The following is a 144,179-nucleotide window of genomic DNA, read 5'->3' as shown; positions in this document are numbered from 1 at the left end:
CCCACCGCAAAAATAAATACGCAAATAAATATAACAAACCACCACCAAAAGAATAAACCTCGACACGTGTTTCGCCTCTCTACGAGGCATCCTCAGGAGTTGTTGACGGTCTGATGCCCGGCAACGGAATGACCTGTCTGTGTATGGGCATCAGACCGTCAACAACTCCTGAGGATGCCTCGTAGAGAGGCGAAACACGTGTCGAGGTTTATTCTTTTGGTGGTGGTTTGTTATATTTATTTGCGTATTTATTTTTGCGGTGGGAGGGTGGGAATATTAATTGCATGTAAAAATACGCAAGTAAGTATAACGGGTTAGCACTGATTGACTAGCACGTTATCTTTTCGCGGATTAGCAAAGTAATATTTTGGTTTTAATTAGTATGGATTTCCGCAAAGTAACGCCTGATTCTATTCACTATTATGTTTTTGAGATCCAAAACATATCTGCCAGATCCTTAAGTATAAGATATATTTTTTTCACAATTTTAAAACATTGTTTCTTATATTTCCGATGGATTCAAAAACTGGTTCGCTTAGCTCCTACGGGAAAAGCACGCCTTAAGTACTGCACTTCCCTTTTCTTGTTCTGTCGTGTGTCTTCTAAGAGATAAAAGAGAGAGATATTTGAGAAGTCCTTGAAGTTTCTAGAAATTTACTACAGAACTATAAAAACCGGTAGGGCGACAAATTTTATCTAATTTCGAGATCACAATCCATACTAATCCATACTAATATTATAAAGGCGAAAGTGTGTCTGTCTGCCTGCCTGTCTGTCTGTCTGTCTGTATGTCTGTCTGTCTGTCTGTCTGTCTGTCTGTCTGTTTTCAGTATCACCTCTTCAGTATCATGAGTTATTTACCACAAAGAAGTTAGTGTTTTATGAGTGATTCTCAAAAAAGTGGCATCGATCTTTTAAGAATGAAAAATATGTTTTACTACTTCAAGTATTAAGTAATTTATACATTACTTCAGTAATAAAAATAAAAATAGTAGGTAAAATAATGTTATGACACGTAAAAGTAAAGTAAAGTAAAAAACATTATCAAACTACACAACGGGACTTAATCGCGTATTTGGGTGGATTTCAGCACAAAAAATTTCACCATACAAAAAATTAATTTTTTTCAATGTTTAATTTAACACGATTCTAGCTGGGTAAAGTAATGGGGGGTTGTATATTGAGGATATGTATGGTATTTATACAATCATTTGTGGCTTATATTTGAAGTTATCGCTTTCGGAAAATAAAAACGCAAGATGGTGATGACAACCATGGTATGGTAATGACTCTTTTATAGACGGTAATGACACTGCATGTACGGTAATGACGATTTGGGAACTAATTTACATATGTATTAAAAACATATTAAAAAAACAAAAACTTTTTTTAATTGTAAGACTTTAGAACTTTAATAAACATTACAAATAACATGTTTTTGAACATAAGACTAGCTACGTAAATTATTTTTAGAAAATTATAAAAAATACATTTTATTCATATAAATAAATATATAACAAGTATTTTTAATGTATAATTTTAAATAATTTATGTTCCGAAATAGGCAATTTATGTATTCATTTATTTTTTTGGGTCTTTTCAATGTTAAATCATATTAACAATATTGTACTCTTATTATCAGTTTAAACCCGCATCTTCTTTTATCTACTGCATAACTTGGTATTTATGTCATATTATAAAATTACTGGCTTACCAATGAGCTTAATTTTTATGATATATTACTTTTTTTTGATAGTTTGATTCATTGCACAAGTTTGTATTTTTGTTGTTTTATTAATTAACTTTAAAAATAGCTATAATGATTTAAATCCATATATATGTTGTTTAATAGCTAAACATTAATATATAATCAGTGTTTTATAAGTTGCAAGACCCCTACTTGTAATGCATGTCATAAGTTACAAAATGTTAGGTATTGGGTCCGGTGACTACCCAATGGTATAATTATTAATTGCTGTAATTATATACATCAATTAATATAATATTATCAAAAAACATAAAGCCATCACGATAGTGAGCCAGTACCGTAGCCTATGGTCGCTTAAAACTTAATATATGTTGCTTGTTTTAATACTTTGTTTTAACACGACTAACAAACAATTACAGACTCTAAGTTGCACGATTTACATTATTAGATTATAAAAAAAAAACATTTGTATGTTCTAAGTTCTAAATGACCTAAATTTTGCCTACTTCAGTCAAAATGTTAAATAAAAACTAAGCATCCTCTAGTGTGAAAAAAATAGTTATATCTTCTTCTACATTTATTCTACATTTATAAGGTAGACATTATATAGTGTTAGAAGACATAGAGAACGTTTTTCAAACATACAGCTTAATTTCATAATGAATTATAGCAAAATAACTAGAAAAGTTTCTGAGAACCGTCATCACCATACACATGAAATCATCACCGGTCGTCATTTTTTCCCGGTGATGACGGGTATGGTGTTGACGATTTGAGAGTTTCTTGTTTTTATTTCTAGAATACGAATAATAGTAGTTAATGTCTATGCTACACAATAAACTTCATGTAGTTTGCCATTCATTTCAGTAATTATTTCTAATATATCATTTGTAACTTTTTTAAACCAAAGCATAACGGTGATGACGCTCTGTTGTGACAAACTACGTTTTACAAATTTGTTCGTAATATTTCTCACGATTCAGTGATGTGACTTTATAGTGAAATCATTTTTGGCATTCTATACTAAAGTGAAAAATAGGGCAAGGACCTTTGGCGGTATTTCGTTGTTCATACACCGAGATAAGCTCACATTGACATTACCATGACGGTGTTGACGAATATTCGTGACAAAATTTTAAATATTTTTAAATGTACTTTCTCGGTGAAGGAATTATTGCATATTTTTTCATGTGTTAAACAACAACATGGAAAAGATATAAGTAAAAGAAAAATCGCAATCGTACGATAGGTATGCTATAATTTTCACTGCAAACAAAAAGGTTCAGATTTTTCCGGTCGACGGTGATGATTTTAGACACATAAAACATTTTATATAAAAAAAACTATTAAGTTATTGGAGATGGTAATTGAAGGAACATGAAGATAATAGTTCTTAAAAACATATAAAAAAGTTGCAACTCGCACAACCTACTAGTTTTTTTTATAAAGACCGAACCATAAGTTTTCGCTGGATTTTGAAATCCACCCCTCTATATTACCGATGACGCGCGCTGCGCCAGCTCAGTGCCGCGGCAGAGCTTGTAGAGGCAGGACGTGTGTCGGTCGGCTCCGCACATTTTCAACGGCGACGACGAGGTTTTTTATCATTGTGTGAGGCGGGCGCCGTGTAAAACGCTATACTGTGTGCGTGTAAACCGCAACGAGAGACTTTGATCCTAGCACTGTTTTTATAGTATTATAATTTATAATGGTACAGTTTAATAAACTACCGGACAGGATTAAAAATATTTGAAACGACCTGACATTCTATATGTATTTATTTGACTCAAGATAGTACTCAGGGTCTGATGATGGAGCCGGAAGGTGGTCACCGGTACCAATCAACCATGCAACTAAACCACTTCGTGTTTAGGCTCGTTTTATTCATCTCAACAATATCTTTGACACAAGATAGTACTCAGGGTCTGATGATGGAGCCGGAAGGTGGTCACCGGTACCAATCAACCATGCAACTAAACCACTTCGTGTTTGGGCTCGTTTGATTCGGCTCAACAAGATCTTTGACTTAAGATAGTACTCAGGGTCTGATGATGCAGCCGGAAGGTGGTCACCAGTACCAATCAACAATGCAACTAAACCACTTCGTGTTTAGGCTCGTTTTATTCGTCTCAACAAGATCTTTGACTTAAGATAGTACTCAGGGTCTGATGATGGTGCCGGAAGGTGGTCACCGGTACCAATCAACCATGCAACTAAACCACTTCGTGTTTGGGCTCGTTTGATTCGGCTCAACAAGATCTTTGACTTAAGATAGTACTCAGGGTCTGATGATGGAGCCGGAAGGTGGTCACCGGTACCAATCAACCATGCTACTAAACCACTTCGTGTTTGGGCTCGTTTGATTCGTCTCAACAAGATTTTTTGGCACAAGATAATACTCAGGGTCTGATGATGGAGCCGGAAGGTGGTCACCGGTACCAATCAACCATGCAACTAAACCACTTCGTGTTTAGGCTCGTTTGATTCGTCTCAACTAGACCTTGGACACAAGATAGTACTCAGGATCTGATGATGGAGCTGGAAGGTGGCCACGGGTACCAGTCTATCATGTAACTGAACCACTTCGTGTTTGGGCTCGTTTGATTTGTCGCAACAAGATCTTTGACACAAGGTAGTACTGAGGGTCTGATGATGGATCCGGAAGGTGGTGACCGGTACCAATCAACCATGCAACTAAACCACTTCGTGTTTGGCTTCGTTCGATTCGTCGCAACAAGATCTTTGACACAAGTTAGTACTCAGGGTCTGATGATGGAGCTGGACTGTGGCCACGGGTACCAGTCTACCATGTAACTGAACCACTTCGTGTTTGGGCTCGTTTGATTTGTCGCAACAAGATCTTTGACACAAGGTAGTACTGAGGGTATGATGATGGATCCGGAAGGTGGTCACCGGTACCAATCAACCATGCAACTACACCACTTCGTGTTTGGCTTCGTTCGATTCGTCGCAACAAGATCTTTGACACAAGTTAGTACTCAGGGTCTGATGATGGAGCTGGACTGTGGCCACGGGTACCAGTCTACCATGTAACTGAACCACTTCGTGTTTGGGCTCGTTTGATTCGTCGCAATAAGATGTTTGACACAAGATACTACTCAGGGTCTGATGATGGAGCTGATAGACAGGTACCCGTCGCCACCTTCGCGCTCCATCATCAGACCCTGAGTACTACCTTGTGTCAAAGATCTTGTTGAGATGAATAAAACGTGCCTAAACACGAAGTGGTTTAGTTGCATGGTTGATTGGTACCGGTGACCACCTTCCGGCTCCAACATCAGACCCTGAGTACTATCTTGTGTCAAAGATCTTGTTGAAACGAATAAAACGAGCCTAAACACGAAGTGGTTTAGTTGCATGGTTGATTGATACCGGTGACCACCTTCCAGCTCCATCATCAGACTCTGAGTATCACCTAGTGTCAAAGATCTTGTTGAGACGAATCAAACGATCCTAAACACGATGTGGTTTAGTTGCATGGTTGATTGGTAATGGTACCTTCCAGCTCCATCATCAGACCCTGAGTACTGTCTTGTGTCAAAGATCTTGTTGAGACAAATCAAACGAGCCCAAACACGAAGTTGTTTAGTTACATGATAGACTGGTACCCGTGGCCACCTTCCAGCTCCATCATCAGACCCTGTGTATCTTCAGTGTCAAAGATCTTGTTGAGACGAATCAAACGAGCCTAATCATGTTACTACATGGTTGATTGGTATCCGTGACCACCTTAATCATCATCAGATCCTCAGTACCAGTTCGTTTTTAAACCCTCGTCGATACAAACTTTACAACCTATAGGTACCAAATGCAATGACGAAACATGTAAATAAGCGAGTAGGTACCTATAATTTCTTTCGAGTAATATACCTTCATAAGTACGAGTATGGGGCTATTCATAAATTACGTCGTTTCAAATGGGAGGAGGGGGGGGGGGGGGGTCTGGACATCGGATGATGGTAACATGACGTAGGAGGAAACAGATTCATCCGAAGCTTGATTTTTGGATGATTTGAGGGGTGGGGGGGGGTCAAAAATCGTCAAAAATAGATGACGTAATTTATGAACAGCCCCTATGTACATTTGCACTGCATTTAGTATTTTCGTACTTACCAAATAACAGTTTTAGAACTTTAAAAGTTAAGTACAGTTAGTGTTGTTATGGTTGATTTCAATATGCTTCGCGAAGGATCAAGAATGTTTAATCCATCATTGTAGTGCGAGTGTGGTAGAAGGGATCGGGGTGGATTTCAAAATCCAGCGAAAACTTATGGTTCGGTCTTTATAAAAAAAACTAGTAGGTTGTGCGAGTTGCAACTTTTTTATATGTTTTTAAGAACTATTATCTTCATGTTCCTTCAATTACCATCTCCAATAACTTAATAGTTTTTTTTATATAAAATGTTTTATGTGTCTAAAATCATCACCGTCGACCGGAAAAATCTGAACCTTTTTGTTTGCAGTGAAAATTATAGCATACCTATCGTACGATTGCGATTTTTCTTTTACTTATATCTTTTCCATGTTGTTGTTTAACACATGAAAAAATATGCAATAATTCCTTCACCGAGAAAGTACATTTAAAAATATTTAAAATTTTGTCACGAATATTCGTCAACACCGTCATGGTAATGTCAATGTGAGCTTATCTCGGTGTATGAACAACGAAATACCGCCAAAGGTCCTTGCCCTATTTTTCACTTTAGTATAGAATGCCAAAAATGATTTCACTATAAAGTCACATCACTGAATCGTGAGAAATATTACGAACAAATTTGTAAAACGTAGTTTGTCACAACAGAGCGTCATCACCGTTATGCTTTGGTTTAAAAAAGTTACAAATGATATATTAGAAATAATTACTGAAATGAATGGCAAACTACATGAAGTTTATTGTGTAGCATAGACATTAACTACTATTATTCGTATTCTAGAAATAAAAACAAGAAACTCTCAAATCGTCAACACCATACCCGTCATCACCGGGAAAAAATGACGACCGGTGATGATTTCATGTGTATGGTGATGACGGTTCTCAGAAACTTTTCTAGTTATTTTGCTATAATTCATTATGAAATTAAGCTGTATGTTTGAAAAACGTTCTCTATGTCTTCTAACACTATATAATGTCTACCTTATAAATGTAGAATAAATGTAGAAGAAGATATAACTATTTTTTTCACACTAGAGGATGCTTAGTTTTTATTTAACATTTTGACTGAAGTAGGCAAAATTTAGGTCATTTAGAACTTAGAACATACAAATGTTTTTTTTTTATAATCTAATAATGTAAATCGTGCAACTTAGAGTCTGTAATTGTATGTTAGTCGTGTTAAAACAAAGTATTAAAACAAGCAACATATATTAAGTTTTAAGCGACCATAGGCTACGGTACTGGCTCACTATCGTGATGGCTTTATGTTTTTTGATAATATTATATTAATTGATGTATATAATTACAGCAATTAATAATTATACCATTGGGTAGTCACCGGACCCAATACCTAACATTTTGTAACTTATGACATGCATTACAAGTAGGGGTCTTGCAACTTATAAAACACTGATTATATATTAATGTTTAGCTATTAAACAACATATATATGGATTTAAATCATTATAGCTATTTTTAAAGTTAATTAATAAAACAACAAAAATACAAACTTGTGCAATGAATCAAACTATCAAAAAAAAGTAATATATCATAAAAATTAAGCTCATTGGTAAGCCAGTAATTTTATAATAATGACATAAAAACCAAGTTATGCAGTAGATAAAAGAAGATGCGGGTTTAAACTGATAATAAGAGTACAATATTGTTAATATGATTTAACATTGAAAAGACCCAAAAAAATAAATGAATACATAAATTGCCTATTTCGGAACATAAATTATTTAAAATTATACAATAAAAATACTTGTTATATATTTATTTATATGAATAAAATGTATTTTTTATAATTTTCTAAAAATAATTTACGTAGCTAGTCTTATGTTCAAAAACATGTTATTTGTAATGTTTATTAAAGTTCTAGTCTTACAATTAAAAAAAGTTTTTGTTTTTTTAATATGTTTTTAATACATATGTAAATTAGTTCCCAAATCGTCATTACCGTACATGCAGTGTCATTACCGTCTATAAAAGAGTCATTACCATACCATGGTTGTCATCACCATCTTGCGTTTTTATTTTCCGAAAGCGATAACTTCAAATATAAGCCACAAATGATTGTATAAATACCATACATATCCTCAATATACAACCCCCCATTACTTTACCCAGCTAGAATCGTGTTAAATTAAACATTGAAAAAAAAAAATTTTTTGTAATGGTGAAATTTTTTGTGCTGAAATCCACCCAGAGTAGTTTTCAAAAAATTGCCAAAAAATTATAGTAGAATTTCATAAACACTAATGTATACCAACAGTATAAGCAAACGTTGCAGATTGCTTGAGTATGAAAATGACTTCGATATTAAGTAGATTTTCGTAGGAATTGACACTTGTTTCGGAGAGAAAATCGAGTTCGTTTTACTTTGATTTTCTCTTTCTCAAAGGTATGTAGGAAAAATATAGTTTGATATGCCTAAAGTACAGGGTATTAGTAATACAAAATAGCCAGGTTTAGCAGAGTAAAATTCTCAACATTTCCAAATAAGAGCTCGCCATTCAGTGCTTCACGGGGTTTTTCGGAAACGACCATCAGAAAAAAAATCATTACTAATTTAATAAGTCCTTTTTCTAATATTTACAACGATATTTATAAAGATAAGAAGACGCTTTTACTGGAACAAGTACTCATTGTTTCTAATAATGAGCGCAAAGTCCTGAATTTCGTCGACTAGTATCATCAATTTTGCATTATTTCGACTTTTCTTGTAAGAGCGCTCTTAAGAGCCAACGGGAGTGGTCATTTCTCCATACAAACGTACTCCTCGTTTTCCTCCGTGGTTTTTGAAGCTAGAGCAATGATTTTTTCAACACAGATTAATATTGTCAATATCTGTGTCGGACCGTTTTGCTTTTTTTGATATTTTTGTTTTTTAAGGCGCTAGAGCCCTTCAAAAATGGCCAAAATGGCCTAATTGACTATGCCGCAATGAGAGGCGTGGCATTCAAAACTGATATCAATTAGCCAAAAAAGCAAAACGGTCCGACACAGATAATTTCATAATCATTTAGATTTCCAAATTTGGTTACGATTGGTCAAGTTTTGGAGGAGGAAACAGAGGAGTACGAAACCTCGATTTTTGAGATTTTTACGCAGGATTTTTCGCCTTGTCCTTATCGCACTACTTTTAGGTGCCGCTTTCGTTAGCGAGACGGGTATATTTACCTAAAATATTTAAAACTCAGCTCCTGTTTCGTCTTAAGAGGGGAAAACTATGTATGTCTATCTATTATTATATACATTACTATTAATTTTTGTTTCTAGGTTCAACTTTAGTATCAGTTATAATATCTTAGTCTAATCAGTTATTTTTATATCTATTAAAGTCTTGAGTTAAACAGTTTTTAGAGTTATAAAATTTTAGTTTAGTTTAGTTAGTTTTACATTTATTCCAGAATTGTGTTAAACAATTTTTAGAAGTAATGTCTCAGTCTCATTATAATCAAGTGATATTAACCAATTAAAAAGTAACCTTTTAGCTACATGCACAGTGCAATTAATTAATTCGCTCTGGAACTTTACAGCCGTATTATAGATCAAAGAGCTAAGGATGTATCAGCACACCCATTACTAGGCTTTATAAATTACTTGTAATAAAAATAGTAGGTAAAAAAATATGTTTATCTGTAAAGTCGGTTTACGGACGATAATTTTACGTGATAACGTCATAAGAAAACATTACCAAATCATTACGTTACGTAACGTTACCATGGAGATCTGTCCACAACGTGACACTTTTTCGTGCATGCTACCGGTGTTCATCGATTTATAAGACGTTATCACGTCAAAAAACGTGATGACTGGGTCGACCGAACAATGGATTAAACAAAAGGAAAAATCTTACTGGAATGTGTATCTTTGGGTGCTTCCCGTATGATAAGTCTTCAGAACACACATCAATATAGTCATTGTGAGCCGGTGGACCTGTAAACAAAAGCAACCTTTATAGCCCAAAAGCCCATGACTTGTATAAAAAAGTCTTACGTCTTAGTATAAAAACTGAAAGTTTGTTTTATAAATGGCCCTTTTTATAGTAAGAACGATCCGCGAGTATGAAGTTCATGAGAGATTACAGTTATTATATTTTACACTTCATTAGAAAAACCGACCAAGTACCAGTCAGACACGCGCATGTAAGGTTCCGTACCATTACTCAAAAAACGACAAAAAAAATCACGATTGTTGTATGGGATCCCCACTGAAATATTTGTTTTCTTTTGTTTTTAGTATTTGTTATTATTGCTGCAACAGAAATAAATCATTTGTGAAAATTTCAACTGTCTAGCTACGTGATAGCTAGAGCTCTCGAGTTACAGCCTGGTGACAGACAGACAGACAGACAGACGGACGGAGGGACGGACAGACGGACAGCGGAGTCTTAGTAATTAATAGGGTCCTTTTTACCCTTTGGGTACGGAACCCTAAAAACAATGTTTACGTTAACTTAACGACTAACGAGGCATTTTAATGCATGCTGCTAGACTTCAGACTTTTATTAGTGACGGCATAGAGAAGTGAAGAAAGAGTGGTAAAGAGTGGAACTCCATACATCAGTTTTCTTACCAAAACGCGCGTTATTTCGTAGCGCGTTTCTCTATGCCATAGAGTCTATGGTGACGGCTAATAACACCAGCATAGTGCATAGTCTAATAAAACATGGTCTTCCATTCCCAGAGTGACACGGGCCTACGTCACAACAACATGGCCGCTATATATAGCGCTATCGCATATTATCATATAGCGCTGTCGCATGATGACGTAGGCCCGTGTCAGTTAGGTGACCTAGAAAAGACGGGAATGGAGTACCAGGCGGAGTATATTATTATACCATGGCATAGTGTAGTTTTTTGGAAATTTTCAGTAGTAAACGTATTAAAATCTAATAAAAGTCATTTATTAATATAAATTACTAAAAGACATAAACAGGAATATAAAACTAAAACTAACTACAATTAAAATAACTAAAACTAAAAATTTAAAATACCTATCAAAATTTGATGCCTTAAATCCAATCCCGGAATTTTCGATATACAGTGGTCTCAATTCCGGAATTGTAATATCGGAAAATTTGTCCGAGATTACGGAATTTCGAAGTTCTGGAATTCCGGAATGTAAGCACTAATTGAGAGAACTATGAACACACTGCTATACATTTATACAGGATTTGTAAGGGAAACAAACTTAATTTTGCGTGCGAGTAAGTGCCATACCAACTGTTAAGGGTGTCTCAGTGTCTGGCAGGGGGTTGCAACCATCTAGTGTCTGGCAATAGTGGCAACTTACCTTTAAATATAATGTTATTGAGGAAACTATGAACATCAGTTTATAGTTCCCTCTATAACATATTTAAAATCAGCTTTTATACTATTTCTATTTTTACTTTCGCTAACCTACTTGTAATTTGATGTTAAATGTAATTAAATTTTTTATTACTTGCATGCAGTTTAGGTAAAACTCATTATTTCTATGCCAATGCAGGCAGGAAGTGCTGAACAAAATTGTTTTTCATCAGTTTCATCACACTTGCTCGAAAAATACCTTATTTCATGCAGGTGTACTGAAGGACAAATCGTCACATGACAAGCAAAATTCACTAATTACTAAAACAAAAATCAACAAAACTAAAAAAATTAACAAAAATCGACCTTCTTTTAGTACTGATATGGTTCACTGTGGCTATGAACTTGTGGTGGTACTTAGAGACTTTTGCTTGTCACCCGACGAAATTATAGCTTAATTGGAAATTAAACGAACTTACCTGTAAGTGAAGTTCTATTTCAATTATATTAATTATGTCGCTAATACGAACCATGTACCTAGGTTATAAGTAAAAAAAGAACTTTGTTTAAAGTCAAGGTATAAAAGAGTTTAATTTTAAAATAACGACGTTCATTATTTCATATTTTTGTTTATGCTTTAAGATATTTAATTTGATTAGTTTAATAGCCGTTTATAATATTTTTTATACAATTTTCAATTGTGGCTGAATGTCAATGGGTCTGTGCCTTAGATATGAGCGCCGCGCCGGCGCGCCGCCGCCGCCGACAAAATTTTCGCGCCGCCGCCGCCGACGCTGCGCTATCGGCGTGGCATCGGCGTGACCTTGTTAGATAGTACTACTTTCAGAATCAGAAATATATATTTTATTTAGTTTAGATCTTTAACAGCGCCAGTCTGAATAGCTTATAGACATTCAAAAGGTATTGTAAGTTGTAACTTATTGTATAATAAATAACTAATTAAATAAATAAATAATTATAGGTCCATATAATTAAAAAATATTGATGGTAAATTCAAACTTTTCTGTTTGGTAACCGCGCTAGTACTGTTAGGGCAACGAAATGACTAATTTTGCCAGCTGGCTAGCTCATCCGTCATCATCTCGGCCATAAGACGTCCACTGCTGAACATAGGCCTCCCCCTTGGACCTCCATAAGTACCGGTTGGAAGCGACCCGCATCCAGCGTCTTCCGGCGACATTAATACGGTCGTCTGTCCATCTTGTGGGTGGACGTCCTACGCTGCGCTTGCTAGTCCGTGGTCTCCACTCGAGCACTTTTCGACCCCATCGGCCATCTTCTCTGCGTGCTCATCCGTCATTCACCGCGAATTTAATCATTGCAAGCATGGATTGAATGTCTTTAAAAGGGGTTAATTTCAGATATTAAGTGATTTCACGCCCAAAGGTCCGGCCGTTGGCTTCGCACGGAATCACGGAAGGGCCTCGGAAACGGAATCTGGTCTCATATAAGCTTGGCCATTGTTCAAATTTCAAGCTTTGCTTTCTCGCAGCCCAATCTTTGGCCTCGCATCGCTCGCATAGAAATAAAACGCTATCTGAACCTCCAAATTTTCTTCAAATTCTCTTCAAATTTTCGGCCCTGTTTGGAGCCTAACTTTCGGCCTCACTTTTAAAATAAACGCTTGGTCATTAGATCTTCTCCGATCTTAGCTTCACTGCAGCACGACCTTTAACCTCGCACCAATGCACCTGCAGGAAAGCTCCAGGTCTTTAACATTATGGCCTCGGTCTTTATCGGCCTTCGGACTTGCTTACACTGCACCTATAGTTCAATTCCAAGCTCTGCTCTCTTGCAGCTTGGCCTTCGGCCTCGCACAGAGGCGCGCCGTAATCGGCGCTCCGGGCATTCGGCCGTCAGCCAAGCTCACACTTGGCATTACCTGCAGCTTCTGGCCTCGCATGGGAAGGCGTCGGAAACAGGTCTTCGGTGTTAGGTGGAGCTCGGCCCTGGACCTCACTTTTTGACATAAATCTGTTTTTTGGGTCGTAATTGGTTAATGACGGAGCTTGATTTTCCTCACTTCGGCTCTTTGGACTGTCGACCAGACGTTTCCCTGATACAGTCAATCCGCTACTTTATACTAAGCACAAAAGATAAGGGCCTCGCAAAGATCTTCCGGCCAGGGCCTCGCCAAGATTAAGACCGCCTCTGATGCCGCGCGATACTGTTCATACTTTATAAAACTTTTTTCGTACCTTTATTGAATAAATTTTGCTTGAAATTGAAAAATGCACTTATTTTATAACTTTCTTACAGCAAAAACATGTTAACGGGTAAAATTTTGGTTTGAATTCTTTTTTCATTAATCAAAGGTGTTTCAAGGCCACGCCGCCGATTCGCCGCCGCCGCTGACCGATTTTGACCGGCGCGCCGCCGCCGGCTAAATGCCTATCGGCGCTCATATTGTGCCTTCGATGCCTACACTGCCAAAAATTTCAATATGGCGGCGAATGTTTGAAATGTCACCGTATTAAAGAATGATTTCGCTTAAAATTGGTTAAAATTTAGTTTTTTCTTCGCAAGTGTGACGAAAAACATTGTGTGTAACTCCGGGGGTAATAAAATATTGTTACTCGAGTACCGCTGTCGTGAATATAATAGAGTCTCGTACCATATTCCTCTTACCCCCCACGTTGCACAATGTACTTACTATTATTACATCTTTACCAATGTACCACATTCAAAGAAAGAAATAAATGATTGATTGATAATTACTTCGGTCAAGTCTTTTAAAAATCTCCTAAAAAAATAATGCGTGATGTAAAGCTGTATTTTTTTGTATGGCATTTAGAGTTCTTCTACCAGCCAACGTATAGCCCTCTCCAGACACGTGCGCGAACGCGACGCGAAGCCGCGAACGCGAGTGTGGAGTCGATTTCGCTGATCTGCGATCTCGACTCCACACTCGCGTTCGAGGCTTCGCGCCGTGATTCGCGCACGAGTGTGGAGCGGGCTTATGAAAGTAACTAAAAATTTTCATTTAATTACTTTGCCTCACATGGGAATAAAATGCAACTTTGCTATCAGTTTTTGAACAATCAAAAGAACTAGTTGATGTGGTGAAAATGAACTAACTTGAAGTCATTATGAGTTGCGGGCCAAATTTCCCCGACATCTGGCACAAATTCAATTATTCAATTGATTTATTTTATTGTTAGCAAAAATGTTTGTATAAATACTCACCAATATCCTTCTGAATGCAACTGTTAAGATAGGCGCCGACGCGGACGGTAGCAACCAACACTATGACCGAGAGCAGCGGACTGACGAGCGACATCGTGACGGAGGAAGACGAGGCCGCGTTTGATTACCTGTAGGTCAAACCTTGGATAGCCCTCTGTTGCTACTGCCGCCTTTTATAATATAAAACAATGGCCACAGCAAATCGCTTAACTCAATTTGTTCAGTGATATCTCAATTGAGCAATTTACCGAATAAAATAACCAGATAATGAAGTTAACAAAGTGAGTTAAATAAAACCGTAAAATTAGTTATTAAAATTAGTAAATTCTAAATAAATAATATGTCATTTGTAGTTGAAGCGGCCATGAACAATTTCCTACGGTGATAAAAAGGAGAAAATGGGGGAATTAGGAACACTTAAACTTCAAACGTTCAATGCTATTTCAAATAAATTTTGACGATAACGTTAATTTCAAGTTTGGTTATCTACTAGTTAACAACGAGCTGTCACACGGAATGAAGAATCTAAATATGAAATCCTTAAAATTCTTACTTATGTGCCTGACCGCTAATTTGGAAAAGATTCTCACCTTAAAAGTGAAGAGAATTACTTTCCTCTCTAAACCAGAAGACTGCGTGGCTTACGACGCAAAAAAGGCGGAAGAGTGCGCGAAGACAGTTAATGAAGTTGAAAAAAAAAGAAGTTCTGCCGAAAGTGATGTCTCATTTGGAAACGGTGCCCAACGTATATAGGGAGACACTCTTCTGAAAATTCCCAAAATGACAGTGGCTTCATGTACCCACCAGATCTCGAAAGAATATCTGACATGCATGGAATACATGTACGAGTACATCTTCCTGACTAGGAAAGGTTTCTTTGAGAACTGTATCAAAGGACAATCCTGATGCAGTTTCTTTAAATGAACTGCTTCTAAGTGTCTCAAAATATCTCCAGAAGAAATACTGTTTACAATTATCTTGTACCCAATAGTACATTTTACATCCTGGTACGTACATTTTACGGCACCAAAATATAACTCTTGCTAACCCTAATCCTTATAAATTAAATATTTAAAAACATAATTCCCTAATTACCCTAATAATTGGCCACGTGATTGTTTAGTCTAGCACTCTTCCGAAGTGAACCGCGATACCCTAGATTCTTTAATGAGTAACAACTATATTTTGGACTCCCGATTAATTTTATTTTACCTATATTATAAGGAGATGATTATGGTACTAAAGATATGATTTATTATTTGTATCTAGATATCACGGGCCTATAAATCCCGGTCTTTTGATAGGCTTGCGTGGGGTTATAGATCCAACACGTAGAGGCCCTTTGGAGAGCTTTAATGTATGCATGTAGAACGCCTGCTGGAACCCGTTTACAGGCGCAACAATAGACACCCATGAACCGGTCTCAGCAGGCATTGGGACTATTGTAGAAAAAGTGAACAGTATACCGGTCTATGGATTGATGTTTGGGTGGACAATGAGACTGGGCTATTGTAATAGAGGTCCGGCCACCTGCCATAACAATGTTAACACCGTCACTGATTTATTATATTATTAAAGAATAATTTGAAGAGTATTTAATTGAGTCACAGACACAGTATATATAACGCATCTCAAGGCGAGGTATAAATGTTATTGATAAAATATTTGAATATAATGTGAATTTTAAAAGGTTTTTGGTAAAATCCTGCTACACCTATTAAGCTCCCGGGGTAATATTTATAGAGGCAGCACTCCTGAGGTAAGCCCATTTATTCCCTAGCATTTTAAGGATAATTACATTTAACTATCATCTTCTAACTAAACGATGTGTGATTTATTCACACATGCCATCCCTATATCTGATGCAGGTTTGGGAGCTCTTAGTCCGATAACCACATCAATCGGATCACGTACAGTCACCTGCAATAATATGTTATACAACGAAGGCAGCAAAAATATCTGACACGATCTTATTTGTAGAGCCATAAGAGTGTGTCACATATTTTTGCGGCCTTCGAAGAGTAATATATTTATGCAGGTGACTGTACTACCTCTTTAGCCAGACGGGCTATGACCAACACTTTGGAACCTATGCGTACCTAGATGATGACGAAGAGAAGCGTCAACCGTCAAGTATTCATCAGTCATGAAAATTACTTATCTTAAAAATTATGTTAAAAAACTAGGGACACTAATCCCATTTCCAATCCCCAGAACTAAAATATAGACTTTTCCAATCTTTAGATGCTTATACGAAGTACTAGGTAAGTCTATTTACTAACTATACCTACATGTTTTATGAGACTGAAACATCAAGATAAGACAAGATGATAACCAATCTTCGATCTTTCCATCTCAGACTAGCCTGTACTCCTAAACCCAGCTTGATATTTAAGTTTTGATTATGAAATGTATAATAAGGAATTTAGTGTTTAAACAATGCCATGTTTAATTTTATGTTTTTGAAGTCCTTTGAATAATAGACCAGCGGTGGAACAAAAATGGGTTTTGATAACATTAAAGTTTTTTCTTTTTTGATATGTTATTGCATGCATGTTAAATAACATTTATGTAAAATATTAGAAAATTTTAGGTGGAGCGTTCAGCCATATTTAAATATTTCAATTTTGCTAAATAACTATGTAAATATAAAATTAAAGTTACAAAAAACTGTAACATGTTCAATAACACTTTAATTTATTCACAATATTCGGTTTTTAGAAATCTGGAACAGCTGCTTTCTGGTGAACGTAAAAACACGAATTACTTTGTCAATAAAGAATTAAAGTAGCTGATATTGTAAAATTACGATATTATCTATCAACTTAGTATACTTGTAAAAAATTAGAAATGTAGACAATGTGCTTGTCTAGATATTGATTTCTGGTTAAGCAGTATAGCCAATATTGAATTAAAGTTTGTAGAGTTAATATTACACGGTCATAATAAAGATCGTAGTTCCCACACAAAATATTAGAAATATAAAATCACGGCGACACTAAATACTGATACGTAAGTATGCATTCCGCGCTTATATTGAGTTACATTTCAAACGCGCGGCGTTTTCGCGCGCCGCGCTGTACGCCGTGGCAGGAGGCAGCGATCGACGGTGGCGGGCTAGCGATTAGCGCGGTGCCCGTAAAAAATACGCAAAACGTTTATAAAATTATTATCAATGGTAAATAGTTATATTGTTAATAGTAGGTACACTAATGGAAACTTACCTACACTTATTTATTTCTATATGTACTAGGGATTGCCCGCGGTTTGGTTTACGTAGAATTCGTTATCGTGTTAAGTATAGAAATAATAGATACATTTGAAAATTATTTTAGGTGCATTGTCATACAGATAACCACCCTTGTTAAAGTATTCTTCAAATTCAATAGACAGGTGGGTGGATTTCAAAATCCAGCGAAAACTTATGGTTCGGTCTTTATAAAAAAAACTAGTAGGTTGTGCGAGTTGCAACTTTTTTATATGTTTTTAAGAACTATTATCTTCATGTTCCTTCAATTACCATCTCCAATAACTTAATAGTTTTTTTTATATAAAATGTTTTATGTGTCTAAAATCATCACCGTCGACCGGAAAAATCTGAACCTTTTTGTTTGCAGTGAAAATTATAGCATACCTATCGTACGATTGCGATTTTTCTTTTACTTATATCTTTTCCATGTTGTTGTTTAACACATGAAAAAATATGCAATAATTCCTTCACCGAGAAAGTACATTTAAAAATATTTAAAATTTTGTCACGAATATTCGTCAACACCGTCATGGTAATGTCAATGTGAGCTTATCTCGGTGTATGAACAACGAAATACCGCCAAAGGTCCTTGCCCTATTTTTCACTTTAGTATAGAATGCCAAAAATGATTTCACTATAAAGTCACATCACTGAATCGTGAGAAATATTACGAACAAATTTGTAAAACGTAGTTTGTCACAACAGAGCGTCATCACCGTTATGCTTTGGTTTAAAAAAGTTACAAATGATATATTAGAAATAATTACTGAAATGAATGGCAAACTACATGAAGTTTATTGTGTAGCATAGACATTAACTACTATTATTCGTATTCTAGAAATAAAAACAAGAAACTCTCAAATCGTCAACACCATACCCGTCATCACCGGGAAAAAATGACGACCGGTGATGATTTCATGTGTATGGTGATGACGGTTCTCAGAAACTTTTCTAGCTATTTTGCTATAATTCATTATGAAATTAAGCTGTATGTTTGAAAAACGTTCTCTATGTCTTCTAACACTATATAATGTCTACCTTATAAATGTAGAATAAATGTAGAAGAAGATATAACTATTTTTTTCACACTAGAGGATGCTTAGTTTTTATTTAACATTTTGACTGAAGTAGGCAAAATTTAGGTCATTTAGAACTTAGAACATACAAATGTTTTTTTTTTATAATCTAATAATGTAAATCGTGCAACTTAGAGTCTGTAATTGTATGTTAGTCGTGTTAAAACAAAGTATTAAAACAAGCAACATATATTAAGTTTTAAGCGACCATAGGCTACGGTACTGGCTAACTATCGTGATGGCTTTATGTTTTTTGATAATATTATATTAATTGATGTATATAATTACAGCAATTAATAATTATACCATTGGGTAGTCACCGGACCCAATACCTAACATTTTGTAACTTATGACATGCATAACACTGATTTAAACTTTCACGATTATTAAACATTATCAAACTGCACAACGGGACTTAATCGCGTATTTAAGTTTTAAGACAAACAAACAGTTTAGTTTTAAACATTGAAAAAAATTAATTTTTTGTATGGTGAAATTTTTTGTGCTGAAATCCACCCAAATACGCGATTAAGTCCCGTTGTGCAGTTTGATTATGACATGCATTACAAGTAGGGGTCTTGCAACTTATAAAACACTGATTATATATTAATGTTTAGCTATTAAACAACATATATATGGATTTAAATCATTATAGCTATTTTTAAAGTTAATTAATAAAACAACAAAAATACAAACTTGTGCAATGAATCAAACTATCAAAAAAAAGTAATATATCATAAAAATTAAGCTCATTGGTAAGCCAGTAATTTTATAATATGACATAAATACCAAGTTATGCAGTAGATAAAAGAAGATGCGGGTTTAAACTGATAATAAGAGTACAATATTGTTAATATGATTTAACATTGAAAAGACCCAAAAAAATAAATGAATACATAAATTGCCTATTTCGGAACATAAATTATTTAAAATTATACATTAAAAATACTTGTTATATATTTATTTATATGAATAAAATGTATTTTTTATAATTTTCTAAAAATAATTTACGTAGCTAGTCTTATGTTCAAAAACATGTTATTTGTAATGTTTATTAAAGTTCTAAAGTCTTACAATTAAAAAAAGTTTTTGTTTTTTTAATATGTTTTTAATACATATGTAAATTAGTTCCCAAATCGTCATTACCGTACATGCAGTGTCATTACCGTCTATAAAAGAGTCATTACCATACCATGGTTGTCATCACCATCTTGCGTTTTTATTTTCCGAAAGCGATAACTTCAAATATAAGCCACAAATGATTGTATAAATACCATACATATCCTCAATATACAACCCCCCATTACTTTACCCAGCTAGAATCGTGTTAAATTAAACATTGAAAAAAATTAATTTTTTGTATGGTGAAATTTTTTGTGCTGAAATCCACCCAGGTGTCATTTCAATATAATTTTGCGTAATTTGGCGCTTTTAGGTTATAAATGACTAGCGACATATATTTTTTGTTTAAGAGCGATATCCGATATATATATCTCCGATAATATTTACTTTATCATTTAAATCAATTTCAAACTAACGTTATTCAATATTTATCATTTTAAAGTCAATTTTACCAACCAACTGAGCTTTACGAGTATACCTACGGAAACAACTCAAAATTTGCATCAAATTAAATGCCACTCTTCTTATCCGTTTCGAACAATCAAGAGGGCCTTTACGAGCTGATGTAGTGAAAATTTTATTTAACCCTCGTCCCTTGAAACCTTCACTACGCTCGAGGTTCAACTTTACGAACCACTCGCTACGCTTGTGGTTCAATTTTAGAATGTTTCGCTTGTTTGGGTATCAATATTAGCATGATTAATCAACAAATTTTCCCCTTGTAAAACAAATAAATAAGGTAGGTGAGGTGCAGGCATATGAGGCCCGGCGGGTAACAAGGCCCAGCATTCAAAAATAGCAGTTGCTCCCTATTATTCTGAATTTGTACTTGTTGCTAAGAAGATCCACTGTCAGTGCAGGTAAAAAGGTCCAGTCCCGGGCCTTATTGAACGTATGAGATGAAATAATAGATTAAAATATTTTTAGATAATTTTGAATATTTTTAATCTCTCATTAATAAGGCCGATTTGAAGAAACTTCTATGAAATTATGACTTATAAATAACACCTTCACTGCGTGGGCTGTCCATATCGCTGCAGACTTTTCTTGGTCTAACTCTAATAATTTTTCACTTGCTTTATTGACCTAAAGACGTTTTAAAGAATCAAAAAGTCTAATAACATTTAGACACTTATACTTTTTAAAGGCAGTAACTACTTACTTAAATAAATAAATAAATAAATATTATAGGACATTTTTTACACAAATCGACTAAGCCCCACGGTAAGCTCAAGAAGGCTTGTGTTGTGGGTACTCAGACAACGATATATATAATATATAAATACTTAAATACATAGAAAACAACCATGACTCAGGAACAAATATCTGTATCATCATACAAATAAATGCCCTTACCGGGATTCGAACCCGGGACCATCGGCTTCGTAGGCAGGGTCACTACCCACTAGGCCAGACCGGTCGGTTACTTATATAGGTAACTTTTTTTATTAATACATAGGTAGTTATTTACGATAGAAGTGCGAAAAATCGAAATTTTGCAACGAATGACGAATTTTAAAACACGGCCAAAGGGAGTGTTTTAATGTGCTTATTATAGCACCGGTGTCGTAATGTAGCACCAGGGCCCTATTTCACCAACGTGACATTGTTGCTGACGTCACAGGCATCCATGGGCTACGGTTATAGCTTACCATCGGACGGGCCTTATTCCTGTTTGTCACTATCATTGTATTATTAAAAAAAAACTTTATTATATCGGCAAAAAACAGGTATCTTTCTTGTTTATGATGATAATGATGACAATTGACACAAGATTTCAAAGAACTTTCGGTAATTCATGACAGTAAATGAGTTCTGTGTCGGAATTTCGTGACAACTGTCGTATTTCTTGTGACAATTGTCCAAGTCCCAGCCCCCCCTTTGCTACAGTCCAACCTGAAAGGCACCTTAGGTCGGCGCTTACGTCATTATTACCGGCGCCCTATTAACTAATGAAATGAAAATGAAATGAAAAATATTTATTTCGAGCAACTATGGACTCATACAGATTTGTTAGTAGACTTACGTTCCTAATGTTAGTACCTAATTAACTATTACAATATATATACACTGCTGGAAACATGCATTTCGCAGCAGTGTCTCATATACGGGCAGTCAAGTCTGTCCGCTATCACACACAGGATAGGGTTGGGGCTGGCCCGCACCCGGCGCACCAGGGATGTGCATCGTGCAAACTAATGCGGTGCTACGCGACGTAAGCGCCGACCGCCATATTCAACGTGGTTTGTCACATAGTACCCTGTAAAGGTATGATTCCAGGGATAAAAAATATGTTATAACGTTATCCAGCGTATAATGGAATTCATAAAAGTTTTTCTTTATTACAACAAGTAAATTTGTTCATATTTGCATATTATTAAAAAGGTAAATGAAAAGTAATTGAGTAATTTAATTACTAATTAATGTAATCACAATTGCAAATTACACAGAAAAATTAATTACATGTAATTAAATTTTATGTAATTAAATTACAAACATTTTAATTACATGTAATTAAATTACACGAGTAATTAATTACATGTAATTAAATTACACGAGTAATTAATTACATGTAATTAAATTACACGAGTAATTAATTACGCCCAACACTGGTGGGTGGCAAACAACCACACCGCTCGTCTGATGGTAAGCGGTTACCGTAGCCTATAAAGGCCTGTGACGTCAGTAACAGTGAAGTCGACAAATGTCGCACCTGTCACGTTGGTGAAATAGGGCCCAGATGTACAGTAAAAATCATGTTAAAAGATAATACTAACTGTTACGAAGAAATATTTATACTGTAAAAAATTATCCCACCAAAAACATTTTTATGTAGAATGTTGCTAAGACGAAACCATAAGCCTAAGACTCGCACTGTTAAAAAGTTATCAGATCTCTTGTCGAGCCAAGCTTCAAACTCTACAAGCCCCTTCACTAACTCTACACCTTAGTCAAAATATGTGGCTTGGCTGTTTTGCTACCGCCACATGGGCATAAGGTGAAAAACTTATTATAATCATTATTTTTAGGGTTCCGTACCTCAAAAGGAATAAAACTGAACCCTTATAGGATCACTCGTGTGTCTGGCTGTCCGTCTGTCACAGCCTATTTGCTCAGAAACTACTGGACTAATAAGTTGAAACTTGTCTATAACCCAAAGACATACATGTAAAGTAAATATGTAATATAAATTTAAATAAAGGGGTCACTTTTGAGATGAATGATAAATAGAAGAAAAAAAACTATATCTTTGTTATATATCAAATGAAGGGGCTCATTTTAGAATTAGAATCTCAAATATTTTTTTTTTAATTTTAAAATAAATAGTTTAGAAGTTATTTAAGAAAACAGGCAAAAAATTAACATTACCCTTATCTCCGAAACTACTGGGTCTTTTTATTATGAAAAAAATACACATATTAGCTCTTTACCTATAGCTGACAGGAAAACCTATTCGAAATGTGGAGCTAAGCGTGAGCAGGCCTATGGAACTCTCTGCGCGAGCTCGGATTAATACCTACGAATCTGCTCCCGTTCACGGTAGAAAAGCAAGCCAGTTGGTTGCCACACGCGCTCACGTACGCACGTCACCGCGCGCCGCACTGTCAATTTTTACGATAGTTACACGGACGGCGGGATTCGGGAAATGAATTAGAGATGCACTAGATAAGAAATAGTAAAGATATGTGACGTTCCACGGCAAAAGGTACCATTGCCCCGACTGAATATTGGAGTGGCGATAATAATAAGCGTAAGCGCCAGCCGCCATAAGGTACCTTTTGCCGTGGAACGTCACATATCTTTACTATTTCATATCTAGTGAAGTCTAACGGCGCGATATCTTAAAGTTCGAATCGCGCGGGTAGTAGGTACCTACCTACTATTGAATTTCTTTAATTAAACATGTAATGTTTAATATGTGTGACAAATGTATAGATTTAGATATCTATCTATTTGAAATAGGTAGTAAATTTTTAATTTATTTTGGTAAATGTTTATTTTAACGACAGTAAGTTTACACCGGAAAGTGCCTACTCATTTTTGCTCTGGTTAACTTATAATTAATTACCTTTATTCATGGGGTTTCTATTATTTTTCTTTACTATGTAACATTAATCTCTATCTGGTTTTAAATTACACGAAGTTTTAAAACTAATTCTTGCTGGGATTATTGCGCGGTTTATAAAACGGCGTAAACACTGCGGTTACTGCAGGGACATATGACCTTTTAAAATGACTATTTCGCAAACACTAAAGCATAATCGGAATATTAGGTATAATTTAAGATTTAGCTTTCCTTTTATTTCACTCCTCTGTTTAAGTGGGTATTTATTTATCATTTCTAAGCGTCAGCAACCCTAGCGTTGTGCCGGTGCGCGCGGTGCGGGGAGCGGCGCGTTGAAGGTCACTCCATTGTATTTTTGTGTAGGTATCAAAACGGTAGGTACTTGCGTTTTGTTTGAGAGATAAGTATCAGTTCGTAAGAACTATTGTATAATCTGTGGCGTGAGTCGGACTTAAGTACTTAGTTTTAGATCCGATCCCTACGGGTTTTTAAAAGACATTTTAGTCACTTTTCACTAAAAAAACATATTGTTAAAAATTGTGTAATGTACGGAACCCTTGGAACGCGAGTCCGACTTGCACTTGGGCGGTTTTTTTATTATACATACAATAGTTCTTGTAGAAACGAAACGGCCGAGCTACATACTTTGACTAAGGTGTAGAGCTAGTGAAGTTAGGGCTTGTAGAGTTAGAAGCTTGGCAAGAGATCTGATAACTTTTTGACAGTGCGAGCCTTATGGTTTCGTCTGGGCAACATTTTACATCAAAATGTTTTTGGTGGGATTTCACTTCTTTTTGTAAGTTGCTTATGACAATCTTCCATCCCCTAATTTAAAGGGTTGGGGGTGATTTACTATTAAAAATCCTGAAATAAGTATCTGGGGGCATCTGTTACACAATGTACTTCTTACTGATTCCCCATATAAACCCTTCACCCCGTAAGGGTAAACTTTGGGGTTGAAATCTGCCTTCAGCCCGTAAGGGTAAACTTTGAGATTGAAATCTATTCTATATCCTTCCCCATAACAGTACCTATCTACATACCAAATTTCAACTAAATCGGTTCAGCGATTATTGATTCCCCATACAAGATTAAACCCCCTCATCATCCCCTTAAGGATTAAAAAATTCAAGTTTTTGTTTGTGTACTAAAACTATCTTACATATCAAATTTCAGCTTCTTAGAGGACTTCAGGAAGTACCCTAAAGTTATTGATAATCATCAAGTGAGTGAGTCAGTGACGAAATCGAAGTTTTTAGATATGAATAAAATCTAAAGTATAAGAGCTATGCAATTGATATGCTTAATAAGTCCGAGAACTTTGTTTATCTAGTATAATCCAACCCCAAGTTATGAGGGTTCCAAAAAACGACGAAGCGCTTCGAGAAAAGGTAGATAGTGCCCTTGCGCTTTGCTCGTCTTGGCGGGGGCACTGCCGTGCCCCCAGATGTTAAAACATAATAATAATAAAGCTTTATGTTTAGTGACTTTAGTTACCTACTATTTTCGCGTAAACTAGACAATTTTTATATCTTTAGTTAATAAGGCCCAAAAGAATTATTTTTAACTTATTATAAATATCCTCTTGTTGTGAAGTACCAAATATTGTTATTTGTATATGTATAACTCTTAAGTTAAAAACAATAAAATCTGTTATTGTCTACTGTCAAAATTATTATTTTTTGCGGGATTAAGTAATACCCTGCTAGTGTTCAATAAGGCCCACAATAGGACTTTTATAAAAGGTATATTTTCCAAGAGTATCGTAATATTTTTATAACTATTTTGGTATAATGAAGAAACTTCAATAAATAAGATACCTATTTGAGTGAGTTTTTCATACTTAATATCCTGTTTATTAAAAAAAAACATTTTAATTTAAGGTGGGCCGTATATAGGCATATACGGCCGACACGGAATATACAATAAGGTGAGGTCACTTACCTTATTGTATATTCAATATGTATACGTGTAATATTGAGCAGTTGGTTTATAATATACATAATATGATATTGACGTTGAATAGGACAGGACATGACAATAGGAACCAGAAATAGGTATAGTCGGTCAAACCAATTTGTCAGTAAATAAAAACAAAAAACTATATTCATCCTTTTCTTTTGGGTGCTAGTACTAGTGTAAGTAAGTCAAAGATAGTATGATGATTCTCTCTATGTTTGAAATGAGACAGTCCTTTGACAAACTATGGTAAAAAATAGTTGTGAATATCATGTACATTTTTATTACAATTTCGAAATTCAAATGTTCTTCCTAATCAACTCGGCCACTAAACTAACTGATAACTTGGTATCCGATTCGCTAACTCGGCGAATGAATCGCCAATTCGCCAACTCTCCGAGCCGAGTCAACGCCATCAAACTGCTACTAAGGCCATTCAAAAATAAACCTTAATTCGAGAGCCCGAAGGTTCTTATATGACAAACAATACATTATGACTTAAAACTTTATGGGAAACAAAGGGACCCCTTTAATTTCACGTAATGTCCGCATCTAATTTATATATGTCCACAGTAAACAAACAAATTAATGATAAGAAAAGACAGACAGTGCTGTGAGCGGCAGGTGAGGCGAGGTGAGGGGCGAGGTATAGGTAGGCTATGATAGGGTCTCGGGCGCCGCGCCGGCGACACTGACGGACCAGCGCGGCGTATGTATGAATTTCGCGCCTTTTTAAATATATTTTACTATTACAATGCAAGCTACACACCGAAATTTCTTATTTTCCATAATATGGCTGCGTATATTATTTTATAGTAATAGACTTATTTTTACAGACTCTAATTCAATATTAGATATTATAGGACAAAAAACGCATATTAATTCTAAAGCATATATCTTATTCTTCTAAATTTTTAGCTTGCCTATTAACTTAAGAATTTAGATATGTTGTTGTGGATTTATTAAACTTTAATTCAATATCGACAAAATAATAAGCTAATTTGTAGTTTGACTAAGAAGCACGTTAAAAAAAATTCTAATAATTTTACATTATAAAGCGTCATACATATTATAAACGATGGAACTTAAACATTGCACTTTAATTCAATATTAAAAAATCATTACTAATAATTTATAAATACCTAATTTATATCTAACGCTCGTTCTAACTTTTCGTCATATTTTACAAATATGCTTAAAAATATGTCCCATGTCAGATAAGTATCACTTTTTCATCTTTAGAATTATCAAAACTTTTAGTGCAAAAATCCGGTCCCACTATTGGTCTATAAATGTTATATTATTATTATAAAACGTTGATTAATAAGATGGCTTATCTTTCAGTGATCATTTTTAGGGTTTCGTACCCAAAGGGTAAAAACGGGACCCTAATATTTAAGACTCCACTGTCCGTCTGTCACCAAGCTGTATCTCATGAACCGTGATAGCTAGACAGTTGAAATTTTCACAAATGTATTTCTGTTGTCGCTATAACAACAAATACTAAATAATACAGAACCCTCGGTGGGCGAGTCCGACTCGCACTTTTCCCGTGTTTTTTAAATCTGGCGGTGCAATCCAGAAAAGTGTAGGATACGTGACATTATTTTTTAACAGTTCTGATAGTAAACCAAAGAAGCCGATAAAAGGCATGATTACATGTGATAAATTCAATGGTATAAGTAATATAAAGGACTATGCGTCAAAATGGTCCAAAAACCAACAGAGTTCAGAATTAGGTCATGACGTCATTAAGGTGGCCACTGACGAGCCTTCCAACAGTCCAAATAGCGCGGCTGCAATCCAAAATCGTTCCGTGAATGTCAAAAACGTACAATGTTTAGTATTAGGATGCCGTCCATTTGGATGAATCCATTGTAACGGCATCCATTTGGAAGGCTCGTCAGTGGCCTGCTTTAGATAGGTATTTTTATGAACTTCATTTCGTAAGCTTTATTTTGACACCAAATAAACTTTTTAATTCTATTATATTCTATGGACACCAAGCGGAATTCCATTGCAGAACTGAGTTATTAGTATCTTAGTCAAATTGTCACCACCCTTATTATTAAGGCAATGAGTCCACCGCCGGGCGAACGCAACAAACCATCCGCCGCGCTCGCCCGACGGTGCGGGAACAACTAGGTACCCTGCAGCAATTAATTAACTTTGGACTCTATTGCCTAGGTCATAAGGGTGACGACTTTTTGACTCAAACGCCAATATCTCAGTCCTGTATGCAATTCCGCTTGCTGCCCATAGAACGAAATTAAGGACATAGAAATACATATCTAATGACATGACCTAACTCTCATTTCTATTGGTTTTTGGACTCCATACTGGCTCCATACCTAGAAAGTTGCCCATGGTCCTTTCTGCAGATTATTAAGGAAGCTGCCATACACGTCACGTCCCGACAAAGTACACTGTTCATATAGGCACATTATTATGGGCATATTGGGCGCATTTTAAAGTTTGGCACAGCACAGCTAATCTTATAATTATGGGTGTCAAGATAAGGTGGTGTACAATTGTACCCAAACTGCCTCGCTTAAGGCCAGCGCAGTCCGGCGGAGCGCAGCGCAGATCACCGAGGAGGGTTAACGCCGCGCAGCGCACACCGGCGAGGTAAAATACCCCCCGATATCGCGAGCGGCGCACCAGGGAGCACTTCGGCGCAGGCCGGGGGATGCCGTGTGTGCACGAGTTCTCCCCCGTCGTCCCGGTGCTACTCCGGCGCACTCGGGAGGCCTCGGCGCTGATGCTCCGAGGTTGGTTTCAAAGCATTTAAATTTAATACCTGAAGCCTGAAGGTAGGTAATTGAAATAGGGAAGAAAATACATTGATAATTTTAAAGTGATCTGCGCTGCGCTCGCCGGTGTGCGTATGCCTTTAAGCTCTGGTTTCCTAGGATAGCGGTGCCGTAATATTAGCGGCCGTCTCCATACAAAATACTACGACAACCATATTTAGCCGTATTAAAAATTAAATTAAAAAATTAAAATTATTTATTTTCGTAAAATATACACGTGTTTATAAAGTAGGGGATAGTGCTGCCCGGTAAGCAAAATTTGCCTGTGTTGGGCAACACCGCTCTTCCTTAATTAACAGATTGTTACACGAAAATTTCAAGTACTAGTTTAAGTAAGTCTAATAGTATAACATATGGATACAATTAAGATCATATATAACAATTTTTTTATAGAACTAGGTAAATATCTGGGTTGTCAGACATGCAGTAATAAATAAAGGAATAAAGGAGCCAGTAAGTGTGTGTTCGCGTCCGTACTTCTATAGAATAGGTTTCATACAATAAGGTTTACCAAATCTCACGCTAGATGTCGCTGACCCTAACACACAACTAGCTAACGACATTCTTATCGAGTTTATATATAAGGTGTGAACATTATTTTTAATATATTGGCTTTATTTGTGACTGGTTGTTTATTTCCTTCATTGATAAAGAACGCCCTTTTTGGTAAAGTTAGGAGTACATACATTGGTCCTTAGCGAACCGGATGTACTGTGGGCTTTAGTAGTGCTTCCTGCACCAAGTGGCAACGGATTGTTGTCGAGGGTGCAGTCTCCGAGGGCGGCAGCGGATTGGAGCAGTCGACGGAGTCAGCAGCGCCGTGACCCTGAGTGACGTCACGGTGATCAACTTGGCGGGAAGAATCAACTGAGGTTCAAGTACTAGTGACGTAAATGTGTAAGAAGATTTTAAACTGTGAGTACATTTATGTTTTATCTGTGCAGTGTCATTATTTGGGAAGTAGAACTGTCAAGTGTCAAATTTGGACTTAGTAAAAATCATAAGACTGAAGTAGAAATTTTCAAAGTGTTTAGGACTTAGAATAATTTAAGGAAAAGTGAACCTACGGGGAACCTATGCCCGATTTCATATCGAGGTACATCAGCCAAACACTTAGAAAATTTGAGAGCAAAAAACACTTGTGATTTTATCAAGATTTGCTATAAGTACTAGGGACTTAGCAGATTTACGAGCAACTAAATTGGGACTTTGAAAATTCATGATTAGTTTTGTTGGGACTTGTAATTTTTCAAGATGAGTAATAAGTTGGAAGCCAGTATTAACTTACAACTGGATCAAAGTGTTCGCATTAATAAGGCATTCAATAACTACAAAAAGTCACCGAAGGAGCGGATTACCATCTCATACGTAGAAACTAGACTCGAAAACTTAGAGCAACTATGGGAACAGTTTTCACGTATGCATATGCAGATACTGATGTTGCCAGAGCAAGATGTGCTACAAGACACTGCATACATGAAGGACGATGTGTATGATGCGACCAACGAGTTATACATGGATTACAAATGCGGACTTAAGAACGCTATGAGCAAGTTAACGGCAACACCCAGCAATACTAGTCCCATGTTGTCAACTACTGCATCAACGTCAAAATCGAGTCATGTGAAGCTCCCTAAGATCACGATTCCTACTTTTTCGGGAAAGTATGAGGAGTGGATGGGATTCCGGGATTTGTTCATTTCACTCATCCACAAAAATCAGGACATCGATGACATCCAGAAACTTCACTACCTCAAGGCGCATTTGACAGGACACATACCCATTACTAGTGAAAGTTATGACCAGTGTTGGACCCAGTTAGAGAGTCGCTATAATAACAAGCAATATTTAGCGAATTGCATTTTAAAGAGGTTTTTTGGACAAAAGACTCTTCTGACTGAGTCTGCCACTGACATTAAGCATATGTTAGATTGTACCACAGAAACGTTGAACGCATTGTCTAGTCTCAAAATTGATACAAGCACTTGGGATATTATTATCATTTACATTGTCAGTCATAAATTGGATCCAGAAAGTCGGAAAAACTGGGAATGTAAAGTAAGCGAATCTGTATCTCTGTCTGAACAGTTACCGACACTGGAACAATTTAAGGACTTTTTGCAAACGCGATACCATTCTTTGGAATTTTTGGAGCCAAAATCGGGATTTGCCCCAAAACCGGGATTTGCCCCAAAACCTAAATATGTGAATAACAATTACAAGGGTTTCAGTCAGGTCAAGGGCAATCAGGTGCAAAAGGTTAATAATTTGCTTGTCACTAACAATGTCTCATGTAATTATTGTAAAGGTGACCACCGTATAATACATTGCAAAGATTTCAATGCTTTAGATGTCGATGTTAAGCGTAATTTTGTTCAAACCAACGGGATGTGTTTCAACTGTTTGGGTAATAATCACTCTGCCAGATACTGCAAACTGACAACTAACTGTCAAATTTGTAACAGGCGACATCACTCGCTGTTACATCAAAAGGGAGATACGAAAGCTAATGAAGGTAAGGAGCCATCAGCTGGTCAAGCTGTGGCACAAGTTCATACACAACAAGTCACAAAGCCAATGGGAGAACCTACACCGGGAACCAGTGTTTCAAATCACTTCGTGAATGAAGTCTCACAGCAAGGGTTACTGGCTACCGCGGTGGTAAAAGCAAAAACATGGGAACAAGAAGAATATCATCTATTAAGAGCACTAATAGATCCGGGCTCAGAAGTCTCATTTATCACCTCAGCTGCAGTTCAGTTACTCGGGTTAAACCAAACTCCAGCTAAGGTTTCAGTGTCAGGATTAAGAGGAGAGCTGATTACAGAGCTGAAGTCTACGGTTCAAGTTACAATCGCATCACGCTCTAACACTAGCAACGCTATTGAGGTCACAGCATACGTAGTTGACAAAGTTACTTCGAACCAACCATCTGCGAAAGTGTCTATTACCTCATGGCCTGAGTTACAAAGTGTCGAGCTCGCAGATCCTGACTATCACACTCCAAATAAAATAGATATGTTGTTGGGAGCAAAGGTCTATGCTCGGATCATTCAACCAGGTTTATTCAAATCTCCCCAGGAGACTACGGTGGCACAAAAGACGTCTCTGGGATGGATTTTAAGTGGTGAAGCAGGTTTACAGGCCAACATCTCCTGCAAGCTGATTAGCATGCACATTCAGGTGGAACAGTTGCTGAGGTCCTTTTGGGAACTTGAATCAGAACCTAGCAACAAAGAACGGATTTTAACACCTGAAGAACAAAGATGTGAGGAGATATATGAGGCAACTACTACACGGGATGAGAACGGCCGATACGTTGTTAGATTACCGTTCAGAGATGAGCAACCAGTCTGTGTAGATGGTGGGTCCAGAGAGATAGCGTTGCGAAGATTTCATTCTCTGGAAAGGAAGCTTCACACCGATGAGCGCCTGCAAACAGAATACACAAAAGTGTTCCATGAATATCGGGATTTAAATCACATGGAACCTTTATCAGAGCAAGAATCTAAGGAAAAGGGACTGTACTTACCTTTCCATGCTGTTGTGCGTGAGGAACGGGAAACTACTAAGGTTCGTATAGTTTTTGACGCTTCTTGCAAGGGCACGAATGGGGTGTCCTTAAACAGTGACCTTATGGTGGGTCCTACCTTGCAGTCAGAGTTGAGGCACATAATCATGCGTTGGCGAATGCATCCAGTTGTCTTCATTGCCGACATCGTCAAGATGTACCGGCAAATACTAGTCGATGAAAGAGACACAAAGTACCAACGCATCCTGTGGAGGGAGAATAATACCCAAAAAGTCAAAGAATACAAGTTAAACAGAGTTACTTTTGGGGTCTCATCAGCACCTTACCTTGCTGTCAAAAGTCTGATTCAAGTCGCCTTGGATGAAGGTGCAGATTTCCCTCTTGCAGCTAGTCGGGTACGTGAGGATTTCTATATGGACGACCTGATGTCAGGTTGTCAAAGCGAGCAAGAGGCAATAGAGATCTACCACCAGATGAAGACGCTATTAAACAAAGGAGGCTTTGAACTTCAAAAATGGTCAAGCAATAGTAAAGCTATGTTAGAAGAAATTCGAGAAAGCACAGCAGGGAAAGAAGAGCATAAGAAAATAGAGATGAAGCAAGAAGCGGTAAATAAAATATTAGGACTTACCTGGGATCGAAATCGGGACGAATTTGCTTATACAGTTCAGCTACCTCCACCAACAGCACCTGTAACTAAAAGAAAGGTTACATCAGACATTGCGAAACTATATGATCCTCTTGGATGGATAGCTCCAAGCATAGTTAAAGCAAAAATGTTCATTCAAAAGCTTTGGTTGGCAGGCATCGAGTGGGATCAAGAGCTACCGTCTCCGTTGCTTGAAGAATGGTTGTGCTATAGGGAAGAATTGTCACAGCTCACCAGATTCAGACTTCCTCGCTGGACAAATCACCAATCTAATGTCAGGTTGGTTGAACTGCATGGTTTTAGTGACGCGTCAAATGCTGCATATGCCGCGGTGGTGTATTTACGCGTTATTGACGCAGAAGGGTCAATACACGTCAGTCTGGTGACATGCAAAACAAAGGTTTCGCCAATAAAGCAGGTTTCAACTCCTCGACTGGAATTATGTGGAGCGGTATTATTAGCCAAATTATTGGTTGAAGTTTCAAATGTGTTAGATTTGGAAAAATCTAATATTCATGCGTGGACAGACTCTGAAGTGGTATTGGCGTGGTTGAGCAGTCACCCAAGCAGATGGAAGACTTTTATAGGGAACAGATGTTCAGAGATCTTGACGACCACCAGTCGAAGTCAATGGTCACACGTAAAATCAGAACACAATCCGGCTGATTGTGCTTCAAGAGGGATCTCAGCATCTGAATTGAGTAACTTTGAACTCTGGTTATCTGGGCCTGCTTGGCTGAAACAAGAAGTGATTAACTACGGAGTATCAAAAACAATGAATACACAGCTAGAAGAAAGAAAAGTACATACTCACCTGGAAACTGTGGTATCTGAATCGGACGGTGAAGATCCTATGTGGTCGAAGTATTCTTCACTCAACAAGTTGTTGAGAGTTGTTGCGTACTGCCGAAGATTCCTGAAAAATAAAAGAAAAAATCATACCTACCTGCTGAAAAGTGAATTAGATGAAGCTTTAGCAATTATGGTAAAAAAGAGTCAGGAACAAGCTTATGCTGAAGAAATAGAAGAAATTAAAAAAGGTAAACTAAAGAAGAAAAGCCAACTTACCTCGTTTACTCCACAAGTCGATGCTTTTGGAATAATTCGCGTTGGTGGGCGGCTCCAGAGTGCAGACATAGCATATGATCAGAAACATCCAATGTTGTTGCCGAAATCAGCTTGGTTGACTCAGCTAATTCTTCAAGATGCGCATTTTAAAACGTTGCATGGAGGAGCACCGCTGATGGTCAACTACATTAGGTCCAAGTTTTGTATACCAGGCCTTAAGAACTTAGCTAAAAAACATGTCAGGAAATGTATTCCATGTGTTCGGAACGCAGCCAACATTCGGAACCAATTGATGGGGCAGCTACCCTCGCCTAGGGTTAATATGGCAAGGCCGTTTGTTCGTAGTGGAGTAGATTACGCCGGGCCCATCAATATACGTGTTTCAAAAGGTAGGGGAAACAAATCATACAAAGGGTATATTTGCCTATTTGTATGCATGGCTACCAAAGCCGTGCACATAGAGGCAGTTAGTGAACTGTCAACAGCTGGCTTCCTTGCTGCCTTCAAGAGGTTTGTAGCGAGGCGAGGTTACTGTAGCGACCTCTACAGTGATAACGGGTCTAATTTCGTGGGTGCAGCTAAGGAACTCCAGTATCTGTTTAATGCGGAAAAGTCAAGTTTAGTTCCTGAGCTAGCTGACTGGATGGCCTCTAACGGAACTCAATGGCATTTTATACCTCCTTACGCCCCCAACTTTGGAGGACTTTGGGAGGCAGGAATAAAATCCTGTAAATTCCATCTCAAACGCGTTATTGGGAATGCTACACTCACTTTTGAAGAGATAAGTACGATCCTATCGCAGATTGAGGCGTGCTTAAATTCGAGGCCACTGTGGCGCATTGATGACAACGGGGAATCGCTACCATTAACACCGGGTCATTTCCTGATAGGAGAACCTCTTGTAGTGGCACCAGATCAGCGTTATGATCAAGTGCCGGTCTCGTCATTACGTAGATGGCAGTTATGTCAACGTATGATGCAGGATTTCTGGCGGCGCTGGTCTCAAGAGTATTTAAACCAGTTCCTACAAAGACACAAGTGGACTCAGCAAACTCCAGAACCCAAGGTAGGCGATGTAGTTCTGGTAAAAGAGCCTGATTTGCCACCGGCTAGATGGCTTCTTGGCCAAGTGGTTGAAACGCATCCAGGTTTGGACAGGGTAACGCGGGTAGTTACTCTTAGATGTAAGAATAGTCTTATAAAAAGACCCACTTCAAGAATTTGTGTTTTGCCATTGGCTGATTAAATGTTTTTGTTAGATATTCATGTAAGTAGCTCATGTTAAAGTTGAGATTTCTGTTAAATATTATGTGTTAAGTTTATTCTGTTTTATGTACATAGTTCTAATTGGGTTAAGAACTGTAGTTCTTGGTGAGCGGCATGTTCGCGTCCGTACTTCTATAGAATAGGTTTCATACAATAAGGTTTACCAAATCTCACGCTAGATGTCGCTGACCCTAACACACAACTAGCTAACGACATTCTTATCGAGTTTATATATAAGGTGTGAACATTATTTTTAATATATTGGCTTTATTTGTGACTGGTTGTTTATTTCCTTCATTGATAAAGAACGCCCTTTTTGGTAAAGTTAGGAGTACATACAAAATCCGTTCTTTGTTGCTAGGTTCTGATTCAAGTTCCCAAAAGGACCTCAGCAACTGTTCCACCTGAATGTGCATGCTAATCAGCTTGCAGGAGATGTTGGCCTGTAAACCTGCTTCACCACTTAAAATCCATCCCAGAGACGTCTTTTGTGCCACCGTAGTCTCCTGGGGAGATTTGAATAAACCTGGTTGAATGATCCGAGCATAGACCTTTGCTCCCAACAACATATCTATTTTATTTGGAGTGTGATAGTCAGGATCTGCGAGCTCGACACTTTGTAACTCAGGCCATGAGGTAATAGACACTTTCGCAGATGGTTGGTTCGAAGTAACTTTGTCAACTACGTATGCTGTGACCTCAATAGCGTTGCTAGTGTTAGAGCGTGATGCGATTGTAACTTGAACCGTAGACTTCAGCTCTGTAATCAGCTCTCCTCTTAATCCTGACACTGAAACCTTAGCTGGAGTTTGGTTTAACCCGAGTAACTGAACTGCAGCTGAGGTGATAAATGAGACTTCTGAGCCCGGATCTATTAGTGCTCTTAATAGATGATATTCTTCTTGTTCCCATGTTTTTGCTTTTACCACCGCGGTAGCCAGTAACCCTTGCTGTGAGACTTCATTCACGAAGTGATTTGAAACACTGGTTCCCGGTGTAGGTTCTCCCATTGGCTTTATTTGTGACTGGTTGTTTACTTCCTTCATTGATAAAGAACGCCCTTTTTGGTAAAGTTAGGAGTACATACATTGTGTGTGTGTGTGTGCGCGTGTGTGTGCGCGCGCGCGTGCGTGTGTGTGTGTGTGCGTGCGTGCGCGTGTGTGTGTGTGTGTTTGTGGCTGTATATGTATGTATGGATTGTATGTATTTACTTAGTTTATAAAGTTGATGTGTGAATCTCTAGTAAGTTATAGTATCTGGTTAGTTTTGTAAGTCTTCTATTTCATTGTAGCTTTTTGATTTTAACCATTTTGTAATTGTTGATTTGCAATCGTAGTAAAGTTTTGGGTAAATATTTAGGCACCTATTTACTTTGTTGTAAATGTGACTAGACTTCAAATTGTATTGTGAGCGTGCAAACTTGGTTTTAGTTTTAGTTATATTAGCAACGTTTTTTATTGTCCTTCTAGAGAAATAGTCGGCACTGTAGGAAAGGGTTTTATGTTTTTTTAAAGTAATTTGTAAAATATATAGTTTTCTTATTGATAATACGTCGCTTAGTTGGTATAATGATTCTGTAGGGTAACGGATTTTTTTTAAATACATTGTTTTTAAGAGTGCACGCTGAGCTCTTTCCAGACTAATGAATCGCGTTTTAGCCGCCCCACCCCAGACAGGTATACAGTAAACCAAGACAGACTGTACCAGGGATGTGTAAATCTCTGTTAGTATATTCCGTTGTTTTGACGGGGCTGTTTGTGATCTACCTGGTACAATATGCCTTAGTGTCCTGAAAATCCAGTGCAGCTTACGGACCCTATTGATTAGCTGGTCAATGTGAGTGTACCAATTTAGGTGCTCGTCTAAGGTGACTCCTAGGTATTTGATTGTTGATACTTTTTCAATGATTGGGCAGCTACAATTTTTGAGATTCGTACTGTCACAAGTGTGGATTTTGAGATTTACATCAAAGTTGGGTTGTGTGAAATTCGTGATGCTGAAACACATGTATTTTGTTTTATCTGTTTTATCTGTATTATTTTGTATGGAGACGGCCGCTATACGACGGCACCGCTACGTACCTATCCTAGGAAAACCGAGCTTTACTCGTACCTATCCTATAGAGCAGGCGTCCCTAAACTTTTCGTTATGAGGGCCACGATCATTTCTTTTGGTGGGCCGGATTGTATGGAATTTGGGCTAAATAAGCAGGCACCAAATTGACCACCCTAAATATTGTTAATAATGTTATGTCATAAATACCTTTGTAAGCCTTGACAGTTCAGTCCTGTGTCAACATAATTTAATAAAACACAAGAAATACTATATATTCAATATTTATTCATATAAGGAACAACCAAATTTAAATCAAATATACTCCTAAGTATAAGAGCTGTATGATGCATTGGGTTGGGTGGGCAATATCTATTAAACTAGAAGCACTTTTTAGGTAGGTGCCTACTAGGTACGTCTATACAAGCAAGATGCTTTGGTAAGCGTGTATCGAAAATGTTGCTATAGTATGGAAGCTCGTTTCATAGATATTTGCAATTTTCAAAATTATTCCGTTTTCAAAGTTATTAAGTTTTCCCAAGCTTAAGTTTTGTTTTTGAATTTGGAACATTTAAGGGTTAGCACGCACTGCTATTAATTTCTTGCGGTTTCCGCAAAACTTGTAACGTACGGCACGCTTCAGCGCACGTACGTCGCACTTGCAAGACTGAAACCGCAAAAAACTAACCACCTAGTGAAAGTGTTTTAAGTTTGAAACAAGGCCTAAAGGTCAGTTTACTTACTCATACATTGATAAACATAAGATAAGTCACATCCGTCATGATCTTTACAAGTGAGATTCACGGGTGTTAACTTTCCTTCGGGAGGTCCTTCAATGGATGGGAACTCTTTAGTAGTTTTCTTTACGTTGCACACCTCTACCTGTTCACCGACCCACTTGTCTGGCTTGCAAGGTTTCTGGAATACATAGGTACAAAATAACAATATGAATAACTAGGTTGAAGTCTCTTCAATGAAAATAGTACCGTAAAATAGGGTTATTGGGGTGAGTAGGGATTGCGAGGAGAGTCGGGTTATGGATGGGGAGAGAAGGAATGACAGGGGAGTGAGATGGTTTTTAGGGTTCCGTACCTCAAAAGGAAAATACGAAACCCTTATAGGATCACTCGTGCGTCTGTCTGTCCGTATTTTCTCCGAAACTGCTGGACCAATTAAGTTGAAATTTGGTACACATATGTAAGTTTGTAACCCAAAAATGGACATGTAACGTAAGCAAATAAATTTTATACCTAGAAGCCAGTTTTGGGGGGTTAAAGAAGAAAATTAAAAAATGAAGTTTTGCAAACTATATCGTGATACATATAAAATGAAACATCTTATTATGAACATCTCAAATATTTTTTTCTATAATTTTACGGTAAACAATTTAGGAGTAATTCAAGAAAATATGCAAAAAATGACCATTCCCCCCTTTATCTCCGAAACCACTGGGTCAAAAATTTTGAAAAAATTAAACAACATAGTTCTTTACCTATATATGACAGGAAAACCTATTAGAAATATGCAGTCAAGCGTGAGTCGGACTAATTACTTAGTTTTAGCGTGAGTCGGACTTATGTATGGAACCCTAGGAACGCGAGTCCGACTCGCACTTGGCCGGTTATTTTTATAGGTCGGGTCGGGATCTTCAAAAGTAATTTTTGGATAAAGTGAATATTTTCGGATATAAGTACCCAAACTTTTTCGACCAATGGTTTAAAATAAAATAAGAATAATAATTATATATTAACAACAGGAAAAATCTTACTTCGATAAAGTCTTTTCTTGTCTTCCCGTATGGAATTTTCTCTTCAAATCTACGTATGTGGTCGCCATAAGAACCTGCAAATAAATATTATAATAAATATTACTTTAATGACAAAAAAATACCGAAACCACTATTTTAGGGTTCCGTACCTCAAAAGGAAAAAACGGTACCCTTATAGGATTACTCGTGTGTCTGTCTGTCCGTCTGTCACAGCCCATTTTCTCCAAAAGTACTGGACCAAAGCTAAAATTTAATACACATATGTAAATTCGTGACCCTAAGACGGACATCTTACGTAAATAATAAGTATACTAACCAATTTCCTTTGAGGCGCATTTTTTATCGTCGGTGAAGGCAGCGACTACGGTGAGCAGCACGATGAGCGCAAGTAAGCGAACGAGCGGCATGGTAGCGAGACTGAATATTCCCATCAGATCAAAACCTTGGATGGCTCTCTGTTGCTACTGCCAACGTTTTATATAACACAAATACCGGCCTTAGCCAATCGCTTTTTAACTCAATTTGTTCGATGATATTGCAACTAAGCAATTAAGTGAGTCAAATTAAATAATATTTTGAAGAGGCCATAAACCAGCCATTCTCAAAGTGTGCTCCACGGAGCCCTAGAGCTCCGCAAAGCCTTTGTAGGAGCTTCGTTAAAAAAAATCAAAATCCAGCTCTTCTATTCATCTATTCTAGCAGAAATGTAAAATTTATAGATTAAGGGTCGGGTCGGTTGCACCAAACCGTTTGTCACCTTTAAAGCGTTCGCAAAATTTTATTATATAACAATTTTCATAATAGTCATTAGTCTGTTGAGTGATGTTGATCAGTCTGTTAAGTGTGGTTGGTGCAACTGGCCCTTAGTCGTTGAAATTGTACACCTTTTGTTACGTAATAGAAATAACAAGTACTGATGGTTTCTATTAGCACGTCGTCTCATCTTGCCGTTTAATAGAAAAAAATTTTGGAAACAGACTCACTAAATTATTAATGTTTTTTTCTGATGGACGTTTAAGGCTCCGTAAACGCGCCTGTGTGAGGGAACCTTTAGGCCGGAGCCCCACTGCTGCGCACGCTACATCCACGGCCCACGTTTTAATACAAACCGTGGGCAAGCCCACGAAATTTTGTATAGGAACGTGGGTCGTGTACATAGCTTGCGCAGCAGTGGGGCTCCGGCCTTAGGTAAACGCGGGTAGCACTGATTTTGTCGAAGTAATGGTGAGGAAAGATTTTTTTTTATTTGGGACTCCGTCAAATATTTTGCTTTTCAAAAGGGTTCTGTAACCAAAACAGTTTAAGAACCGTTGCCATAAACTAATTTCTAGCCTAGTGATACTGATAAGTTAAGGTTAGGTACTCCACGTCACCTGAAAACAATGGGCTAGATAAAGTTTCTGAAGGTCACTTGAGAATTTGTTGGGCGTTCAAAATCGCAATGAAATCATAATTAACATCATGCGATTAGATAATTGGTGCATGGTAAATTCGAACAGAGAATTTAACCTCGTAGAGGAATCCATACTTAATATTATAAAGGCGAAAGTGTGTCTGTCTGTTACCTCTTCATCACGCTTAAGCCGCCGAACCGATTTAGTTGAAATTTGATATCGAGATAGTTTGAGTCCCGGGGAAGGACATAGGATAGTTTTTATGTCGGAAATCATCCCTGAAGAGAGTGCAAAGGGGGTGGAATTGAAAGAGTCAATGAATTGCCTAATAATTGAAGTGCGGGAATTGAATGATTGCTATTAGCATTATCCAGGCGCTATACCTACTGTAGCTGGTGTCACTAATTCTACGCAGACGAAGTCGCGGGCAAAAGCTAGTATTGTATAAGTGAATTATGTACTCAGTACACTTACTGCCATCTTTCGACACAAATGATTAACACTTTTAGAATGCCATTCGACTTTGTCCTTATTTTTTCACTGATATGTGTTAAATTTGTAAAATGTCAAAAAGTAGCGCCATCTACCATATCATAAAAGATCCTCGAGGATAGGCCAAAGGTGCCATCTTTTCGAGCGATCTTTATCAGGGGAACAATAAGGGGCTACCCCACGCCAATGACCTTCGATATGTTTTTTATATTAACAGCAACGGCTTTAAGCAATAAAGTATCCCATATTTACTTCAAAGTTCATTGCCTTCGAGATATATTTGGCATTAAAGTTGAACATTTTTTGGCAAAAAAACTGGTTTTCTGGCCATAACTTTATAGTTTGCTTTGTTTTTTAATTTAACCCCCTAAAGTGAACCCCCAAGAATAGGCTGTGACAGACGGACAGCCAGACACGTTAGTGATCCTATAAAGGTTCCGTTTTTTCCTTTTGAGGTACGGAACCCTAAAAGTACAGAAACCTCGGTGGGCCTGTCCGACTCGCAATTCTGGTGGGGCAATCCAGAAAGTGTAGGATGCGATAATTTATTTTTTAACAATTCTGATAGGCAAAGCTAAGAAGCCGTTTTAAATTCAATGGTATGATAGAAATTTCTATAGATTAGGGGAGAGGGGGGTAGCTATCACTGGAGGCAGCTTAGAACAAATGCGTTTAAAAATGTATTTTTGATGCGATAATGATCCAAATCCATATTTTGGGCTTGCAACATCGACCCACACAACTGTCACCTGAAATATTTGAAGTTTGACAGAACATGAACGAACCAGTGGCATATTTTGTTTTCAATGCTACCCGTTAGCGGTATTTGTGCAGATTTGTAAGGTTTCTCAGGCTGTATTTGAAGGAAGTGATTAGTGAAACTTAATTTATTAGATAGAACAATTTATTATGTTTAGTGACAAAGGATGAATAATCAAAATTTGCAATGTTTCTACAAAATAACGACGTTTATTTTTTTAAGTAGGTTTTGGGGTAGTTATGAAAAAATTCACAGATTTCGTGCCTCACACGACTATCGAGCACATTGGAAATGAATCTACGGAATTCGAAAAAACATTGTAGCTGAGCGACGAGAAAGTCTGGATAAGGAAAAAGTTACAAAATAAAACTACAACGTTGAATGATAACCTCTCCCTCTCCCTCTCCCTCTCCCTCTCCCTCTCCCTCTCCCTCTCCCTCTCCCTCTCCCTCTCCCTCTCCCTCTCCCTCTCCCTCTCCCTCTCCCTCTCCCTCTCCCTCTCCCTCTCCCTCTCCCTCTCCCTCTCCCTCTCCCTCTCCCTCTCCCTCTCCCTCTCCCTCTCCCTCTCCCTCTCCCTCTCCCTCTCCCTCTCCCTCTCCCTCTCCCTCTCCCTCTCCCTCTCCCTCTCCCTCTCCCTCTCCCTCTCCCTCTCCCTCTCCCTCTCCCTCTCCCTCTCCCTCTCCCTCTCCCTCTCCCTCTCCCTCTCCCTCTCCCTCTCCCTCTCCCTCTCCCTCTCCCTCTCCCTCTCCCTCTCCCTCTCCCTCTCCCTCTCCCTCTCCCTCTCCCTCTCCCTCTCCCTCTCCCTCTCCCTCTCCCTCTCCCTCTCCCTCTCCCTCTCCCTCTCCCTCTCCCTCTCCCTCTCCCTCTCCCTCTCCCTCTCCCTCTCCCTCTCCCTCTCCCTCTCCCTCTCCCTCTCCCTCTCCCTCTCCCTCTCCCTCTCCCTCTCCCTCTCCCTCTCCCTCTCCCTCTCCCTCTCCCTCTCCCTCTCCCTCTCCCTCTCCCTCTCCCTCTCCCTCTCCCTCTCCCTCTCCCTCTCCCTCTCCCTCTCCCTCTCCCTCTCCCTCTCCCTCTCCCTCTCCCTCTCCCTCTCCCTCTCCCTCTCCCTCTCCCTCTCCCTCTCCGAGACTTTCCGAGATATAAGGGGATCGCGCTTTTTCGTGAAATCGGACCGTATACTGGAGCGAACGAAAAGACATTTCCAATGTCAAAAAATAGGAGGCAGTTTTGATTAGCAGTCTGTTCAAAACTACCCCGGCCATAAGAAATGTTCATATCTGCCCCGATATTGACTGGATTTAGGTAGGTATGTAAATTGAATCCGTAATAATATTTTAGTTATTTTAGTAAATGCTAATAATGCATTTACCTAAATTCCATGAACTAAAGTGGTTCAGTACTTATTACGTTTAGTCTTAATATAATAGGTATTTATTAGAATTTTGTATTTAGGTACAATATTACAAAATATTAAATTAGTATTCTATAAATAATTAAAACATTGCAGTTTATTGATTTATTTGTTAACAGGTAAAAATGGTACAGAATTATAAATAAAAAGAGAATCACAGAGAACCAAAATATAATAAATACTCATATAATCCGCTGTTGAAACATTATTGGGGTAGTTTTGAGCAATGGTATGTTCAAAACTGCCTCAAGGGGGTAGCTTTTGTAAGATTTCAATACTTTTCAAAGGTACCCCCACTGAGGCACCTTTGAACACCCCAAAAAACATTAATGTACAAAACTACCCCATCTTTGCAGTAACTGTAAATTATACGAGTAAAATGTTAACACGATTATTTCTAGTGACAAACTGTGCCAAGTACAGATAAAAAAACGCGTATATCTCGATATTATTGCCGGTACAGCCCATTTTTCAAATCTGCCCCTTGTAAGTTCAAAGCTACCCACTCTTGGGGCAGTATCGAACATTATTCCTTGAGTTGCAAAAATCTAATTTGTACTTTTATCTTTAGTTTTATATATTTGCAAATGCAGTAATTACATAGGTTAATAACGTAGGGTGTTGTGTAGAGGCTTAAAACTGAATTCAATAGGTAATATTTTGAACTATGACACTTAATGTAAAAAGTGTAACAGGCTACACCCCTCTCCCCTACTAAATTCACTCACTCATACTCAATTCACGGTCACATCGCCGGCAAAGTAGACCAGCGGTCGGCAACAGGCGACCCGCGAACCTCTCACCTTTGTGGCCCGCGAACGTCCCTGGCTATTTTGTATGTAATATTGAAAAACGACAATGTCTGATAAAGTCATAGATATTAACAGAGTGCGGCACGCGTCAACTTCGTTAACTACTATGTGGCCCTTGGCTGCTAAAAGGTTGCCGACCGCTGAAGTAGACGATTACTCGCATGCATTTAGGCACATTTTAGTTTGGCACAGCACAGCTAATCTTATAATTATGGGCGTGAAGATAATGTACAATTGTACCCCTTTGTGTGAAACTGCCTCGCTTACTCGTACCTATGGAGCAGGCGTCCCCAAACTTTTCGATATGAGAACCACGATCATTTCTTTTCTTTGGCCGGATTGTATGGAATTTGGCCAATTTGGGCTAAATAACCAGGCTCCAAGTTGACCAACCCCACCCTAAAAATTGTTAATAATTTTATGACTGTTATAATTAAGTACCTTTGTAACCCTTGACAGTTCTGTGCCAACATTATTTAAATAAAACACAAGAAATACTGTTCAATCTTTATTCATATAAGTTATGTTTATATGTTAAGACAATAGGCCACGAACCACGATCATTTCTTTTCTTTGGCCGGATTGTATGGAATTTGGCCAATTTGGGCTAAATAACCAGGCTCCAAGTTGACCAAACCCACCCTAAAGATTGTTAATACTGTTATGTTATAAGTACCTTTGTAACCCTTGACAGTTATGTGCCAACATTATTTAAATAAAACACAAGAAATACTATTCAATCTTTATTCATATAAGTTATGTTTAATATGTTAAGATAATAGGAACAACCAAATTTAAATCAAATATACTCCTATAGGTAAGAGCTGTATGATGCATTGGGTGGGCAATATCTATTAAACTAGAAGCACTTTTTAGGTAGGTACCTATACCTACTACGTCTAAGATACAAGCAAGATGCTTTGGTAAGCGTGTACCTATCGAAAATGTTGTTATAGTATATTCAAAATTATCCCGTTTTCAAAGTTAATAACTTAGTTAGTAATAGTTTTCCCCAAGCTTAAGTTTTGTTTTTGAATTTGGAACCTCGTGTTAAGTACCTATTTAAGCACTTAGCACGCACTGCTATTAATTTCTTGCGGTTTCCGCAAAACGTGTAACCTACTTGCAAGACTGAAACCGCAAAAAACTAACCGCCTACTGAAAGTGTTTAATTTTGAAACAAAGCCAGGTCAGTTTACCTACTCATACATTGATAAACATAAGCTAAGTCACAACCGTCATGATCTTTACAAGTGAGATTCACGGGTGTTAACTTTCTTTCGGGAGGTCCTTCGATGGATGGGAACTCTTTAGTGGTGTTCTTTACGTTGCACAGATCTACCTGTTCACCGACCCACTTGTCTGGTTTCTTGCAAGGTTTCTGGAATACATAGGTACAAAATAACAATATGAATAACTAGGTTGAAGTCTCTTGGGCTTTGGAGCGCTGGTGGCCTAGCTGGAGCGCTGGTGGCCTAGCGGTTAGAGCGTGCGACTTTCAATCTGGAGGTCGCGGGTTCGAACCTCGGCTCGTACCAATGAGTTTTTCGGGACTTATGTACGAAATATCATTTAATATTTACCAGTCGCTTTTCGGTGAAGGAAAACATCGTGAGGAAACCGGGCTAATCCCAATAAGGCTTAGTTTACCCTCTGGGTTGGAAGGTCAGATGGCAGTCGCTTTCGTAAAAACTAGTGCCTACGCCAATTCTTGGGATTAGTTGTCAAGCAGACCCCAGGCTCCCATGAGCCGTGGCAAAATGCCGGGATAACGCGAGGAAGAAGAGGTTGAAGTCTCTCACTGAAAATAGTACCGTAAAATGGGGTGAGTAGGGATTGCGAGGAGAGTCGGTTTATGAATGGGGAGAGAAGGGATGACGGGGGTGAGATGGTTTTTAGGGTTCCGTACCTCAAAAGGAAAAAACCGAACCCTTATATGATCACTCGTGCGTCTGTCTGTCTGTCTGTCCGTCTGTCACAGCCGATTTTCTCCGGAAGTACTGGACCAATCAAGTTGAAATTTGGTACACATATATAAGTTTGTGACCCAAATACGGACATGTAACGTAAACAAATGAATTTTAAACAAAAAATGAAAAAAATTAATTTTCAAACTATATCATGTTACATATCAAATGAAAGAGCTTATTGTAAGGATCTCAAATATATATTTTTTATAATTTTCGAATAAACAGTTTAGAAGTTATTCAAGAAAATAGGCAAAAAATGACCATTCCCCCCCCTTATCTCCGAAACTACTAAGTCTTAAATTTTAAAAAAAATACATAAAATAGGTCTATACCTATAGATGACAGGAAAACCTATTAGAAATGTACAGTCAAGCGTGAGCCGGACTTAATTACAGTTTTTGATCCGACCCCTACGGATTTTTTTAAGAGATTTCACTCACGTTTCACATAAAAAATACATTGTTAACAGTGCCGGATTACTTAGAGTAGTAGTTTTCTTAGAGTAATTGGTGATAATTTTCTGATAAGATAATCATTTTAAATATTTAACGGTCTTACCTACTTACGAGTAATTGTAAGGTCAAATTAAAAATAATGTTTAAAAAAATATGTTAAATTGAGAGCTAGCTCAAAGTTTTTTGTACTCGTCGACTTTAGTGGTTGAATTAATAAAGACTTTGTAACCAATAAGCAAAACAAGCACGTGCTTACGGCACCACGTTCAGGGGGGGCACCAAAATGCCAGGTTGAAAAAGGTGAACAAATTTTAAAATTAGGGACAGACACATCGTTTTTACCACACGGTTTTTTTAGCTGTCCAAAAGCTAATTTGCAAAAATAATGGCGCGTAATTCTTTGGGAAACAATCGGTCGCAGTAGAAGAGTCGTGATTACATGCATAGATTCGATTTCAACCCACTCTTTTGCGGTTCGGCGTTAGGTCTTATGCGAGGCCTTCTGCCTTACGGCAAAGTTGATCTTCTGCCTTAATTACACTTGGGCGTGGATCCAAATCCAAGCTTTCCTCTTTCGCAGCTGGGCTGCCTTTCTCACACTTCGCCAATTCAATTCCAAGCTCTCTGCTTTCTTGCATATGTTATGCATGAAAACAACCTCGCTGAGACCCTTAAATATCGAGCCCTATGTGAAGCTAGGCTGACAGAAAACTGTCCCATCCCTTCTCTGTATGAAATCCTGGATTCGCGCCTGGTTGGGACTATAACTAAAATTGCGTTTTTATCGAAAAATTTTCGCGTATGATAAAGGTGACATTCGGGTGGCGACTGCAGCAACATTACTCTGTTGCAACGTTACTGCTGCAGTACTGTCAACTTCCGTGATAAAATGATGTGACTGATTTCCATACTAAAAGTAAAAATGTACAACTGTCTATCATATTGCGTTTTTATATCGAAAAATTTCCGCGCTCGTTTCGCTCGCGTTTCTATTACTTTCTAAGCTATGATAAAGGTGACATTCGGGTGGCGACTGCAACAGCATTAGGTACTCTGTTGCAACATTACTGCTGCGGCACTGTCAATTTTCGTGATAAAATGATGTGACTGATTTCCATTCTCAGCTGTAATGCGGCAATGAACTTCTCTCAATTTACCAAAAAATCAATGTAATCTTGATGACCCTAGGGAGAGGGGGCACCTAGAAATGCTTAGGGCATCAAAATATCTTAATCCGGCACTGATTGTTAAAAATTGTGTAATATACGGAACCCTTGGAACGCGAGTCCGACTCGCACTTGGCCGGTTTTTTTCTTTGGCCGGATTGTATGGAATTTGGCCAATTTGGGCTAAATAACCAGGCTCCAAGTTGACCAACCCCACCCTAAAGATTGTTAATACTGTTATGTTATAAGTACCTTTGTAACCCTTGACAGTTCTGTGCCTATATAATTGAATAAAACACAAGAAATACTATTCAATCTTTATTCATATAAGTATGTTTATATGTTAAGACAATAGGAACAACCAAATTTAAATCAAATATACTCCTATAAGAGCTGTATGGTGCTTTGGGTGGGCAATATCTATTAAACTAGAAGCCTACTACCTAGCCAGCCTAGTACCTACTACGTCTATACAGGTGTTTTGGTAAGCGTGTATCGAAAATGTTGCTATAGGTAGTATGGATTGCTTCTCGTCTCATAGATATTTGCCATTTTGAAAATTATTAAGTTTTCCTCAAGCATAAAAAGTTCTGTTTTTGAATTTGGAACCTCGAGTTAAGTACATATTTAAGGCTTAGCACGCACTGCTATTAATTTCTTGTGGTTTCCGCAAAACGTGTAACCTACGGCACGCTTCAGCGCACGCACGTCGCACTTGCAAGACTGAAACCGCAAAAAACTAACCGCCTACTGAAAGTGTTTAATTTTGAAACAAAGCCTAAAGGTCAGTTTACCTACTCATACATTGATAAACATAAGCTAAGTCACATCCGTCATGATCTTTACAAGTGAGATTCACGGGTGTTAACTTTCCTTCGGGAGGTCCTTCAATGGATGGGAACTCTTTAGTAGTTTTCTTTACGTTGCACAGATCTACCTGTTCACCGACCCACATGTCTGGTTTCTTGCAAGGTTTCTGGAATACATAATAACAATATGAATAACTAGGTTGAAGTCTCTTCACTGAAAATAGTACCGTAAAATGGAGTGAGTAGGGATTGCGAGGAGAGTCGGCTTATGAATGGGGAGAGAAGGGATGACCGGGGGGTGAGATGGTTTTCAAATGCTACTGCTATCTAAATAATGTATTCCTCTTACAAATGGAGCTATAGTAACATTCATAATAAAAAAAAATCGATTCAACAAAGTTTCAAAATCACCTTTTGTATACAATCTCATCTCACCCCAACTACGAGGGACTACGGGGTGAGGAGGGATTTTGTGTTTATCGTTAAAGGTATGAAATGGAACTACCTAAAATCATAAAAAAACTAAAATACAAACGGCCGGAACATTAATTAATTTTGAATAAAATGTAAAAATGAAATGTTATCGAGGTTTGAATGTCAGTGTAGTCCCTACTCACCCCATTTTACGTTACAGTAGGATACAAGTGCGTTTGTACTACAGTACTAGCAAAAAGCAGAGCTTTGTAGGGGCAGTTTGGCACCATTCGTACACTTTTTAGATTAAGATTTTTAAAAATGTTGGTTTTAAAGGGAGACTATTCCTTCGGCCATTATGACATAGCAGATACCTTTCGCTACTTATTAAAAAAATTAGAAGTGAGTAAATTTTACAACAAAAGAGCAAATTCAATTTTAGTAGAAGTTGTCAAATGCCCGAATCTACCCCTCAAAAGGGGCAGGTTCGTACATAGGTCGGGGAACATTCAGACAGTGCGGGGTAGCTTAGTACATGTTAAATAAAACAGCAAAATAAATATCGAAAATATTTTAATTGCCGTTTTAACATTAATATTGTAATTAACTAAGTGACAAAATCTTCTATCAATAAAAACAAATACCTCTTCTAGGTAAAAAACCATGTAGAGAAAAAACACAACACAGTGTAAACTATACTAATTATTTATCATTTTTAATGTAATTATAACCAGTCAACAAGAGATCAATCTTAGGAACCTTCAGTTATTTGATGCATTAAGCATCTAGTAATCTAGTACAAATATTTTTATATAATTATTGTGTGGGTACCTACCCTAAGTACTAATTATTTATCATTAGGTAATCTAATCAGTCAACAAGAAATCAATCTTAGGAATAGTTATTTGTATGCATTAGGCATCTAGCTATTTGGTGCATTAGATATAAATGCTAGGAAATCTTATTATCTAATTACTGGACATTAAATCGAGTCATATCAATAGGAAATGTGTATAATCTCGAGGTTCTGGCCGTAGAGGCTCCTGGAGATTTCGGGTCAGGAAGAATTAATGCGACATCAGAAATGTCCACGCTGTGTTCGTCTGCAATATTTGGAAACACAAACGACCAGGACAATCCTGGTTTTTTTCTCAAGTACGAGACCTTTAACTCCGTTTCAGAATAATGGTTGATGACTTTTGCTACGTAATAGACAATCGACTTCTTTTTTGCAAATTTCACCAATATAAAACAATTATCCTTAATCGTTTCAGGCAATACAGCAGCATCATAATCTTCTCCTATATTTTCATCTGAAGAACTATCTAATACAGATGTCGAACTTTCCTGCAGACTAACTTCCGATTTTTCAGACTCTGAATCACTGCTTTCTTCTTTTTTCTTTTTCGCTTTGTTAGGCTTTGATTGTGCGGTAAGTTTTAGAGTGCGTTTTATTTCTCTCGCTTGAGCTTTTCTTTCTTGTTCTATTTTCTTTAATTGCTTTGCATTATGCAGGTCTTCCAGTCTATTTTTTTCAGGTGTATCGGTGTAAATTCTAGATTTTCCTGGTTGTCTTCCCTTAACCGCTTTTTTCTTTTTTTCAGCCGTAGGATAAGGCCGAATTATTGCTGGTGTAATTGGACTTGGATTTTCCTGTGACCCAGAAGCCACAGATTGAACTTCATGTGCTCGAGGAGGAGTTTTCTGAGTGACCTCAATTTCTGGTGTAGATCTTACTTGAAGTTCAGGTGTTTCAGAGGTTACTTGCGGGGGGGTCTGAGGTGTAGTAGCTGCTTCTGTGTGAACATTTTGTTGTAACTCGTTACTAGAGGCCTGCGGTTCTTGCATCTGTTGGTCAGTAATCGAGCTATTACCAGACGTATACACCTTAATTGGTGCAAAATCTTCGTCGCTGAATGCCAACTGGTTGAAAGGCCATATCCCTGGCGAACTAAATGCACTCGTGATATTCTTAGCAGTGAACGCCTCAAAGTATGCTAGCTTGGCAATTTTTGGGATATTGTAAATGGTAACCGTTTTACCTGGATTTGTCACGTGCCAATCATTGAAAGCTGTTTTTAATTTGGACTTAAATGGCCCAAACACTGCAACGTCTAAGGGTTGCAGCTTGTGAGATGTGTGTGGTGGGAATGACAGATAGATTATATCATTGTCTCGTGCGTAGTTAATCGCTGCCAAACTTATGTGACTTTCATGATTATCACACAATAATAGCCTTTCTATACGACAATTTTCCTTCTAAAACATCTTTTATTGCCTGTACCATATCATTTTCATTTACTGTTGTACATCTTGTGTTTTTTTCTTATAATTCCGCACCATTTTTGCAAATTTTCTGAAATAAAAAAAAACTTGTTACTAGGGGTACATTCGTACAGTCATGATTACGAGTGAGGGTACATTCGTACGCGTATGAACGTGCCCCAGATGTAGGCGTACGAACCTTCCCCGAAGGTCAAAAATAAAATATTTTTACCTATACAGAAAGCATGCAGATAAATACGCAAAATGTGTACTTTATTATGAATATGATAGTAATTACTTACCGTTGGATAATAAACTTATGGAATTTGACACTTCACTTAAGCACGGAACATCCGAGAACATCGATAAATAAATTACTTTGGGTGCGTGAAAACACATAACGTCCTCTCGTGTCGCTCGCGGTGGCCGCACTGACGGCTAACTTCGTGTGATACAGGTCGCTACCGGCACCTACTCACACACACAAAGCCGCACAGATACGGTTGTCCTAGTACGCTGTAGTAGTGACTGTACGTAGGTTCCCCGTGTACGAATGGTGCCAAACTGCCAGGGCTCGCGGAGTTTTTCTACATATATAGTTATAATTACTAAGGTAGTTTTTAATAAGAGATTCATCTTAAAAAACCGGACAAGTGCGAGTCGGACTCGCCCGCCGAGGGTCCCGTACAAATTTAACGTATTTATTAATTTATTTACAAAAAAAATAGTTTTCAAATATTTTCCCAGTACTTGTAGTAACGATATTACTTGCCAAATTTCATAGTTCTAGAAATTCTAGATCAACGGGAATTAACATATTTAAGGGGCCCACAGATTACCAGTTCACCGGACGATATCAACCTGTCAGTTGTTCGGAACTGTCAAATTTTGCATTTAACTAACCGGCTGATATCGTCCGGCGAAGTGCTAATCAGTGGGCCCCTTTATAGGTACATTTTGATTCCTTTGAGAGTTTCGAAATATACATTTTTTGCGGCATAAACGGCCGTATCTATTTTTCCGATCACTTAAGTTTAAATTTTTCACAGCTTTTAGGACCTAAGTAAGTTATGCTTTTAATTTCAACTCGATACATCCACGCGTTCCCGACGAGATAAAAGGTCTTAGTAGACAGACGGACGGACCTTTTTTTCCTTTTGAGGTACGGAACTCTAAAAATGATATGATATGATATAAGGGCTTCTATAAATAATTAATACCCCATATCATTTTGTATTATATTATATCAAGAGTGTTTGTATTATATTATATCAATAGGTATACTTATATTAAATTCCTCAAGCGAATATATTCTTGTTTCCTACATTTCAATACATGAGTGTTTAACATTACGTAGGTTTAATCTATTAGAAGGGAACCATCTATAAATAAATAAATATTATAAGGACATGTTTTTTACACAAATTGACTAAGCCCCACGGTAAGCTCAAGAAGGCTTGTGTTGTGGGTACTCAGACAACGATATATATAATATGTATATAAATACTTAAATACACAGAAAACAACCATGACTCAGGAACAAATATCTGTATCATCATACAAATAAATGCCCTTACCAGGATTCGAACCTGGGACCATCGGCTTCATAGGCAGGGTCACTACCCACTAGGCCAGACCGGTCGTCAAATCTATATCTTGATGTATCCAAAACTTCTCATATTTTTATATCGTTTAGTACCGCTTTTATGTCTACCGTTCTCCAATTCTCCCTCAATTGCTCAAAGGTTAACTGGAAGAGATCCCTGAAAGGGATACGTTCGCCTTTGTACTATAAAACTTTGTGTGTTTTTTCATGTCTTATCTTATGTTTCTTTTTGTACAATAAAGTGTTTTACTACTACTAGTACTACTACTACTACATCCCATTAAAATGTCAAAAGGGCCTCACGTGTTGGCTTAAACTCCGAGCAAACCTTACAAATGTCCAGAGCACCTATAGCTTCTTGACCGGTAGACATGAATATGGGCGTAGCGATGTGAGAAACCCATCGCTTGCTGATGGACCAGTAGAATCAGTCAACGCAGGGCAGCTTGTGGAGAGCTGTTGGGAAGAAACATTCCCACGGCTCCTGGGAAGTGGGAAGTTCTGCCACCCGATAGAAGGGTGGATAAAAAGGGCCCTCTGCCTCTGTCTTGTTTTAGCCGGTCGTCCAGAGTGGAAAGCGACATCGACTTTGACATTTGAAACGATAAGGCAGTAATATCGCGCTGCAATACTGCTGCCGATTGCAATATTACTGCAGACTACATTACTGTCGCAAATGTCATAAACCCTGGCAGTGACATCGATTTTGTCATTTGAAACAGTAAGGCAGTACTATCGCTCTACAATACTGCTGCCAACAGCGATATTACTGCCGACTGCATTACTACCGCAAATATCAAAAATCCTGGCAGCGCCTGTCATTTGCGCGCTGCAATACTGCTACCGACTGCAATATTACTGCAGACTACATTACTGTCGCAAATGTCATAAACCCTGGCAGTGACATTGATTTTGTCATTTGAAACAGTAAGGCAGTAATATCGCGCTGCAATACTGCTGCCGACTGCATTACTACCGCAAATGTCAAAAACCCTGGCAGCGACATCGATTTTGGCATTTGAAACAGTAAGGCAGTACTTAGCCCTGCAATACTGCTGCCAACAGCGATATTACTGCCGACTGCATTACTACCGCAAATATCAAAAATCCTGGCAGCAATATTGATTTCGACATTTGCGCGCTACAATACGGCTGCTGACTGCAATATTACTGCCGAGTACATTATTGCCTCGAATGTCAAAAACCCTGGCAGCGAAATCGATTTTGGCATTTGAAACAGTAAGCCAGTAATATCGCGCTGCAATACTGCTGCCAACAGCGATATTACTGCCGACTGCATTACTACCGCAAATATCAAAAATCCTGGCAGCGATATCGATTTCGACATTTGCGTGCTACAATACTGCTGCTGACTGCAATATTACTCCCGACTACATTATTGCCTCGAATGTCAAAAATCCTGGCAGCAAAATCGATTTTGGCATTTGAAACAGTAAGACAGTAATATCGCGCTGCAATACTGCTGCCGACTGCGATATTACTGCCAACTGCATTACAGCCGCAATTTCGAAATCAATCACGTGTGATTTTAACCGCCATAGTAGTAAAAGCGATTATCGATTCAATAAAAAAATATATAGTCACGTATTAAATTTCACCCATAATTAATTATGATTACTAATAGGGTATTTGACTGTTCTTATAAATTATTTTACACCATGCAAGAAATAAAGCACCAGAAGATTAATAGAGAAACGTAGACAGCAGTTATTTTTAGTCACAATTTCTATTTTAAATAAAACCCGATAACAACTATAAAGAGTAGGTAATTTGCTTTTGACGTCACATGCTAGTGTTTCATATAAATTCCATAGTAGCAAATCGTTTTGACAGTTCGAAAAAACCGGGCAAGTGCGAGTCGGACTCACGCACGAAGGGTTCCGTACCATAATGAAAAAAAAAAAACGGAAAAAATGCAAAAAAAAAACGGTCACCCATCCAAGTACTGACCACGCCCGACGTTGCTTAACTTTGGTCAAAAATCACGTTTGTTGTATGGGAGCCCCGTTTAAATCTTTATTTTATTCTGTTTTTAGTATTTGTTGTTATAGCGGCAACAGAAATACATCATCTGTGAAAATTTCAACTGTCTAGCTATCACGGTTCGTGAGATACGGCCTGGTGACAGACAGACGGACGGACGGAGGAGTGTCTTAGTAATAGGGTCCCGTTTTACCTTTTGGGTACGGAACCCTAAAAAGAAACTCATTTGACTAGTATAGTCAAATACCCAATTATATTGAGCCACAACAAAAAAACCCAGCGCATTTTACCTTTAACCTTGTCACTACTAACGCCATCTGTTAGAGAAATAAATAACTAACATTAGTCCAACAGATGGCGTTAGTAGTAATACACATTATTTACCCTTTTATTTATTTTTTATGTTTATATAATGATATTTTTATGCTTGATAACACATCTAGACATGAATATAAATTACTATGTTAAATCTCAAACCTAACAGTGCGATAGTTTTTCCGTAAAGTGTACCACAAGAATGCATAGATTGTCGAATAGTGATAGGGCTCGCTTCGCTCGCCCTAATAAGGCCCTTTAAATTTTCGACGTAGGCTTAATAATAGTACTTAGATTGTTAATAACAATAGGAACCAAGAGATGAAAGGCACTCATTTATGCCGAGGTAAGTATTACTCGTAGTTTGCTGCTATTCAGTTTTCAATTTATTTTTTGCACCGCCTAGTTGGTTGAATTTAGAGTTTTATTTCTCCACTACCTGAAGGTTGTCTAGAGATCGCTTTTTAGCGATAAGGCCGCCTTTTGTTTAGCCGTGTCGTTATGTGTTATGTGTGTTTCCTTGTTAATTTATTTTGAGGTTGTGCAATAAAGTGGGTTTGTTTGCAACCAATCGCGTAGTAAAGCTCGGTTTTCCTAGGATAGCGGTGGTGCCGTCCTATAGCGGCCGTCTCCATACAAAATAATACGGCTAAATATGGATGTCGTAGTATTTTATATGGAGACGGCCGGACGGCACCGCTCTCCTAGGAAACCATAGCATAATGGCGTAACGGTGGCATTGGCACACCGCTGTACTCGCTCCATTCATGAGTGCCCCATGATAGTTCCACTACTTGATGTTAGAATGCAGGGCTTTAAATACTGTTATAATGTTGGTATCGTTACCATCACTGGGAGACAGATTTAACGTTAAGTTGTAATTAACGTTAACCCATGTACTTATACTAGTTATGCTATTCTTTACCGGTAGGCTTATAGCATTTAGTAACTGGAGACGTCATGGCTGTAATTTTCTCTACGAAACAGTCTGCACTGCACAATACTGCTGATTTTTGTGAAAAGTTTGCACAATTGTCCAAGTTTTTCGGTATAAGGATAAGCTCTTAAAGGTGACACCAGTTATTAAATGCTATAAGTAATTAAAATGGTAATGTTACCATCGTTAAGTCAAAGGTATCGTTAAACCATTTTTAACGTTATTAGGTAACGTTAATAACAGCTTATTTGCCGTTTGATTCACTGATATCGAGATAATGTTAATTTAAAGCGTATCCAGACTAGTACATTTTTCGCTAATCTGATTAAATTGCCCGATCGAATCAGGACGTGCGGACGCAAACGCCAATTTGGCTCCCCGAATTTAACCGCCGATCATTATCGGTCATTACCGATATATTACCGATAAAATGAGGTGCGGACGCAAGAATACCAATTTGTGACGCCAGTATTTTCGTTCTGGGGCATTTTTTTCAATTTAGAGGGCTCTAATATGACCATAAATCTAAAATTGGTGATTAAATTGGAGATTGCCGCCAATTTCATTTCTGATCAAATCGGTCGATTTGGTTGGTCGACACCACTTTACGCTTAACCCCTCGAACGCCCGTGTCAAAGATTTGGTATTGAATTATAGTAACAGCACCAGTCATGGGACATTTAAGAGGAAATTTGGAGTATTTATGACATTTCCCTTGTACATGTAAACTCTCTCCGCTTAGCGTGTTAAAAGATGAAAGTCCTATCCGCCTTTCATGTTTTAGGCGTGTTGTATCAAAGATACTGCAATGAGTTTCCACATAATTAACAAATTAAAACTATGCTTTTTTTCTCCAGTCATGGACACCAAAGCTCCAGTAATGGGCCCCCGGTAATGGACGTGGATCCAGTAATGGGCCCCCTATAATGGACATTGCTCTATCAGTATAAAATATTGAAATGGGGAATAAGTTATGGCAAAAAAATCAATTTTTGGTATAAGCTTTTATCGCTGAATGTATTTTTCTTTCCACAGCCAATTATTATTGTATTAGATTCATCGAGACAATTCTAATATACCCAAACACAATTAGTTAGGGTTTATTGCGATATAGTTCCCATGGCCACCTCCTGTCTCCATCATCAGATCAAGTCCATGTTATCATAATATTGCATTATCATCCGATTTGCATACTTAATTACGTACTTACACAAAATTTCAACTGAATCGGAAATCGAAAAGTGGGTCAAATTCAGCTACCAAGATTTGACCCACACTAACTAACAAGGCAAGTTAAATAAAAGTTTGGAAAAACGATATTAATTTATCCTAAGTCCGAGAATACCTCCTGGTTGACATATTTCGTAACTACATTTTACTTCTGTATTGTTTAAAACATGAAATTATGGCATGGCAAGCATATCATTATGTCAATTGTCCCATCATAGGAGGTATGCAGTTTTACAGCTCCTATAATGGGATTGGGCCAAATATCACTATTTTTTTACATCTGTGGAGTCACAACATAGTGTGTTGTATACCTTATCTCATGGTAAATGCAATTAACAAAACACATTCTAGTTTTCATCAAGTATTAATTAATTAAAATTTAATAAATTAACTCACCTCTCTTAGCGAAGTTGTTAAGAATTTTTAGTGATATTTTTTTTCAGTGGCACGACAACTTTTGGGTTGACGCACATTTCTTAAAAAATAACCGAATTTAATAACAATTCAAACATAATCAGCTCTAGGACTCTTATTTATGATAAAAGTACATCCAGTGTTTATAAACTACTTTTATATACTTATTTTAGAGGAATTGTGTTTTTATGTCCCATTACTGGTTCCGTGTCCATTATAGGGTATACTACTATAATAACCTTGAAATTATAAATTAAAGTTCAAATTGTCTGTGACGTATCCGGGACAAGGCATTCGACGGGTTAAGCATGGTCTAATAAAACATGGTCTTCTATTCCCAGAGTGACACGGGCCTACGTCACAATAACATTGCCACTTTATTTCAACATAACATGTTACATGGGTACATTATAGCTATGGTTAATAAGTTAAAATATTTCTTTATAATTTTATAATTTTCATTTATAATGTATTTTACCTTAAATTTTACAATAACACGTCATTTTTAATTATTCGTTAGCAATATCTTCCGATTCACGAAAGAAATTTCAGACGTTCGGGTAATTCTGTTTACATTACTGGCAACACAGGCTCACACTCACAGTAGGGCTACCGCCAATACCGAAAATCGTCAATTGCGGGCATTTTTCTCTGTCACTCTAATTACGCCTTCATTGGAGTAAAAGAGTAAGATCCCCGCAATTTGCGAATTTCGGTTTTCGCGGTAGCCCCTCAGGCTCAGCGCTGTCACATTTGACAATTCGGATCTAGATAACTTCATGCCCTGACCGTCATCCTTGTCGAACGCGTGTTAATTGTTATTTCCTTCTCGCTCAGTGTCAGCAGTCGCAGTGTTTTCCAAACTTTTCACGTCGTAAGCTTGGTAATTAATGTGTAACTGTGAATTAGTTTTTTAAACGTTTGTCTTATATAGATAAATAAAGTTTAATTTAATACATTAGATTTGTTTTATTTTACTATGTTTCTACATGAATAACTTAAAATTAATGCCGTTAAAATAATTTTCACCGTTGGTTAAAATTCTCCCACATTTTAAAGTTTGAGAACCTGTAAACAGCATGATGACGTAGGCCCGTGTCAGTTAGGTCATACGCGAATCTCGGAATAGAGTACCAGGCGGAGTATATTATTATACCATGCGCTTAAGTATCGCCGAGTGAGTAATTAAACCGAGTCCTTATGGCAAGCGACAAAGTGGTACCTTATTTTGCTTGAAAATTCCTTGTTGAATATTGTTTGTTGGAATCCAAGATGGCGGCCATGTACTATGTCAAGCAAGCCGTCATGGATGTCATTTTATAGGTTTTAGGGAGTGTATATTTCGAAAATGATGACCATTTAGGAATCCAGGGTGTGTAATGTTTAATATAATTATAACAAAACTATCATACATTTGTTATAACGCCATTTGATATATTATTGTATGTTATAATGTAATTTTTATTATACGTTCCCTTTATTATATAGTGATTTCATCTAAACTTTCATTGATATAATGCCTAATGTAATATAATTTTCAAATAGTATATAGACATGTTTTATAATGACATTTGTTATATTATATTTTTGTATAACGTAATACTTCATACAATTTTATCAAGTATAAATACATATATCGTATAAAATTTTTTGTCATATTTCATTTACTGATAACGTAAAGTTTTACATACTTTTTATAACTAGTACGCAGACCTACTGCTTTTGCTAGCTATTTTATTCTAGGGAGGTCGCAGTTCTAACCTAACCTAACCTATTTTTTCACGGATTTTGTTCTGCGGGGACCGCAGTTCAAACCTAACCTAAACCACTTTTTTGATAGAATATTTTATTCTACAGAGGGTCATAGTTCTAACCTAACCTAACCCTCCTTTTGTTAGGTAGTTATTCGTTTGTGCGGAGTCGCAGTTCCAACCTAACCTAACCCATTTATGTCATGCAACTATTATGCTACATAAATAATTATGTGATGTCACTTGTTATAACAAATAATATGCTTTAGAGTATGTAATAAATATAGCAATGTATATTAGACGAAGTGTAAATATACCTTATGACCATTATACCAATAATAACATTATGTATACCGTTAATTAGGTATTCCGGTAGTATGCCACTTATTACGTTATTCAAAATAACGATATATCAAACTATAATATATGAAAAGTAATTATAACAAATGTAATGCACCCAGGAATCCAAGATGGCGGCCATGCACTATATCATAAAGTCGTCATGGATATCGTTTTATAGGTTTTAGGGACTATTACCGGTACGATTTCATTAATTTTCTTTGCAAATAATATTATTAGGGTTCCGTACCTCAAAAAGAAAAAACGGAACCCTTATAGGATCACTCGTGCGTCTGTCTGTCTGTCCGTCTGTCACAGCCTATTTTCTCGGAAACTACTGGACCAATCAAGTTGAAATTTGGTACACATATGTAAATTAGTGACCCAAAGATGCACATGTTTTTTTTATAGTTTTATAATACATAGGTACGAAGTTATTTAAGAAAATAGCCAAAAAATTACAATTCCCCCCCTTTATCTCCGACACTACTGGGTCTAAAATTTTGAATAAAATACACAAAATAGTTCTTTACTTGTAGATGACAGTCAAAGTCAAAGTCAAAATATACTTTATTCGTGTAGGCCTAGGAATAAGCACTTACGAATAGTTATTGGGTACATACTCGTATTATATTAATCAAATTATCAGAGCAATTTATTGTTGTTAATATTATTCCATAAGGAAAACCTATTAGAAATGTGCACTCAAGCGTGAGTCGGACTTATGTACGGAACCCTAGAAACGCGAGTCCGACTCGCACTTGGCCGGTTTTTTTTTATATGTCGGGTCGGGATCTTCAAAAGTCATTTATGGACAAAGTGAATATTTTCGGATATAAGTACCCAAACTTTTTCGACCAATGGTTTAAAATAAAAAAAAGAATAATGATTATATATACATATTAACAAGCCCTTCAATCAGGGCGCTGCAAAGGCTAATTTCAATATGTCAAGGCTACGCGGAAACGCATGGCCTAAAGTATAAGTAATGTAAAAAAAAGTGAGCTAATAGACCGGGAGATAGTGACACATTTTACTGGGTCATTTGTACCAGTATGGCGGTTCGTCAGGGGTCTAAGCATGTAATGAAGGAAAGAAAATGCTATGACCATAGCGCTGGTACCGGCGGCCCAATCGCGTGGGCGTTAGTCGAACGTGTCGGATAAAATACGAGTGTCGAACGATTTGTACCACAAAAATCCTCGTATTATTCGATAGTCCATAAAAAAGAAGTAGGCGGTAGCGTAATGCCATACTTCTCCGGTGTGACTTACAGCCCGCCATACTGAGGCGAACACGTTAATTAAAAAAAAACAATTCAACCATTTGTACCAAGCTAATTTTTGCACAGGTGATCATCGTCGAGCAGCCATTCATGGACATCACCATGCCATACTTTTCGGATGGTTCCAAATGCCCGCCATACCGCCGCAAGGAAGTTAATTTTTTTTTTTTGCTAAACGATTTGTACCAGTATTGCATTTAAATTTTTGGAGAGTATTTGATAAAATGTGACCGTTATTATAATTGCCATACTTATAGTAGGGGGAAAAAGTGCTGCCATACTTGAAAAACTTATTTAATCGACACGTTTCAAAAATACGACTATACAATACGTAAAATAATTTTTTACAGCATGGCATCATCATATTCTGTTTGATTGGATACAATTATACCTAAAAATAAATTATTCCGGATTATAACTACGGGGCGGACGACTGTGAGACTTAAGCCAAGACTTAAAAAATAAAAAAAATTTGACGATTTGTACCAGTATGGCATTTGGATTTTTGGAAATTATATGATGCAATGTGACCATTATTATATTTGCCATACTTCTAATAGGGGGAGAAAGGGGCACCATACTTGAAATAAAAAAAAAATATTGTACACATTTGCCACCTCCTACAGGTATGGCATTATGAAATTTCCATTTATGATCACACAGAAAGTCTTGAAAAAAAAATTACAAGGTGGTACAAATCGTTTAGCAATAAAAAAAAAATTAACTCCTTTGCGGCGGTATGGCGGCCATTTGGAACCATCCGAAAAGTATGGCATGGTGATGTCCATGAATGGCTGCTCGACGATGATCACCTGTGCAAAAATTAGCTTGGTACAAATGGTTGAATTGTTTTTTTTTAATTAACGTGTTCGCCTCAGTATGGCGGGCTGTAAGTCACACCGGAGAAGTATGGCATTACGCTACCGCCTACTTCTTTTTTATGGACTATCGAATAATACGAGGATTTTTGTGGTACAAATCGTTCGACACTCGTATTTTATCCGACACGTTCGACTAACGCCCACGCGATTGGGCCGCCGGTACCAGCGCTATGGTCATAGCATTTTCTTTCCTTCATTACATGCTTAGACCCCTGACGAACCGCCATACTGGTACAAATGACCCAGTAAAATGTGTCACTATCTCCCGGTCTATAATGGTTTTCAAGTCCAGATCTAAAACCTACACCAGTTTGCCGGATGTATCTCTGTATGGCACACCTCTGCTTAGAGTAAGTAAGTTTAAGTAAGTACTTAGGTCATTGGGTTACCGAAGATCTTAGCGATAACTGTGATATAGAGAGGGAACGTAGGTCGCTGGCGGTGCGGTGCAATATGCTTACCCGCAGGTTTGCACGTTGCACACATGCAGTTAAAGTGACGCTTTTCAAAGCTTACTGCCAGTCCTTTTACAGTTGCAGCCTGTGGGGTAGATAGTGGGCGTACAGCGACCTACGAGTGCAATACAACAACGCTTTCAGGATGCTGATGGGGCTGCCTCGTCACTGTAGCGCCTCCGGGATGTTTGCGGAGGCGCAAGCCGCTGGCGGGGCAGCGCTAACAGTATCATGATAGCGTTGTTGGATAGGTGGGACTCCCCTCTGCTGCAGCAGTGCACAAAACTCCACACTGTAGTAAATAAGTAGTTAATTACTTAGGTTAAGATTACATTGTAATTCTACTAACACTATTTTATAAGTTAATTTTAAATGTAACTAACAACGGAGCGGCGGAAAGCGCCGAAATTCTAAAACGTAACAAATATAAGAGCCTCGGTAGAGAGTACCATTTTGTACCATTTGGAGTTGAAACTCTAGGTCCATGGGGTCCCAGCGCGCATAAGTTGTTCGCAGAAATCGCGAAGCGTCTGGTTGACGTAACTGGTGACCGAAGAGCTGGCGACTACCTCGCACAACGTATCAGCATTGCGATACAGCGAGGAAATGCCGCCAGCATCCTTGGTACAATGCCTCAAGGGCCTATTTTAGATTTAAGCTAGTTATTAATTTAGTTTAGTAGTACCACTGTATATATATTGTATGTAAATAAATGATTAAAAAACTAACAACTATGGATTTATATCCGAAATAAAATGTTTTTTTTTAACAACAGTAAAAATCTTACTCCAATAAAGTCTTTTCTTGTCTTCCCGTATGGAATTTTCTCGACAAATCTTTGTCTGTGGTCGCCATAAATACCTGCAAATAAAGATTAATAATAACTTTAATAACAAAAAAATACCGAAATCATTATTTTAGGGTGCTGTACCTCCAAAGGAAAAAAATGGAACCCTTATAGGATCACTCGTGCGTCTGTCTGTCTGTCTGTCACAGCCCATTTTCTCCAAAAGTACTGGACCAAATAAGCTAAAATTTAGTACTAGAAATTTTCTATGTCTCACCCCCTTAAATTGTTCTCTTACACTAAAAAACAAATGTGGATTTATTTCAGAATTTTTAATTTCGTTTTAGAGGTCGCTACCGAATTTAGAAAATTTGCATTCTTCATACATGATGATTTTTTTTTTAATTTTTCGTTTTTTTTAGTGAGACAGTGAGTCAAAGTATATGGAAGCTATTTATATGTAATTCAATACTAGGTATAGTCAATATATATTTTTAAATAATTTTTATTCCTGTTTTAGGAGTGCGCACTGCTGAATTAGAACGCCTAAAATACGCATAGGTAAAATAAGCTTTAAAAAAAATAGTGGTATTATTTTATGTTAAACTGCACATTAATACGACACCCTGACCCGTTGTCTCATAAAAATAACCCGGACAAGTGCGAGTTCGACTCGCCCACCGAGGGTTCCGTACTTTTTAGTATTTGTTGTTATAGCGGCAACAGAAATACATCATCTGTGAAAATTTCAACTGCCTAGCTATCACGGTTCATGAGATACAGCCTGGTAACAGACGGACGGACGGACGGGCGGACGGACGGACGGACGGACAGCGGAGTCTTAGTAATAGGGTCCCGTTTTTACCCTTTGAGTACGGAACCCTAAAAAAGAGAAAAATAAAACTAAAAAATATTAATCTTGTATGGAGTATCCAAATTTTCAAAATTCGGTAGCAACCCCTAAAACGTAAATGAATATTCTGAAGAAAATCCACATTTGTTTTTTAGTGAAAGAGAACAATTTTAGGGGGTGAGACATAGAAAATTTCAATTTCGACGAAATAAGCAACACTCTAGTACTCATATGTAGGTAAATTCGTAACCCAAAGACGGACATCTTACGTAAACAAATTAATTTTAAACATGGATGCATGGTATAATAATATACTCCGCCTGGTACTCCATTCCGAGATTCGCGTATGACCTAACTGACACGCGCCTACGTCATCATGCTGTTTACAGGTTCTCAAACTTTGAAATGTGGGAGAATTTTAACCAACGGTGAAAATTATTTTAACGGCATTAATTTTAAGTTATTCATGTAGAAACATAGTAAAATAAAACAAATCTAATGTATTAAATTAAACTTTATTTATCTATACAAGACAAACGTTTAAAAAACTAATTCACAGTTACACATTAATTACCAAGCTTACGACGTGAAAAGTTTGGAAAACACTGCGACTGCTGATACTGAGCGAGAAGGAAATAACAATTAACACGCGTTCGACAAGGATGACGGTCAGGGCATGAAGTTATCTAGATCCGAATTGTCAAATGTCCACAGCGCTATCCTGTGTTGCCAGTAGTATAAACAGAATTACCCGAAAGTCTGAAATTGCTTTCGTGAATCGGAAGATATTGCTAACGAGTAATTAAAAATGACGTGTTATTGTAAAATTTAAGCTAAAATACATATAAATGAAAATTATAAAATTATAAAGAAATATTTTAACTTATTAACCATAGGTATAATGTACCCATGTAACATGTTATGTTGAAATAAAGTGGCAATGTTATTGTGACGTAATCGCGTGTCACTCTGGGAATGGAAGACCATGTTTTATTAGACCATGCATGGATGCTACTTTTGGGGGGTAAATAAGAAAATTAAAAAAATAATGTTTTTTAAACTATATCGTGTTACATATCAAATGAAAATGCTCATTTTGAGAATCATCATCATTCAGCCTATATACGTCCCACTGCTGGGCACAGGCCTCCTCCCACTCCCAAGAGGGCTTGGGCTATAGTCCCCATGCTGGCCCAATGCGGATTGGGGACTTCACATACACCTTTGAAATTCTACGCGGATGTATGCAGGTTTCCTCACGATGTTTTCCTTCACCGAAAAGCAAGTGGTAAATCTCAAATGATATTTCGTACATAAGTTCCGAAAAACTCATTGGTACGAGCCAGGATTTGAACCCGCGACCTCCGGATTGAAACGGTCGGACGTCATATCCACTCGGCCATCACCGCTTCATACCGCTATTGAGAATCATATTTATTATTAATCATATTAATCATATACATTTTTTTGTAATTTTAAAACAAATAGTTAGGAAGTTATTGTAAGAAAATAGCCAAAAAATGAACATTCCCCCCCTTTGTCTCCGAAACTACTGGGTCTAAAATTTTGAAAAAAATATACAAAATAGTTCTTTACCTATGGATGACAGGAAAACCTATTAGAAATATACAGTCAAGCGTGAGTCGGACTAATTACTTCGTTTTTGATCCGACCCCTCGTGTTTCACATATAAAAAAAACATTGTTAAAAATTGGGTAATGTACGGAATCTTGGAACGCGAGTCCGACTCGCACTTGGCGAGTTTTTTAAAAGAAATTCTCCCCTCTTCCCTATATTATGGAACTTTTAGGATCAGCTCCCCAGCCCAGACGGTGCAAGTGTTATTTAAACGTTATAATCTCATAGAACTTTATCTATCAAAATCGCTACCAACTTACAGATGTAGTGCATTATTTTCCATCGTATTTTCACGGAAACGTACGAACGCGTCTTGCTGTTTCAGAAAGAACTGAGGTTGACTGAAGTAGCATGACAAATACGAACGTTTCCGAGAAAATACGATGGAAAACAATTATGTGGTCTAATCTAACTCTATTACTCCAGTAAAGATACGCTTACGTTAAACATTAATTAGTAATAGGCAATTTTTTTTTTATTCCTGTTCTTTAGATCATTTTAAGATACTTTATTTTCGAATCCAAAAAACTTTCTGTCCGGAAGTAGGTAAAAAAAAATAGTTAAAAAAAAGAGCCATTCTTGTTTGTTAAAAATAGTAATAGTATTTTTAGTTCGTAAACGTGACGAAAATAATATTTATAATGAGTCGACAATGGAATCAGTCAAAATATTAACACGGAAAATAACTAATTCAATAAATGGCGGGACCTCACGGATATACGTCGTAACTTGATATAAAAAGTAATAATTAGGTCTTTGATTGAATTACCATAAAACTACCTCATTAAGCTATTTATCCGAGAATCCGACATCAATATGATTTGTAACACTTGTATATATATTTACGCCTTAAACATGCTAGAAAAAATGGTTATAGATATAATTTCTTGCAGACTTTGTTCTGATAACGTTCAAAGTGATATTCAATACATAATCACACAAAAATATGGTCAATGTAATAAATATGTGCATTTTATCAAATTCGCTAAATGAAACTACCAAATTTGAACTCTTTGCGCTAATGCTAAGGATTACATTTCCTTGCGGCGCGCGGGGACAGTTTCAATGCGGGCGGTGGCGGGAGTTCGTGCCAAGGACGCGTGGATAGTATGTACTTACCTACAAGTTGCTACAAGTGACAGGCCAATTCGAACGTGCGCGGGCGTCTCGCTCGCACCAAATATTTGTGCGGCCAAGTCTGAGCAAAATGAACGCGCGCGTGAATGATAGCTGATTAAAAATAACTGATATCATATCCAATATTATTGGTTGATGTTCAAATTATATTCGTAATTATATACGTCAATTATGACCCACTACAAAAATAAAAATTGCGCATGACTATCTATCGTTCTTATTTAATTTCAGAATGGCATAGTGTGGAGTGGCATTATAAAAGGAATACTTATTATCGTAGTCATTTGACAGTTTTGGTGACACTTTCACATTCTGTCACAGCGAAGTGTGTAGGCCCACTCTTTAATTTGATATTAACGTCTATCCAACAACTTTGTCAGTAGAAAAAGGCGCGAAATTCAAATTTTCTATGAGACAATAACCCTTCGCGCCTAAGCGTCTGTAGACTTTTTTTTTCAACAAACGTATTATATTGACTATTTCGTGCTCTTTCAATTCATAGTTTACGTTCCATAATAAGTATAACATAGTAAGTTCCATAATAAGTATAACATAGTATAATAAGAGTCGACGTGAAATATATGTTTACACTTTTGCACCTTACTCCTTTGCAATAAGGCGAAAAGTACGGCTTTAAAATGACAGCGTTTTACACAAAAATAAAACGCTAATTAAATAACTTACCATATTCGGAACCTAAGAATAAATAATATTGAGAGTGGCAACACTGTCGTAGGGGGCTATTCATAAATTTAAGTCATTTCAAATTTGGGGGAGGGGGGGGGGGTCTGGACATCGGATGATGGTAGCATGACGCAGGTGGAAACGGTGTCATTCGAAGCATGATTTTTTGATGATTTTATGGGGGGGGGGGGGGGGCGACAAAAATCGTCAAAAATAGATGACGTCATGTATGGACAGCCCCTAGGTCGTATTGTCTTTTTCTAGCATATACCTCCCTCTCTACCCCACACTCCTACCACACAGGCAGGTTGCTTTGTCAGTTATACAAGACAAATTTTCAAGTCATTGTCTCAATATTATACATATTTGCACCATGCAGGATTAAAAATTTAGGTTCCGAATAGAGATGCACCGGATATTCGGTTACTATCCGGTATCCTATCTCGCCCTTATTTTAATATCCGGACGGATACCGGATACTAAAATAAGGGTACTAAATAACTATGCTTGATATCGGAATATAATCGTACTCGATTATTATTTTAAAACAATTTAAACGTTCCATTCACTAGCTCGCGCACTAATTTCGTACCTAGTGATAGACCTATATACCGCGCGAAAGTTCATTACGAAACAGGCCAAAACTTCCACAATGCGCACCTGAAAAACCTGAATATTTCCGCCGGCCGAATATTCGGCGGCTGAATACTGAATATTCGGCCTATGGTCAGGCCGTACCTCCCGTATCCTGTATGCGGCCAAACAACTATCCGTTGCATCTGTAGTTCCGAATATGATAAGTTATTTAATTAGCGTTTTATTTTTGTGTAAATGCTGTCATTAAACAGCTGTACCGATATTCGGAACCTAAGAATAATATTGAAACATGTTTGTTATCGCCTGGTGGTGGGAAGACGCCAAACCAATGTGATTATACATATCCTATGATATACTTATTATGTGTATGTAATATAATTATATTATGAGTGTTTAATTAATAATGTAGTACGTACACCCTTTATTGTAACACCTGTGAGGAGAGAGATATTTAGTAAAGTATACAATTTGATAGGTACATTTTGTAAAATTAACATTTATTGTATTTATTTATTAATTCAAATAACAAATTGCACCTTACAGCTAATGCCAAAGCAGCACAATTTGGAACACATTAACAACATAAAGCATTTTTAACATTATTTATAACAATACAATATACAGCTAAGACACATGTATTCATTATGGTATGCTACTCTTAGGCATCTCTCTTTCTAATATCCTCTTGCACTTTCACATCACTATTCCGGATCGTTTTTATTTGCTAGATAATTTAACGGACAACTATAGTACATTGTAGGAGAGGACGGAAAACCGCTAAAAGATGGACGAGTGAGTTTGAGGGCCGACACGTTGGTGGAGGCCCTTGAATAATACGACTCCATCTTTAGCGTTTCCGGCCGAGGCATTACATAGTGCTTTTCACGACTACTGCGAGGAAATAAGGAAACATTTGGATAACTATAAGTACTAGCCCGCGATTTCTCTGGTAGCAAATTACTAGCCACTGCCTGTGCTGTCTCTTGAATTTCGGTAGGCGTCAGCGTAAGAATATCATTTTCTTCACTAGAAGAACTCATTTTTATAGCGAGCGTAGATACGTGTTTCTTATATTTTATAGTACTATCCAATTCAGTGAGAATTTTCCGATCCCGCCTTTTTTCTTTTTTATCACATTTAAGAGGCGTTTTTATGTTGTTTGCTTCAAACGGACTCTAAACTTAGAAGCGTTTTTGCTAAAAAAACCACAAACAGCTACAAAAGTAAAAAACGCCTTAAGCGTGAATCGAATGAACTGACTGAATGAATGAATAGTTTGACATTTCGTTTTTTTTTAAACAAGAAATTGGTCCTATAAATAACCTAAATTTATTTTTGAAGGAAAAAGTTGCGCCAAAAAAGACCTTTTATTGATTTTTATGTTTTAAATTATACTCATTGCTGTAGCGAACTGTCACCAATGACAGATGATGATAATAATGAAACATTGTACACTCGCGTGCAAAAGTATTGCATCACTTTGCATTTTTTCGTCCGCATCCAATATATTTGTAAACTGGTTAATTTCTCTAAATTATTTTAATGTAATCATGTTCCTTGAAGTTTTAGCTTTACGAAAAGTAAAAAAACATGGAAATCGGCCCAGTATTTTTCAAATTATCGGCATTTTCCCGATTTGTGAGCGGTTTCACGTTATCACGCGCACGAGTTGCGTTACCCTTGACCCTTATAAAACGGGGGTAGAGAAGGGGTTGTTATCAGTCACTTATCAGAAGTCGATCGTTACATATCTCCGCGTATTTTCCCGTGAAAAAGACCTGGAAAAATGGAAACCACTGAAGCTGAAGTCCGCCAAATCATCCAGCCCCTGCAAGCGGGGCGTAGCCAACGTTCAGTAGCTGCCGAGCTGAATTTAAGCCAATCTGCAGTTTGCAGAGTTTACCAGAGGTTCCAGGGGACTGGATCCTTTACTTCAAGACCAAGAAGCGGCCGCAGAGAGTGTACATCAGAGAGGGACGACCGCTTCTTTGTCACAACATCTCTCCGAGATCGACACCAGACCAGCATTGCCATCCAGCAGCGTCTGCGTGAGGTACGAGGAGTGGCTGCCAGTGAGTAGACAATAAGAAGAAGACTTAAGAAAGCGAACTTGACACCCAGGAGGCCCGCAGCGGTGCCCAGATTGCTGGCGCGACACCGTACAGCCTAAAGAGAGTTTACTGAAAATCACAAGGACTGGACCATTGAGCAATGAACCCCAGTTCTCTTCTTGAAAGAGTGCAGAATGTGTTTGAATGGATGTGACCGAAAAGGAAGAGTCTACAGAAGGCCAGAAGAACAGTTCGCTCAATGTTTCTTCTCCGAAAGGGTCGCCTATGGCGGTGGATCCGTAATGTTCTGGGGCGGCATTTCCTACGACGGGCGGACAGAACTGGTTTTCGTGCCTGGCGGGGGCCGTGACAGTGGATTGACCGCTGCCAAGTACATCACTGATATCCTGGAGGAACATGTTGTTCCTTATGCCGGTATTTTTGATGAGGGGTTCATCCTAATGCAGGATAATGTCCCGTGTCATACCGCTAGGGCCACCGCAGCCTACCTTCTCGAAGTGGGCATCGACACAATGGACTGGCCAGCGATGAGCCCGGACCTAAACCCCATTGAACACGTGTGGGACTACCTAAAAAGGAGGGTTCGAAAGCGGAATCCTGCCCTGGTCAATGTTGAGGAGTTGAAGGGAGCCTTGCTGGAGGAGTGGGACGCTATTCCTCATGATCACATTAGAAAATTAATTACGTCTATGAAAAACCACTTGGTTTGTGAAAGGAGGCCTGTAGGTGGCAATACCAAGTATTAATTTAATAATAATAAACGATATTGTATTAAAAAAATGACTTTTATTCTCAAGTTTCCGGATTTATTTTTGGAGCATTATGCGACTACTTTCAGTTTTATGATTTTTTATAGTCTTCAGATTCGAAATTTCATTGAATTTACCATTTTTCTAATGCGTTACATTATAAGCTTTCAGTTGATACCAAAATTTTCAGAATCGGGTATAGAATTACAAAGTTATTGGGTGCGGACGAAAAAATGCAAAGTGATGCAATACTTTTGCACGCGAGTGTAGTAGTGGTGGTTCAAGTGCTACAGCTATTGCCTACTTTCCAGCTTGGTTTTAGACCATCTATTGCCACATTTCCGAACAGTGGCGTGAAAAATTTAATTATTTATTTCACACCAGCTCGGAAAGGCTTACTTTGCACTTCAAAGACTGAGAGCAAAGTTTCATTTTATTCACAAGTGAGGCAAAGGAATCAAATGCAAATTTTGAGTTGTTTTCTTATGTTTGCTGGTACAATTGACTTTTAAATCATAAATATTTAATAAAATTCATTTGTATTTGATTTTGTATGATATTTTTACATTTAATATTTGCTTCGGTTTGGTGTGGTGAAACATTTTGTGTTTCACTTGGGGCAAATTTTGTTTAACCCTCGTGCTTTGAAACCCTCGCAACGCTCAAGATTCCATGTTTCGAATGTTTTACTTGCTCAAGTATCAATATTAGCACGAGCGGTTAAACAACAACTTTGCCCCCTTGTAAAATAAATAACTATTTCAATATAGTCAGCTAAACTGAGGTACAAATTCAAAAACTCACCAGCAGTTTAGCTTCACGACCTTCCAGATGGAAAAACAGCATGCCAATGACTTGAAAATTTGCCTTGTATAACTGACAAAGCAACCTGCCTGTGTGGTGGGAGTGTAGGAGCGAGGGACGTATATGCTAGAAAAGGGCAATACGACCTACGATAGTGTTGCCACTCTCAATTAGAAATGCAATGGATAGTTGTTTGGTCGGATACCGGATATTCGGCCCGACCGTCGGCCAAATATTCGGTATCCGACCGCCGAATCTTCGGCCGGCGGAACAATAAAAAAAATAAAAAATCATTTATTTCAGACCTTGGTTCATACACTTACACCAAAAAACTAATTAACTACAAACTAAATTTAACAATATTTACATTTCGGTTTTTAGGTGCGCATTGTGCAGGTTTTAACCTGTTTCGTGGTGAACATTGGCGCGGACTCATTTCTATGTTCGAAATGAGTAGGTACCTACGCGTGCAAGTGAGTGGATGTTTAAATTGTTTTGAAATAATAAACGAGTAATGTACAATATGACCGTGACTGTTTCTTAAATCCAATTTGTTTACTCTGAAATCAAGCAAAGTTACTATCCGGTATCCGGCCGGGTATATTATTCTGAGGTTCCAAATATCGGTACAGTTGTTTAATTGTTGCTTAATTTGGAGATTGACCCCAATTTCATTTCTGATCAAATCGGTCGATTTGATCATCCCGTCTGGACTTCACTTAACAGCCGTAACACATTACCGCGCCGTTCAGGGTCACGGTGCGCCAAACCATAGCCTGATGTCATGTAGGTATGTATAATGTACTTAGTCCAAAATTATGTTATTTACTAATTATGTTATTTACTAATTATGTTATTTATATGCATTAAACGTTAAATCTGAACCAATTCGATTACTATTCTATAGTGAAACACATTCAGCTTGACTAGAAAAAGCGCGGCAAATTTAAAACATGTATAGCGTTAGGTTTCAATAGCGCTCAGAGACCTGACTTTTATCTCGATATCGTAATTTTCTAGCGACAAATCCATTATCTATACAAAACTGTCGCAAAAATGTTATCGCTTGTATATCGTGGTACAGGATAGGATGGAGCCATATACTTTACTACTTGCTTGCAAGTATCGTAATTAAACAGTGCTAAGTAGTTAAATACGCGCAATGTATTTTTATGTCATAAATAATGTATTTATTTAATGTTAATTTAGTATTAATTATAGTATGTATATTGTTTTATCCACAAATATGAATAATTGTAGTTAATTTACCAATAAAACATAATTTATGCGGCCACAAATAAAATATTAAATGCTTCTAAAGTCTGTTTGGTTATTTCTACATGGAAACGAAGTCATTTCAAATTATAAAAACATTAACTGAACAGCTTATTGCCGCCTGCAGTCACCGCTCGCCGCTCAGCTATCCGCTGTCGTTAATACCACGGCCTTACGTTTTATGACACTGAGTCGCGTCAGGGGAGCGACACGGTTCGGTGCGCTTGCGTTCAGTCGAGTTTTGGAATATTACTGCAAATTTTTGTTGTTTGTTAATTTGTTGGTTATTGTTGTTTGTTAATTTGTTGGTTGTGGTGTCGACTTTTATTGCCCTAGTCGCCAAATGATGTTACTAGTGAAATTTTAACCGACACCACACGGTAAAAATAAGTTTAACAATAATTACTTAATTAAAAATCGAATAAAAACGGTATTTCTAATGCATAACTTATATTTTTTGCTATTCAATTAAAGAGTACTAACAAAATCCTAACTCAATTAATTAGTGCAAATATTTTAAGGTTTGCGATTCCTGCTCGGCCTTGCGTCGCAAGGTGCCCGGTACCACTGTATTGCAGCATTAACTAGAAATGCTTACTTTGGGGAACATTAGCAACTGTCGTTTTTGATAATTACATTTTAGTGGTGAGGGGTGGTACTTAAATGACCGCTATTGAAACCTAAAGTTTAAACTTATAGGCGCGAAGATTTGATTTCCCTAAGAAAATTTTAATTTCGCGTCTTTTTCTGCTATCAAATTGGGTGTGTGTCAGTATAATAGCCCTATATAATTGGCCTATTATTGTATTAAATTTAACGCGCACGCAAAGACGGAAAGCCTGCAATTACGTAAAATTTACTTTCTTATTTACAGCACTCTTGCCCAGATTAAAGCTGATAATTAGTTCGAATCTAGTCTCCCATATTTTTTACGTTCACTGGTACATATGTTTTGACCGAGTAAATAGTAAATATACTAAATACTTTTTTAAATATTCGCGCTCGGGGCGATGGAAGTTTCATCGTTCCGTCGCCCCGCTCCATGCAACGACCAATCGCGTTAGCTCGCTGGCTCGTGCGCGGCAACTTTAAAGCAACGATAACGTTTTTGATGGTTTTTTGTGTTACGAATCATATTTCAAGCCGATTTTTACAGTATTCGATGAAGCAGAACTCATAATAAAAATCCCATATGATATTGATCTATTACCATTTTTAACCAGGCAATTAATGCACAACCCCATAAAACCTCCCATACGGTATTATTTAGTGTACGATTAAATTGCAACGCTTGTACTTATTGTAATTTGGAAATAATGAGAGAAAAAATAGCCTATTACCATTTTTGAGGACGGAAATATACTGAATTTAATAATAACCGTAGGTTACTTACTTTAAATGTAGGATACAGAATTATTTTTTGTGTGATTCATGCTTAATGTCATAAAGCAAATATTTCTCTATGAGTATAAATTTAAAAAATGTTATTAATATTTTTTACAAACTTTCTGTGATTTTTTATATTTTTACATTTTTTTTTAAATACCTAAATGTAATATATTTATTTGGATTATGTGTCGACGTAATCACTAGATTTATTATCTGTCCCATACACCGAAAATTTCAGCTATTACTAATTATTTCCATTCCGCCATACTAGCCGAGCGTACCTTTCTTGGCCTATATGTCCTTTCCCGGGCCTCAAACTGATCTATATTGGTTCAACAAGGGTGAAGAGGTAACATACAGACAGGTACGAGTACTGCTTCGTAAACTTCAATTGCGAGGTACCTATCATTATACGTAACAAATAATATAGGTACTGACCAATGTCCTTTGTGACGCATTTTTCACTGTCGGTGAAGGCAGCGACTACGGTGACTAGCGCGATGAGCGCAAGCGAGCGAACGAGCGGCATGGTAGCGAGACTGAATATTGCCATCAGAACAAAACCTTGGATGGCTCTCTGTTGCTACTGCCAACGTTTTATATAACACCGGCCTTAGCCAATCGCTTAACTCAATTTGTTCGATGATATTGCAATTAACCGAGTCAAATTAAATCATATTTTGAAGAGGCCATAAACCAGCCATTCTCAAAGTGTGCTCCGCGGAGCCCTAGGGCTCCGCAAAGCCTTTGTAGGAGCTGCGCAAAAAAAGTCAAAACCCACCTCTTCTATATGGCTGGTCCACAGTTTAAGAGTCGGGTAACGATTTTAGAGCAGAAATGTAAAATTGATAGATTTAATCGTTGAAATTGTACACCTTTTGTAAAGTAATAGAAATAACAAATACTGGTTTCTATTATTAGCACATCTTCTCATCTTGCCGTTTAAAAGATATTTTATTTGAAAACAGGTAAGCCTGACAGTAGGTAAGGCTAGTAACCATCTAGTAACTATTCCACCTGTCCAACCCCATGATTGAATAATGATTGTCCAATGTCATTGCGTCTCACTCTCTCATGAGCGGGTCCGCGGCGCAGTGTGAATGTTCGTTGGGTCCTACCGGTAGTACTATTAGTTATTCTGTGGTCCTACGTAGTCGGTATTAAGGCACAGAATAACTAATAGTACTAATTAAGGTCTAACTAATAGTATAATTAAATAGAACGTAAAGGAAACACGCGCACGCTCCCGCCGTGTGTGTGCATTGAGCTTTATTGCCACGGCTCATGGGAGCCTAGAGTCCGCTTGGCAACTAATCCCATGAATTGGCGTAGCGTACGCACTAGTTTTTATAAAAGCGACTGCCATTTTATCTTACAACCAAGAGGAGAAATTAGGCCATATTAAGCCTCCTCCACACTCGTGCGCGAATCGCGGCGTGAAGCCGCGATCGCGAGTGTGGAGTCGATTTTCGCAGACAGCGAAATCGACTCCACACTCGCGTTCGCGACTTCGCACGCGATTCACGCGCATAGTCTGGAGGGGGCTTTAGGATTAGTCCGTTTTTGTCACGAAGTTTTCTTTCACCGAAAAGTGACTGGTAAATAATTAGAGTCAGACCAAGAAAAGTCTGCAGCGGATTTGATAGCCCACGCAGTGTAAGGGTTATTATAAACGTCAAACTTCTATGAAATTATGACGTATAAATAACAATTGCACTGCGTGGGCTATTAAATCCGCTGCAGACTTTTTTTGGTCCGACTCTATATCGTACCAGGTTTAACGTAATGGGATGGGGTGGGTAGATTATTAAAACAAAACTTAGGTATACAAAATTGTTTTTTTTTTTATTATTAGTTTTGTAAGTGCCAAAAACAATTAGACACGACCTGTTTTGTTCACACTTCCCACTGCCCTCTAGCTAGGCAATGCAGTTCTTGGGCTCTTTATCCCAGGCCCATTGGTTTTCAATTTTCACTCTATTCCATAAATATATTATTTGTATTAATTTCTGTTGAGCACGCGGAGGGCTCCTAGGCGGCACTTTCGACTGTAAACCATTGACAACAAACATTGGCTTGTTGCCATTGTTGGTTGAATAGTGTCAATGTTATTAGTTACTAGATGACCAGGTGAACTTCGTTTCACCTACCTATATCTATCTATTTTTTCTTTCATAAGAAACATCTCCATTTTGGCCCACCATTCAGGGTACATGCGGCAGACATATCCCGCCCAGGCGGCGTAGCACGGTCGCGTTTTTATCCCTTGTCACCATGCCTGTCACGTTCTAACAAGTATGTAAGTGCGAAAGGGACGCGCATAGTGATAGACGATAAAAATGGAACCGTGCTGAGCCCACAGTCCCACTTAAGCTTTTTATCCGGATTGGCGGGAAAGTACAACGATAGGGTTGAGTGGAGGAAAGTGGGCATTTGGCTAGCAGTGAGACACTAAACTAGGCTATTAAAAAAAAGAAACTGCTCCTGACAAAAACAAACACAACACAAAAAAGGATCAGCGAAATTGGTCCAGCCATTCACTAAGGGAGATAGGGATGCATTTTTTTATATTCATTCCGATATACAGGGTGATATATATAGAATTATGTTCTCAACTGAACTGTTCATACGTAGTACATAGTGTGTACCAACTTATGTTTATTCAATTCTGATTTCTCTGTAATCTTTTGTAAATCAGTTTATCTCACTGGCAAATTCTATGTGAAATTCCATATGTTTCATTAAATCATCTCTATCTTCAAACCATTGATAGCAAAAATAGCAGGGACGCATTGGGTTATTACTGGTGGTTAAACTTAATTGATGAATTTCGTGTGTGCCGGTTTCACGTTTTGCGTGGATAGCAAACCTATGCCTTGTGAGACTCTCTACCGAGTCAAATGTTTTATGACATTTTTGACAGTTGTATGGTGCCTTACCGCGTGAGCCAGGTAGAGCTTGTACAATAGTAAGTTCTTCTTGAAATTTAGGTGCCGCATGAGTATCTAACATATGTTTATCAAAGGACTTTTCTAGTACGAAACTTACGTGACATGCGTGACACGTGTATGGCTTTATATTTGATGAACAGCAATCTTTATCTTCTGTGCATGCTGTCTTATCACATTTACATTCAAACTTAACGTATTTACTGCCAGGGGGCGTGATATTGTATGACGGTGTGTTGCTGGTCAAAGTTTTAAGCGGAATAATTTTGTCTCGCCTCAATATATTACGTCTTTTGTTAATAAAAACATTTTCCTTTAGGTTTCTGGAACTTTTAAAGTGAACCATCAAATGTTCCGCCAAACCATTTTTAGATAGAAACATTTGGCAACAAAACTTGCAAACGTGCACTTTATTAATTTTGGGAATTTCGTTTTTAGCATGAACTGCAAAAATATGCCTTGTTAGACTATCTTCTAGGCCAAATGTTTTCCGACATGCATGACACTTGTAAAATGTCTTTTCTTTATTGGTTTTAGGCCACATCGGCACTGTGGGGCTACAAGCTGCACAGTATCCTGAAAACAGATCAACTTTTTCTTCTGTAGGTAATTCAGATGGTGCTGCAATTAACATAAAACTTGTCATTAACCCTTTATAAGGCATAAGGGTGTCAGATTTTATGCAAAATTGAAATTGAATTGAACTTTGAAATAAAGTTCAAAATCAGGTGGGAAATATGTTCCCTCAGCCTTATGAAGGCTTAATACGAAAATGGACATTGGAATGTGTATTTAACTCATACAAGTCAAAAAATCAAAACAGACCAATAGTAAAAGGTGGAAAAAAAAATCCCAGTAGTTACCACTGGTAAGAACTTGGTGGTAACTAGTGGGAATAACCCAAAACAGATCAACTTTTTCTTCTGTAGGTAATTCAGATGGTGCTGCAATTAACATAAAACTTGTCATTAACCCTTTATAAGGCATAAGGGTGTCAGAAATTATGCAAAATTGAAATTGAATTGAACTTTGAAAAAAAGTTCAATATCAGGTGGGAAATATGTTCCCTCAGCCTTATGAAGGCTTAATACGAAAATGGACATTGGAATGTGTTAAATACACATTCCAATGTCCAGTCTCATTCTATTAAAAAAATCAAAACAGTCAAACAAAGGGGCATAGTTATGGTTAATAAGCATCAAGTTGTGTAAACATATTTTCTACAATATTAATATCCCGATAGAAAAATGGGTCTGTTTCTAAGAAAAAGCGGTTGTCCTTTGTTATCTAAGAGTGGTATTCCACCAGCCCAATTTCTTTGTCCAATGTGTATTTTGTCTCACATTTTGCTTAATAACTTAATTGAGTGATGTTACAATATTATATTAACACTATGGTATGGTTAGTTAGAAATATGTAAAAAACCGGCCAAGTGCGAGTCGGACTCGCAAACGAAGGGTTCCGTACCATTATCTATAAAAACGGTCACCCATCCAAGTACCTACCCCGCCCGACGTTGCTTAACTTCGGTCAAAAATCACGTTTGTTGTATGGGAGCCCCACTTAAATCTTTATTTTATTCTGTTTTTAGTATTTGTTGTTATAGCGGCAACAGAAATACATCATCTGTGAAAATTTCAACTATCTCACTATCACGGTTCGTGAGATACAGCCTGGTGACAGACAGACGGACGGACGGACGGACGGACAGCGAAGTCTTAGGGTCCCGTTTTACCCTTTGGGTACGGAACCCAAAAAAAATAAGAATATAATTTTGTGGGTAGGGTTTACAACAATAATATTGAAACCAGTTTTTATTTATTTACTGCCAGTAGTAGAATTGTACAAACAACCAACCTGGGTAAGGTAAGGATAGTTTAGGCTGCTCTATCACCTCAGGGCCCAGCACAATCTCCTCCTTGAAAATGTGGTCTACATACAGTCCGGCCGCCGCAACACTCTCGTTAATCTTGCTGTCCTCGATTGTCCAATCAGGCTCAAACTTTATCTCATCTAATTGGCCGGGTTGTGGGTCCAGTTTCTCTGTTTCATGGTCCGTGTACATGGCCTGGGCAGCCTCGAGCTCCCCCCCAGTCCCCCAACCAGGTTCCACCTTAATCTCAAAATTCTCACCTTCCAGTGACATCGGTATTAGCATTAAAACACCAAATAACGTAGTTTCCACATATAATATGAGCACAGTTATCGTATTATATGTAGGGATTATAAATAAATACGTATACTAGCTTTTGTTTCGGAAACTAGTGAAAATTTTAAAATACCCACCTCGTTTTCTTTGACAGTGACAGCTGTATACAGATTATACAACATTTGTAATAAAGAAATCTGTTTATTATCATGCTTCATATGCATGATGATATACAGCTTTGGGATCATCCATTAATTACGTCACACGAATTTCTAGGTTTTTTGACCCCTCCCCCTCCTTGTCACACTTGGTCACATTTTGCAAACCCCTCCCCACCGGTGTGACGTCACATTTTAGGCAATCTTGTTTTCAATGAAATCGGCAATAGGTACTAATGCCGGCTACATACGTAACGATAAATCGTTGCGATAAAACTGTGCAGTCCGACTGTGCAGATAAATCGAACCGTGTGTATGACAAATCGTTACGATAAATCGTTGATCGGTGGCAGTTGCAAATTATATCAGAAAAATCGTTGTCGAAGCGAACTGCACAGTTTTATCGTTGCGTGTGGATGGCGACCGTTCATTTCGGCAGTACTTCACGTCGCTCGCTTGTGTGCGCACGTGGGTTACCTATTATTCAAGTAAGTACATTAATGAAAAAAATAAACTTTAGAATTTGGAAAGTAAAGAAAGTGAATTAAACTAACATTTATTATGTGTAATCAAATATATATACTGTTACTGTCTATCCTTCGGGGCCCCCTGAGGAACGGGGCCCTGTGTGCACGGGCCCCGTGTGCCCTTATGGTCAAGACGGTACTGCATTTAGTGCCAGTGACCCGATAGTAGGGTTCTCTGTTCGTAGTCGCTGTTTTTACAAGCTTTTATTTAGTTTCACCTGACTGTTGTCTGTCTGTTTGTCGGTCTGTAATCAAATCTAGCAAGTTAAATTTGATCCACTTCCCGGTTTCCGATTGAGCTGATTTTTTTTTTGTATTTGCATTGTATTTGTAATTTGCATGTATAAATCGGATGACAATCCAATATTATGGCACCATTGAGCTGATCTGAGGGTGGAGACAGGAGGTGGCCATAGGAACTCTGTGATGAAACAACGCAACCTAATAGTGTTAGCGGTTTTTATAATTGTCTTGATGAGTATTAGTTGTCTGTTGTAAGAAAAGTACAGTCAGCATCAATAAAAGCTTGTACCAAAAATGAAATTTTTGGCAAAAACTTATTTATGTACTTACGGGATTTTTCATGTTTTCCTACGCTCATACTATAATTTTATTTAATCGTATGGCTTTACCTACATTATACATCTGTATAATAGAGAAATCATAAATCTAACTCCAAAGCAGTGCCATTGTGGATGACATGTTGTTTCTGATGAGCTTTGCGGAGAACTGACGATCGGCTCCGATATCGGAGGCGTGTGGAGGCACTAGGAACGTTCGATTTATCGCACAGTCGGACTGCACAGTTTTATCGCAACGATTTATCGTTACGTATGTAGCCGGCATACTCGGCATAATTATTTTGATAAAAAAATATTTTTGGTAAAAGAAATATTAGTACTTAAGTAATTTTATAACACAAAACCACACAGGAACGAAAATTACTTCTTAAAACACATTAAAAAATATAAATTAATTTTCGGCTACTGATGAAGTTAAAGTGACGTCACAATGTTAGTGACTCCCCCCCTCCCCCATGTCACATAATGTCACATTTTCTTGACCCCTCCCTCCCCCTAAACGTGTGACGTAATTAATGGATGACCCCTTTCTTGTGACAAATCACATCGTAAAAATTTTGTCATTTGTACAACTTGGTACAACCACGGACGTAGAGAGTAAACTGGATAGTGTACACTGGCCAAAAAGTGTGTCCACATGAGAGGTCAAACCTGAGCCCTCCATCTCTTTCTAATTAGGGTGACCATAAGTCATATGAATGTGGGATATTAGCATAAGATGGAATGTATAGTTTGGCCGAGATCTTTTCTCATTCGTGCATAATCACAGAGAATCATACTGTATTTTCCCTATGCTAGTATAATTGCCCCAGAAAAGAGATGGATATAGTTTTTTTCTCTTCTGTAAAACGCTTCACACAACCTTACTTCATTTAGTCGTTATAAAGCTTTTAGTCGTTATAAAAGCTGTTACAGATGGGATGGGCGTATTGGATCGCGATCAATGCGATCATGCTTGATTGTGAGGAAGGTGGTCCACCGTACGTCCATCGTACGTATTGGGTGAAAACCAGCGTAGTGTCTTACAGACACTGCTTATGCTGAGCGGCATCCTATTTGGTGTATGTTTACTGTATTGTGAACTTTATGTTGTACTTACCGTAATGTAGGTATGTTTTTGTACGCCAAATAAATATTTTCTATTTCTATTTATTTCTATCAAAGACAGCTATAAGAGAGAGCGAGACAGATATCCAGGGTCGGGTAAAACGTTGTAGTTGTACTTGGTATCGATAAAATCGTATCGATTAAAAACGCTGCCTTCGGTCGTGTTTTAATTTATCACCACTCGTTGCGAATTTAATTCCTACTTTCAACACTTGCAACGCAAATAAATTTATATTATTACTATGCCCACTGGTTATCGATACTAGTCATTTTGTCAAGCCCTAGCGTAGCGTAACAATTTATGTTTTTACACGAAATTATCTTGATTATTGACTAAAATGATAAAATATTAGCACACGACGAAATAAAAACTTACATTTAACTGTGTAAACCGGCATTCTACACTATTTATGCTCTTCATAATTCATGATTTAACAAAATACCGATCACTATCAATATCATACTCATGGTGTGTTCATATACGTGATGACTTCCCTTTTGCATACTTTAGCTATTCTTTAAGGGTAAGCGTCATCGTAGATCTGTAATTGGAACAAAATTTTCAAATTTGCCGCTTTTGTATACTGACGGAAATGTCGGCCCAACCTATATAGAATCGATTACATATATATAAATAGTTAGAATTAACGTTCCAGTAATTAAATATTATGTATAAATAATGAGTCTGTAATGTCCAAGGACTTCGGATTTAATTTTTGGCAATTATGTAGCTCTCATTACGTGAACCGAATAATTAAACATGCCGAAATAAGTATATCTTTATTTATTTATTAGTATACTATTTAGGTAAAGTTATTTTTACATTAAGTATGAAATAACAATTTTGTAAGACCGATCCAAATCGTACCGACATCATAGCAAAGAATATAATACTCACTAGGAGAAGAACGGTAACTCCATACAAAAAAATGTCCCCAACCGTTTATACGTTTATACTAGTGGCGCCATCTTTGTGTACCAATGGAACTAAAGTTGACAACCGGTTTAGCCTGGCGGGTATTGGTAGGTAGTAATTCTGTTGATAAACATATTTGTTATCTTCATATCACGAAATATATGCAAGATGCAAATATTACCCCTTGTTTGTGGTATTATCAATTGATTTAAATAAAAGGCATGTTTATGTTTATAACATTATATATATTATTTATTAAAAAATGTTTTACATATAAAAATATACACTGAAAACTGGCAACTGGCAACTTAATAAAAAAATACTTAGGCCCCGTTCGCACGGCAGCTTTTTCAACGCGCGTTAAAAAAGCGTTTGAATGACACAAATGGATAACCATGTATGTATTCACACGAAGGCGGTTTTTAAGCGCGGCGCTTTTTTATCGAGCACTGTTCGATTTTCGGCGTTGAGCGTTGGCGTCAAACTGAATAGACCATACGGAAATCCGTGTATCTGTTCTCACAAGCGTTGAAAAAGCGCCGGCGCTGCTGTCAGTTGGCTGTCAAGTGTCAAATTTTGGTGTCAATCGTCAAGATTATTATTAGTTTCACCTTAAAAATGTCAACTTATGCTTACAAATTCCTGAAATATTCAAGCTATATTAGTAGTAATAGCAAAAAAGTATGGCTTTTCTGAGATGCGTACGTGGCAGTACGACTCACAAGTGATTTTTAAGCGTTCATATGAACACAAATATTGGAAACGGTAAAAAAGCGCCAACGTCGGGTTTTAACGCAACGCTTTTTAAGCTGTCGTGCGAATGGGGCCTTAGACATTAATAAAGCGCATTCACAAAGTTTTCAGTACCTTTTATACAAATAACATTAGGCATGCCTACCTATTACACTTTACACACAGATATTTAGGGCCCAAGATTAAAACATGCTAATTCTTATGAAATATAGTTTTATTTCTCTATGACAGTCAAGAATTGACAATTGCGCAGACTTTTCTTCCCCGCGCAGACAACCCTGCGCGGGAATGTGCGCAGCAGCTACAGGGCTCCCCCTCAAGCGAAGCGTACTGGTCGCCTGACGGTTCTACCTGACCGAGTACACTTTGCCGGAGGTTCATTAGCATTACCAGGTTCACTCAGATTCACTGTATAGGCGGGCTTTAAGCGGTCAATGGATACTGCGACGACCCGTCCTGGCAATTGTATTGTGAAAACTTTATCACTACGCTTCAATACTGGATAGGGCCCTTTATATGGAGCTTGTAGCGGTTTGCGCACTGCATCTTCACGCAGGAAAACATTTTCGCAATTCTGCAAATCAGGATGCACAAAAATCCTTCTACTGCTAGAGTGTACCTTTTGTGTAGGCTTGAGATCATTTATGATTTGCCGAAGTTGTTCGACGTAATCAAAATTTATGACAGGATTTACAGAAATGGACGATGAAATGAAATCTCCTGGCAAACGGAGTGAACAGCCATACGTAAGTTGGGCTGCACTGACACCAGAGTCGCTGCGCAGCGCTGAGCGTAGTCCAAGCAGGACAGTGGGGAGTTCTTCGACCCATTTATCTCGATCACACAGCCGCGCCATAAGAGCTGCCTTTAGGCATCTATGCCAGCGCTCGATTTTACCATTGCTCTCTGGGTGATATGCTGTTGTACGTACTCTTTCGATGCCAAGTAATTTAGTCAGAGATGAAAAAAGTTCACTTTCGAATTGACGGCCTTGATCAGTTGTTATAGTTGATGGGCACCCAAAACGTGCGATCCATGCTTCGTATATAGTTTTAGCCACAGTTTCAGCAGTCATATCTCGAATAGGTATTGCTTCAGGCCAGTGCGTTGTCCTGTCTATAATTGTGAGTAAATACCGGTGTCCAGCCGATGAAGTACTCAGAGGACCGACGAGGTCAGTATGTATATGTTGGAAACGTGCGCTCGGTGTGAAACATCCGACGTTGCTGTAAGTATGACGCTGAACCTTCGATTGTTGACATTGGATACAAGTTTTGGCCCAAATGCCGACATCCTTGTTCATAGATGGCCAAAAATACCTCTCTTGTATCATCTTCCTAGTAGTCCTGATACCTGGGTGACTTATATTGTGTACGGTATCGAAGGCAGTGCGGCGTAAATCTTCAGGTATGTAAGGTCTAATGGCTGATGTAGATACTTCACAATAAATCGGCTCTGCTGAGTTTGGCAAGATGATTTTCTTTAATTCTATATTCTTTTTTAGTAACAAATGGTTGATAGACTTGTCATTCTGCTGTAAGTGTGCGAGTTTATCATAGTCGAACACGGATGGTGTGGTGATAGTCTCGATGCGTGACAATGCGTCCGCAACCACGTTATCTTGGCCACTTACGTGCCTGATATCGCTGGTAAATTCGCTAATGAATGACAGCTGTCTGGAACGGCGAGGAGTTTCTGACTCAGATGACGTTTTCATAAGTGCGTATGTCAGCGGCTTATGATCCGTAAAAATGATTAACTCACGGCCTTCGAACATTTTCCTAAAATGTTTCACAGACATATATATAGACAATAATTCTCTGTCGAACGTACTATATTTTTGCTGGGCGTTTGAAAATCTTTTTGAAAAATATCCCAACGGCTGCCATTTATTGTTAATGCGTTGTTGGAGTACACTTCCCGCGCTCTGGTCGCTAGCGTCACAAAAAAGAGCTATAGGCGCGCTATGAGAAGGGTGGGCGAGCATCACAGCATTGTTTATAGCTTTCTTGCATGCCTCAAATGCCTCATCCGCTTCAGGGTTCCACTGTATGACAGTTTTATCGCGTTTCTTGCAGTTATGCAAAAAAAAGTTTAATGGCGTTTGAATTTGTGCTGCGTTGGGAATGCTGTCGTGGTAAAAGTTGACCATTCCAAGAAACCTTCGTAGTTGTTCGATGTTTTCAGGTTTTGGGTAGCTGTTAATAATTTGAATTTTGTCTTCTGGTGGTTTAATTCCGTGCGGTGTTACTGTGTAGCCGAGGAACTTGACAGATTCTTGACCCAACACGCATTTTGAGGGGTTGATTGTGACACCGTATTCGTTCAGTCGTTGTAGGACTGTCCGGAGGTGATTTTCATGAGTCTTCGCGTCCTTTGATGCAATGATTATATCATCGATGAAGGGGAAAACATAATCTAGACCAGCAAGGACTTGATGAATAAATCTTTGAAATGTCTGTCCAGCATTTTTTAAACCTTCTCTCATCATCGGAAACTCAAAAAGACCGAATGGCGTAATTATAGCGGTTTTGTCGATATGATTTTTGTGCATAGGAATCTGTTGATACGCCCGGTTCAAGTCGATCGTACTAAAAATATTCATACCATGAAGTTGGTAGGTAAAATCTCTTAGTCGAGGAACGGGGTAACGATCGGGTTTTGTGACAGAGTTTAACCGTCTATAATCTCCGCAGACTCGTATGTCGCCATTTTTCTTAGGCACAACGTGAAGTGGACTTGCCCAGGGGCTCTTGCTAGGTCGACAGGACTGTTGCTCAATCATGTGATCAAATTCCTTTTTGACTGCAAGGTACCGGTGTGGCGGGAGCGGGCGTGGGCGTGCATGTACGGGAGCTCCATTAGTCTCAATGTAGTGCTCGACGTTGTGCTTGGGAGCGCTCTTCATTGAAGATGGTCTTATAATATCGGGAAATTCATTGAGAATGTGATGATATTTTTGTTCGAGATCAATGCTGCAGATCGTCGGCTGCGAGGTCTTACAAATCGGAATTCTGACAGCAAGGTTGGTTTTCTTATCAATCAGACATCGTCCGTCAAGATCGACGAGCAATTGGTGGTACTTCAGAAAATCAGCGCCGATGATTGGCTTACTAACTGCCGCGATAATAAACTTCCATCTAAATGTACGTTTTAAATTGAAATCTAGGTCCAATATCTTTTCGCCGAAAGTAGGTATTATGCTGTTGTTCGCTGCATAAAGGTTGAAGGAGGTCGGACGGCCACGGAATCCTTTAGGCTTTGGAATGACAGAAATATTTGCGCCAGTGTCAATAAGGAATTTAATTTTGGTGTCTTGATCAGTAACGAACAGGCGGTGTGAAATATCCGATGCGCTAGTTCCCGCCTCAGCTAACGCCGGTACTAGTTTTCCTTATTATTGCTCTTCTTGAAATTACAGGGGATGGTGCACTTATACGCTGAGTCGCCGAAACGTCGGTGATAAAAACAGATGTCGCTCGAGGAAGGTTGGAGATTTTGAAAATTGGAGCGCGTGCGAGAATACGGACGATTAAATCGCGAAGCGTTGAATTGCGGAGCTGAATATGTGTTGCGACGGTACTGTTTCTGTTGAATCTTGATCTCGGCGACTTCACGAACGAGATAGTCCAGCTTGTCTTCTAGCGTTTTCTGCGGCGAAAGAGCTTCACTGGAAGTCGTAGAAGTGGATGGCTGTGCCGAAATTGCGGATATTTCTTTACGTGTCTGTTCTAAAATTTTATCTGCCATCAGTGCTATGTCGTTTAAATTTATGTCTTTCATAATAGTATCGCTGGAGGCGACGACGGCTCGAACGGACAAAGGCAGATGATTGGACCACAGGATACGGAGAGCTGTTTCGGAGATATTGCTACCGGCGAGGGTTTTCATCCGACGCAGTAACTGAGATGGCTTTAAGTCACCGAGCTCCATTTCGGATAAAAGACGTTGCAGACTACGTTCTTTAGACTCCTCGTAGACGGTAGTCAAACGGGTTTTCAAGGTTTCGTACTTTTTAGTTTCAGGTGGTTTTAGTAAAATGTCGCTTACTTCGTCCAAATCCTGACGTTCTAGTTTTGCTATTGCGAGTTCGTACATTGCCTGGTCACCTTTCTTGAGGGGGGCGACGATGGATTCAAATTGCACAAACCAAAGTCTTATTTGGTCGCGCCATATTGGCGGAATACGAATGTTGGTCGCGATACCTGAGAGCTCTAGCAACGGGCTCGAAACTGCAGGTTCGAACTTTTCGGTCGTTTCGTTATCAGACATGTTTTTGGAAGGCTGGGTGCTGCTCTGAATGCGGGGTCACCACTTTAGGGCCCAAGATTAAAACATGCTAATTCTTATGAAATATAGTTTTATTTCTCTATGACAGTCAAGAATTGACAATTGCGCAGACTTTTCTTCCCCGCGCAGACAACCCTGCGCGGGAATGTGCGCAGCAGCTACAGATACACTACACTTTACATACGGCATTTTACACAGATTTCCAACTTGTATTCATACATTTCTTCACGGTTAATTAATACGCTTTCCAGATGCGTTATGACTCGGTTCCTTCTGAACCCACTAAAGTTGTAAATTTCACTCTGGCTGCTTCAACAGCCGTTGCTCCGCATTTAGCACATTTTCTATGTGCATTGCTGTAATCCATGTAGGTACAGACTTACAGTCTTAAGTGGTACGTAGCGGTACACGTTGTATGTATTATTTAAAGAGTTAATAAATAAAATTTTCGTTATGAACTTTAACCACAGCAGTTGGACAGAGTCATTGACAAATATATTTTTTATTATGGTGGGTAGACGTACCTACCCTCCATATATTTTATGAACATTGATAAAGACAGTTGGAAGCAAATATTCATTATAAAACTTAATCGCATGTAATTAAGTTTTAAGCGTTTTAAGTCCCGTTTTATGATTAATATTGTATAAAATTCGTGATAATTTAAATCAGAGTTGGGAGCAATGTTGCTGTAGAAAAATGTTTTTATTTTTATTACTCGCAACTTTTTCCCGGAGGCCAACGCACACATAGAAGATTAAGGCGCACACATGCGCAATTATTTGGGGACATAACTTTCTTAGGAAGTGAACAGGCCTTGCATCATAGTCACCCTAAGGCCCCATTCGCACGACAGCTTAAAAAGCGTTGCGTTAAAACCCGACGTTGGCGCTTTTTTACCGTTTCCAATATTTGTGTTCATACGAACGCTTAAAAATCACTTGTGAGTCGTACTGTCACGTACGCATCTCAGCAAAGCCATACTTTATTTGCTATTACGACGTATTATTTGAATATAGCTTGAATATTTCAGGAATTTGTAAGCATAAGTTGACATTTTTAAGGTGAAACTAATAATAATCTTGACGATTGACACCAAAAATTGACACTTGACAGCCAACTGACAGCAGCGCCGGCGCTTTTTTAACGCTTGTGAGAACAGATACACGGAGATCCGTATGCTCTATTCAATTTGACGCCAACGCTCAACGCCGAAAATCGAACAGTGCTCGATAAAAAAGCGCCGCGCTTAAAAACCGCCTTCGTGTGAATACATACATGGATATCCATTTGCGTCATTCAAACGCTTTTTTAACGCGCGTTGAAAAAGCTGCCGTGCGAACGGGGCCTAATCGTCATCAAGTTGGGGATACCAATTAATATTCAAAGTTACTACAATTTCTACCATATTCAATTTACTGTTTTTTTTGTAGCGCACATGCTTGGCTTAATCAGTTAATAATATTAACATCATAATAATTAACAAATTACTTAAAAGATATCAGAACTGTAATTGGAATATAGCACTAAAATAGTATAAGAAGGTAATGAATTTCAGTAGTATATTGATATAATTTCTACCAAAATGGTATCTTTTTAACATTGGCAACATGTGCGAGTGAGACACAGGGCTCGGGTTTTTCTATCTCATGTGGACCGTTTTCTCTAGTCTGGTACGAACAACATTCTGTCTCGGTGATAAGGTTCAAATTAGTATGGCAAAAAAACTGACAACTCGCTCCAGTTTAAACAATATAACTTCATGGGTACAACTCGTCGTGTAAACCAGGCATAAAAACGTGTCGCTTCGAATTAAAAATACAAATAATGCGTTATGGTTTGATTGATATTACCCTGACAGTAGGGTAAAATATTAGCATACGGAATAAAGAATGAATAATATATTAGGACTATTGAGTACATAAATAAATAAATTGTCAATTTTATAAAATATTATGAATACATACTAATTTTATATGCATTGAATGTATGGTTGTATGGTGTTTGAACGTGAAAAGTTGGTAAAATATAAATTTTACACCTGCCTTACTAATGATCATAGACAAGCGTCAAACTAATCATATGATCACTTTTCACATGACCGATGGTCTATCGTCATCGCCCATTTTCTGTCGTTTTATGACAATTCTGGGCTAAATACTTACTTTTAGTCCGCAAACGTCCACTAGCTTTAGTAATAAGCCTTCAAAATGGCGTTTAGCTTAGTGTTCACGTTGTTAGCCCTTAGCGCGGTAAGTTACGCGACCAATGTGCCAGTGTACCTATGGGGCGATCTGGCCAAGACTTCGCTAAAAGCCAGCCCCTTATACACCGTGGAACCCGAAGAATTTAGTGGTATTCTGAACGAGGAGCTGTTCAGGGACCCTTTCACCGTCATATTCATCGAAGAAACGTTGTCTGTTGAAGATTTTTCTCGTAAGAACGCCGAAGGTAAAACATCGTTCCCGTTTTTGAGGGCCAACGTCCGTAACTCGGCTTATCTGCCGTCGGTGGAGAACGCGCTGGGCGCGCTGAACAAGCTCGCCGATCCCGAGAAAGTGAATCACGTGAAGCTTACCGAGAACGGGCTGTCTGCGGAAATTGAGCCAGAAAGTGGCAAATTCTTATTTATCAACCTTAAGGACGCTAAAGAGGGGGAGTCACGGTTTGACTTGCTGCGCCGCCACAATGACTTCATGGAGGATATGTTCAGCAAGCTCCAGGAGCGCTACGAGACAGTTGTGGCGATTTACACAGCTCACTTCCCGTCTTGGATGGTGAGCCACTCCCGCGTCCGTCGCCAGGCTCAGAACGAGACCCAGAGCGACAGCTCCACTTTGGCGCTGGACGGGTTGCTTCTGGCCTACAAAACCGTCAGACTGATAGATGATAATGATGAGACTGTGTTGACGGGCATCACTGGGTCTTCTGTCATTGATGCTAATGCTACAGCTCCTACGCAGAACTCCACCCTTACGTCAGGAGGGAACACCATTGTTCTGTACTTCACGCAGGAGCCGGGATATTGGATTTTGCGTAAGTACTATATTTAATACTTTAGATTAGCATGCTAAAGTCTAACCCCCTTATTCATAAACGCGCTACAAAACTTAATTAGCGAATAATCGTTTGTCCTTACATGTCATTTTGACTTATGTATTTGTAAAGGATTAAACATAGTTTCAGCATAATAAGCTATCAATATTACACTTTAAACAATGTTAATAAAAAAAAAACAAAAATAGTAATAAATAACTCAACATAACTTCACCATTTTGAAGTTCAACTGGAAATCTTTGTATTATCTTTATATCACTGTCAATAGTTATGTCATTACTTTAAAATTACACCATTAATCATGTCTGTGTTACAATTATCCTCCGGGATTGTTGCGCCGTTTAGTCTTAGCTAAATTGGTTGTTCAATACTCATGCTATAGAATTTCCAATTTAGCGAGAACCCTGAATGGCATAACAATCCCGTGTGGTAACTGTACATTTGATAGCCCACAACTACTAGTATTTTTTCTTATATTTATGTTTTGAAATCTAGGTAGCAATTGTAACAATTGGTTATCATCCATTTATCAGGGCATAATAAAAATAAATAAAAATATTATATTCTATTATTTAATAAATATAGTAAGAAATAACATAAAAACATATTTTCAATGCATTTGACCCTGTCTATTAAGGCATTGGTCCTTGGTTCAAATCCCAGTAAGGGCATTTATTTGCGTGTTGAGCATAGATATTTGTTCCTGAGTCACTGGTGTTTTCTACCTAAGTATTTGCAAATATTTATATATTACATATATCATTGTCTAAGTACCCACAACACTTAGGGCGTAGGGGCTACTCAATTTGTGTCAGAATCAGAATGTTTATTTGTATAAAAATACGGAAATAAATGAAATCTTTTGTAGTAAATACAGTTTTGTGACTTATGCCCACAGAAAAGGCCTCCTGGTCGAACAGCACTGAGTCCAAGGATCTAACACCAGCCCAGGACCTGACGGTGCCGCTGGGCTTCAGCTACCGCTGCGCGCAGAACGTGTCCTTCTCGCATGTCAACGACTCCAAGCATTTCACCCTGACCTTCACCGATCTGAAGGTATTTATGCAAGCAATATTCTTGTATATTGTAATCCTACTACATATATCTTCATAACACCCAATCTATTAGAACAACTGAGATACTCGGCCAGGTTCTTTAGGTCCCTGTAAGACACAACATTTGCTTTTGCGTTTAGTTGTTGTGTATCGCTTGCTCGTGGTTTTCCTCTTCCTCTCCTAGCTTCGAACCTGGCCGAGGACCGTGAAAACTGGTGCATACTTCACCGAAAAGAGCCATGCTCTTAAATTATCATGATGATGAAATACTAACCTGTAGGCTTAGCAAGTGTCATAAACCACCTCAACACATAGATGGAGCACACCAGCAAAGTCACCAGTTCACCACACATAAGCGCTCCCTTACAAATTTAGATTGGGAGCGCAACTGCTTATTTCAATTCCATCTTCCTCGTGTTATTCCAGAAATCATGTGATCATATTTGGCCTATTTTTGACCCCCCTTTGGTGATATTTGGTGATTTGCGGGTAGCCTTAGCTAAGCAATCAAGGCCTTGGCGCCGAGCTTTTATTATGAATGTTTTTTATTGGGTAAATACGCATATAAAATAGAGCGGATTATTTGATCTGATTAAATTTTTGTGAAATATCTGACCCTCCCTCTCCCATCGTGATCATTCGGGATATTTTCTTACCCCCACCCCCCCTCTAAACGATCACATGATTTCTGGACGACCCAATACCGGCATTCTGACACGGCTCATGGGAGCCTGGGGTCCGCTTGGTTACTAATCCCGAGAATTGGCGTAGGCACTAGTTTTTACGAAAGCGACTGCCATCTGACCTTCCAACCCAGAGGCTAAACTAGATCTTATTGGAATTAGTCCGGTTTCCTCACGATGTTTTCCTTCACCGAAAAGCGACTATGATATTTCGTACATAAGTTTCGAAACACTCATTGGTACGAGCCGGGGTTTGAACCCGCGACCTCCGGATTGAAAGTCGCACGCTCTTACCACGCCACCAGCGCTTCTTTCACTTTACCCACAGTTACGACCAATTCTCATGTATTTTACAATTTTTTTCAAATATTAAGGCTTAGAGGTGTACCTGAGCTGTTATAATATAAATAAATATTATAGGACATTTTTACACAAATTGCCCTAAGCCCCACGGTAAGCTCAAGAAGGCTTGTGTTGTGGGTACTCAGACAACGATATATATAATAGGTATATAAATACTTACATATGTATATAGAAAACAACCACGACTCGGGAACAAATATCTGTATCATCATACAAATAAATGCCCTTACCAGGATTCGAACCCGGGACCATCGGCTTCATAGGCAAGGTCACTACCCTTTAGGCCAGACTGGTCGTCAATATAATATGAGATTGAATACAGCTCAGTTGTGCTGCTCGAATCGGTGCTTTTTCCAAGTAAAATTGCACCTATGTGTGGTGACCTCGTGCTCTTTGTAAACACAACTCTTCTTAATGCGGCGTCTGTGTATTACCCATGTGGCACGATTAACCCTTTTCCAGGGGCCGATTGCATAACAAACTACAGCTAATATTACAAGCGGAACTCCTTATTTAATAAGTGAAATTAGAAAAGGAGTTCCGCTTGTAATATTAGTTGTAGTTTGTTATGCAATCGGCCCCAGGACGCACCAATCTACAAGGTTTTCCAAAAAAATCCAAATATATTTGAATTAATCCAGCTTTAATGATCCATTTGAAGACAAGTCACAATTCCCGACAGTGCAATCTAACCTTAAATCGGAATGCTAAAGTTGAAATTCTGTTGGCGCGTATGTGGTCGATAAATCGTACTATGCCTGGAAAAGGGTTAATAAGAAAGTTGTATCTTTTGCGCGCGAAAAACTGTCGCGTCATACATAATAAAATTACTCATTTATCCTTTAACCGCCCAGAGGCCTATAAAAAGGTCTTCTGATCCATTGTATTTTGACTCTTTATTTTGACCACTCAATATTGCATTTGTATCGGCCTGTTTTGATTTTTGGGCGGCTACAGGTTATAACGTATTGTTTCTTTCTCCAGATCCAACCGTTCTTCATCAACAACTCCACCGGCCTCGAGTTCGGTGACTCGCTCAACTGCGTCGGCTTCTTCACCGCCCCCATCTGGGCCTCCCTCTTCGTCACCTTCATACTCCTCTTCATCATGTTCTTCGGCATTATGATGATGATGGATATCCGCACCATGGACCGCTTCGATGACCCCAAGGGTAAGACCATCACCATTAATGCTGCCGAGTAAGTTTCTGAGCGGGTTTGAGACAATTATACATAAGCTAGCCCAATGTCCTTTTTATAGGATTTTTTTTTAGCTTTTTGTCCCTTTAGGATGTCTTTCATAAACATTTTTGTAATTTGTACAGTGTTTATTATATAGTATTTTAATAGTTTAAGTATTAATTTTTGTTTATTAAAGTTTGAATGTATGTCAGTTTTTTTAAACAGCATTTTTTAAATATTTAATTTTATAATATAAGTGTTACATAGTGATTTTCAACCGGCCTAATGAATAAGATCAATGTAATTGTCTTAAACCCCTAGCGTAAGCCTACTAAACTAAGTATAGAACCTTTATAGAGCTCAAAAAGTTTCCAACTATTTATTATAACTCGTTAAAAATACGGCTGGATTCATGCGATTTTAGCCTTTATGACAAAAGGAATACGATCGAATATGCATATAACTCGCTGAAATTAGCCTGTGTTCCTAGTAATATACGGATATATATGAAAATTGGTGCCTCTATTCACAATACTAGTGTTTAACATATTTCTAATGCTTTGAAATTCGATTGAATATATTCAGTATTGCTTAAATTATTTAAAATATATAAAATGCTTATGTTCGGTATAGCTTGTTATATCTTGTTGAAATCCGTTTATGTAAATACAAGAATGTACAGATGCGTCACTCAGGTCATAAGATCTCTCAAGGTCAACCAGTATAAGAAGTTAGGGTTGCCTACTACCATAAAATATTTTCATCTTTAATTAATATTATTTATGAAAATCGAAAACCTGTGGGTAGTAAGTAACTGTTTTTTTTCTTCTTTTTACTTCACATGTATTCAGTATAAAAATAATTGTATTTGCCTTCTGTCAGCGTATTAAGAGTGTATTAAGCTGAAAGTATACTGATTCATGTTCCATTTTAAAGATTTTGTAAACCATTAACTTTATAGAATTAAAACCGATCATGTGCCTACGATCTACATAATTAAAATAGTTTATAAAACGCATGTTTAAAAGCAAAAAACCCTATTTGATTTTCGACTCTATTGAATCACATTAAGGTTCATTCCATTTATTTGGGATTTTTTTGCTTTTAAACATGGAGAGTAGATTGTTATGGCTTCTTAGATATATTAGAAGGTGCGAATAGAACACTACATACAAAGTTAAAGGACTGTTTTTAATGTTAAGCTGAACGCCGAATAAAGTCAGTAGGTGTGATAATATGAATTGAAACAAAACAATATTCATTTCAAGTTAGATGTCGATGGATTAAACCACAAGGAATTTTTTTGATGTGTCCTCTAACGGACGAATTGTTTACGTACAGCCGCCAGCAGATATATTGGAGCGGCCAAGCTGCTCAAAAGCATCTAAACATGTCTTTAACTTCTTTTAAATAGAGGCTGTATTCAGATATTTGTGAACACCTTATCCGCTCCGATATATTTGATGGGGACTTTACCAACGTAAGTTAGTGAACACATTTTATTCTTGTGCTTATAAAACAGAATTGAACAATCTGTGTAGACGAAAGGCCTTAGTATATCAAGTCTGATTCCAACAACGATAACAATAATTCTGAGCTTCTGAATGTAGCGTAAAAACGAGTAAAAATGTGTCATTATCAGGCGAAAGGCTTGTCTACAACCTTTTGAGTGAAAACGACACAAATGGTCTGAAAATTGTGTGCCCTCCAGTTTAGTGCCAACGTCATTCCATAATTAAAAATGTGAAATTATTAATCGTGTTGTTAAGCTGTTCGCGACCCAACTGTTACAAGAGCACGGGATGTTTGAGACTCAGACTCTATACGACTTAACGATGACGTACAGCATTTTTTTAGCGAATAAATCGCGCGATTGAATCGTGCGTTTATATACTATAAAAAAAATCGCTGTATTATCTATGGTCTTAACATTTGGGAAGCGAGTAGCAAGCTTTAGGAAATTATAAGACCTATAAAATGAAGTGTTGTGACACTTGAAATAAGATGTTTTAAAGGTCTGTAGATGTAAGTGTAACTGCAATCATGTTTCGATTCATTTCTGTAAATAATTTCAGCTTTTTCTGTATAATTGTTTTGTTTTTTTGAGAAGTATTAAATCGTGAGACCAATTTGTGTGTGTTTTTTAAGTAACCCTCTTTTTCCTAATTTAATAAGAAATAGGAGAATCTTTAAATAATGCAAACGCTTTCAAATGAATGCGTTTCAGGCTTTCATATGTGCGGTAGTCATAAATCGTGAGTTTAACCTCGGTAGTGCTGTATCTTAGAGCAGAAAAAGTCTTAGTCGAAAAAGAATATGATTAAAAATTCGTCCAAGGCCCATATTTAAATAGCGTTGTTGTTGTATCTGCAGCGATTTTGATAGCCCCCGCCGTGCATGTGTTATTTTAAACGTCAAACGTCTTTGAAATTATGATGTATAACACTTGCACTTGCATAATAGATTATTATATATTATGTAAGTACCAGCCGGCTGGAGTCGGGCCGCGCCGGAGCGCATTACAATGTGCCTATACCTTATGTATGGCAGAAGCGATGGAGTCCACCCGGAGCCGTCCGCGTCCGCGAGGAGCCGACCGGCTTGCGGCCGTACAAAAGTAAAATGCGCTCCGACTCCGCCCGTTCGGTGGGAATCGTACTTCACACGGTCTATTGACCCCAATAAATTTGTAGGGTGACACGAAGCCACAGAATAACTAATAGTACTACCGTACAGTAAATTCACTCCTTCACAAAAGTCAGATTTAGGTATAAAATTATACCTATACTCGCCGCCTGCAACTAAATTGAAACTTATAACCGCGCACGAACCGTGAATCTTTGCGCGAGCGCCACGTGACACGACTATCGTGCGGTCGAGCGGCAGCCCAGTGCCATACGCCTGCCCTGCCGGCCAAATGTACCTAAACCTAAACCCCCCTGACGAAGCAACGTGTAACGGGGTTTGAAAACGCCGAAATGTTGAAAACGGCAAGTACAGTCGCCATCAGATATATCGGGGCGGATAAGGCGCTCACAAATATCTGAACACGCCTCTATTGTCAAGGCGTTAGAGTGCGTGTTCAGATATTTTTGAGCACCTCGGACGCTCCGATATATCTGATGGCGACTGTACTCGGCACGGCTCCCGCGATTCGGTCTGTACGGCGTGAGCCAGAAAAGACCATAAGGAGGTGGTGGGAAATGACCCCAATAAAAAGGTCGTCTTTATTATGACCCGTAATATTTATCTTTATGGGAACAGCCCATGACCATGACTTATAATTTAGGCAAGTTTTATTACCATCATAATATATCCAAATAGCATTAGCCTAATGCCTTCATATGAAGGCAATAAAATTGGCCTGTCTATCCGCCCTGTTCGTAAAACAACGCAATTTATTAATGATAAATGTCCCTAAGGCCCACTTGCACCATTCCACTAACCCGGGGTTAACCGGTTAAACCTGGAATTACCATGGTTATCAGTACAATTTGTCACTGGATTAACGCTTTAACCGCTTAACCCCGAGTTAGTAGGATGGTGCAAGTGGGCCTAAAGCCCCCTCCAGACTATCCGCGTGAATCGCGGGCGAAGCCGCGAACGCGAGTGTGGAGTCGATTTCGCTGTCTACGAAAATCGACTCCACACTCGCGTTCGCGGCTTCGCCCGCGATTCACGCGCATAGTCTGGAGGGGGCTTAAGGCGTGTAAACAAAAAACCGGCCAAGCGCGAGTCGGACTGTCTAGCTATCACGGTTCATAAGATACAGCCTGGTTACAGACAGACAGCCGAACAGTGGAGTCTTAGTAATAGGGCCCCGTTTTTACCCTTTGGGTACGGAACCCCAAAAAGGAAGGTTCGGTTTTCTTGTTTCGCGGCAGACCCCCAGATTGTGATGGATAGTGGTAGTGGCGCCCCGTACGCAGAGTTTTGCGTAATATTCCCTATAGACAGGAAGAGTTATAGTGTAAATAACATTATTTGCGGTATTTGACGTCTGTCACTCACAACAGCAATACTACGTAAAATGTTTTGCACATCGAAATCACAAAGGAAAACAACTGCACTGCGAACGTTTACGTTCTACGTCTTTTTTTTTTAATTTTAGGGTTGGCCGGACACCACCGTTATGAATCGGTAGTCGTTTAAGTAAATCGATATGAATTTTTCATTTTTCTTTTAATAAAAATAAGGAAAAGGTGGATAATTAACTGTAAATATGGATATATTTATCGTCACTTAACAGACAACAAATTTGACACAGAAATAACATAAATAAACTTTAAAATAGATCCCCAGTTAGTTTCAATTTTGACAATGGGTGCGACCTACTCGGTCGGTGTATTAAATACACCGACCGACCGGTAGCTTGCGGGAAAACCATATAATTCTAGCTTTATTTAAATCTCAAATAAAAATTTATTATACGTCACAATTCGATACCTCAGTCTACGTGCCATCCAATCGTAATCGCTTGCTGTGACAATCGATTTGCGTTAGTTACATCTCTATATACGTCAGTCATAATGTGTCAAATACCGCAAATAATGTTATTTACACTATAAGCAAACATTTTTGTGACTATTTATTTAAGTATATTCTGTTTCATAAAAATACATAGTAATCTTTTTTTAGTAACATTCATGTTTTCTTCGTCAATTAAATTAAATTTTAACCATTCGCACTGGTTATCCAATATTTTCTAACCTATGAGATGGAGTATTAATTAATTTATTTATTTCTTATACAGGGTTACTTTTTTACCGGTACAATAAATTTTACCACATCATTGGTATCGATAATAGATCACATTGCACAAATAAAAAAATTTTTTTTTTTTATTTCGCATCAATTAATTTATCCTTCACCAATTTAGTAACTTCTGGTTGCACTAATTACAAGGTGTCAACGGTATGAGGTAAAAGGGGCGGGGCGGGGCGAGCGGCCGGCGGCGCACGATTTGACAACTGTTGGAGACTAAGAACGCAACCTCATTAGATAGGTTTTATTTTTCTGTTCTTACTGACATGTGTTGTCACGTCACTTCTTGATTTCCTTCAAAAATACGTTTGTGTTATTTGTTCCCGTTTTATTTAACTCTCACTTATCTTACAAATAACCATCAACAACAAAGCATCCGGGAAACTGCGAATGCAAAGTGCAACCACAGATTAATAAATAGTTACTACGTAACAGATACTTCATTCCCAAACAAAAGCAAAAATACCTACGCTATAATAGCCTACAGAACCTTAATAATAATACCTGCTGCTCAGGACAAGAACAAATGTACCATAATTACGCGCACAAAGAGTCGAGACTGTGTTACCCGCCGTTCGAGTCACGTGCCAACGCGTCATCGTAAGAATGCGCTAGGGTTGTAGCTACCCTACCTATGATGATTATTGTAATAAAACGAATGTTGCGAATCAAATATGTTTTAGTTTTAATATATAATGATTTATAATTTTTTCACTTCTCGGAATTCTCTGTTATTAAAATTTAATAAGTAGTTGAAAATATCCTAAATCGCGTAAATAATTTTAATAAATAATCAGGAGCAAAGCAACGGACAATCAACGGTTTTTAAAAGTTGTAATACGGTGCTACCAGGCCGATTAATTATTACGTCGTCAAAGTTATTTAAAAATACTTTTTCTAACCCTTCAATATACAGTGAAACCTGGATAAGTGAGACTTCAAGGGACGAGCAGATTTGTCTCACTTAAAGAGGTATTCCACTTACCCAGGCTCTCAGTTAACCAGGTACAAATAAATTTCTGTCTCATTTACGGAGGGTCCCATTAATAGAGGTGAGAATAGAGGATATATCTCAGTTATAGAGGTGGTTAATAAGGTATTTTGTAATTAACTTTAAATGTTTAGGTAAAATAATCCTTGTCCCTAAATATTTTTTAAGTCTGTTTAAATATTTCTTTGAATTTATTTTGAATGATTTTCCAAAGGATAGATTTTTTCAATTAAATTTGATACGGACTTCATTGCGTCATAGAAATTTATTAAATGAAAATTTGTTTATTCTTGTTACTTATCAAGATTTCAGCTTTCGTTTCGATAGTTTTAACTACATAAAGTAACTAAATGAAACTTGTAGTCGTTTAGACACAATTAAGCAAATGCGGAATTTGTGGATAGACTAAGAGTTAGTAAGAATACGGAAATAGATCAATAAAGTCCAAGTTAGAGAGGTCATAATTTGACGTTATCTCAGATACAGAGGTAATTCGTATAAAATTCTATAAAAACAATTAGGAAAATGTAATCTTATAAATATAGTCTCAGTAAAAGAGGTAAAATACACTCTCTGTCTCAATTATAGAGGTAAATGTGACTATAAAATCACAACAACTAATCCCAGTTATAGAGGTTCGTTTTATCTCACTAACAGAGGTAATTCAGTGCTAAAGTGTCGGGACCGCACCATGAGTCCCAGCTATAGAGAGGTTTCTCACTTATCCAGGTTCCACTTAACCAGGTTTCACTGTAATTATTAAACTTTCAGGTGGGACCTTTAGCCCGCCATAAAAAGATGAATTTTTATTATAGGCTTTTTCCTTTGTTTTTTTGACTTTTTCATCCATCTACTGCACAATAATTACGTGGTTTCGGCATTTCGAAGCATAAGCGCGGGAAACGCGCGGTGCAATGCGGTGCGAGCGCTGAGGCGGGCGTTCGGCGGCCCTCTGTCGGTTGTATCGTCGACGATACGCCGAGCGGTAGGCATATAGCGCGTGGCCTTGAGCGTGTGACGGAGGCCTGGTGCAACCCTTTGACCGATAAGACAGTGCGTTTGACGAAATTAAACGTGAAAATTACTTGGAAAGAATCGAAGCAAACGTACAAAAACGGGCACGGCTTTGTTTACAAAACCACGGACAGCATTTTGAACATTTACTTAAGTATGTGAATTAGTACGAGAAATGGACTCCATTAATTAGGTATGTAGGGTAGATTTCAATCATTGTACATAGTTGATTCCAATTTTTTAAATACGCCTCAATGAAAAATGTTGCAGACTTACTTCGTAATTTTATCAGATTTCGAGACCTTTTGTCATACTTCACACAAAGCAACATCTTCATTTTGACGGTCCTAAGCCCGTGCAAGTATGAAGGAAGAATTGGGATCAAGTAGTATTTTTTTATGTCAATACGTGTGCCGCCGCCGCTCGCTAAATCGCGCGCGATGACGTAAACAAACAGTTGCCAGTTCGTGCGTTTGCTAATTGATGCGTAAGGCATCCACATTTTCTAGTACTTTAGCGGATAAGTTCGGGCATTGGTATTTTTGTTTTTTTGTTCCCAAATAGTAGTAACAAAGAATGCTGGTATTTTTTATTATTGGCAACAATTACGTATGTTGATTTATTGTACTGGTAAAAAAGTAACCCTGTATACATATACACACACCCTACTGTGTATAAAACACAATCCTCAAATGGGGTAAATCACCCAATGATAGACCCTTTACAGACATATATTGGTCCCACAAGAAAGTCACCCAACCTTAAATATGGTTTTAGAATCTAAACATTGGAAAGGGGCGAGTTTCATAAATAACTCTGTCTGCCTGTCAGTCAGTTACCTCTTTACGCTTAAGTCGCTGAACCGCTTTAGAAGAAATTTAGTATGAAAATATTGTAATTAACTGATCCAACTCTCTTTGACTGGTCAGATAGGCAAGTCAACTGATATGCAAGCGGATTAACCTTTTTGACGCCAATGACGGATATATCCGCACCGTAGGTGCAACGCTAAAGACGGATTAAGCCGTCACAGACCACAGAGCAACATAGACCTACGTGCATATGCATAAAGTTCAATTTCAGTTTTGACACTTCTGTGACGTGGCGTCCAAGGTCCAAGTGAGAGATTTTGTGTTTGACACGCCGTCGAAAAGGTTAAAGCCCAGCACAGAGCACATGGGCTGCGTGTGCGTAGACGTGCACGTGTGCTAAAATGTTGGAGCCGCACACTTCACGCAAACGGTCTGCCGTTTCCCAAAAGAATCTGTATAATACAACGCACGATGCATCCAGTGTGCACAGGCCTACCTTAATAGTCAAGCCTACAACTTAAAGGTCTAAGTCCCGGTGGACAAGCCCTCGACAGTCATAGCCTCCTAAGACCCAGCCATACAAATGAAAAATGCATGCCACAGAAATTTGAACCTTTAGCGTAGGAAATAGAGACATTGCGTTGTTTAAAATCTGAACGAAACAAAGCAAAAGCAACTCTGTTGCAGTCGAATATGATTTAAATTTCATTGAACTGAATAAGTACTATAGGTAGGACCTTGGGCCTTAGGAGGATAGAACTGCACGTTAACGTACACGCCGAGCATGCCTCCGCAACTTTAAGGTATAAGAGTCGGTTGATAAGCCCTCGGCGGCCATTCTCTCTCCGCTCCAGTCGTAAAACTGGGGCACATTGACGTACATTCACCTGCAATAACATGTTACTCTTCGAAGGCCGCAAAAATATGTGACACACTCTTAATGCTCTACAAATAAGATCGTGTCAGATATTTTTGCGGCATTCGAAGAGTTACATATTATTACGGTGACTGTACAGTCGATACAGTCATCAAAACTAAAGATTGCGATGCTAAGCTAATAGTTTTGCTGACTGTATAAGGTGGTGGTACTAGTGCTCGACATGCTAATGCCCAATAGATGACACCGTGCTGTCACCTCTTTTGACAATGACTTAAGTTTCAAGATGACATGTACTGGGACCGCGTCGAGCACCAGTACCACCACCTTACGCCGGGCACGTCTCCGCAGCCGATGTAGTCTATAGCTTGAAGGTATAAGAGTCTGTTGATAAGCCCTCGGCGGCCATTTTCTCCCCAATCCAGTCGTAGAACTGCGGCACGTTGACGTAGACTCCAGGCACTGCGTCGCCGCAGCCGATGCCCCACGCCACCATGCCGTAGATCGCGAAACGGAGGGAATCCTGCTTCGGATCCACGTTCTGAAATAAAACACACACACATAGTTCATACATACATACATATATACATATAGTTCATTCATCTTCTTGCAGAACCTTAGAAAATCATTATGATATATATTCTCAGCAGTCAGCACCTGCCAGAAAACAATCACGCTCAAGAGCTGATGCGCGTGCGAAAACTTATGAGCGGCGGAGAAACATGGTTCTACTATAAGTTTTTGTCATGAATTTCATTTTATGATTCAATCTTTATCGCTAACTGTACCTACTTTGTAAAGTCAATTAGTACTCATCAAGGCAATTTGAACAAACCCAAACAGAATTAGGTAGCGTTATTCATCACAGAATTGCTATCATTCCTATGGCCACCTCCTGTCTCCATCATCAGATCAGCTCGACGTACCATAATATTACATTGTCATTCAACTTAAGTTATGTATGTGAAGTTTCAGCTCAATCATGGGATGAATAATGGGAAGTGGGTCTAAATTTAGCTTGCAAGATTTGACCCCAGCATACATGCATTGTCAAGTTAAGTAAAAACTTGTAAAAAGTGTCCACCTCCATTGGGCAATCGTAGCTCAATCCCAGGCCTGTGCTGATCAGCAGAGACAAAGAAAACAAATGCGCATTACACTTGCCCTTAAATATAAGTAGGACACACTCAGTGCAGCACGCAGCCCTTGCTAAGCGAGTGTCTCAACTTACCCCTATAGGACACACGAGGGAGGACCCCCCGTCGCCCCCGCAGGTGTCCTTGCCCGCCTCGCCCCCCGCGCACGTCAGCGAGGGGTGCAGCACGAAGTGGGAGCCGAGGCGAGTCTTTCTCAGCTCCTTCTGGCATTTGTCGCGAGGGACCCAAGGGAGTTCCACCTGAAAGTATTGGTAACATTAATAATTGCAATGAATGAAATCCCTGTCTTTTTAAGTACCAGTAGGGACTTGGTAGGTCCATTTCCCGCTATCTAGGAAACTGCGCTCTAAAAACTGCTACGCAAGCAAGCATGAAGCTAGATTAGGTTAAGAAAGTTAAGGCTAGATAACGGGATCTGGCATGAAAGGTGGGGGGAAGTGACCGAACAGGCCGCGTAGCCAAGATGCCAATCGCTTACGCTCCGTAGCGATCGAAACGCAACTGTCACTGTCGCGCTAATATGGAAGAGTGATAGAGAGACATAATGCTTTTCGTTGTCGAAGCGATAGCGATTGTAACCTTGGCTAGGCCGGCTGGATAGTCTTGTATCTTTCAGTAGGAGTAGCAGCGAAAGAGCTATTATTGTTTGTCCTTGTCACAGTCTCATATTTTATTTCTTCCCCACCGTAAATTTAGTATGGATTATGGTGGGAAAGAAATAAATTCGACCAATCATAGTGTCGCATTGCGTATGTTTTGTCCCTCACGGAGGCACGCGTATTCCACTTCTATAGGATCCTACCTTCTATGCAAGCTAGACAGTATTTTGTATGGCCAAAGTTTTCCGGTAGGTACTGCAGCGTCAGTTGCGTTGCGTGTCTGATTTTTAGTGAAGTATCCGTAATGTGGACAACCTACCTAATACTTTGGTACGTGTATTGAATCGTCATTTGTGTGGAAGCCCTCACAATGCAATCATCGTGACAATGTCCAAAGATCCTCCAGAGAGTCCAGAGAACCTCAAACTGGAAAGTTATGTTTGCGTGGAATCTGGGCCTACCCACGTTGAATCAGCGACGATGTAACGTGTTACTATACCCGTCCCTTACCTTCTTGAGCACCACAGCATATTTTTCCTTGTCGTTAAACTCCTTGCCCCAACCCATGCTCTGGCAGCGCGCGCCGGCGGGAGGGGCGTGCGGGGCGAGGCAGGCCACGCCGATGTGCGGCGCGTTGCCCAGCGCGTACGGCGAGTCCAGGATTAGGAGGGCTACGCTGTTGTATACTGACGCTGCGGAGAAATAGTTCAAATTAGTATAACGGTTCAGACAGAAAGGGAGGGTAGAAAGATAAGATTTATTACACTTCTATCTTTTCATTGTTATTCAAGTCTTAGGATCAGCTGCCAAAAGCGGCTCCGTACTATAGAGACTACCGTACAGAAAGGACACTTCCTACAAAACCATAGAAGGTAGGATCCTATAGAAGTGGTATACGCGTGCCTCCGTGAGGGACAAAATATACGCAATGCGACACTATGATTGGTCGAATTTATTTGTTGCCCACCATAACCCAATACTAAATTGATGGTGGGGAACAAAAAATATGTGAGACTGTGACAAGGACAAACAATAATAGCGCTTTCGCTGCTACTCCTACTGAAAGATATATAAAGCCCCCTCCTCACTCGTGCGCGAATCGCGGCGCGAAGCCGCGAACGTGAGTGTGGCGTCGATTTTCGCAGACAGCGAAATCGACTCCACACTCGCATTCGCGGCTTCGCCCGCGATTCACGCGCATAGTCTGGAGGGGGCTTAAGACTATCCCGTTCGCTCATATCCACCACCCAACATGCCTTATCCAGTTAAAATACTAGATTCATGTACAAAACCGAAGTTTGACAGCGAATCAGGGACGAATCATGCTATCCCTTTCTAATGTTTGGCACTATCCCTTTCGGCTATTTAGGGTTGTCAAAATTAAAGTGATTATCATCTTATCTGTGGTCGTGCACGCAAAAGGTCTTCAAGTGGTGCCAACTCTATAATTGCTCGGAGCACTGCTGAGCCGATCGGAGCCGAGTATGCCCGAAGTGTTTCCCCACTGTCCGGACTCCTTCACCCGTTTTTACGAAAATAAGGAGGAAGGTTATTCAGTGTTGAACACTTACGTCGGTAGTAGTCGGTATGTTTCACGATCTTCTTAACGTTGCGCTCCTGGTGCGGGTAGATCTCCTTGTTCGTCTGCGTGTCCCATTCGCCGGCACGGCATTTTATCTAAAAACACGAACATTCCGTCGTTAGTGTTACTAGTTTATTGTCAGTTAATAAAAATAAGGATCTCTACAATAACCAAAGCAAAAAAAAAACAATTTAGATCCAGCGACGACCCAGAAACGATATCTCTGGAGAAGGAGGATTAGGAGAGCCTACCCCAATTAGAAATGAAACAAGGCCGGAAGAAGAAGTTCAGATAGTTTTACTGGACATTTTCCGCAAATCGACAGCTATTGTGCCTATTTTGAGTGAAAGATGAGTCCAGCACTACTCGGTACTCTCACCACCCAAGTTCCTCCACGAAACCTGTCAAGGTTTTCAAGTTTCTGCCTTCTTTAGAGTGCACGGAGACCTTGTACCTACCTGTTTCTATAAGTAGGTACTTCTATTACCTGCTTACAGTCCAGAGGTTGTATTCCACATCCCTTGTCCACTCCGCGTGATAACAATTCTTTGGCAGGCAGCGTTATGGATTTTGCTCAGAACCTCTAGTGTATCACGATAGCGTGACGAGCGTTTTTGTTATGTCTATTTTTGTATGGGATTTTGAACAGCGCGCCAAGCGGGACGTTTTGGAAATTTTAAATCCCATACAAAATGACACTTAACGCAAACGCGTACGCCACGTCACGTTATCGAATGAAATGTACACTGGTCATTGAATAAATTGGTTTAGGATGGAAATGGATCTATTGAAACAGACATACCTCCTCGGCCTCTTTCCCGTCAACTTTATGAGCCCCCGTGAGCACAACCTGCGGATGTATGATGGAGCCGCCGCCCATGTAGTCGCTCTGGGACCATGCCGTGTTGCCGTCAGATCGTCTGAAAACAGAGCGCTAAAATAAGAAAAGTAATAGAATGATGATGGTTAATAAATAGGCGCAGCCCGACGTACGGTACGGTACGGGGCACATTGCGCGCGATCCAATGCCGGGCGCCGAAGGCTAAGCTAAAAAGCCCGCTCCACACTCGTGCGCGAATCGCGACGCGAAGACGCGAACGCGAGTGTGGAGTCGATTTCGAAGATCTGCGAACTAGCGTTCGCGGCTTCGCGCACGAGTGTGGAGCGGGCTAAAGAGTCGAGCGTAGGCCGACGAATGGGACGCTCCGGGTGCAAAACGCTCCGCATGCAAAAATACCCCCTACTCCACCATCGAAGGAGGCTTGTCCCACTTCTGGTCCAAGAGACAGCACACCTCCAGGCAGTGGGGGCCCTGCTTCTCTATGGTTGTGTTAATATTACTTATGTCTCAATTGTCTCATCCTACTATAAAGACAGACAGTTACGTACTTGAGTATGGCGACCATCCACGGGTACTCTCCGAACTCGGCCGAGGTCCCATCGTTGACGATGCGGAATGCCTGCGCCCCAGGGTTGCTCCAGCCGCACTCCATCTGCTCAACCACTGGGGGAGGGGGCTTGTCCTGCTTCTGGTTCAGGAGACAGCAGACCTCCAGGTAGTGGGGGCACTCCCGTTGTCTGACAAGAACAATAGGTTGAAAAGTTAGTCATTATTGTAAAAGTTTAACTGTTCAAGTTCAATCGAAGCTAGTTTATTTATTAACAGCGACATTTATAATGATATTTAAAAACAAACTAAACAAGGTGTAGGTATCACTTGAAAGATGTCCATTGCTTGACAAAGGTACTTAACGTGTAAATCGAGAGATTTGGCAGCCAAGCTAAACCCGGGTTCCACTTTAAGACCAAAATAAAGGAATATAGCGTAAAAAGGAACATTTATTTAATCATCACCCAGAAAAGCCCACAAATGTATTATTTTATTCTGGTATTAAGAATTGAAATTGGCAATACTGGCATTAAATAAGGGAGTGTAGAACCCTTTGAGTATTTTGTGGACAAGTCTGAAGAACAACAGCTCCTGTCTTTAACCTTATGTCAATTATAGAGTTTCCATCCGTGTTGACGGTGCCGGTCTCCGGATTGCATTGGTAGTGCAGCACGCAGACGCCCGCCTTGCCATCCTTCGTCTCGCAATCTGTGCTGTTGTCTGGAAGCGAATTAATTTGGAATAATTAGGGCAGATGGACCTGCAACATGATCTATTTTGTTTTATTTCTCTAGTTTCGCGATTTCGCGTACCTATTTCCTATTCGGCGATTGTGAGTGACCAGCATTGCGGCATTAGGCGCATTGCATTTGGTCTGAAATTAAGACCTAACGAACCATCATCGATCAGTCTGATAATCTTTTTGTTTTACGAGTAGGTATACCAGATGACGTAGGAACAAACTAAATTCCATATAGAATATCTCAATCTTGTACTTAATTCGAATTCAACTAGCATTATTATCTAACTAGCAAGTAAGTAGGTACTACGTCTAAATTCCACCCCACACTATAGCGTCTTTTGAGCGTCGGCGTCTAAATAATCGCAATGGAAAATGGCATCATACCAGCCATAGAGTTGACTAGACGCTCGGGAGACGCTAGTGTGGGGTGGTCCACTATGTTAATACGATATTTATTAAACACAACATTCGTTTTAAACCTTTATAAGCACGATAAAGCCCGACCACCATTGGGAATCACTTTCATCCTAAAGCTGTCGCCATCAGATGTTAATTTCAGCCATATAATATTAGTTACCTATGTGCATCCTATGTGTATACATGCGCTGCAAATGCCTAGTCACGCTATTCACACAATATTTTTACAGTACATATGGTCCTATTTTCCCGCACTAGTGCGTATGTCAAAAGTTTAAAGGGCCATATGTACTGTAAAACGTTGTACGATACACGTGTGAATGCGATTTCCGCACTTGTATCGTAAATAACTATTTTAGTTTAGTGCGAGAGGGTTAATGTTATATGGCAACTTGGAGCGAGAGAACAATTAAAGGATGACTCACGCTAGACCGGGCCCGGGCCGAGGCGTCCGACATGTCATTTTCTGTGACGGATGATCGGTGATCACGTGGTACTTTCCTTAGAAAACGAAGCGCCGGAAGCTCCGGCCCGACCTCGGCCCGGTCTAGCGGAGTCATCCTTAACACTAGTTAGGGGTCATCCATTAATTATGTCACACGAATTTCAAGGTTTTCCCCCCCTCCTTGTCACACTTGGTCACATTTGGCAAATCCCTCCCCCCCTGGTGTGACGTCACATATTTTCAACGAAATCGGCAAATCGAATTAAGTATTATTAATTTTTTGTCAAAATATTAGTAAATTTATAACCCAAAACTGATTATGAAAAAAAATTAAACTAATAAAAACGATTAACGTTCCAAAAACTTGTTTTTGAACTGTACAGTAAATAAAATGATTAAAATAAAATTTTGGTTACTGATGAAGTTAAAGTGACGTCACAAAGTTTGTGACTCCCCTCTCCCCCTTGTCACAACATGTCACATTTTCTTGACCCCCTCCCCCCCCTAAACGTGTGATGTAATTAATGGATGACCCCTTAGGACTTTAGATCTCATGCTTTGAAGTCTGATCTGATTGGACAGTCACCTAAACTGACACATCTTGCACAACGAAGCAAAAATATCTTAAGGCCCCAGTACACAATGGGCCATTGCCGCCCACTCCAAGGGACGCAGCCATGCGGTAGAATGAGATAGCAATATCATTTGCTCCCTCTAACGCATAAATGCGTCCCTTGGAATGGCCGGCGATGGCCCATTGTGTACTGGGGCCTTTACACCAATAACACAATGTTAGGCCCCGTTCGCACGGCAGCTTTTTCAACGCGCGTTAAAAAAGCGTTTGAATGACACAAATGGATAACCATGTATGTATTCACACGAAGGCGGTTTTTAAGCGCGGCGCTTTTTTATCGAGCACTGTTCGATTTTCGGCGTTGAGCGTTGGCGTCAAATTGAATAGACCATACGGAAATCCGTGTATCTGTTCTCACAAGCGTTGAAAAAGCGCCGGCGCTGCTGTCAGTTGGCTGTCATGTGTCAATTTTTGGTGTCAATCGTCAAGATTATTATTAGTTTCACCTTAAAAATGTCAACTTATGCTTACAAATTCCTGAAATATTCAAGCTATATTCAAATAATACGTCGTAATAGCAAATAAAGTATGGCTTTGCTGAGATGCGTACGTGGCAGTACGACTCACAAGTGATTTTTAAGCGTTCATATGAACACAAATATTGGAAACGGTAAAAAAGCGCCAACGTCGGGTTTTAACGCAACGCTTTTTAAGCTGTCGTGCGAATGGGGCCTTACAGATACCTACAGAAGCATTAGCATCAGCACTTAATTCTTTACAGAGTTGGTTATCGCATTTAGGGGTGCGTCGCTTTAGATTGCGATATGTGGCGATATTAAGGAAAATGCGACAAAAATATTTATGTCATCAGGTAGGTATCTAAATACAACCATATGTGATACTTGCATATCGCATGCCATGAGATATATTTTTGCGTTATTTCATTGTGCATTATTATTGAAGGTGACTGTACACAGAAGCTGCCATGATTCTCACCATTGGTAATGTCCGGCTTGCCATATAAGGCTTCCAGACGCTCCCTCTCTGCTGGACTGATTTCTGGTCCCCTGGACGGTGTGGAAGGCACTGAAGAGATATATTTAATTGCAGTGTTGCCAGATGGCCTCTAAAGTCACATTTTTCGAAATTTTGGCCCTCGTCCGTGACATGTGGGACAATGTGCATAACTTTTAGCCTAAGCGCGCACCACGATTTTAGTTTTTGCGACACGATTTTAGAATCGCGCTGTAATATATCGCAGAAAAGTCACTGTCAAAGTCACATATATACCACAAAGGTGATCTCCTTCTATTTTCATAATTAAATGGTCAACATCTAGCGTCTTCAGCAGCAGGTTCCGACATGTTGACGCTTGGAGAGCGATATGCCGACTGAGGTCCGGGTGCGATTTTATTATCGCAGTGCGCGCGGGACCATACAACTCCGTATGCCGCAACTCACTTTGCGACAATCGCGTCGCGAGCAGTCGCGGAAAAATGTGACAAATCACAATTTTAAAATTGTGATTTGTGCAATCGTGGTGCGCTTAGGCTTATGCATGAATCTAGTATTAAACTGGATTGGGCATGAGTGGTGGGGATAACTGACAGAACGGGATAGTCTTACGTATCGTTCAGTAGGAGTAGCAGAGAAAGCGCTATTATTGTTTGTCCTTATCACAGTCTCACATATTTTTTGTTCCCCACCTTTTTTTTAGTATGGATAATGGTGGGCAACAAATAAATTCGACCAATCACAGTGTCGTATTTGCGTATGTTTTGTCCCTCACGGAGGCACGCGTATACCACTTCTATACGATCCTACCTTCTATGCTTTTATGACTTGGCTGCACTTGGCCGGTGTTTTATGTATAACTTATGACCCAAGAGTCTGGCAACACTGTTAAATTGTAACGAGGATCGTGGGTATTTTTATGAGTATTTCCGGAAAATTGCAAGCCCTAAAAAGGAGGTCACACAGCAGCATTTATCGGCCCTTTAACACACGTTAAGGTAGGCAAAAAGGATTAAAAATTGTTAGGATTAAAAAATATGCTCGGATGGTGTAGCATATTTTTTAATCCTAACACTTTTTAAAGGTTCAAATGAAAGTTTACTACTCGCTACGTATTAGAGAGTTGACATATATTGGTGCTTCAACAACCGTAACTCGGCTGTTATACGATTACAGGCTGAGTAAATCAATTCTTATACGACTATTTTGCTAGTTGGGATGACATCTTTGACTACCTATTTGTGTCAAAAAAAATGTTATTGTCGTAGGTATTGTATCCGTAAGTACCTACCTAAATAGAGGTAAATTAAGGTAATAATTACAGGACACGGAACCCGTAGAGACGAGAGTAAAATTAATTTTTAACTGTTCTTTTCTGTATACTTCATAGCCATTAACTTTAGGTAACCATTGTCGACAGAAGAAATGTGGTACCCATGGTATAATAATATACTCCGCCTGGTACTCTATTCCGAGATTCGCGTATGACCTAACTGACACGGGCCTACGTCATCATGCTGTTTACAGGTTCTCAAACTTTAAAATGTGGGAGAATTTTAACCAACGGTGAAAATTATTTTAACGGCATTAATTTTAAGTTATTCATGTAGAAACATAGTAAAATAAAACCAATCTAATGTATTAAATTAAACTTTATTTATCTATACAAGACAAACGTTTGAAAAACTAATTCACAGTTACACATTAATTACCAAGCTTACGACGTGAAAAGTTTGGAAAACACTGCGACTGCTGACACTGAGCGAGAAGGAAATAACAATTAACACGCGTTCGACAAGGATGACGGTCAGGGCATGAAGTTATCTAGATCCGAATTGTCAAATGTGACAGCGCTATCCTGTGTTGCCAGTAATGTAAACAGAATTACCCGAACGTCTGAAATTTCTTTCGTGAATCGGAAGATATTGCTAACGAATAATTAAAAATGACGTGTAAAGGATGACTCACGTTAGACCGGGCCGTTTCCGGGCCGGAGCTTCCGGCGCATCGTTTTCTATGGAAAGCATCACGTGATCACCAATCATGTCATAGAAAAGTAAGCCCCGGAAGCTCCGGCCCGGACACGGCCCTGTCTAACGTGAGTCATCCTTTATTGTAAAATTTAAGATAAAATACATATAAATTAAAATTATAATATTATAAAGAAATATTTTAACTTATTAACCATAGGTATAATGTACCCATGTAACATGTTATGTTGAAATAAAGTGGCAATGTTATTGTGACGTAGGCCCGTGTCACTCTGGGAATAGAAGACCATGTTTTATTAGACCATGTACCTACCTATTTACAGAGCCAAAGAATTTTATTTTCTACCCATTTTGTACTTTGTCATAATGACAATAATATGAGATCTCTAGCGACTTTTATATTGATTGTCACTATGACAAGGTACGAAATGGGTCGGGAATTAAATTCTTTAACTATACCTCGTTGCTTCTGTGCTGAAGCTTACCTTTGCCCGGCGTAAGGTCAACGTCGCCATCACGGTCATCGGTGACATTGGTCCCGAAGAGGACCTCAAAACGCTTCCTCTCTTCATCGGTGATGTTCTGACCTCTCGCCCAAGACAGGCACAGCAGCACCAAGATAAATGAGTACCTGTAAGTTGAACGCAGGTATTTATATCAGTGGGGAGACACTCCTGACTTCGGTCGAACTCGGCTCCGTTCGGCTCAGCATTGCTCCGAGCAATTATTAGGGTTGGCACCACTTGACTTCCTTTTGCATGCACGACCACAGATCAGATAATCACTTGAATTTTGACAACCCTAAATAGCCGGAGGGGATATAGGGAGAAAGGGATAGCATAATTCGACCCTGAACCGCTGTCAAACTTCGGGTTTGTAGGAAGTGTCCTTTCTGTACGGTAGTACTATTATTTCTTCTGTGTTTATATAGATGCTATTTTTTAGTTACGGAAAAACCATCCAAATATAGTACTTTAAAGGCCCGATTTCTTAGGCTTGCTAACTTCTAACATCATATTTTTATAAGTGTGAATGAGTCCAAATTTTGTACTATGTGAGTACTATGTTACTATGGACAAAACAGTAAGTACCTGACATATTTTACAAAAATAATAATAAAAAACGATGGGCCTTATTTAGTGCTAGTATGTACTCACAAAACTCATACTATGTTGATAATGCACTCGTAAATTATTCTAAACTAAACTAAACAACACAACATAAATTCTCACGATTTGCATGAAATTACTTTGCCACACTCTTGTGGGTAACATCTCATAGGTTATATTTATTTAATTTAACGCTTATTTTATTTCTATAAAAGTTGGCATCTCGTGAGGGTACAATGATCAAGTAAAGGTTATCAATGAATTAAATTAAGGTCATGTGAGACGATTAATGGATTTAATAACTTCTCGCGCATCGATATTTTATTAGGAAAACCCAATGTCACAAAAATGACTTTTAATTTATACTTAATTCCAAGAAACATCAACACCAAAGCCAAAGGAAATAGTAGATTGTGTCACAAAGGAGCAAAATGATATATTTACGGCGTGGGCGTATATTGAATCCTGAACGAAGCGAAGGATTCTAAAAGGGAACCCTGAGCGTAGTGAGGGATTCAAGTGGTAGGTTACCAAGGTGGAAATAATTATGCTACCATATGATATGACACATATTGCTTTTCACATCACCTACGAGGAAATTATGATGGTTCGAAATATTATTTAAGCTAAAACAATAGTAGGTATGCATAAAATTAAAAAATCGTGTCCTAGAACAGAAAAGTGTCACTTTATCTCTCCTAGGAGGGAAAAAATGACACTTTTATCCAGTAGGGATCACAAATCCCTTTTTCGAATAGGTGATCTGAAAATATTTTTTCTACTCAAGCACTTCTATTTTTCAATTAAATGACTGTCTGTAAAAAAATGTGGTTGTTTCGTACATTCCGGCTGGTGTGTTGCCGCTGATTTCTATGGGACGGCCAATTTTTTTTTCGTGATTTCGGCATTAGTCCCACGATAAAAGTTGTACAGTATGGCTCAATAAAATGGCTGGTGAAAAAAACTAGCCTGCATTATAAATGTCGTCAAATTATTGAAAAGTCTATCTATAATTCTATACGACGTATTGTGCCACTTTTTACATAAGTCGATGTTTGGTAACGACAGCTAATTACTGATCTATTAACCGTATATATAAGCAATACCTACCTATAAAGTTTTCTGAATATATATATTATATATATACGTATTTATAGGTTTGCAATTTGAGCTAGGAAAATGAGTTTACTCGCGAAGAAAAGTCTACAGAATTCCTCGAACTTGATATGATAATAAAAGCAATTAATGTACAGCAAAGTTCAAGGGTATATGGGGCTTTCTTGAACTCGTCACAAACTCGACCAACAGGTTCTAATAAATTGCTATAACAAATAAATTAAAAAAACAATTCAACAACGCATAGTTACTATCCCTAAAAGATTTTTAATAAACACGTTTATGACAAGTTAAAGTTATTTTATAAAAGTTCACTCACCTCATAACAGTTAAAAGTAAATGTTTTGACTAGATTTTAATATCGACCAAGATGGCGGGTGGAGCGTCGACGGACCGCGCTCGACTGCCTGCTTTGAGGAAAATAAACTTGTTTACTTGAGATCGTTAACGAAGACGTCGTTGATAATTTGATTATTTTGATACTTACTTATGTTTATGGCGAATAAAAATGAAATAAAACGTTTGTTATGATAATATTGCATGTTTTAGCAATAGATTAAAAAGTAGGTACGTTAGGTCACCTAGGGGCTATTCATAGCTATTTTAGAGGGGGGGAGGGTCAAAAATCGTCAAAAATAGATGACGTAATTTATGGACAGCCCCCTACTCATAAACTTTTTTGCAAGTATTATTTAAGTAAGTAAAGTTGTAAGTAAGGTAGGTCATGTTTAAGAAAACCTATTGGCTTACTTTTGGTGACATGTGCTTCAATCTCAAAATTTTTGTACCATCACGCTCCGCCATTGTTGAGCCATTTAGGGTTCTAGCTAAATTGGACATTTCATAGTGTAAGTATTAAACAACCAATTTACGTAGGACCCTAAATGGCTCAACAATGGCGGAGCGTGACTGTAGCTAAGTAGGTATCTAGTAAAATACGTGTTTCACGGTTTTAGCGCCTGTGAATCCAAGAACAGTTAGGTATAAGTTATACCGTATAACACATTAGTTTGCAATTATCATTAATTAACATATAACGGTTTTCTTCATTCACGTATTATAATTTAAGGTACTTAATTGTTACATTTTCTTAAGTTTGCAAACATAGTGAAAATAGCAACCAGTATTACAACTTCATCATAACTAAGGTAGTTCCTGCTACTATAAGGATATGATGTTGATTGGTAATTATAAAGTGAGGGTCATGCTCAGTGTAGGGTTCCGTAGTTACCCGTCCGTAGTAGCACGGGTGCTCGGAGTAAGTATTATATCATATACATTAAAAAGAAAAGGGAGTAGTAGGTACATTTACAGCGCTTTGTATGTCTTTTTACTATGAAGGGAAGATTTTAGCGTTAATTCAAAAACTGCTTAACCCTTTTCCAGGCTGACAGTTCAAAAATGACAATCGAATGTCAATCTTACTCATCGAAAATAGAACACATGTTTGAAGTGCCGTATGTGGGAAATATATATCCCTTCGCCTAGTAAAGGATTAACTGATCATGTCCACTGTAGTTTTCATTGAATGTCTTTAGTAGTAGTAAGTAAGCCTTATTAGGCATAGTAAGCCCTATTTTCACGGTTTTTTTTATAACTGGACCCGTGGTTCAAAAGTTAGAGGGGGACTATTAAAAGTTTAATTTTAGGCGATTTTAACAAAGAGGATTTTAATTTCAATGCCAACATACTGGCTGAAATTATTTTACCGTGTCTTTTGACGACATTAATTTAATGTGTCAACCAGTTCCACTATAGGGGACTACCCGCTACCCAAGAAACATGTTCGATCTCTACGTTTGCGGATATTTGCACCGCTCTAGTCAATGTTTCAAGGAAGTTTCTAAGTAGCTATGTCAGTACACTGTTTTACTGACTGCATTTATAAGTTTGTAATTGAAAATCGTACGAATTTTCTACAAAATAACGTAATACTTGTATGAAAACGAATGTGAATGTGATTTTTCACCGCTACAAATTATGTTTGTTGGAATTGAGACAACAGTGCTAAAGTGAGAAAAGGTTTATACCTAAGGTTGTTGGTGTTACAATGATATGATTTTAACTATCGTTGACCTGAGCTGACCGGTCCGGTTTAAAACTAAAACAATTGCTCTGGCCTCCACCTATGAATAGCGGACAGATTTACTTATAATTAAATTAAGGAATCTATTAGAGTTATGTCACATTAACTAGATGGAGTTTTTGATGAAAAACGATGATTTGTCCTTACAGCGGGTCTCTATTGTTTCCCATAAAGTTTTAAGTCGTGAAAAAGTTAACGGTTTCGAATTTGGACTTATGATAATATGACAAACAATACATTATGACTTATATGTCAAACAAAGGGACCCCCATTGCAGCTTTGACTAGCGATGTCGTGTCGTAGTCTGGACCGGTATAACCTATTCATTCTTGCTTGCCGAGCAGTCCGAGCACTTATCTTCAAGCATACAAATAAGAAGACCCTGGGACGAGTTTGTGTAATCACAACTGCTCGATAACCTCTGCTTCAAATAAAATAAGTCACCCGGTGAGTTTCTTCACAAAAAGACTTAATATTCCATCTATTACACATTCGAAAATCGACCTTAAACTTGAAATTCAAGGTTCATTTTCAAATAAACTGATAATGTGAGGTCGTATCCCCACTTGATGAGGAAAATAAGCCACAATACGTTCCGAGAAGCAGTGTGGTGTGTGAAGTGACAAGGTTGGTATAGTGCTTGTAAAACATGTTTTTTTTCTGTTTATAAAGCTACGCTGTGTTTATTAGTTAGATAGGATATTAAATATGCTAATGGAGGGTAAAGTTTAATAATATAGGTACATAAAATTTCCGATAAAAATCGTAAATGTGTTTTTTAGTTAAGTGATGTAGGTACTGATTTGTAACAGACAATTAAGCAATTTTTAAGTTATATAGTATGGTGATAACTATTTGCCTTCTTTGGCAATAAAACGATTCCAATTTTGGTGATTTCACTATTTGAAATTTTAACCGTTTTTTATACGTATTTTAACCGTAATATTTTAAAGTTGTAAAGATGTAGGCAGATGGATCCGAAAGGTACTTCAACCAACTACCTTTTTATTCTTCAGTGTAGTTGATAGAAATGCATAATTAATGACTTTAATTTATCCTTATTTGTGTTGATAAAATCAATGATTTCTTTAAAATTTACTTTAAAAATAGTTACATAGTTGATTTAATCCACAATAATATTGTATACAGCCCGAATCGTTCTTAAGAATAAAATAAATAACAATTATTTTTAACCAGAATTATTTTATGCACAGGCAATAAAATATTATCAATTTGAGGAAACTTATACTCAAGTTGTTTTTTTTTTTTTTTTACTTATTTCTGAAAGGACCGCCGGTACATTGTATATTTCTTGTATCAGAATCAGAATCATCGCATGTATTCGTGTTAAACTATAACATACATAAATATAGAACAACAAAGAAATTTAAACATAAAATAAATAAATAGTTTACCACGAAATGATGTAATTGATTTTGTTTCTGTTATAATGTACTCTTTGTTTATAATTAGTTAATTAGTTAGGATAATAGGGAACATAAAGTACCTATGTGGTTCGAAATACAACAAATGAATAACAATGCTCATTCTAACATTCTTACGTAGGTATTGATTATTATTTTGAGAGTCGTCGGAACTTTAATAAAAATTCGGGCAAGTGCGAGTCGGACTCGCGCACGAAGGGTTCCGTACCATATAAAAAAAAAAACAAAAAAAAAGCAAAAAAAAACGGTCACCCATCCAAGTACTGACCACTCCCGACGTTGCTTAACTTTGGTCAAAAATCACGTTTGTTGTATGGGAGCCCCATTTAAATCTTTATTTTATTCTGTTTTTAGTATTTGTTGTTATAGCGGCAACAGAAATACATCATCTGTGAAAATTTCAACTGTCTAGCTATCACGGTTCGTGAGATACAGCCTGGTGACAGACGGACGGACGGACGGACGGACGGACGGACGGACGGACGGACAGCGAAGTCTTAGTAATAGGGTCCCGTTTTACCCTTTGGGTACGGAACCCTAAAAACTAATACTGTTTTAATTAAAACTGCAGACTGACAAAAACGACTATTGAGAGTTAAATAGCATTCAAACAGGTTGTGTTGTGTATCTAAAACCTGTTGTTAAGAGGTTCTGTTTGCGGTCTTTTATTAGGGTTCCGTATCCAAAGGGTAAAAACGGGACTCTTTACTAAGACTCCACTGTCCGTCTGTCTGTCTGTTCGTCTGTCTATCTCCAGGCTGTATCTCATGAACCGTGATAGACAGTTAACTAGATAGTAGAAATTTTTAAAAATGATGTAGGTATTGCCGCTATAACAACAAATACTAAAAACCGGGCAAGTGCGAGTCGGACTCGCGCACGAAGGGTTCCGTACCATAACGCAAATAACTTCGGTCAAAAATCACGTTTGTTGTATGGGAGCCCCACTTAAATCTTTATTTTATTCTGTTTTTAGTATTTGTTGTTATAGCGGCAACAGAAATACATCATCTGTGAAAATTTCAACTGTCTAGCTATCACGGTTCGTGAGATACAGCCTGGTGACAGACGGACGGACGGACGGACAGCGGAGTCTTAGTAATAGGGTCCCGTTTTACCCTTTGGGTACGGAACCCTAAAAACAATATACCTAATAAATATTTAAGCGGGGCTCCCATAAAACGTGATTTTTTTGTTGTTTTTTGCGTAATGGTACGGAACCCTTCGTGCGTGAGTTCGACTCGCACTTGGCCGGTTTTTTTCCTCGTTTATCAGTTGTTCAGCTCCTAGACTTATAGCCTTAGATATACAGTTATTTATTGAAACTTTATTCCACGTACAAAGAAAAATGTACAAATTGTGGACTTAATTCCAAAAGGCAATCTCTACCAGTCAACAATTGGATCAAACAGAGACATATTCATCATGGTATGGCATCATCAGACTGCGATCATTATAATCCATGATGGTAGCGAATTGATGTAGCTAACAAAAATGGTTAATATGCGATGATAGCATTATCAGCCAATTTAATTAAGGGGCGAAATGAGTCCGATAAAGTATCTAGGACAGAGTCAACGTACTGTCTTTTATGACTTGAAAGTATCAAAATTACTATTGTTGCTATGGTACACCTATTGACACCTATTAGAACAACACTTAGGGCCACTTGCACCACCCACTAACCCGGGGTTAAGCGGCTAAACCGTGTCAAATTGTACTGGTAACCATGGTAACTTCAGGCTTAACCGGTTAACCCCGGCTTAGTGGAATGGTGCAAGTGGGCCTTTGTCAGGCTCAGGCTATAGCCAGAGACAGACGAAAATAAACTATTTTAATTTTTTAGTACCCCGTAGTCCCCTTAGATTAGATAAGTTGGTTTCTCTGTCTGTTCGTCTACGACTTAAGGCCACTTGCACCATCCCACTAACCCGGGATTAAGCGGTTAAACCGTAACCTAGTGTCAAACTGTACGGTAACCATGGTAACTCCAGGTTTAACCGGTTAACCCGGGTTAGTGGAATGGTGCAAGTGGCGCTTAGACGGTTATCACACTGGCGCCGCATGAGAAAACCTCTTCGGTGTAATAATCGCCTTAGCTCAACGGCTGAATAGGACTAGAAAGCTGAAATTATGCATCTTAGGCCTGATGCGTCTAATACAAGAGGTCCAAAAAATACGTTGTAATTTTTTTTTGTGCCATATATTATAAACAATTTTAACAAATGTTAAAAATATTTTTTTTTTTAATTTTGTTGACAACGTATGGGCCAGTCTATAAGCCAACAAAATGGTAAAGAGGCAGATGCAACCAATCCTAATATATTTTTTGTGTTATTCTTTCCAGATGTACAAATTCCTCTCAATCCTGGTGCTCCTGGCATCGTGCCTCGCTCAGGATGATGGGGGCGACCTGGAGTCCATCATCAAGCAGCTTCAGAACCAGAATAATGGCGCAACGCAAGCGCCGCAGACGCCGCAGTCGTCGACATTAGTGCCGAGCATAGTCAACAATAACGCTGACGGTGAGTGTCACTACGAGTAGTTAGTTAGTTATACTGGGCATTTTCCGCAAGTCGACAACCATTGTGCCTATTTTGCGTGAAAACGAGGTAGCACTCTACTACTCTAGCCACCCCAGCTCCTCCATGAAACCTAGCAGTGTCTTCAGGTTGCTAACTCCTCCTTCAGGGTGCACGGAGTCCCTAGGTATTGATTGGTTCCTGTATACTTCTACCTGTTTACAGTGTAGGAGGATATGTTTTGCTGTTTCCTCTTCTTCCATGCACGTTCTGCACATATGGGGCTGTCTGTTTTACCCATATTATGTAGGTGTTTGTTTAGTGTGTTATGTCCTGTGATTAATCCTATGAGTGTCACTAGTCACTATTAGGCACTGTAAACAGGCGTTGTTAAAGGCTTGAGGTGCGTGTCTTACAGGGACCCAAAGAATCTGGCCAAGGACCGCGAAAACTGGCGCATACTCCACCGACAAGAGCCATGCTCTTAAATTATGATCATGATGGCCAAATGGCAATGAAAAAATATTGGCCAATTTAAAAAAAAATACGTTTTAAGCCTTATTGGTTACCAGCTTGGAGAGTTGCGTCACATTCTATAGAGATGTTGCTGCCTTCTCATACATCGTGACGATGTTGTACACAACTGACAGGGTCTACTTAAATGAAGACTTTTAAGTAATAAAAAATGTTCGTTTCAGATGGCGACAAGTCCTGTATGACAGCAGACAACCAGAACGGCGAGTGTGTGCCGTACTACTTGTGCGGCGCTAACGATACCATCATTAATGATGGCGTCGGGATCATAGACATAAGGTGAGTGATCATCAGTAGTGAACAGCAGTTCTTACCAGTACAAGCTAGGCTATAGGGAACACTCTTAGGGTACGTACCGAGAGGGCCCATCAGTGAAGCCCATCAGGCAAAGCAATGCGCGAAAAAGTCATAGATTCTATTTCTATTTTAGGTACTTACTAGGTACTACAAAATAATGTGTGACACCTTTGGTGTATACTACTCGGGTCTTCTAGCACTCCCCCTTTCTGTGTGTGTGTTCTGTGGGGTTGTGAGAATGCCATGTCAAGGCCCTTTTTGGCTGTGCCTGCCGCGGCCGTAACAACGGCCCGGTCTATAGTTGCCAACTGTGTTGGCTCTTCTTCTAGTTTTGGTTGGCCATCATGGCTTGATGGTCATAGTAACCAATCTGGTGCTTTGTGGAGCTTCGGGGGCTACAACTGCGACATGAGCTCACGTGGTTGGGCTCTCTGCCGGCGAGTATCAGCAAGGGCTCCATAGACAACAAAAGTAAACTAGTTTCGTGGTAAAACGCTATTTTTTATCAGCATAACGGATTTTATCAGTTAATTAAACATATTTTCAGGGTGAAGGATGGCGAATGCAAGTCCTACTTAGACACTTGCTGCCTGCCGCCGGACCGCAAGACTCCCGACAACCCCATCACCCCCGCACCTCCTGCTAAGGTACCTACTGTTTTACAGACACGGACTTTAAATGTTAAACTATCTTGACCCTAAAGGCCACCCCACACTAGCGTCTTTAGAGCGTCAGCGTCTATAGACCGACCGCTTAAATGAGTCCTCACCTGCGCGGTACGGGGGCGACGGGGTAGGACGACTAAGGGCGGCGGGGAAGGTGCGGGCGCCGTATGCCTGTCGGTCTATAGTCGGCGCTATGGAAAATAACGTCGTCGAGGGATGATCTTTTATTTCGTGAAACGGAAAACGATCCTTACTCGGATCCGTCCGCAAGGATCCATCCATGTAATAAGCCCTTTAGTCTGATCAATCACTGGATCTGAGTCATCTGAGGTTAAAAATGACATAATTTTAGTTATATTTCATTACAAAATGACATCTTTCAATGAATTTCAATCTAGGTATTTCCAAAATATATTAACAGCAGCATCAGAGGCGACTGACCATAACGGCCATGACTTTTAACTCATTATTCAAACCACAAACTTTATCATTGCCGTTCTCAGGGGCATTGATCGAGCGATCCCCGAACAATCAATACGTGGTTGCCTTCACTAGTTGCTTTACGACCGGCATAATTAAGTTTGTAGGTGTTACATCAAATGAGAGTCATTATATTGCTATTAAGTTGCCACAGCAATGTCGATGACGAATATGATTATGATGCATAGCGGTATTGTGTGCTTCCCTGTTTTTTTTTAAGTATATTGGAAGTTAATTTAGCTTGTTGGTAGTCCATTACGTTAGATCAGCGGTCGGCAACCTTTTAGCAGCCAAGGGCCACATAGTAGTTAATGGAGGTGACGCGGGCCGTACTTTGTTAATATTAATGACTTTATGAGACATTGTCGTTTGTCACTATTACATACAAAATAGCCAAGGCGCCTCTCGGGCCGCAAGTGACAGATTCGCGAGCCGCATGCGGCCATGTTTTCATGTTTTATCGCCCACTGCTGAGCATAGGCCTCTTCTAGTACGCCACTTGTCCCATACGCGGTACGCACCTTTTAGGACCCGGCACTCTCTTACATTTTAAATCCCCGTAATTATTCTCATTGCGAAAGGAAAGTTCTCTGAAAATTGTACTATTATTTATTAGGCAAAGCAAGCAGCAAAATTTAAAGGACACATTATGAATGAATGCATTCATATAATTGGCGATGCACGGTTGCAGCTTCGCGCGGATTTATATGGCCGTAATGTTCTCGTGCGAGAATATTCCCCATAGTAAACTGAGAACCTTCTCGAGACCGACACAACTTGCTGCCAGTGCTTGAAAAGGAATTAAGAGCCATCTTCTCCGAAAGATGTCGCGCGAGTGTTAAAATTACTTGAGTACCGTAAAATTAGTATAATTAAATTTTGCATTTGTTATAGAATCGAGAGGGCTGCGGCTGGCGCAACCCCGACGGTCTCGGGTTCCGCATCACAGGCGCCGCCGACGGAGAGGCCAACTTCGGCGAGTTCCCCTGGATGGTGGCCATCCTCAAGTACGTAAAAAATACACTTTAAATAAAGGAACAGTCAGTGACATAGAACCGAAAATACTGCATAGCGTATTTTCGGTTCTATGTCGTATTATCGTATCATTCGTATCGTAACCGAAAATACTCCATGTAAACGGTAACAAACTGAAAAAAATATTCATGATACTTAGGGATTATATTGTCATTTTACGATTTGTCTAGTTAGTTCGTTTTGCTGGACATTTTCCGCAAATCGACACCCACCGTGCTACTTTGCGTGAAACAAGGTAGCCCAACTCTAACCATCCCAGCTCCTGCACGAAATCTAGCAAGGTCTTCGTTGCTAACTGCCTCCTTCAGTGTGACAATTTGTCTATAAAATGTCATAATTTTTTCCAGAATAGAACCAGTAAACGAGAACGAACCAAACGGCCAGAAACTCAACGTGTACGTCGGAGGTGGCTCCCTCATACACCCCAGCGTGGTACTAACAGCGGCCCACTACGTCTCCAACGGCAACCAGCTGCGAATCCGCGCTGGCGAGTGGGACACGCAGACAAAGAACGAGCTGTATCCGTACCAGGACCGAGATGTTAAGGAAGTGGTGGTCCATAAGGACTTTAACAAAGGTATGTAAGATAAGCTTGGAGGAAACTCAATGTGTAAGTCGCATATATTCTTATAATACTTCAGCACCTAAGGATAGATTCAAACGTATCTACTGTTGAAGCGTATGTAGGCTGTAGGCGTCGCAAGCTTCACATTATGTCGCAGGAGTAATAAACCCATCAAAAATATAAGTCTTGGGAATTCCATCTAGTGTGAAGTGGCTCAGAATAGGATCTTCGCTGTCGTCGACCTAATATATTCTCTTTGGGCCGTGGCTAGCATATCTTGGTAGCTAGTAATAGGTTATTGTGAATCAGGAAAACTAATCCAATTTTTATCTCTCTCTAGATCTCTTCTAGAATATACGGCCATCTAACTTAGTGTAAAAATTCTAAATAAAGCCCCCATCCTTATCCAGCTTTGAAAATTACTCGCACACTAGAACGGTCCATGTCCGGGCTGAAGCGTCCGACACTTCAATTTCTAATTATAAAAAGCAAAGCTTGACGTGATCATCGATCACCCGTCATAGAAAACGAAGTGTCGAAATCCTCGGCCCTGGCCCGGACCGTTCTGGTGTGAGTTACCTTTAGTCTTGCTATTAATTGGTGTTATTTTCTCCAGGCAACCTGTTCTACGACATCGGCCTCCTCTTCCTGGCGTCCCCCGTCGACGCGGCGCCGAACATAGGCGTCGCCTGCCTGCCGAGCCCGGGCGTGCGCGCCGTCGGCGGCAAGCGCTGTCTGGCCAGCGGGTGGGGCAAGGACCACTTCGGGAAGGAGGGCCGGTACCAGGTCATACTTAAACGGGTATGTTATACACTTTCACTTGTATATGGGTATCTCCTTGATTTCTTTGCGTCCCCGTTGTCGAGGCGCTGAATGTGGGCGTCGCCTGCCTGCTTAGCTCTGGCGTGAGCGCCGTCTGGCCAGAGTGGCCAGTGGGTGGGGCAAGAACTACTTCGGGAAGGAGGACCAGTACCAGGTCATACTTAAACGTATGTTATCACGTTTTCTTTTGTCTTTTAAAGCTGTTTTTCGGTTTAATTTTAATTTAACCCTTTGAACGCCACGCCTAGATCGTGTGCGGCGCGTCAACCTTGTCTGAATAGGTACACGAAGATTGATACTGGGTTGCAGCCGCGCGCGTCAGTTGCCGTCTTTAACGGTCAAAGGTCAAAGAGTTAATGCCCAGGCTGTCCCTGACTAATGTGGTAATGTCGCGAGCGTTATGGGCACATTTACACTTCGGATCAGAGGACCTACCGCCAGCATCCAAAAATCGGAAAACCTTATCTGTCTCTATGTCGCTCCAATATGCAAGAACGATAGAGAAGCAGATAACTACGAGTATGTTGGCAATTTTACGATGTTGTTGAATTTTACGACTCTGAGCGACCATTATGACTCAATATGTAACTCTTTTAAATCTGTTATTTGTATTTCAGCAGTTGTGTATTGTTCCCAGGTGGAAGTCCCTGTAGTAGACCGCGCGCGCTGCCAGCAGGAGCTGCGCAAGACCCGCCTCGGCAAATACTTCGAGCTGCACAGCTCCTTCATGTGCGCGGGCGGCGAGGCCGGCGCCGACACGTGCAAGGGAGACGGCGGGTCGCCCCTCGTCTGTCCCTCTGAGGTAAGTACTTCGAGCTGCACAGCTCCTTCTAGTGCGCGGGCGTCGAGGCCGGCGCGGACACGTGCAAGGGTGACGGCGGGTCGCCCCTCGTCTGTCCCTCTGATGTAAGTTTGAGCTGCACAGCTCCTCCATGTGCGCGGGCGGCGAGGCCAGCGCCGACACGTGCAAGGGAGACGGCGGGTCGCCCCTCGTCTGTCCTTCGGAGGTAAAATGTTACCACAATTTTTTTGTCTTAAGTTGAATCTGGGACTATGATGGGCCGTTACAATAAGGATTCCCAGGCTGGTAATTTCGCAGAAAACAGTAATAAGATTCTTGGCTGAAGGAAAAAAATGTGTAAGGGTGGTATTCCACCTGTCCAATGTCGGTGAGTCTCACTCTCTCATTAAAGCAAAATGTGAGACGCAATACACATTGGATAGGTGGAATACCACCCTATATAATATTGGTTTTCTGTTAGTCTGCCTGCACGTTGTACTGTGATTAATTTTTATTACAGCCATTGCCAACGATGGTCTTTAAAAAAGCTAGTATGGCAGGATGTACTCTTTCTTTATTTATGCCATTCGTACTCAATGTTATTGCTCGAATTAGATACTTTGAATTGGGAATCCACCGTTTTCCGAATTTGTTTTCCAAATCTGACTTCGAAATTGAATTCCAAATCTATCCCCAGGATTTCTAGAGTTTGGTCTTTCCGAGCAATCTGAACGTGCGCTCTCCATGATAGCCGATCCTTAATACCTATTATAGCGTAGGCCAGCTATCTTAAACACCTCCGGTGTACAAATATATATATATTTTAATAATATGATGTCATGTGAAAGTTTCCATCGTTGTTGCAGTACGAGAAGGACCGGTACATCCAGCACGGCATCGTCGCGTGGGGCATCGGCTGCGGCGACCAGACGCCGGCCGTGTACGTGGACGTCGGACACTTGCGGTCCTGGATCGACGACAAGGTCCGCGGACACGGATACGACGAGAAAGCTTACACTTACCTCGACTAGAGATACTATAGGGACCGTGCGCGTTGGAGGGTCTGCCATCTTGTGGCCTGAATCGGAAACATATGTGCACATGTACATTGGCAAAGCAAGTGCTACCATCTACCGTACTCATCGGTACGTTTCCTTGTGCATAGTAGATTCTGCCATCTTGTGGGCTACATCGGAAGCATAAACGACAAACATGTACGCCCCATTCCTGGGGAGCTTTTTCAACGTGCGTTAAAAAAGCTTTTGAATGACACAAAATGGATAACCATGTATGTATTCACACGACAGCGGTGGCGCTTTTTATCAAGCGTTGTTGGATTTTCGACTTTAAGCCTTGGTCGTTAAATCGAATTTAGAGTGCAGACAGATTCAAGCGCTTTTTTAACGCGCGTTGAAAAAGCTCCCGTGCGAATGGGGGCTTACGCCTCGCGCCAAAAATCTGACGGCTCCTATGCGGCCTCCTATAGTTCATGCACGGAGCCTATAATGTCTTGAAGGCGGTTTGCGCTCACCGCCGCCTATCGGCTATAGTGGCAAATGCAAGACCGATGGAATGGTAGACTTTCGTGCTTCGATGTTCGCGGTTGGCCCTAAAACTAGACCTATGAAATTAATGATTTCGATAAGTTCTACTTTTGTCTCAGAAACTTAAATACTTTGTACAGTAAAAGTGCTAAAAAATACTCAATCGTGCAATAAATACAATGGCAGTTTTATTTTGTTTTAATTTAAGCCAGTAATAAATATTTTTCAATTTTACAGTTTTTTATTATTTTTTTTACTCTTTTAGCTTCTTGGATCTCCATTTTGGTCTTTGCTGTTGCTGGGTAGTGCGACGTGCGACTGAGTTGATTATAAATAGTACCCACCTATATATTTTTCAAACATCTTGGGTAGGTTGACAGATGTGATCTCTATGCAATTTACACCTAACCTTAAAGGGGCCCACTAACATTAACAGTCCGCCGGACGATATCGGCCTGTCAGTTATAACAAAATTTTGACAGTTCCGAACAACTGACAGGCCGATACCGTCCGGCGGACTGTTAATCAGTGGGCCCCTTAAAATGCAAAATCTCGCGAAATTGTATAATACAATAATTGTGGTATTCAAATAGTTCGCTACACCATATAATATATGGTGGTATATATATGGGGTACTGAACTATTTGAATACTTTGGATGCTACCTACCTATACGACGCTGACTGTACTGTAATACTAAAGACCTTTTCAGTCGCATATTTCATTCATGATTCCATCGAATATTCTAACAATTGAAACTTGAAGCACTTAATTCCATGGATTATTACTTATCACGTTTTATTTTTTAAATCTTTATTTTATATAGAAATAAACAAAATAAACCCTCAGGAAATAATCAACAACAAATTGATATTGACGTTAACAGTAAAACTGACATTGACAGCTTGTCGTTCCGTTGCACTGACGCCCTAGTACAATTTCGAAAGATAAATAAAAATATTAAAATAATTAATTCTCTAAATTCCGGATGTCTTAAATAATATATTTGATACTAATAAACATAAAAAACTTCAATACCGAAACGTTTTTCAGAAGTAAACTAAAAATATTTCAAAGTAAAATAATGCTTACAAATTCGTACGTGATGAGTTTTCGAACGTTCCCTTTTTATTATTGTCTGATGTTGTTTTACACATGCGTGTATGCAGAGCGTCTGTGGAGTCCGCCTTGGGACACAGTTTTGGAGATTGATATCACTACGAGAAGATTCATTAAAATATAGCACATATATGAAACGTTATTTTATTTTCACATACGACATTGACACAATATATGCATGACATATTATATCCTTCTTTTTTATTTAGTCACTAGTAAATAGTTTGAATACCTAAGAACAGCTATTAAAACTCCTTTAACACTTTCCCTTATTCAAAACTATTCCAAGGGCATGGCAAAGGAAAGAGAATCTTGGCCGCGGTAGTCCTTTGGTTAAAATATCAGCTGGCTGATCTGCAGTGCCAATTCTCTTGACTTCCATTGCACCTTCAGCAACTTGCTCTCGAACGTAGAAATGCCGAATACGAATGTGCTTTGTTCGCTTGTGAAATTCTGGGTTATGTGCCAAGCGAACTGCTGCTTCATTGTCAACATATAGCGCAGGAATATGTTTCAGTTCAATTAACTCCTGCATTACTCTGGTCAGCCATACCAACTCTCTGGCTGCTTCACTGGCTGCTACCAGCTCTGCTTCGGTAGTAGAGATAGCAACCGACGCTTGTCGTTGACTGAGCCAAGATATGACACCTCCTGCATAGCGACAAGCCACGCCTGTAGTAGATCGGCTGGTCTCTCGATCGCCTCCATGGTCAGCATCGCTGAATGCTTCGAGTATTCCTGGTTTATGCTGTCCATACCTAATTCCATAGGCAGAGGTTCCTTTGATGTAACGCAAAATCCTTTTTACACCAAGCCAGTCTTCCTTGGAGGGGGATTCTAATTTTCGGGAGGCAACACCCACTGCAAATGCAATGTCAGGACGTGTTCCGACCATTAAATAAGCTAAAGCACCGACGGCTTCTCTGTACGGATACTTCACGCTTTCGGATTCGACTTTCCCTGACTGAATAGTCGTGGTTTCCTTCTCGATGGGTGTCGTGACAGGGTTGCATTCTGACATCCCAAAACGCTCCAGTATTTTCTTTGCATAGGCTTCTTGATTAATGAAGACAGAGCCATACTTCTCTCTTTCGATTTGTAGCCCCAGGTAATACGATGCGGGCTTCGTCGTGATCTTCAAACGTTTCCGTAAATCATTAAGAAACGATTGCGCTAAGTCTTCATCACTTGCGGCCACTAATCCGTCATCGACGTACAACGTGATCAATATTTTCTTGCCATCTGTTTCTTTACTGTATAGACAACAATCTGCCTCGCATTGCTTGAAGCCCATATCAAGTAAAATGCTTTCAAAACACGAGTTCCAACATCTTGGAGCCTGTTTTAAGCCGTATAAGCTTCTGTTAAGCTTCCAGACCTTAGGCGTTCCGTCGCTAAAGCCTTCGGGTTGTTGCATGTATATTTCCTCTTCGAGCTTTCCGTTGAGGAACGCAGTAGCAACATCAAATTGTACTAAATGCATGTTTTCTTGAGCGCTGACACTCAATAATGCTCTGACAGTCGCTAGGCGTGTGACAGGACTGAAGGTCTGATCGTAGTCGATTCCTTTTCTTTGTCTGAAGCCCTTCACAACTAGCCGTGCTTTGTATTTGTCGATAGAGCCGTCTGGGTTCCTTTTTGTTCGCAGGACCCATTTGCAAGGAAGCGCTTTTCTCCCTTTCGGTAGATAACATGCCGTCCACACGTTAAGATCCTTCAGTGACTGCATTTCACTGTGCATCGCTTTTCGCCATTCTTCACTGTCATTACATGGCATCAGCGAAATCCGACGGGTACGTTTCTGTAATACATACGTAGTCATTATGTCTTTCAGGTCGTCGTATTTCGTTGCGATTGCGCAAATCGTAACGCGGCGGTTCGGCGTCGTAGTCGACTGCTTCAGTATCATCGTGAGGTTCGAGCTCGGGTACATGTACTTGATCTTCTTGGACTGGTTCGGGTTCCAAATTTTCTCCCTCAAGGTCAAGTTCATGATCGCTAGAGACAGCATCTTCGAAGTCTCCCTCGGGTTCGTCTGGTAATGGATTATGATGCGCTTCGGGAAGTGGAACCGGTTCCTCGTTGATGTTGTGGTTACCCATCGGCAGTCTTATTGTGTACTCCCTCGTATTTGTGTCGTTGTTTACACAAGCTGGGTGAACATCATTGTTAGGAAGCGGTCTTTCGTCGAAAGTGACATCACGTGAACGGAAGAGCTTGTTACTTTTTCCGTCAGTAATCCATACCCGGTAGCCATCTTCATCGTAGCCGACAAGTCGTCCTTTTATGGCTTTTTTGTTCATCTTCTTCCGTTTCTGCTTTGGAACGTGGACGTAAGCATTGCATCCTATGATACGCAGATGTTTGACAGTCGGTTTTTTTCCAGTCCAAAGTTCGTACGGTGACTTGTCTTTGTTGTTTGTCGGACCTGTTCTATTGAGAATGTACGCGGCCGTGTTTATCAGTTCTGCCCAAAGTTCTTGTGGCATAGATTCGTGCGCGTACATCATGGATCTCGCTGTTTCAACCAAGGTGCGATTTTCACGTTCGCTTACACCGTTCTGCTCTGGAGTGTAAGGCATTACCAGTCGTTGTCGAATTCCATGGGAGTCTAGTATATCTCTAATGGACTTGTTGTCAAATTCGCCACCGTTGTCGCTGAGCAGGCATTTTACGGCAAGTCCTTCATTCTTCGTCTGAGCTAGCATTAAGGCGAGCTTATCCTTAACCTCTGACTTGTATCTTAGGAAGTATACCATACGATAGCCTGTATAGTCGTCTTTGAACAACACGTAGTACTGGAGTTTTGAAAAGCTTGGTTGAAATGGTCCGCAAACGTCGGTGTGTACGAGTTCTCCTGGCGCGGTAGCTCGAGTTCTCGTACCGAATTTAAGTCTATGAGCTTTCCCATATATGCAACCCTCGCACAACTCCTTGTCAAGAGGGAGGTCTATGTCCAGTTCACGCTTGACTGTAGCCCTCACATGCCTTTTGTTTTGGTGTGCGAACCTCTCGTGGTATAGTTGCATAGTATTGGACGTTGCAAAGACTTCAGCGGGGTTCTCAGGATGTACAACTTTTGCATCTAATTTGTACAATCCACCTTCTTTCTCACGTCTTCCTATTAAGCACGCTTCGCCGTTGACATAGACGGTGCATTCTTTTGTCGTCGATACGAATTTGCTATTTGGAATTCTGTCGTGGAGTGCTAGTACTGAGAATAAGTTCTTCGATATGGCTGGAACGTACCAAACATCTTGAAGGGTTGCTCGTTGTAGCTTCCCTCTTACATTTGCTTCGATAATTACTGAACCTTTGCCTTTAGCACGAATCGATTTGCCATCAGCCGTTGTTACAGTGTGGATATTGTCAAAGCATTTGAAGGTTTGGAATAAATCAGCCCGGTTTGTCACGTGGCTCGTGGCGCCGTTATCCACGTACCAGTTTTCGATGTCGGGAACGATTGAAAATACTTCTGTGCTATCGATAGACAACAGGATCATGTTTGCGGATTTAGAGGAGGAAGGTGTTGCTTGCGGATTACTGTTTTTCGGAGGCTTGCCGTCTTTGATCCACTTCTGACAGTTTCTCACTCGATGGCCGATAGCTTGGCAGTAGTTGCATTTCAACTTTCTGTCCTTCTTCTCTGCAGTAGACGTAGTGCCGGAATTTGAAACGAGAGCTTCCTGTTGAAGTACGTTGTTACTCTGAAGAGCTCGTTCAAATGCACATAAATGGCTTGTAAGGCTTTCGATTGTTCGTTCAGATTTAGGCAATAACAGCCAGCTGCTTCTGAAGGAAAAGTAGGTTTCGTCAAGCGTATCGAGAATCTTGCAAAGTAGTAGCAGATCTGGAAGCTCACTGGTTTTATCCTTACTTATCTCCTGATTGAGCTGCGTCCAAATATTTTTCAATTTTGACATGTGTGTAGCTATGTCATCTGCCGGATCTTTTTTAAAGCCAAAGAAGCTCATACATAGATTGTAGGACTTGTCTTCGTCCGTGCCGTCGAATAGTCTATGTAGCTCAAGCCATACGTCTCTTGCATTCGTGTACCTCATGACCTTTCGAAGTGTCTCTTCTTTCATATTGGTAGTTACGATCAGCAGAGAAGTGGCGTCAGCTTTTACAAAACGCGCTAGTTCTGTCTTGTACGTGGTCACTGCATCTGCATCTGTCGGACTTTCGGGTTCTGTGGGTTTTTTGAACGAGCCTTCCACTACTTCCAGCGCGTGCGGGACGGTTCGTAGTAGACTTATGGCTTTATATTTCCAAGTATCCCAATTTAGTTTCCCTTCCAACAAACCAATTTGTATTTTAGCGATATTCTCCATTTTAGTAGGTGGGACCGATAACCTGATGTTGTTTTACACATGCGTGTATGCAGAGCGTCTGTGGAGTCCGCCTTGGGACACAGTTTTGGAGATTGATATCACTACGAGAAGATTCATTAAAATATAGCACATATATGAAACGTTATTTTATTTTCACATACGACATTGACACAATATATGCATGACATATTATATCCTTCTTTTTTATTTAGTCACTAGTAAATAGTTTGAATACCTAAGAACAGCTATTAAAACTCCTTTAACATTGTCTACTCGGCTACTGTCTATGTGTGCGTAGATGTCATTAAAAATAGCTCCGTTCTCTAAACTGAGTGAGTAAAACGGACATGATTTATACTCTGAATTAAGCAATAGTGAACCTTAATATTTAGGACATATGGTTTAGTAAACAACCTGAAACTTATGATCTTTCTTCTTGAATCAAACCTTGTTACACGCCACGAGGTTAATGACATCTGCCTCAGTTCTGGTTTCCTGGTACTTTTGGTAAACGTTTGTCTCAATAAGACACCTGTTGACGGTTACCCGCCCGAGGCAAACGACCTCTTCTGCAATTCTGGCATCCTGGTATTTTTGGAATAATGTTTATCCCAATATGTCGCCCTTATGTCGCCATTATGTCGCTATTATGTCACCATTATGTCGCCGTTATGTCGCCGTTATGTCGCTATTCTGTCGCCAGTTGTCTTTGTTTTCATTCGTGTCGCCAATATGTCGCTGTTATGTCGCCGTTATGTCGCCATTAAGTCTTTCTAGCTAATGTCGCCAATATGTCACCGTTATGTCGCCAGTTGTCTTTGTTTTGATTCATGTCGCCAATCTGTCGCTGTTATGTCGCCGTTATGTCGCCATTAAGTCTTTCTAGATAATGTCGCCAATATGTCGCTGTTATGTCGCCGTTATGTCGCCATTAAGTCTTTCTAGGTAATGTCGCCAATATGTCGCTGTTATGTCGCCGTTATGTCACTATTATGTCGCCTGTATGTCTTTGTTTTGATTCATGTCGCTGTTATGTCGCCGTTATGTCGCCATTAAGTCTTTCTAGGTAATGTCGCTGTTATGTCGCTGTTATGTCGCCATTATGTCGCCCGTATGTCGCTGTTATGTCGCCAGTATGTCGCTGTTATGTCGCCAGTATGTCGCTGTTATGTCGCCAGTATGTCTTTTTGATTCATGTCGCTGTTATGTCGCCGTTATGTCACCATTAAGTCTTTCTAGGTAATGTCGCCAATATGTCGACATTATGTCGCCACTATGTCGCTGTTATGTCGCCGTTATGTCGCCATTATGTCGCCGTTATGTCGCTATTATGTCGCCATTATGTCGCCGTTATGTCGCTATTATGTCGCCGTTATGTCGCCAATATGTCGCTGTTATGTTGCTAGTATGTCGCTGTTATGTCGCCAGTTGTCTTTGTTTTGATTCATGTCGCTGTTATGTCGCTGTTATGTCGCCATTAAGTCTTTCTAGCTAATGTCACTGTTATGTCGCCGTTATGTCGCCATTATGTCGCTATAATGTCGCCGTTATGACGCCATTATGTCGCCAGTTGTCTTTGTTTTAATTCATGTCGCCAATATGTCGCCGTTGTCGCCATTAAGTCTTCCTAGCTAATGTCGCCATTATGTCGCCGTTATATCGCCATTATGTCGCCGTTATGTCGCCAATATGTCGCTGATATGTCGCTAGTATGTCGCTGTTATGTCGCTATTATGTCGCCGTTATGTCGCTATTATGCCGCCAATATGTCGCCTATATGTCGCTATTATGTCGCCGTTATGTCACTATTATGTCGCCGTTATGTCGCCGTTATGTCGCCGTTAAGTGGCCAGTATGTCGCCGGTATATCGCCGTTATGTCGCCATTGTAAAAGGTATAAAAGGCCGGTGCGGAGCGTTGGGCATTCATTCATTCTTCGAACGGGCTAGGAGTGACTCTGGTTTTCGGGTGTAACGAAGTGCGGGTGAAGTTTTCCCGCGACTTTTTCTGTGTTTGTTTTTACTTGGAATTTTCCCGGTAAATTTTAAACTAGGAATTTGTGTCTGTGCTTGGTTTTGCGGGGATTTTGATCGTCGTAACGCTAAGTTTAGACTGTTGTGGAGATTTTTTACTGCCATGTGTGGGTTTTTAGTTATTGTGAAGTTTTCTCTACACTGTGTGTTCTAAGTGCTGCCATGCTATGCAGGGACAATGTCGTTGCATGGCCGGGGCTTGGAATTGTGTCTGTGTTTGGTTTTACGGGAAGAAATTCTCGTAACGTTAAATATAGATGACAGTGTTTGGGGGAATTTTACCTTTCTGTTGAGTTAGTTTAATTTTGTGATAACTTAGCTAGTTTAGTGTTTTCTATGGGGTATTTTTGCTATTTAAAAGCCAGATCATTGTTTGGACTGACAGTTTGTCCGGCTAAGCATTCACTCCGCCTAACGGTGCCAAAGGATTGGATGGTTAGGAGTCTATTGCTCCAAGTTTGAGAGGACTTGGCGTCTCTTTTATATCAACATAAGAGACGAATTATCTCACTAGTCTCAAGGCCCAGCTGTTTAGATGGATGTGGGGACGTCACGTGCGCGTCATAGGGTGTAAATCCTGCCCACTGAAGTCGACAGTAATTGAGACTAGGTCTCCTATTAAATTTATTTGTATATTTCGGTGCTCCGGTTCATGCTAGTGCTGGTTGCGGGGAAAGACTTCTGTCGTGACTGATATTACACTTATAGTCTTTGTCTCGGCAGAGTTTTCCATGTGATCGGTTTGTGTGTGTGCTAGGGTACTGATCCACTTATATACACGGAATAGGGCCGGCTTACTTTCTGCATCCTAGCTTGCGAGCGCAGAAGGAGGAGCTACACAAAACACTGGCCTGTAGGTTGCCTTATCGGTCTCGCCTGCCGAACTTTACAGCTTCTCGTAGGGACAACACTTGCGTATATTACAAAGCATGAGGTCGATGGTAAGAACGAACTATGCTTTGAATATACTAGATTAGGGACAATGGGTAGGTTTAGGGTAGAATCACACACTCATTTTGTTGTTTATTAGGGATCTTTTGACATTGGAAATGTCTTTTCGTTCGCTCCAGTATAGGGTCCGATTTTTCGAAAAAGTGCGATCCCCTTATATCTCGGAAAGTTGTGAAAATATGATATTAAAAAGATAGGCTCAAAAGACGCATAATCACGAGAGCTACAAGGTGCAAAAATAATTATTCGAGAAAGTCAAAAACGAAAAAAGTTATGGTCGAAATAGTGAAAATAAAATTCAATTTTTTCCGAATTTTTGATCTTGGTGCTCGATAATTTGGAAACGAACAATGATATCAAAAATTTGAGAAAAACGGCTCTGGACAATTTAGTCAGCTACAATTTGAGCCTAAAACAAAGACGATCGGGTTAAGGGTTTGCCCTGTAGCCTAACCTTAAATAGTCAAAAAGTCAGAACGCACTATTCGACAATCTATGCATTCTTGTGGTGGTGGAAATAGGTAGAGGTAGAGGTAGAGGTAGAAAGGTAGAAATTTTGACGACCGGTCTGGCCTAGTGGGTAGTGACCCTGCCTGCGAAGCCGATGGTCCTGGGTTCGAATCCTGGTAAGGGCATTTATTTGTATGATGATATTTGTTCCTGAGTCATGGTTGTTTTCTATGTATTTAAGTATTTATATATTACATATATCGTTGTCTGAGTACCCACAACACAAGCCTTCTTGAGCTTACCGTGGGGCTTAGTCAATTTGTGTAAAAATGTGCTATAATATTTATTATATTTATTTGTATATCTTTCCCATCACGGAACAATGGTGTTCCGGACCTTTGGGAGGCGTGCGCGGAGCCGAAGCCAACACGTAGAGGCCCTTTTGACACTTTAATGAAATGTAAGGGGTACACCGAGCGGAGGCTGCCCTTGCCCGTGTCATGGGACGCACGCAGAGGCAGCACCCGCCAGGGTGTAAGGACCATTGAGAGTTGATGGAATCTAAAATGAACTAGGTTATTGGGTGAAAGCGATGGACTAAGAACTGAGCTATGGGGTAAAAAACCGGACGCCTGCCTAATAAAACGGTATGCAATTTTATTTCCGGCAGACGGTGACTCGCCCTCACAAGATGGGCCCCCACAAAAAGCGACATCTAGGATGGCTCAAGGGCAACACCGGTGTGAGCGGCTCAGGGGTTTCGAGAGGTGTGCGCCTCTTTCTACCCAGTGGCTGTTAACAGCCACTGTGCCAACTCGCGTCTTATGCATATTTCACTTCCACCCCTGGAGCTTATACTTAGCTCTAACGACTCCACTCTGGCCGGCCGGCTAAGGCAAGCCAGAGGTAGAGAATCCTGTCCCACCCACCCGCCTTGCGGGTAACAGAACTCTCCAGGAGCACTCGGGTACGTGAGGTCGCTAATCCCCAACAGCTCGCCACAAGCTGCCCTGCGTTGACTGATTGCATTGGTAAAACCAGCGGGCGATGGGGTCGTCACATCCCTACGCCTATTTATTATTTATTATTTGTATGTCTTTCCCATCACGGAACAATGGTGTTCCGGACCTTTGGGAGGCGTGCGCGGAGCCGAAGCCAACACGTAGAGGCCCTTTTGACACTTTAATGAAATTTAAGGGGTACACCGAGCGGAGGCTGCCCTTGCCCGTGTCATGGGACGCACGCAGAGGCAGCACCCGCCAGGGTGTAAGGACTATTGAGAGTTGATGGAATCTAAAATGAACTAGGTTATTGGGTGAAAGCGATGGACTAAGAACTAAGCTATGGGGTAAAAAACCGGACGCCTGCCTAATAAAACGGTATGCAATTTTATTTCCGGCAGACGGTGACTCGCCCTCACAAGATGGGCCCCCACAAAAAGCGACATCTAGGATGGCTCAAGGGCAACACCGGTGTGAGCGGCTCAGGGGTTTCGAGAGGTGTGCGCCGCTTTCTACCCAGTGGCTGTTAACAGCCACTGTGCCAACTCGCGTCTTATGCATATTTCACTTCCACCCCTGGAGCTTATAGCTCTAACGACTCCACTCTGGCCGGCCGGCTAAGGCAAGCCAGAAGCAGAGAATCCTGTAACACCCACCCTCCTTGCGGGTAACAGAACTCTCCAGGAGCACTCGGGTACGTGAGGTCGCTAATCCCCAACAGCTCGCCACAAGCTGCCCTGCGTTGACTGATTGCATTGGTAAAACCAGCGGGCGATGGGGTCGTCACATCCCTACGCCTATTTATTATTTATTATTTGTATGTCTTTCCCATCACGGAACAATGGTGTTCCGGACCTTTGGGAGGCGTGCGCGGAGCCGAAGCCAACACGTAGAGGCCCTTTTGACACTTTAATGAAATGTAAGGGGTACACCGAGCGGAGGCTGCCCTTGCCCGTGTCATGGGACGCACGCAGAGGCAGCACCCGCCAGGGTGTAAGGACTATTGAGAGTTGATGGAATCTAAAATGAACTAGGTTATTGGGTGAAAGCGATGGACTAAGAACTGAGCTATGGGGTAAAAAACCGGACGCCTGCCTAATAAAACGGTATGCAATTTTATTTCCGGCAGACGGTGACTCGCCCTCACAAGATGGGCCCCCACAAAAAGCGATATCTAGGATGGCTCAAGGGCAACACCGGTGTGAGCGGCTCAGGGGTGTCGAGAGGTGTGCGCCGCTTTCTACCCAGTGGCTGTTAACAGCCACTGTGCCAACTCGCGTCTTATGCATATTTCACTTCCACCCCTGGAGCTTATAGCTCTAACGACTCCACTCTGGCCGGCCGGCTAAGGCAAGCCAGAAGCAGAGAATCCTGTCCCACCCACCCTCCTTGCGGGTAACAGAACTCTCCAGGAGCACTCGGGTACGTGAGGTCGCTAATCCCCAACAGCTCGCCACAAGCTGCCCTGCGTTGACTGATTGCACTGGTAAAACCAGCGGGCGATGGGGTCGTCACATCCCTACGCCTATTTATTTATTATTAATTATTATTAATTTTAATATTAAATAGAGGTAGAGGTAGAGGCAGAGGTAGAGGTAGAGGTAGAGCCAGAGGCAGAGGCAGAGGCAGAGGCAGAGGCAGAGGCAGAGGCAGAGGCAGAGGCAGAGGCAGAGGCAGAGGCAGAGGCAGAGGCAGAGGCAGAGGCAGAGGCAGAGGCAGAGGCAGAGGCAGAGGCAGAGGCAGAGGCAGAGGCAGAGGCAGAGGCAGAGGCAGAGGCAGAGGCAGAGGCAGAGGCAGAGGCAGAGGCAGAGGCAGAGGCAGAGGCAGAGGCAGAGGCAGAGGCAGAGGCAGAGGCAGAGGCAGAGGCAGAGGCAGAGGCAGAGGCAGAGGCAGAGGCAGAGGCAGAGGCAGAGGCAGAGGCAGAGGCAGAGGCAGAGGCAGAGGCAGAGGCAGAGGCAGAGGCAGAGGCAGAGGCAGAGGCAGAGGCAGAGGCAGAGGCAGAGGCAGAGGCAGAGGCAGAGGCAGAGGCAGAGGCAGAGGCAGAGGCAGAGGCAGAGGCAGAGGCAGAGGCAGAGGCAGAGGCAGAGGCAGAGGTAGAGGTAGAAATAGAAATAATTTTATTCGTGAGTAAGTAAGTAAATACACTTTCTTGCTCCACAAAGAAAAAATACAATAACAGATTTACAGTGTAAATAAAGGTAGCAACAGGCGGTCTTATCGCTGTAAGCGATCTCTTCCAGACAACCTTGGGGTAGCAGGATATAAATAATATAAAACTTTGCTTTGCTTTGTGTTTGTGAGCACAAACACAAAATAAAAATTTATACAGAGAAACATAAAAAAGAAAAAGTGCCACGAAATGGTCTCACCTCAGCATGTTGCTGGCGACTAAACTGAAGATAGCTGATGCTGAACCCTGGTAGTACCTATTGGAACTCAGGTTTGGTGCAACATAGACAAACGCTGTTATGGTCATCTCTCGTCGCGTCAAACTGCTGTCAAGAAAATTTCATATCTTGCAGCAAATGGGCCGCTGCCGATCAAGACTCGAGTGACGATAACGGCGATGTGGCTACCACTTCTCGAGTTGACTACGGATTTGCCGTGTAATAATTTTCTTATACCTTGAACATTAATATATCCTGCTTATTAATCGAAAAATGAAATATGTACCTATACTTATGCGCCACGGCGACAATTATTCAAACTTCGATACGCGTGTGGAAATTTTGCAATTTCTTTGTTCACATGCGTTATGTCCAGGATACTTGTTATAATCTAAGAATAAAATAATTATCATTCAACGTTGTAGTTTTATTTTGTAACTTTTTCCTTATCCAGACTTTCTCGTCGCTCAGCGACAATATTTTTTCGAATTCCGTAGATTCATTTCCAATGTGCTCGATAGTCGTGTGAGGCACGAAATCTGTGATTTTTTTTAGTTCTGGACTATAAAATTGATATGGTTGATATATATTTCTCTTTAAGGGTTTAAAAATATGGTTTCTTTATCCTAAAATATGCGTGTTTAAAAGGTAAAGGTTCTACTGCCTAAATCTTTCAAATTTCTAATTTATATGGGGAAAGAATTAATGCTTCTATAAAATTTTATTTCTACTTTTCATTTCTGGTTGTCTGGTGTAGGAACGAGGTACTGAGTAATAAAATCAGGTATTTACAACATAAACTCTTTATTATCAATCTGGATTTAGGAACGCAGACTATTCTGGGATTGAAGAACGGTTTGTTTTAGGGAACCTTTGTCAGGCAAGAGCAGTACAAAGGATTTATTAAGTGAATACTCAATTTCGACCTCTACTACACATAATAGTTAACAAATAAACTCGGTGCTTCGTTTATACATCTAGAGAACTAGGAATTCTGTCTAGATTATCAGCTTTGGGGAATGGGACTAAGGGATTAGCATCCCTAGCTTTTGAATATAAAAAAGATAAGTAATTATGATGATTGATGGATACTTTGACACTTCTTTTCATCATCATCTAGGTGCGTTTAGGTTACGAAGTGTTGGTCATAGCCCGTCTGGCTAAACTGGTAGAGTAGGTGTTCCGATTAATACTTGCAAATCGGACTAAGAGCTTCCAGACCTGCATCGGGCGTACGGAGCAGCACGTGTGATTAAATCACACATCTTTTAGAAGATGATAGTTAATCATAATTAACCTTGAAATGCTACGGTGTAAAAGAGCTTATCTCAGGATTGCTGCTTCTATGTTATCCCGGAAGCTTAATAGGTGTGGCAGGATTTTACCAACAACATTTTTATATATTTATATCATCATATATGCTGTAATACTTAAATACATTATAGTAAATTTTACACCATCATTTACGTTGCACTAATAAATTCTGAATAATTTTCTATTTCTCTGAATAATTTTCTTTAGATTATTTCTTACTTCCATAAATAATTATTTTATTACCATAAATATCTGTTCTCAAAAATCTAGGTAATAATAAATAAAGTCAGAGTCCAAAATTTAGCTGATACTCATTAAAGAATTTGAGGCTGCTGCGGTTCACTTCAAGGGGTCCTAACCACTAGCTAGACGATCACATGGCCATTGGCCATATTTTAAGGGTAAATCTAAAGGGGGTGTTTATATTATGGGTAAGTTAAGTAAGTGAGGGGCGGGAGTTACAACATGACCATCCCTAGAGCTTCTGTATACAAGGTGTAACAACAATAGTGCAGATCCGTTTAAGAGCATACTGGGTATCGTGATATGATTAGGAAAAAGTAGAAGAAAAAATTTTACCCGTCAAAATGTGCATTTTTAAATCTGCTCTTATCTAAAGGAAGGGAGGGAAAACAACATCCCACGCGGGCAGAGCGGTAGGCAAAACCAGTTTTAAATGAACAAGTAACGCCAACTCGTGAGCAAAATCGGTACCTCCTTAATGCTGGAATCCCCACTCAATGAGGAAAACAAACAAATTATATTTGATCTTCCGTAAACCAGTTAGTTGTGTGCGGTTGAGAACGCAAAGGTTTGTATTAGTGCTTATAAAATATATTTTATTAGCGTAACTTAGGAAAAACTATTCGCCACACCCGTAAAGGCTCTCTATATACTTCAAAACCTGATGGAAATGTTGCATTTTATCCACTAGAGTAGCAAAGGAATTTGATGCAAATTTTGATTTGTCTCCTAATGTTGATTGGTGGAATTGACTTTCAAACTAGTGATGATTTGAAATGATAAATATATAGCATTCATTTCGATTTTATTTGTATTTTACAGTTAATAGCTAGTTTTCTCGCATTGGTGTGGTGAAAAATTGTGTTTATTTATTTATTTATTTATTTAAACTTTATTGCACAAAATACAAATAAAATGTACAAATGGCGGACTTAATGCCTAAAGGCATTCTCTACCAGTCAACCATAGGGCTAAACAGAGATGTAATAAAAATGGTGCAAGAAGAAGAGTAAGAGAATTCAATTAGGAACTATTGCAAACAACTGAAAAACATAATAAACTACATATACAATACACAGATAAAAATAATAAAATATATACAACGAATATACTACTACATAATTCTCACATACATACTAATATATTACGATGGATACTACCTACTCATACTCTTGTTTCAGCAGTGTTTCACTCGGTAGCAAAGTTTCTTTAACCCTCGCGTCTTGAACGGACCGGTCTGGCCTAGTGGGTAGTGACCCTGCCTGTGAAGCCAATGATCCTGGGTTCGAATCCTGGTAAGAGCATTTATTTGTGTGACGAGCACAGATATTTGTTCCTGAGTCATGGATGTTTTCTATGTATCTAAGTATTTGTATATTATATTTATCGTTGTTTGAGCATCCACAACACAAGCTTTCTTGAGCTTACCGTGGGAGTTAGTCAATTTGTGTAAGTCTGTCGGGCTGTTCAGTCCTACAGGTCGCAATTAACCGATTCTCTTAAAATTTTGTAAGCAGGCCGCGTAGCCAAAATGCCAGTCGCTAACGCTCCGTAGCGATCGAAACGCAACTGTCACTGTCGCACTAATATGGAAGAACGATAGAGAGACATAAACCTTTTCGTTGTCGAAGCGATAGCGATTGTAACCTTGGCTAGGCCGGCAGGTTGGATAATTATATCGTTTTTGTTGGTCGATTCAGTTTTTGTGCATTCCTATTTAAAGTTGTCCCAAAAATTTATGGTTACGGTTTTCAATACAACCTTCTATGACCGTAACAAAACGGACAACAAAAATTTGTATGAAATTTTGAGACACTTTTTTTCTTGTATTAGAAATTATGAAATTATCTATTTTGTTCGTTGTTCGAGATAATCTCTAGTGGAGGGAATCCCTATGAAGGAAATAGCCACATTGACCTTATTATTTGAAACCAGTATAGGCTGGCAAGAATCCCTTGAGTACCTAGTTTAATAACATTAAAAACAGGTTGTGAATCGTAAACCACAGTTAATTAATGAGAATAATATATATCTTTACTGTTGTTTTTTTTTTATGCTGCACGGTGTACCTCTACCTATTTTAAGTAACCCGATAGATTTTGACCACGCATTCCTGTGGTCATAAGGAGCAAAAGCAAAATACATAGGTACTTGTTTATGTGTTTTCTGCACACGACACGTTATTTCTTTGTTCATCTTGGCGAAAAAAAATACAACGAATAAGTAAAGATTTTTTTACAGAAAAAATAGAATTTTTGTGGGCAAGTTCGATAATTATATAGATTTTTTTGTCGATACATTACTTGGCTTTTATTGATTTTTAAGCTTTGCAAAGACGGACTTTAGATGTTTACAGCTCACAGAGCCAATAGTATGGGCAAAGAAATGTAACTCCGTCTCTCTTTGGTATAGGTAGGTACCTTTGTATTCAGTAAGTTCGGTAAGAAATCGGCCATCAAGTCTTACCGCCCAATATCCCTGGTCCCAGGCCTCAGCAAGTGCTTTGAAGTGGGCATAAATAAAAGGTTACTCAACTTCTGGACAACAAGAAACGTACTGTTCGATAATCAATATGCCTACCGCCACGGCCGATCCACCACCGATCTAGTGCGTAAAGTGGTGCGCTGTGTGATGAGCGCCCGCGAAGCGAAAAGACCGGTGGGGGTCATATGTTGTGACCTGTCACGCGCGTTCGACACTGCCGACCACTCGCTCATCGCCGACAAACTCGCCCACTACGGAATCCGCGGCCCGGCTAGTCAACTGATACTCTCTTTCATGACGAACAGAGCCCAAGTTGTTGTCGGGGACGGGGGTGCCGTTGTGTCCTCAGAGCTGCGGAACCTGATGGGTGTTCCCCAGGGTTCGTGCCTCTCAAATACCTTGTTCACTATCCTACTGAACGACTTGCCAACGGCGATACAAGGCGCGGAGTTATTAATGTATGCCGATGACGTCACGGCAGTCGTCAGCACAACCGCTGAGCAGGACCTGGAAGAGGCGCTAAATCACGTATCGGAACAGCTGCACGAGTGGTTCCAGTTGAACGGTCTGGC

The 144,179-nt window shown here is 39.3% G+C and overlaps 6 protein-coding genes across 9 annotated transcripts; 2 read left to right on the top strand and 4 right to left on the bottom strand.

The window, feature by feature from the left end:
• Positions 1 to 37,811: 37,811 nt before the first annotated feature.
• On the bottom strand, positions 37,812 to 39,480 carry LOC134803194 (uncharacterized). Its single transcript, XM_063775895.1, has 3 exons — positions 39,324 to 39,480; positions 39,008 to 39,081; positions 37,812 to 38,157 (listed from the first exon to the last, which is right to left on the bottom strand). The coding sequence occupies exons 1-3, from the start codon at positions 39,436 to 39,438 to the stop codon at positions 37,975 to 37,977; spliced, it is 372 nt and encodes a 123-aa protein (XP_063631965.1). The 5' UTR covers positions 39,439 to 39,480; the 3' UTR covers positions 37,812 to 37,974.
• Positions 39,481 to 44,603: 5,123 nt separating this feature from the next.
• On the bottom strand, positions 44,604 to 74,779 carry LOC134803404 (uncharacterized). Of its 2 annotated transcripts, none has more exons than XM_063776224.1 (3): positions 74,593 to 74,779; positions 62,957 to 63,030; positions 44,604 to 45,254 (listed from the first exon to the last, which is right to left on the bottom strand). In XM_063776224.1, the coding sequence occupies exons 1-3, from the start codon at positions 74,705 to 74,707 to the stop codon at positions 45,069 to 45,071; spliced, it is 375 nt and encodes a 124-aa protein (XP_063632294.1). In that variant the 5' UTR covers positions 74,708 to 74,779; the 3' UTR covers positions 44,604 to 45,068. The 2 variants fall into 2 exon arrangements, with proteins under 2 accessions (XP_063632294.1, XP_063632293.1); XM_063776223.1 differs by lacking the exon at positions 44,604 to 45,254 and adding an exon at positions 48,255 to 48,440 and having other exon boundaries at positions 74,593 to 74,737.
• A 1,534-nt stretch (positions 74,780 to 76,313) lies between these two features.
• LOC134803156 (zinc finger protein Xfin-like) lies at positions 76,314 to 79,371 on the bottom strand. 2 transcript variants are annotated; one of them, XM_063775861.1, is made up of 2 exons: positions 78,960 to 79,371; positions 76,314 to 77,723 (listed from the first exon to the last, which is right to left on the bottom strand). In XM_063775861.1, the coding sequence occupies exons 1-2, from the start codon at positions 79,258 to 79,260 to the stop codon at positions 76,849 to 76,851; spliced, it is 1,176 nt and encodes a 391-aa protein (XP_063631931.1). In that variant the 5' UTR covers positions 79,261 to 79,371; the 3' UTR covers positions 76,314 to 76,848. The 2 variants fall into 2 exon arrangements, with proteins under 2 accessions (XP_063631931.1, XP_063631932.1); XM_063775862.1 differs by having other exon boundaries at positions 76,314 to 77,678.
• A 10,290-nt stretch (positions 79,372 to 89,661) lies between these two features.
• LOC134803343 (V-type proton ATPase subunit S1) lies at positions 89,662 to 96,051 on the top strand. Its single transcript, XM_063776142.1, has 3 exons — positions 89,662 to 90,619; positions 91,539 to 91,696; positions 93,726 to 96,051. Exons 1-3 carry the CDS (start codon positions 89,794 to 89,796, stop codon positions 93,942 to 93,944), a joined length of 1,203 nt encoding a protein of 400 aa, XP_063632212.1. The 5' UTR covers positions 89,662 to 89,793; the 3' UTR covers positions 93,945 to 96,051.
• Positions 96,052 to 98,497: 2,446 nt separating this feature from the next.
• Positions 98,498 to 114,933, bottom strand: LOC134803327 (phenoloxidase-activating factor 2-like). 2 transcript variants are annotated; one of them, XM_063776120.1, is made up of 11 exons: positions 114,836 to 114,933; positions 112,777 to 112,922; positions 110,283 to 110,372; positions 107,711 to 107,828; positions 107,108 to 107,296; positions 106,521 to 106,638; positions 105,708 to 105,813; positions 104,647 to 104,828; positions 103,612 to 103,776; positions 101,335 to 102,921; positions 98,498 to 98,666 (listed from the first exon to the last, which is right to left on the bottom strand). In XM_063776120.1, exons 1-10 carry the CDS (start codon positions 114,838 to 114,840, stop codon positions 102,742 to 102,744), a joined length of 1,299 nt encoding a protein of 432 aa, XP_063632190.1. In that variant the 5' UTR covers positions 114,841 to 114,933; the 3' UTR covers positions 98,498 to 98,666; positions 101,335 to 102,741. The 2 variants fall into 2 exon arrangements, with proteins under 2 accessions (XP_063632190.1, XP_063632191.1); XM_063776121.1 differs by lacking the exon at positions 110,283 to 110,372.
• Positions 114,934 to 117,076: 2,143 nt separating this feature from the next.
• Positions 117,077 to 127,526, top strand: LOC134803334 (phenoloxidase-activating factor 2-like). Its single transcript, XM_063776127.1, has 9 exons — positions 117,077 to 117,229; positions 120,395 to 120,572; positions 121,268 to 121,382; positions 121,948 to 122,047; positions 123,440 to 123,552; positions 123,928 to 124,157; positions 124,762 to 124,946; positions 125,605 to 125,769; positions 126,615 to 127,526. The coding sequence occupies exons 2-9, from the start codon at positions 120,395 to 120,397 to the stop codon at positions 126,777 to 126,779; spliced, it is 1,251 nt and encodes a 416-aa protein (XP_063632197.1). The 5' UTR covers positions 117,077 to 117,229; the 3' UTR covers positions 126,780 to 127,526.
• Positions 127,527 to 144,179: the final 16,653 nt, after the last annotated feature.

This window comes from Cydia splendana, chromosome 26 (assembly GCF_910591565.1).
Source record: "Cydia splendana chromosome 26, ilCydSple1.2, whole genome shotgun sequence".
NCBI classification, from domain to species: Eukaryota; Metazoa; Arthropoda; class Insecta; order Lepidoptera; family Tortricidae; genus Cydia; species Cydia splendana.
Note: the sequence above shows the minus strand (reverse complement) of the source record. Positions and strands in the feature narration are given on the sequence as shown.

Coding starts and splice junctions, on each gene's coding strand:
- LOC134803194 (XM_063775895.1), bottom strand. CDS start 39,438: ATGGGAATATTCAGTCTCGCTACCATGCCGCTCGTTCGCTTACTTGCG. Junction 39,082..39,323: donor ATGCGCCTCAAAGGAAATTG/GTTAGTATACTT, acceptor ATTTATTTGCAG/GTTCTTATGGCGACCACATA. Junction 38,158..39,007: donor CAAGAAAAGACTTTATCGAA/GTAAGATTTTTC, acceptor TATGTATTCCAG/AAACCTTGCAAGCCAGACAA.
- LOC134803156 (XM_063775861.1), bottom strand. CDS start 79,260: ATGCTAATACCGATGTCACTGGAAGGTGAGAATTTTGAGATTAAGGTG. Junction 77,724..78,959: donor ACTATCCTTACCTTACCCAG/GTTGGTTGTTTG, acceptor TGTTAATTGCAG/CACCATCTGAATTACCTACA.
- LOC134803404 (XM_063776224.1), bottom strand. CDS start 74,707: ATGGCAATATTCAGTCTCGCTACCATGCCGCTCGTTCGCTCGCTTGCG. Junction 63,031..74,592: donor ATGCGTCACAAAGGACATTG/GTCAGTACCTAT, acceptor CTTTATTTGCAG/GTATTTATGGCGACCACAGA. Junction 45,255..62,956: donor CAAGAAAAGACTTTATTGGA/GTAAGATTTTTA, acceptor TATGTATTCCAG/AAACCTTGCAAGAAACCAGA.
- LOC134803343 (XM_063776142.1), top strand. CDS start 89,794: ATGGCGTTTAGCTTAGTGTTCACGTTGTTAGCCCTTAGCGCGGTAAGT. Junction 90,620..91,538: donor GCCGGGATATTGGATTTTGC/GTAAGTACTATA, acceptor TTATGCCCACAG/AAAAGGCCTCCTGGTCGAAC. Junction 91,697..93,725: donor TGACCTTCACCGATCTGAAG/GTATTTATGCAA, acceptor TTCTTTCTCCAG/ATCCAACCGTTCTTCATCAA.
- LOC134803334 (XM_063776127.1), top strand. CDS start 120,395: ATGTACAAATTCCTCTCAATCCTGGTGCTCCTGGCATCGTGCCTCGCT. Junction 121,383..121,947: donor GTCGGGATCATAGACATAAG/GTGAGTGATCAT, acceptor ACATATTTTCAG/GGTGAAGGATGGCGAATGCA. Junction 124,158..124,761: donor CCATAAGGACTTTAACAAAG/GTATGTAAGATA, acceptor TATTTTCTCCAG/GCAACCTGTTCTACGACATC.
- LOC134803327 (XM_063776120.1), bottom strand. Junction 106,639..107,107: donor TGGATGGTCGCCATACTCAA/GTACGTAACTGT, acceptor CTCTGTTTTCAG/ACGATCTGACGGCAACACGG. Junction 104,829..105,707: donor ACATACCGACTACTACCGAC/GTAAGTGTTCAA, acceptor ATTTCTCCGCAG/CGTCAGTATACAACAGCGTA.